The sequence below is a fragment of the Spermophilus citellus genome (genome assembly GCF_964194105.1).
Source record: "Spermophilus citellus genome assembly, chromosome: 9".
Classification (NCBI taxonomy): Eukaryota; Metazoa; Chordata; class Mammalia; order Rodentia; family Sciuridae; genus Spermophilus; species Spermophilus citellus.
The window spans coordinates 65,843,136-65,987,314 of NC_138191.1; the positions used below are offsets into that span (position 1 = coordinate 65,843,136).

The 144,179-nt window shown below is 35.7% G+C and overlaps 2 protein-coding genes across 3 annotated transcripts; one reads left to right on the forward strand and one right to left on the reverse strand.

The window, feature by feature from the left end:
* Positions 1-10,841: 10,841 nt before the first annotated feature.
* Positions 10,842-48,993, reverse strand: LOC308656598 (calcium-activated chloride channel regulator 2-like; the record flags this gene model as incomplete). Its single annotated transcript, XM_081307841.1, has 14 exons — positions 48,805-48,993; positions 47,668-47,805; positions 44,010-44,164; positions 40,826-40,930; positions 39,557-39,716; positions 37,715-37,942; positions 34,373-34,603; positions 33,142-33,319; positions 32,239-32,345; positions 27,567-27,791; positions 25,952-26,222; positions 16,014-16,184; positions 12,372-12,605; positions 10,842-11,278 (listed from the first exon to the last, which is right to left on the reverse strand). Exons 1-14 carry the CDS (start codon positions 48,988-48,990, stop codon positions 10,842-10,844), a joined length of 2,826 nt encoding a protein of 941 aa, XP_081163967.1. The 5' UTR covers positions 48,991-48,993.
* A 16,276-nt stretch (positions 48,994-65,269) lies between these two features.
* Positions 65,270-102,791, forward strand: ODF2L (outer dense fiber of sperm tails 2 like). Of its 2 annotated transcripts, none has more exons than XM_081308618.1 (17): positions 65,270-65,431; positions 68,072-68,307; positions 70,152-70,290; positions 71,165-71,290; positions 73,728-73,790; positions 73,903-73,974; positions 74,545-74,661; positions 77,893-78,078; positions 81,212-81,321; positions 82,335-82,470; positions 91,658-91,768; positions 93,504-93,608; positions 95,570-95,728; positions 97,346-97,428; positions 97,514-97,676; positions 99,804-99,929; positions 102,418-102,791. In XM_081308618.1, exons 2-17 carry the CDS (start codon positions 68,129-68,131, stop codon positions 102,544-102,546), a joined length of 2,004 nt encoding a protein of 667 aa, XP_081164744.1. In that variant the 5' UTR covers positions 65,270-65,431; positions 68,072-68,128; the 3' UTR covers positions 102,547-102,791. The 2 variants fall into 2 exon arrangements, with proteins under 2 accessions (XP_081164744.1, XP_081164745.1); XM_081308619.1 differs by having other exon boundaries at positions 68,072-68,241.
* Positions 102,792-144,179: the final 41,388 nt, after the last annotated feature.

Sequence of the window (144,179 nt, forward strand, 5' to 3'; positions counted from 1 at the left end):
CCATGCCCGGCTCTAATCTTATGTCTTTTATTTATTTCCTTCTCTTCTTGCACTAGCAAGGGCCTCCAGTACAATGTTGAATATAGGTAGAGAGAATATCTTTTTTCTTGTTTCCAATTTCAGGGAGAAGAGCATTTCAAAGTATTGTGTATTTCACCATTAAGAATGTTTGTGTCTAGAGATATTTCATAGATGTCTATTTCAGATTAAGAAAGTATCCTTCCAATATGATATATCAAGAACTATGTAATGTTTTGAACAACCAACAATAAAAATAAATAAATAAATAAATAAATAAATAAAAAGAAAGTATCCTTCCATTATTACTTTGCTAAGAGTATTTTTAAAAAATCATAAAATAGGTATTGAATTTTAGCAAATACTTCTTCCATATCTGTTGAGATAATCATTTAATTTTTCTTTATTCTAGAAATGTGGAGAGTTGTACTGATTGACTTTTCAATATTAAACCATTCTTATATTCCTAGAATAAATTCTACTTGATTTTGATTTGCTAGTATTTTATTTAGGATTTTTGCTTTTATGTCATGAGAGAGATTGTCATGCACTTTTCCTTTTGCATAAGGAAAAGTACTAATAACGAGGATATTCTGCCCTCATATAATGAGCTGAGAAGCATTTCTTCTTTATCATATTTATTGAAACAGTTTGTATAAGACTATTTTTAGCTTCCTAAATTTACTTCTGACTATTGCTTTACCTTCATCACATAATTTTTGATATGCAATTTTTCTTGGTACATTATAGTTGTACATAATTGTGAGATTCTTCATTGCATATTCATGTATGTACACAATATAACTATACAATTTGGTCAATGTCTTTCCCCAGTATTTCCTCTTTTTCTCCCTTCCTTTCTCTCCCTGGTCCCTTTCCTCTTCTCTACTGAGCTACTTGCAATTTTTATGAAATCCCTCCCACCACTTTTTTCCTTTTTCCTCTATGGTTTCTACATATGAGAGAAAACACATGATCCTTGAACATATGAATTTGGCTTATTTCGCTTAACATAATGTTCTCAAGTTTCATTCATTTTCTTGCAAATGATATAATTTTATTTTTATTTATGACTGAATAAAACTCCATTATATATACATATATATGTATATATATTCTATGTACTCATTTTCTTTATCCATTCCTCCAATGATGGACACATATGCTGGTTCCATAGTTTGCCTATTGTGAATTGTGCTGCTGTAAACATGGGTATACATAATGATATGTCATATTTTAATCTAAATATTTTCTAATATTCATTTTAAGTTTCTCTTTAACATATGAGTTATAGAGAAGTATACTGATTAACTTTCAGTCACTTGGGATTTCTCTACTTGATATATTATTGATTTCTAATTGATTTCTACTGTAATAGAAAACATACTTGAAGATTTAAATCCTTTAAATTTTGTTGAGACTTTTATTTTACCTCAGCTATTTTGTTAAAATGTTCCATCACATTTGAGAAATATATTCTGCAATTGTATATAGTGTTTGATATATGCCAATTTAGCAAAGGTAGATAACCATATTATTAAAATATTCTCTGTTTTCATCAAATTTTTGTCTGCTCATCCTTTCAGTTTCTGAGAGAGGTATGTTAAAATACCAAATTATGATTATGGATTTGTCTATTTTTCTTTCCTTCCTGTCAACTTTTGCTTTGTATATTTAATGCTACATTATTTGGTGCATACAAATGTAGGATTATTATATAATTATTCTTATGTCTTTTCTATGTCTAAAAATACTCTTCCACTATGTATTTTTGTGATACTATGGTAAACTGAAAGTTTTTGAATATTGAAAAATATGAAACAAAGTATATATAACACAGATAGTATAATGTCTGGCACATAGAATTAATTCAATAAACAAAGTAATGTTAGCACTACTCCTTGCTCCCCCTTACCCAGTACCTAGCTTGGGAGAGGTAGAAAGAAGTTTACATGATGAGCAAGCTAGGACTTTACATCAGATGCCATCAAATACGAATCCAAAGTATAATTTAAGGACATGAATGTTTAACAGTCCATGTAAAGCTCTTTGCCATCCAGAGCCTCAATATGATTCAATATCTTCCCCCATTTCATTACTCCTTTTAGTAATACTAATAAGGTCGTGAGGCAAAAAGCATTTGTACACTATTGATGGGAAGAAAAAATGGTAAAAATGCTTTGGAAGGCAATATTGTCAAAATTTAAGTGTGTGAACCAGGTGCAGTGGCACATGACTATAATCCCAGCAGCTCAGGAGAATTGCAAGTTCAAAGTCAGCCTCAGCATTTTAGGGAGGCCCTAAGCAACTTACTGAGACTCTCTCTCCAAATAAAAAACAAAAGGGGTTCGGGATGTGGCTCAAGCGGTAATGCACTCGACTGGCATGCGCGAGGCACTGGGTTCGATCCTCAGCACCACATAAAAATAAAGATGTAGTGTCCATCAAAAACTAAAAAATAAATATTAAAAAATTCTCTCTCTCTCTCTCTCTCTCTCTCTCTCTCTCTCTCTCTCTCTCTCTCTCTCTCTCTTTAAAAAAAGGGGGGGGGGACTGGGGATGTGGCTCAGTGGTTAATTCCCCCGGCTTCAATCCCTGATATGAAAAGGAAAAAAAAAAAACATTAAAAGAGTGTAGCTTTAACATTCCTAGAAATTTACCCTACAGACTACGAGGTGCATAAGATTACTGTACAAGGGACAAATTTACACAAGTTTATAAGATTATAATACAAAGTATCCCATAAAGCTTACTTTATATTAGCAAGAAATTGAATTGTCCAAATGTCTATTAGTAAAGAAAAATAAGTAAGCTTTTTTATTTAACATTGATTTTATTTATTGCATCTTACTTAAATATCTATAATTCTATAACCATTTTTATAATTGAAATACATTTATGTCTAAAAATAATAATACTTGACTGAAGACGATAATTTTGAAATCCTAACATGTCAATATAAAAATGGAAGGCATATCTACTCTTAGTCCATTCTTTCTTTTTCTTTACCCTTCCTTTTTCACTTTCTTCACCTTTTATCTTCTTAATGCTCTTGCTTCTTCTTTCCTATGCTGGTGTGAAGTACGGTTCTGCCAATTTAAAAATTATTCCTTTGGGAGGTTTGTTTATTTATATTGCTTCTGCTTCACAGAGACAGAAAGCAATTGCCCAGGATACTGGATAGCTTCCTCTTTCCTGTGCCCTTGAGTCAATTGTTCCCAGTTCCCAGCTTTTTGATAAGATTCAGCAGCTTGTAGATGGGAGGGAGAGGGAAATAAAATTGGTTGCCATCAGGGTCCCTCTCCACCCATCCCAAGAACCATCTTGCTGATAAGAGCTATCCAATCTAAGGGAAGACGGGATTTATGGAAGAGCCATTTCATTTGATCTGTGAGGATGAGATATCTCTTTACCACCACGCATATGTGTCTGTGTCCTTGAGTGCTTCTCTATCATCATGTACTCTGTGATCTGTGGCCCTAACTTTCATGTTTTATTTTCTCTACTTTTGCCTGATCCATGCTTTTTCAACTTCCTGTGATATACAGAAGTTACACTCTCCTTCCTTACAGAGCCACTACTCATCTGACTTCCCTATGCCTCTATTTCCTGTGTTTAGATCTTAACACATAATGCGGCATCCACCCAACTTCATATATATCCTCTTTGTTTTTTCTTCAGGTGAATTTTCTTTATTTTTTAAATAGCTTTGTTGAGAGATAATTTACAAAACATACAATTTAACTATTTAACACATATAATACAGTGGTTTTTGCCTTGCTCACAAAGTTGTGTAGCCATCAATTTTACAGCATTTTCATTATCCAAAAAAGAAACTCCATAACCATTAGTAGTCATTCCCCATTTGTCCCTGCTCCACTCCCCATTCTCTCCTCCAAGACCCTCACTCTAGGTGATCACTTATCTACTTTCTGTCTCTATCTGCCTATTATAGACACTTTTTAGTATTCTTGCTAACTATAATTATATATCTTTTGACCATTGTCTTCTCCCTACCCCCTGCCACCCAAAGCCCTGGTAACCATCATTCTATTCTCTATTTCCATGAGAGATTGACATTTTTGGATTCCACTTATAAGTGAGATCATGAAATATTTGTCTTTCTGTACCTGCCTTATTTCACTTAACATGTTTTCCAGGCTTATCCATGTGGTAACATATGAAGGGATTTCCTTTTTATGGATGAATAAAATTCCACTGTGTTCATATACCACATTTTCTCTATCTATCCATCCATTGACATACTTAGGTTGAATCCACAGCTTGGTTATTGGGTATGATGCTATAAACCTAGGAGTGCAGCTATCTCTTTAACATACTGAATGGATTTCCAGAAGTGGGATTGCCATACTGTTTTCTATGTAGTTATATTAATTGTCTTTCTCACAGTTTGTAAACATTCACTTTACTTTATATCTTCACCAGGACTAGTTTTATTAACTATTCTAACATGTGTGAAATGTAATCTTAATATGTTTTTGATTTGCATTCCCTGATGATTAGTAATGTTGGATATTGTTTCATATACCTGTTGGCTATTTGCACGTCCACTTTTGAGAAATATCTATTCAAAAATTCTGGAGACTGAAATCCAAGGCATGGCACCATCACTTGCTTGGCATCTGGTAAGGGCCTTCTTGTAGTTTTATCATGTAGTGACATAGAGCCAAAGTGGCTTTTATAGTATATGCTCTTTCGAGATAATCCAGCAACCCATTAATGAACCCTGAGCTCTTATGACCTTATCACCTCTTGAGAGTTCTACTAGCCTCACCCCTTAGTACTTCATCTTAAGACTTTAATTTCAATATAAATTTTGGTGGGAACATTCAAACCAGAGCATCTCTTGTCAGATGTATACAGTCACTCCTTAGAATTTGTGGGGGATTCGTTCTAGGACTCCCCTAAGATATTAAAATCCAAAGATGCTCAAGTCCTTTATATAAACTGGTGTACTATTTGCATATAGTCTTTGCATATACTCTTGTGTGCTTTAAATCATACATGTTTGGTACAGATACAATTTTTTCCTGAATATTCTTAATCCACAGTTGATTGACTACACAGATGCAGAACCCTTGAATATTAAGGACCAACTGTCATTTGTAAATATTTTCTCCTATTCTGTAGGTTGTCTCTTCAGTCTATTGATTGTTTATTGTGCTGTGCAGATGCTTTAGAGTTTGAGCTAATTCCATTAGTCAAATTTGTCTTTTGTTGCCTTCAATTTTGATGTCATATCCAAAAATATATGGCTCAAACCCATGCCATGAAGCTTTTCTTCTATAGTTTCTCCTATTACTTTCATAATTTTCAGTCATACATGTCTTTAATCCATTTTAAATTTATTTTTGTATATGATGACAGATAAGTTTCTAATTTTATCCTTTGCATATGGATTATCCAGTTTTACCAACACAGTTTATTGAAGAAATAATCCTTTTTTCATTGTAGACTCTTGGTACCTTTGTTGTAAATAAGTTGGCTATATGTATGTGGGTTTATTTCTGGTATTTCTATTGATCTATGAGTGTCTTTTGATGCCAGTGCCATGCTGTTTTGGTTTTGTAGTATATTTTGAAGTATGGTCCAGCTTTGTTCTTTTGCTCAAGATTGCTTTAGCTATTTAGAGTCTTTTGTACTTCCATATAAATTTTGGGATTGCTTTATCTATTTCTGTGAATAGTGTCATTGGTAATTTGACAGGAATTGCAGTAAATCACTTTGGATAGGATGGATATTTTGATAATTATTTATTTTTCCAACCCATGAACACAGGGATTCTGTCTATTTATCCACAACTTCTTCAATTTCTTTTATCGGTACTTTATAATTTTAACTTCCCTGGATAAATTTATTCCAATTTTTTTGGTAGCTGTGGTAAATTATTTTCTTGATTTTTTTCAGATATTTTAGTTTTTTCAGTTTCTACTAGTATATAGAAATGCTACTGACTTTTTATATGTTGATTTTCTATCTGCAACTTTACTAAATTTGTTCATAGATTTAGCAGATTTTTGGTGGAATCTTTAGGTTCTCTCTATATAAGCTCATGTTGACTGAAAATTGGACAATTTAGCTTCTTTTCAATTTGTATTTCCCTCTCTTTTCTTCTTTTGCCTAATTGCTCTGACTAGGACTTGAAATATTATGTTGAATGGAACTTGTGGAAGTGAGCAACCTTGTCTTCCAGAGATTAGAGTAAAAGATTTTACTTTTTATTTGTTCAGCTTGATATTAGCTGTGGAATCATCACATATGGCCTTTATTATGTTAAAGTACATTCCTTCTAGGTCTAATTTGTTGAGAGATATTTTAATCAGAAGTGATGTTGAATTTTGTCAAATGCTTTTTCTGCATCTATCAGAATTATCATGTTTTTGTCCTTCATTCTGTTAATGTAATGTATCACATTTATTGATTTGTGTATGTTGAGCCATACTTGCATTCCTATGATGAATATTAATTGATCATGGCAAATTATCTTTTTCTATGTGCTGTTGAATTCAGTTTATTAATTTTTTTTTTTTTTTGGTACTAGGGATTGAACTCAGGGGCACTCAATTACTGAGTCACATCCCCAGCCCTATTTTGTATTTTATTTAGAACAGGGTTTCACTGAGTTGCTTAGCACCCCACTATTGCTGAGGCTGGCTCTGAACTCGTGAGCCTCCTGTCTCTGCCTCCTAAGCTGCTGGGTTTACAGGCATGTGCTACTGTGCTACTGGCCAGTTTATTAATATTTTATTGAGGAATTTTCCACCTATGTTTATCAAAGATGTTGATCTGTAGTTTTCTTTTTTTCTTGTGTCCTTGTCTAGTTTATGGATCAGGGAAATGTTGACCTCATAGAATGAGTTTGGAGGTATTCCTTTCTCTTTAATTTTAGGAAAGGTTTGAGAAGAATTGTCAATAGTTCTTGATGTATTGGGGTAAAATTCAGCAGTGAAGTTATCAGGTTTTGTGCCGCAGTCTGGCTGGGCACAAAATCACGAGCCACCACACACCTTGTAGATTCAAACAGCAACTCTTTATTCTCGAACTCACACAGGCACTCTACACACACACACACACACACACACACACACACACACACACACATTCTGGGGAAATCCACGATCTGGGCAAAATTCCACCAGGCTCTGAATTCCAAAATACTCTCTCAATCCCTGGAGAACTCAACGGGAACTCAAGGAGCAGGCGTGCCTGAGGCAGCAGGATACGCCCTATTCCCAGTAGGGTACACCTAAACCCAAGGAGCAGGATACTCCCTAAAACCTGATCCTCCCTAAAACCTGATCCGCCCTAAACCCGGATCCGCCCTGGTCCTTGAGCAAGGTCACCTTACTCAAGCATACATGCAATGTCACTGCAAATGACCTGGGTCCAAAGGCAAGCCCGTTTCCACAATGGAGAGTCCTTCCTCTAAGCAACATGGAGTAGGCTGACAAGAAAATTTCGATGCGTCATTCCTACTTGGCAATGGCTCTCAGCAGTTTTGAACTTTGATAAGAGTTTCAATTACTTATTATTTTCCTTATTCATTATATTCTTTTCAGATTTCCTGTTTCTTCATAGGTCAATCTTGGTAGGTTGTATATGCCCAGGGCCTTTTTTTCTGGATTATCCAACTTATTCATAATACTGTCCTATGATCCTTTGTATTTCTGTGGCATCAGAAAAAAATCTGTGTATTTTAAGTGGTTTGGATATGGTTTGTGTCTCACAAGAGATCATGTATTGAAATTTATCTTCATTGTGAGGAGTTAAGAAAGTGGACGCTTAATCTGATTATGGTATTTAAAGGTGATGCCTTTCAGAAATGATTAACAGAATTAGATAAGATCATCAGGATGGAGCCCTCATGATTGAATACTGATGGCTTTATAAGAAGAGGAAAAGAGACAGCAGAAATACACACACAAATACACCTGATCTTTATTTCTTTCCACATTATGCCCGTGTTCCTTTGGGACTCTGCCAGCAATAAGGCTGTCACAAGATGTGAGTCTTTAATCTTAGATCAGAACTGTCAGCCAAAATAAACCTCATTTTTTAAAATAAAGTTACCAAGCATCAGGAATTCTCTTTCATCTTAGTAGCACAAAATGGACTAATATACTATTGTCATGTATTCTTTTACATCTTTGATTTTTTTTTTAGTGCAGCTAAAGATTTGCTGATTTTTTTTTTCAAAAACTCTTGCATTTTGTTGATCTTTTGATTTTGTAGGCTTTATTTCATTTGTTTCTATTCTGAACTTTATAATTTCCTTCCTTTTGAGTTGAGTTGCTTTTGTTTTTTTCTAATTCCTTGAGGTGCAACATTCAGAGGTTTATTTGTGATCTTTCTTCTTTTTAGATATGCATTTAGTGCAGTTCATTTCTCTCTTAGAGCTGATATTACTATATTACATGGGTTTCAGTAGGTTATGTTTACATTTGCATTTGTCTCAAGAACTTTTAAATTTTCCTTTTAATTTTTTTCATATATTTGTTGGCTATTTAAGAGAATATTGTTTAGTTTTCATCTATTTGTAAGGTTCCTGAAGTTTCTTTTATTATTGATTTCTAGCTTTCTGCCATTTTGGTCAAAAAAGATCCTTGATGTTTTCAATCTTATCAAATTAGTTAAGACTTGCTTTTTGGACTAACATATGATTTGTTCTTGAGGATGTTCCATGTGCTGTGGAGAAGTTTAAATTTGTTGTTTCTTTGCTGATTTTCTCCCTGGATGATTTATCCATTGCTGAAAGCATGGTATTGTTACAGTCTCCCCTTTCAGTTACAATACCCTACTGGTATTGTTACAGTCTCCCCTTTCAGTTCACAGTTCTTCATTCTCTTTGGCTCAATTCTTCTATGTCTCTATTTTATTATTATTATTATTATTATTATTATTATTATTATTTATTCAAGATCAACAGGGCCTTTACAATGACTCTGTCCTATTGATTGCTGGGATCTCTAAATCAGCATTTTTCTACATTGACCCACTTCATGAAATCACACTTTCTATCCTGTTATGTTTGTTCATTTCATTTACATCTTTGTTATCCCTTACTTTTGTCTCTTACATTTCACTAGGTTCTAGACTGAAGTCTATTTGTTCCATTCCTCCACTGGCACAGTGGAAGAAAAAAAAAGAAAAGCAGATAAACCAAGTTACTTTAAAGCTATATTCTCTTCCCTGTTAATTGATCTTAAAATAGTTAAGAATTTTAAGGCCTAACCCTGGCATCTTTCTATACCTTCTTAAATAAGCACAGCAAGGGAAAAGTCCAGGAAACTGGCTCTACCTTGTATAGCTCTGCCATTCACCAGCACAAAACTTTGATTACTCATTTAACTCTTTACCTTTCTGTCTGTAAAAGAAAAAAAAAATGTCTGAGGACTTGAAACCCACCACAGACCTGGCTGTGTATTTTACTAGCCCTGTTTAAAATCATAGAAAAGCAAATTCCATACTCGTGGGTATAGTAGCAATAGAGGGAGGAGGGACTTACTGCCAAAGCTAGGAACTGCAAGAGTCTTGAGGCTCCTTCCTTGAAGACTTAGGCACTATGAGACTCAGAAGGTAATAGGCCAGGGCTGCCTGGGCAGAGAGATTTGATGGTTGCTTTTTCTCCATTCCTGCTGAGTCTCTCCTCAGGTGTTCTCTTCTTGTCCCAACTCACTACATTTCCTTCCTTACCACCCCAAACTGATCTAATTTTCATTCTTAATTGGTCCTAGTTATAAAACCAAGACCTCTTCTACATTGTTATTCATATTTATTCAATAAAATTTTAAGCTCTTTGTTCAATACTGTTTTAAAAACTAGAGGAAAGTAAAGTCAGATGAAAAGTAATTTTTATTTCATTGTGGTCTGTGCTGCACTTTTTCCCTGCCCTAGATGGAGAAAGGATTCTAGACTCTTATTTGGCCACAGGATAGAATATGATAGTCATTTCCAAAGGTCAATCTCTTCCCCCTGACCTCTTCTTAGGTTGAAATAGAATAAAAGTATATGGTCTATATATGTATTAAAATAAGCACAGAATAATGTCTTTCATTCCTTACTTAAATCCTATGATAGAGATAACCATTTTTATTCAAGTGTTCCCAAAGCAATAACTTGGAAATCTGCTTTGACGGGAATAGAAACTTATAAACAATAAATTCAATAGACCTTTGTTAGAAAACCAGTAGGAAGAGATAAGGATAAAAACCACCTTTTAAAGTTACAGTGAAAAAAAAGATTTCTTTGAGCATTAGTGGTAGGATTTGATCTGTATTGTTTTTAACCATATGGCAAGAGATACAGAACTTGACAATAGTGGCTTCATATATATAAAATGTAGATTGATTGTCAGTCATGAACAAGCAACCTGCTCTGCGCAGATAAGAAAAAATGAAAGATTAATCAAAGTAACTAAACAAGTGCCTTATATAGACAGTTACACTGCATAATCCAGGCCTAACTCCTGTTTCTCTACTTGAAATTTTTTTTCACTTCAATAAAACCATCTTTTCTTAACTCTCATTCAACTTTGCCCTTGCCTTTGCCTTTAAAGACACTACCTTGAAAAATAACTAATGTTATTTTCCCGTAACTAAAGCCTATGGGTTTTATAATTCACCCCTCAAAATGACTATTACAAAAATATGTGTAGTAACTATGTAAAAACAATATCTCTATTATACAAAAACTCAATGCATTTTAATACAGTTTTATGTTAACTTTATTTTGAGGTCATATATTTGCAAAATGCAAGTGCCATGGGCCTTTTATCAAAAAAGGAAGGTATTCTGTGTATTTGTTCATAGTAATTTTGTTCCATTCTCTTTCTTGTCTGCTCTCTTTTTCCTATTCAAAGTATAATGTGCTGTAACTATAATGAGGCAAATGATTCCTATTAAACTTATTGCTATTAAAACTCCTTTCATTATAAGAGAATCTCTTCCTAGTACAGGAGCAGAGTTTGGAGAAATAAACAGAGAAACCTGGGCAACATTAGATACAGCAGACTTTAAGGAGTTCTTATCCATTGCTCTCATAGCTATATAAATTCTGTGGCTTTCTTGTGTTTCTCCATCAGGTTCAAGTCCATTTAAGAAAAGTTTGGGTAAGAATGTAAACATCTCCCTGGTGCCAGCCTGCTGAGGTTTTAGCTTTGACATATTTACGAAAATGGCACTGTTAAAGTCATCTTGAATACTCTGTAGGTTGTTACTCATTCTTATTTCATAGCTTGCAGCTGAAATTAAAAGAATAAATGGAGGTGTTAAGTCACTTTGAGAAGTTTTCTAGTTTATTAAAAATGACTAATGAAAATAGCAATGAAAAAGTCAAAATGTCTAGGAATCAACATAAAAAGAAATAAGAATAAGAGCAAAATTTTAAAACATTACATAAAAACCCACACTAAAACCTGGGCATGAGGACTTGTGTTTTTTGAAAGCAAGATGTAACATAATAAAGATGTTATTTTTCCCTAAGCTGTTATGGAAATTTTATGTGATTTTATTAACAGTATCTCTGATTCTTCACAATACTGAAGCTTATTGTAAAGTTTATATGGAAAATAAATGATAAAAATGGTCATACAAAGTTTGAAAGATATTGGTGCATAAGAACTAAACCAATGCCTCAAGAACTCAAACCCTGACACTAATATGTGAATAAACTTATATTATAAAGTAGGTCAAATATATTTAGGAATTTAGCATATGATAAAGGTGAAATTCAAATTAATTATGGTGTGGCAAATATTTCTCAATAAATGGTGTTATGACTGTCAGGTTAAAAAAAAATAGGAAAAAGATATAGTGGGTGGAGGCCTGGAAGTTAGCCCTGGCCTTAGAAATGGAAAGTGGAAGGGACTCCATCAAGGTACATCCAAGCATGGGCAAGAAAGACCCCAGTCTGGGAACTGCTTTCAACTTGTGTAACAAAAATGATGGCCAGAAGTGGGAGAGGAAAATGCATCAAGGTTTGCATGAGTCATAGGAAATGGTCCCCTAAATCTGACTTATAAACACATGAATAAATATTCATTGGAGAATTTTCAGAAAACTAGTTACTTCCAGTTTTTGGAAGCATGTGCTCTGTAATGCAGAACACAGTTTTGCTGAATTGGCCACCAATCTCACCAGTGGAGATTTCTGTGTGACTAATGCCAGTGAGTCTACCAGGGCTTCTTCACTTCTGGGGCAGCAGACTTTTTAAGGCAACCTTCTGCAGCTTTTTAAGCTCTAAACCCTAAAGCTATTTTCACCCAACTAATCTTTGACATAGTAATTAGAAATACCATCTTGTAGAAAAATAGATAATGAAACCAGCAAACATACCCTGCCCCTGATCGAAGTCTTCTCCAGGTGCTGTCCAAGACAGGGTCACTTCCTCTTCCATTTTTACAGCTTTCAAGTCAACAATTTTGCATGGTGGAAACACATCAGGATGGGGGCCAGTTGGAACTCCCACCACTGAAAAGGAGCCCCCTGAGCTAACTCGGCTAAAGCCCCACTTTTGCTCCTCCTCATTTCTGCGCAATGATTTTCTTGGAGCATTCATCTGAATATTACCTAAGATACAAAAGAATCACCAAAAAGACAAATTAAAAATCTCCTGAACAGCTTGTTCTTAACAGATTATTAAGAGGCTTTTTAAAACCCTTTTAACCACTTCTTTAGAATAACTGAGTTTATGCATCCAATAATTCATTAATGTATTTATTGAGGGCAGATGCTGTGCCAGTAATCAGTGACAAAAAAGAATACTGTGTGGAATTTTCAGTTTTGTTAATCATATTAGCACACATACATTTACAAATTGTGATGAGTGAAGAAGGCAAAAAGGCAGAGTGCTGAGTCCACAATTTAGAATGGTATCAAGGAAGTGACATTTAAAATTTTCCTAAGGGTTGAGCAATCAGGCCTGGAAAGAGCAGAAGTTTAAAAAAAAATCAATTCTAGGTAGAGGGAAGAGCTTGGGTGAAAATTCTGAGATGTGCAAGAGCTCTACAAGGTAGAAAAATTAAATTAAAGAAAGGAAAAGGGCTGGGGTCGAGTTCAGTGGTAGAGTTCTTGTTTAGTATTATGTGAAGCCCTGGATTCCATCCTCAGCACTCGAATCAATCAGTCAATAAAAGAAAACAAAATAAAAAGAGGGGAAAGAATAGTCTGAGGTGAGACAGGAGAGAAATTCACGCAGGACCTTTTAGCCTTTGGCTGCTTTGTAGAGACTGAAGTAAAGTGTAGCTAGCAAGGGGGCCACTCAGAGAGCCATCTATAGTTCAGATAAGAGGAGATGGCAGCTTGGGAAGGGCGAGAACAGTGAAAGAAGGCAAGAAAGGGCAGTTCAAGATGTATTTTGGAGACAAAGTCAACAAAAGTTGATAATAGATTTGTATATGGAATAGTGAAGGAGACAATGATGGTTTAAAAAAATAGCTCCCAGGAAAAAGAGACCAAAAATTAAGAAACAAGGTTTACAATTCTTGTAAAAATATGAATGAGTCGATCATCTATGAATTTCAAGCTCAAAAAAGGGGTTTGGTTAGATTTAGTAATTTTGAAGTTATAAATTTGGAGGATATGACATGTAGATATTATTAAAGCCATATGGATTAAAGAGATAACCTAATAATAATTTTAAGTATAATATAAGTAGTATATATTTAGTACCTACTATGTGCTATGGACTTTTCTAAGTACCTTATGCGTGTCAAATGTTTAATTTTCTTAGCAAAACTATGAGGAGAGTACAGTTATCACCCCCATTTACACTTATTTACATATATATAAAATAAAACTCAGACTCTCAGAAGTAGGCAACTTGCTCAAAGTCACAGTTCAGCACTATGGCTCCAGACAGCAGATTCAAAAAAATCAAGACTAAGCACCTTTAGAAAAGGAGGAGACGGAAAAGAGGCTGACAAAAAATTCCAGAGGATAAGAAGTAATCAGGAGACTATGGCATCATGGAAACCAGGAAATAGCAAGGAAGAGCTCAGTCTGCTACCAGACACTGCTGATAATCAGGGAAGATGAGGACTGAGGTGTGTCCTTTGGACTCGGCCAGCAGGGTGGCCATTGGCAAATAGGGTCAGAACAATTCCAGTGGAATGATTTGAGTGGAAACCACATTGTGGCAGGCAGAGTAGTGAACAGGAGGTGAGAAAGTTTAGTCAGCAGGTTTTGATTAATTTCAAGGGATGGGAAGACAGGGAGTAGAGAAGTGGACAATACCTGGGAGGTGATGTATAACTTAATTTTTTATGGGAGGTAATAAAACATACTCAAATACTGCTCAGAGAGGATAGCAGCAAGTGATCATGTGTGAGAGAGGTTCTCAAGGCCCTTGGTTGGAATCCAGAGTGGATCCAGCAGAGACTGTGGCCTTAGGAGAGAAAAGGAAGGGGGCAGGTGCTGCTCTGTCTGGACTTTTGATGGTGTGAAAATAGAACAGCTCCCATTTGCCAGAGAAGTGTGTGTTCAAGGTCATCACCCAAGAAGAGCTGAGAAAGTGAATGCTATTCATAAATAGGCATGGCAAGGGAATCCGTTTTCTTTTTATCGCATTTTTAAGGCATATATGAAGTACACAGAAAGCCATAGTTGAGCATTTCTAATCTCATTGTACACTAGATACTGATATTTGATCTTTTAAACTCCTGGGTTTTAAAGAGATACACAGAGCAGTCAGTTGCCTAAAAACTCCTTGATAAGAATCAGCTCTTCTATTTGGTATCCCAAGTTTCTAAGCCAATCACCTAGTACGCCTTCAAAACTATTCTCTATAAATTAACAAAGGGAATATCTATTTAGAAACAAGCTATTATAACTTGATATGAAATCATACCTATACAATAAAACTGTGTTACCTTGCAAATTCACTTACAATGGTTTTGAAATAATCCAAAATATTTGAAGTATAGGTAAGACTGAATTATGTAGGAGGGAATACACCAAAAAAAAAAAAAAAAGAGAGAGAGAGAGAGAGAGAGATGCAAATCCATTGTAGCATCTTGATTAGTTTCTAATGAGAAGCACATACAGAACAAAAAAGTTATAGAATTGGGCTGGGGATGTGGCTAAAGCGGTAGCCTGCGCGCCTGGCATGCGCAGGGACCTGGGTTCGATCCTCAGCACCACATAAAAATAAAATAAAATAAAGATGTGTGTCCACCAAAAACTAAAAATAAATATTTAAAAATTCTCTCTCTCTCTCTCTCTCTCTCTCTCTCTCTCTCTCTTAAAAAAAAAGTTATAGAATCGTATAATGGAATGGTCCAGGTGATTAATTATAACTGTTGAAGTACGTAAGTAATATTTATAAAATTGATTTTGAAATTGTTTTTAGAGAGACTACAGCATCATATATTTTTATTTGTTATATTTTAACTATTGCTACCCATCAGGAACTAAAAATAATGGTGTTTTTTTTTTTGTTTTTTTAAATCTTCTATTTATTTGACACTTGTATCCAGCAGAAAATCAGAACCCCTTTAGGAATCACTCAGTTCTCTGTAACATCTGAGCTTGTACTTATTCAGAAACTCATTTCCTATGTAGATTATTTGGTCTGTTTACTTCCTTCTTTTAGCTGCTAGAAACTTTTCTTGTTTCTCTTTTCTAATCCTCTCCAAGGGAAATATAGGAGCCAGAACTTAGAACTCTCAAGTCTCTTTATCTCTTAGTAATTCTGGTGAAATTGCCACAAGAAAGAGGTCAGTGATTACTAAAATAAAGGTAGGAGTGGTCTATGGGAATGACCTATTATCTGAATATCCACTACCATGACTCACTGAGTATTGAGGAGACAGTCAACACACTATATTGATATAAGTATAAAGAATTTTGAAATTCCATCTCTTTCACAACTCTCTCCTTTCTCATCCTTCCTCTTTGCTCCACCCAGTACACACCCACTCATCAAAGATATGTACATGAAATGAAATTATTCAAATTAACAGTACTAATCATTCTTACCATTTGCTATGTAACCTGGTACATACATAGCATGACTTCCTGGGACAGAGTGGTCTACGGCGCTTTTGCTGGGAGAATGATTGACATGCACTTTCAAGCTATATCTACCATTTACAGCAAAGGAGAAAAAATACCTCGAGTATATTCCATCATTTTTTATAATATCAGCACCTGCATAGACAAAGATTCAATGTCAATACTTGTCATCATAGTTGATTGCTAATATTTAATGCTACTAAAATAACATTTCTCCTTTTATTCTTTTCATTTTAGTAACTGTTATCATGATTATTGCTATTTTTTATTTTATGAGGTAACTAAAGACTAATGGTCCAATAATTTCTTCCTGTTATTCCTTAGCCTCTGAAAAATTATTTCCTAAAGGTGAGTGAGTTGTACCTACTGCAGTTTTAATAAAGCACTTAAAAATCATCTTTAAAGCTTTTGTTCCTATCATCGAAAATGATACTAGTTTCCCCTAGAAACCAAGTGTATTTTTAAGCTTATTTATGGTCATAAACTCTTTTGAAATAATATATATTCTGCCTCTAAGAAATAAATATGTATTCACATATACACATTTTCATACACTTTTCAAGAGTTTGTGAATGACCTGAAGCTGTTTGATTAAGAACCTCTGTTGGGGGGGGGGGGACAAAAATAAAAATTGATAAAATTGTATGAAATTGTTTAATTTCCTCATTAGAGAGTACATGGAATTTTTCTAGATTCTAAGAGGATTGATAACCTGGAGTTTGGCAGCTTTGGTTCTGTCCACAGTGCCATGATTCAGGGGACGTGCTGATAGCTTTGCCAGTGCTAGACTCCCTTCCTTTTGCACTGATCCTCAGAGAGCAGTTCAATTCAGAGCCAAGTCTATGAATGGCAGGAAGACCAAGACCCCAGAATAGCAGGTAAACCACCAGCTTAGGCCAAGTACAAGTCACATTCACCATTCAAGTGCAGGTGGCCTCTTTGGACAAGCAGCTTCTCCTACCCCAATTGTCAATTCAGTTCTCACACCACACTCCCAGCCCTGAGTCCCAGAACTATACCATTGATAAAGTAGAATCTTCCCGAGATTCCAACAAGGCGGCGGGCGCAGAGAGATCAAGTCTCTGACCTCTTCAGCTGTGCAGGCATAGGGAGTCGTAAACAACCTAAATCTGTTTGCTCAGGATCACTAGGCAATGCTGAGCTGACGTGGATCTGGGGCGAACAGTCTGGGCCTCTCAGAACACACTCTGAGCCCGGATCGGCTGAATTCAAGCTCCCGTTCGCCTGTTTCCCGCAGACAAACAGCTGTGACTCAGCACTAATCCATCCGGCTGAAACAACTGGTCAGCCCTTCTGATCCTACGGACGTAAATGCCAACCGAGCCTTCATAGGTAGTGGCCACAGGTTTGAAACGGGGCTTGGGAGAGACAGTAAGGACCCACCCGTTGCATTGGTCACCCGGCAAAGGGAAACGAATTGTCGCCATTTGCAAGAGATACCACCATGGCAGAGAACTGACGTCATCAGACTGCAGCGGAGGAGATAACTTCATTGAAACCTGCGGCTACAGGTGTGTAATTCCCTACCCTTCCCTTTCCACACATTGGGGAAACCTTAAGGGCCCCTCCCAGCTCTCCCGTAAGGGCACCTCCCAGCTCTCCCGTGAGCACGATAGCCAGACTGAGGGAATCAGAGGTGGCGCGGGACCCGTGGCGCAGAACTATCGCTCCCACCAGTCCTGACAGCTGAGGTTTCTTGCACCAGCTACCGGGGGCGTGGCTACCGGAGGGCAAGTAAAATTCGCTGAGGATTCTCAGCCCCAAGCTCTACAAACTTAGGGTCTGAGGGAATGGCAAACTGGAAGAGTGTGCCCAGTCGTTCATGAAAACAGGGCTCCCGGGAGCAGCAGACCTGGCGTGTAGCCAGTATTGTGATGAGCGGCACCCGTGAGAGGGGCCTGGCTAGAGGAAAAGTGGGAAGTGACTAGACACAAGAGGAGGCCCTAGACACTCAGGATTGGAGACTCGCCCAGTCTGGGAGGAGCTGCTGCACAGTGATTGGTTCCCGCGTATTGACAGGAGAAATTTGGCCTGGTGGGCACAGCGCCACCTACTGGAAGAGAAGTTAATCAAACTCTAAGACTACATTTATTAGTTTTTTTTTTTTCTTTTTTTTCTTTTCTCTTTTTTTTTTTTTTTTTTGATTTGGGTTTTTCTTTCATTTTCATTTTCTTTCTTGTTGTTTTTTTTAAATTTTTTTTACAATTTTTTTAAAATTTTTTTTCTTCTAATTTTAATTTTAATTTTTTTTATAATTTAAAAAAATTTTTTTCTTTTTTTATTTCCTATTTATTTTCTTCTTTTGTCTTTTCATTTCTTTTCAATTATCTTATCCCCCCTTCCTTGAATTCTACCTGCTTACTCTCATTCTCTTTAGTGACTTCTTCCCTTCCTTTCTAATACCTTTCCTCCCAAGCATCTAATAAATTTATAGGTGTAAACAGTAACTCAGCAGTCAAATAGAACAAGAAGTAACATGAGCAGCTTCAAAAAGCAAGGAAGAAAAGGAGTACAAACAATGCAGGACAGCCTAAATATTCAGGAGGACCTAGAGTCATCAGAAAAATGGTCATATAAAGACCTCAAGGAACACCTTAGACAGATGAAATGGAACCTTAAAGAGGATAAAAGACAGCAAATTCAAGCAGCGAAAGAACACATTGAGAATGAATTACATTAACAGATAAAAGAAGAAGTTAAGCATCTTTATCAGAAGATAGAGATTATAAAAAATAATCAAACAATAATTCTAGAAATGAAGGAAACGATAAACCAAATTAAAAACTCAATTGAGAATATCACTAACAGAGTGGAGCAAGTAGAAGCCAGAACGTCAGATAATGAAGACAAAATATATCATCTTGAAAACAGTCTAGCCAACTCAGAAAGGCTGGTAAAAAATCACGAGAAAAACATCCAAGAGTTATGGGATAACATAAAAAACCAAACGTACGAGTCATTGGGATAGAAGAAGGTACAGAGATTCAAACCAAGGGAATGAGTAACCTGCTGAATGAAATAATTACAGAAAACTTTCCAGAAATAAAAAAGGAAACAGATATACAAATTGAAGATGCATACAGGACACCGAGCACACAAAATCACAGTAGACCAACGCCAAGACACATTGTTATGAAGATATCCAATATACAAAACAAAGAGAAAATATTAAAAGCTACAAGAGAAAGGAGACAGATTACATTCAGGGGTAAACCAATAAGGTTAACAACAGATTTTTCATCACAGACGCTGAAAGCAAGAAGGTCATGGAACAATGTATTTCAAACATTGAAACACAATGGATGCCAACCAAGAATTCTGTATCCAGCAAAATTAAGCTTCAGGTATGACAACAAAATAAAAATCTTTCATGATAAACAAAAGTTAAAAGAATTTGCAGCCAGAAAACCAGTATTGCAAAGCATTTTGAGCAAAACACTACACGAGGAAGAAATGAAAAACAATAACCAAAATCATCAGTAGGAAGTGCCTCAGTAAAGACAGAGGGAGAGGGGAAAGATAATCATGGAGAAACAAATTAAATTTTTTTTAAAAAAGGGATAAATAATCAAACATGGATGGAAGTACAAACCATATATCAATAGTAACTCTGAATGTTAATGGCTTAAACTCTCCAATAAAGCAACATAGGCTGGTATCATGGATTAAAAAAACAAATCCAACAATATGCTGCCTCCAGGAGACACATCTGATTGGAAAAGACATACATAGGCTGAAGGTGAAAGGATGGGAAAAAATATACCATGCACACGGTCCTCGTAAGCAAGCAGGGGTGGCCATCCTCATATCGAATAAAATCGGCTTCAAGACTAAGTTAATCAAAAGGGATAAAGAAGGACATTATATACTGTTAAAAGGAACCATTCACCAACAAGACATAACAATTATCAATATTTATGCACCAAATAATGGTGCTGCGACATTCATAAAACAAACTCTCCTCAAGTTCAAGAATCAAATAGACCACAACACAATAATTATGGGTGACTTCAACACACCTCTCTCACCATTGGACAGATCCTCCAAACAAAAGTTGAATAAAGAAACTATAGAACTCAATATCACAATCAATAACCTAGACTTAACTGACATATATAGAATTTATCAACCATCATCAAATGGATATACTTTTTTCTCAGCAGCACATGGATCCTTCTCAAAAATAGACCATATATTATGCCATAGGGCAACCCTCAGTAAATATAAAGGGGTGGAGATAATACCATGCATTTTATCTGATCATAATGGAATGAAACTGGAAATCAATGATAAAAGAAGGAAGGAAAAATCCTACATCACATGGAAAATGAACAATATGTTACTGAATGGTCAATGGGTTACAGAAGACATAAAGGAGGAAATCAAAAAATTCTTAGAGATAAATGAAAATACAGACACAACATATCGGAATCTATGGGACACAATGAAAGCAGTTTTAAGAGGAAAATTCATCACCTGGTGGTCATTCCTCAAAAAAATAAAAAACCAACAAATAAATGAGCTCACACTTCATCTCAAAGCCCTAGAAAAGGAAGAGCAAAACAACAGCAAATGTAGCAGAAGGCAAGAAATAATTAAAATCAGAGCGGAAATCAATGAAATTGAAACAAAAAAAACTGTTGAAAAAATTAACAAAACTAAAAGTTGGTTCTTCGAAAAAATAAATAAGATCGACAGACCTTTAGCCATGCTAACGAAGAGAAGAACAGAGAGAACTCAAATTACTAACATACGGGATGAAAAAGGCAATATCACAACAGATGCTACAGAAATACAGAAGACAATTAGAAATTATTTTGAAAACCAGTATTCCAATAAAATAGAAGATAGTGAAGACATCGATAAATTTCTTAAGTCATATGATTTGCCCAGACTGAGTCAGGAGGATACACACAATTTGAACAGACCAATATCAATGGATGAAATTGAAGAAGCCATCAAAAGACTACCAACCAAGAAAAGCCCAGGACCGGATGGGTATACAGTGGAGGTTTACAAAACCTTTAAAGAAGAATTAATACCAATACTTTTCAAGTTATTTCAGGAAATAGAAAAAGAGGGAAAACTTCCAAATTCTTTCTATGAGGCCAACATCACTCTGATTCTGAAACCAGACAAAGACACCTCAAAGAAAGAAAACTACAGACCAATATCTCTAATAAACCTAGATGCAAAAATCCTCAATAAAATTCTGGCGAATCGAATACAAAAACACATCAAAAAAATTGTGCACCATGATCAAGTAGGATTCATCCCTGGGATGCAAGGATGGTTCAACATACGGAAATCAATAAATGTTATTCACCACATCAATAGACTTAAAGATAAGAACCATATGATCATCTTCATAGACACAGAGAAAGCATCTCTTTATGCTCAAAATATTAGAAAAACTAGGGATAACAGGAACTTACCTTGACATTGTAAAAGCTATCTATGCTAAGCCTCAGGCTAGCATCATTCTGAATGGACAAAAGTTAAAGGCATTCCCTCTAAAATCTGGAACAAGACAGGGATGCCCTCTATCACCACTTCTATTCAATATAGTTCTCGAAACACTGGCCAGAGCAATTAGACAGACGAAAGAAATTAAAGGCATAAAAATAGGAAAAGAAGAAATTAAATTATCACTATTTGCAGATGACATGATTCTATACCTAGAAGACCCAAAAGGGTCTACAAAGAAACTATTAGAACTAATAAATGAATTCAGCAAAGTGGCAGGATATAAAATCAACACATATAAATCAAAGGCATTTCTGTATATCAGCAACAAAACTTCTGAAATGGAAATGAGGAAAAACACTCCATTCACAATATCCTCAAAAAAAATAAAATACTTGGGAATCAACCTAACAAAAGAGGTGAAAGATTTATACAATGAAAACTACAGAACCCTAAAGAGAGAAGTAGAAGAAGATCTTAGAAGATGGAAAAATATACCCTGTTCATGGATAGGCAGAACTAACATCATCAAAATGGCGACATTACCAAAAGTTCTCTATAGGTTTAATGCAATGCCAATCAAAATCCCAACGGCATTTCTTGTAGAAATAGATAAAGCAATCATGAAATTCATATGGAAAAATAAAAGACCCAGAATAGCAAAAGCAATTCTAAACAGGAAGTGTGAATCAGGCAGTATAGCGATACCAGATTTCAAACTATATTACAGAGCAATAGTGACAAAAACAGCATGGAACTGGTACCAAAACAGACGGGTGGACCAATGGTATAGAATAGAGGACACAGAGACTAATCCACAAAGTTACAACTATCTTATATTTGATAAAGGGGTAAAAGCATGCAATGGAGGAAGGACAGCATCTTCAACAAATGGTGTTGGGAAAACTGGAAATCCATATGCAACAAAATGAAACTGAATCCCCTCCTCTCGCCATGCACAAAAGTTAACTCAAAATGGATCAAGGAGCTTGATATCAAATCAGAGATTCTGCGTCTGATAGAAGAAAAAGTTGGCTCAGATCTACATATTGTGGGGTCGGGCTCCAAATTCCTTAATAGGACACCCATAGCACAAGAGTTAATAACAAGAATCAATAAATGGGACTTACTTAAACTAAAAAGTTTTTTCTCAGCAAGAGAAACAATAAGAGAGGTAAATAGGGAGCCTACATCCTGGGAACAAATTTTTACTCCTCACACTTCAGATAGAGCCCTAATATCCAGAGTATACAAAGAACTCAAAAAATTAGACAATAAGATAACAAATAACCCAATCAACAAATGGGCCAAGGACCTGAACAGACACTTCTCAGAGGAGGATATACAATCAATCAACAAGTACATGAAAAAATGCTCACCATCTCTAGCAGTCAGAGAAATGCAAATCAAAACCACCCTAAGATACCATCTCACTCCAGTAAGATTGGCAGCCACTATGAAGTCAAACAACAACAAGTGCTGGCGAGGATGTGGAGAAAAGGGTACACTTGTACATTGCTGGTGGGACTGCAAATTGGTGCGGCCAATTTGGAAAGCAGTTTGGAGATTCCTGGGAAAGCTGGGAATGGAACCACCATTTGACCCTGCTATTGCCCTTCTCGGACTATTCCCTGAAGACCTTAAAAGAGCATGCTACAGGGATACTGCCACATCGATGTTCATAGCAGCACAATTCACAATAACTAGACTGTGGAACCAACCCAGATACCCTTCAATAGATGAATGGATAAAAAAAATGTGGCATCTATACACAATGGAGTACTATGCAGCAATAAAAAATGACAAAATCATAGAATTTGCAGGGAAATGGATGGCAGTAGAGCAGATTATGCTTAGTGAAGCTAGCCAATCCCTAAAAAACAAATACCAAATGTCTTCTTTGATATAATGAGAGCAACTATGAACAGAGCAGGGAGGAAGAGCAGGAAGAAAAGATTAACATTAAACAGAGACATGAGATGGGAGGGAAAGGGAGAGAAAAGGGAAATTGCATGGAAATGAAGGGAGACCCTCATTGCTATACAAAATTACATATAAGAGGTTGTGAGGGGAATGGGAAAATAAACAAGGAGAGAAATGAATTACAGTACATGGGGTAGAGAGAGAAGATGGGAGGGGAGGGGAGGGGGGATAGTAGGGTATAGGAAAGGTAGCAGAATACAACAGTTACTAATAGGGCATTATGTAAAATTGTGGATGTGTAACCGACGTGATTCTGCAATCTGCATTTGGGGTAAAATTGGGGGTTCATAACCCACTTCAATCTAATGTATGAAATATGATATATCAAGAGCTTTGTAATGTTGTGAACAACCAATAAAAAAAATAAAATAAAATAAAGTGTTAAAATATCAACCACTAAAAAAAAATAAAAATTATGTGCAAACTTCTGAAAAGTAGCCCAGAAAAAAAAAAAAAGTAGAATCTTCCTCTTTCCTACTGCAGAAGCAGGCTCCTTAACATGAGAAAAGCAGAGTATATTTAAGTAAAATAAGTGCTAAACATCTTATTATCAAGGTAGATTTAGCAATTTTTTTTCTATTGGAAATAAATAAGAGTATAGTATTTATTAGCAATTTTTTCTATTAGAAATAAATAAGAGTATAGTATTTAGTGATTTAATGATTAATAAGATGGTTTAACATTGTTGAGAAATTCAAAGAAAAATATCTCCATCACACAGTCAGCACTGCCAGCTCTGTTAATCGCTGAGGCAGAAAGAAATGGGGAAAGACCATTGGCTTGAGAGTTAAGAAAGCTGGTTTTAAGATGTGGATCTGCCACTTAGTAGGTTTGAAGCTTAATATCTCACTTTTATTTCTATAAAATGGGATAACTTATCATAGAGGGTTGCTGTGATAGTTACCTGAGAGTATGCATGAGAAAGTACACTGTTACATTATAAATCATTTTGTAAATACAATTTATTGTTATTCATTAATTTTACTTTGCAGATAAATACTGCTTCCATTACAGAAAGTATTAGACAACTATGCACATGTGTGTTGAGTGTTGGGATAAAGACTTAATTTACACTTAATGTCTAAGTAGCATTTTTCAAACAAATGAAATGATTCAGGGAATGAATATAAAAGCCTATTGAATTCAATCAGGTGACTTTCCCTAAGAGAACAGGATCTATTCTCCAGGCCAGTTCACAGGCTGGAGCAAGGGAAAAACATTCTGTGCATATTTGGACTGTACACTACAAAATGAAAGCTCGGGCCCTGCATAAGCAATCAGAACATAAGACGTTCATTTGTCTCCATTCCAACAGGCAAACAAGAAAACTTCTTGGTATCCCCCTGAGATGAAATTGAAGTACAGTCCTCTGAATGAACTTTGTTCATAAATGTCATACATGATTGCTGTGGTAAGCTAGCTGCACTACAAAAGGGCTGCCAAAACCAAGAATCTTGAAAAAAAATCAACTTAAAATAACAGAGCAGAGGTATGTGATTTTATTAGTACATTAAATATTTGGGACTACCAATATAGACTTCAGGGTCTATTATCATTCTGAGAATTTAGTTTAGGAAAAGAACAGAATGGGAAACAAGAAATGAGGAACAACAAAAGAGTTTAAAAAATTAGTCAGAAAGAGTCCAAGTGCTGCTGTCTGCCTGGTCAGATTCTCTGCTATCCATACTGCATAAATGGAATTCAGAGAAGCTCTGAATTCCATTTATGCAGAACAAGAGCTTTGAATTAGCATTTCTTATTTTACTTGGTATTCCCAGTGGTGGGGAAATCTCTATTTTGATTCCACTAACCTGCTGGTCTGGTCTTCTTTGGGACCAAGTCACACACATCAAAGGCATTGCCAAAGATGTGCTGTGTCCTCTTGTCAACTCAGCCACCTGGCCAAAGAATAGTCTAGAGCCATCTCATGAGTCACAGTTCAATTTTCGATTTTTTTTTTCACAACTGGGTCCAAAGGGAAAATATGGCTTAACTGTCACTGCATATCCCTTCTTGAGTTTTCATTTGCTATTTTTTTAGCTGTCCCATCTAATTATTTCAGTGAACCAGTAAAACTGTTCACTCTGAGAGAAATACGGGCACATCATAATGATGCACGATTTTGTTCATGAGTGACCTTATGAAGCAAGAGTGTCCGATGTCACTGGCCATGTGGAAGCCAAGACCAAGGAGTTGAGTGGCTTCCTTCAATCTTTTTACAATCAAGATACGGTCACTCTGAAGAGCCTCATAGAGACTATTTTCTCAAATTAGCCTGCAGCTATTTAGTGTATCAGTGATTCTATGAAAATTTGAGATGGAAAAATAAAAATAATTGAATTAAAGAAATTTAAGTAGGCTTATATCAATGCAACTTCACCATATGTGGCAACTCTCGTGAACATGTAGAGCACCATGACATTCCTCATTACCTGCTCCATCGTCGGAAAGTTTCAGCATGACAGGATCTCCAATCTCTGGCTCAACCATCGCTGTAACCGTGGCATTAAGAATGGGGTAAAACCCTCTTTTTACATTTGCATAAATTATCACGGGATGAGGAAAATAGGTGCTATCTCTTTCCACAAAGGCTTCCACAGTGGCTGGGGGCACAGTGGAGCTGGAGGCACGGGAGGCCACTGTCACTTTCAGGGCCTGAGGAGAATGGTGTGTATTGTTCAGGGTGTATATCCAGTGCCCCGGCTGCAAACAAAGGGTTTTTGTTTTATAAAATGTGAGGGGAAAAATTAACAATTTTAAAGCATACATCTAAAATCTTAAGGGTCAGGAGTTTAGATGCCATCACCTGCACAGTCTTCTTTGATGGAATTCATGTGCTTTGCCATTTTCTAGTGAAGTCTCATTTGAGCATTAAGATGACCTATCTATTCTTGTTTTGGAATCATAACATTAGTAACAGATGAATGTCAGGAATCTCCACATCAAAAATATTTCTATGGTGTTTTGATACAGGGCACCTAATCCAGACTAAGGGGTTGGGCAAATGGAGCAAGAAAAAGGAATAGTGTTTGCCCTTGTGCACAGATGTGAAAAGAATACAATGAGCTGCAGAAAAGTTCAATAGGATCAGAGCATAAAGTAATTGAGAGGAAGGTCAAGAAAGGTTGATCAGGTTTGCATTTCAGAAGGATCACTCTGAAGGAGGTGAAGAATTGGAGGGATGCCAGTTAGAGTCAAGGCCAGTTAAGAGATTGCCAACAGCGATGGAGGCAGGGATAGTGTGTGATAAGGCACTGAGTTCAGGCAGTACAAGAGCTGATCTAATCAAACTACTGCCCTGCTTAAAACTTTCAGTGGTTCCCCTTCACCATCAGGATTTAAGCCCCTCCTACCTTTATTCTGCAAAGCTCTTGCTGATGTGGCTCTTTATTCCCTACTTCCTCCTTTACATGCATTCCCAGGCAATGTGCCATTGCAGTTCATCTATATTGAACTACTTGCAGTACTACGAACAGCAATGTTATTTTTCTCTGAGCCTCTCTATGTGCTGTACCTACCTTGTGGCCCCTTTATTCCCCATATTTCCATTTTAAAGTCCTCACTTCCAGAAAGCATTTCTCCTTCCCACCCTTCTGTATGCTCTGATAGTGCCTTGTTACTTACTCCTTTCATGGCATCTCTTTGTAAATCACCTACAAGATCAAGCAGGTACTCAAAAGCATGTGTATTGCATTGTTCATGTTATAAGTTTTAAGTAGAGAATTTTTCCTAAGCATATAGAAAAGTATGTCCATATGGATTACATAAAGAAGGATGTAAACTAGAAAAAAATTATTTGTACTACTAGTAGAAATACTAATTTCCACTGTTCGAGTTAGAAGTTTTTATGTGAAGTTCTAAATATATTTTAGTTGCTCCTCTTAAGTTTTTAACATCTACAAAAATTTTTCATAAAATTTAAAGTTTTGATATATCAAAATAAAATCTCATTCACACACTAAATTTAATAATGTGATTCAATTGAAAGTCAATTGGCTAAATGTTGTTATAAATGTGTGTTGTTATAAATAATTCCTTAACACCTACCTTGGCATATCCTGGGATCAAAAGGCTGGCTGTCCGAAAAGCCTCATTGATGATAAAATTATTCATGTAGTATTTTCTTCCAGTAGGATCAAGTAATAGAATCTCAGGGGGACCACTGGTCTGCCACATGACTAGGAAGATAGTGTCATTGCCCACACTGTTATCCACAGTCACAGTGTTTTTCAATTGATGATAAGGGCTAACATTTTCACCCATGCTTTCAAGCTGTTAAAAAGAATATATATGTGAAAGTTTCTAGTGTATAAATGATCATTTCTCCTTTTTCTTGACTTTTTTGACAAACAAAAACAAATTTGCAAGAATAAAAACATTTAATTTTGACATATAAAATTTTCATATAAAAATGCTTTTCCAAAACAAAATATTATATAAGTGGTGCTAAAATATTTTGTTGTTGTTAATGCAAGTATCCTTTCATTATTCTTTTTTTATATATATGACAGCAGAATGCATTACAATTCTTATTACACATATAGAGCACAATTTTTCATATCTCTGGTTGTATACAAAGTATATTCACACCAGTTTGTGTCTTCATATATGTACTTAGGATAATAATGATCATCACATTCCACCATCATTAATAACCCTATTCCCCTCCCTTTCCCTCCAACTCCTCTGCCCTATCTAGAGTTTGTCTATTCCTCCCATACTCCCACTTCCTATCCCACTATAAATCAGCCTCCTTTTATCAAGGAAAACATTTGGCATTTGGATTTTTGGGATTGGCTAACTTCACTTAGCATTATTTTCTCTAACTTCATCCATTTACCTGCAAATGCCATGATTTTATTCTCTTTTATTGCTGAATAATATTCCATCATATATATATATATACTGGGTATTCGCAATAGATACAAGTCTGTAAATAATTTTTAAATTACATTTATTAAAAACATTAAAATACTGTAAAATTGCTCAAACCTAGAAAAATCATATTAGCGAATGGCAGCAAAGGTATCATGGATCAGTTTGTAGGCTGCCAATGGCTATGCTGTACTCTCTACTGGGCCCTGGGCTGCTGAAGGGACTTTAGAGGTGGCTTCTGCCCTAGGAGAACTAATGATATGCAAACAATAGGGAGCAGCAGCCAATGTTGGGAATGCTAAGACTAATTTGAGACCATATGAAGACTATTTCATATTAAATTTGGTTTTCATGTTTTTTTGACAGTTGGTTTTATACCATGTTAAAGAGGAAATAACAGGGTATAAAGATTATGGGGAATTGGCAAGAGAATTGATTATAGTCTAATCTATCTATAACATATATGTCATTTATAACTCACATTTTTACTTTATCTTTTTTAATTTAAATTTATTTTAACTGATAAAAACATAAAAATTGCACTTATTTATGGAGCACCATATGATATGTTGATATAAGTATACACTGTAATTTTTAACTCAGGTAAAACATTTTATCTCTGAATTTATCATTTCTTTAGGGTGAAAACACTCAAAATCCTTTCTTCTAGTCCTTTGAAATATATCATACACTGTCAATGTCTATAATTACACTGCTATGCACTAGCACACCAGAACCTCTTACTCCTAACGAAAATTTACTACGCAACAATCAACCTCTTCCCATTTCTCCCTCTCCCCTACTCTCTATGGCCTCTGGTAACCACCATTCCACCCTCATCTTCTATGAGATCAGCTTTTTTATATTCCACCTATGAGTGAGATCATGTGCTACTTATCTTTCTGTGCCTGGCTTATGTCATTTACTATCGTGATTTAATCTTGGTATGTGTCTAGAAAAGTGTCCATTTCTCTTAGGTTATCGGATTTGTTGATAGTTGTTCACAGTAATCTCTGATGAATCTGTGTATTTGTTCGGTGTCAGCTGCCATGTCTCCCTTTTTATTTCTGATTTTATTTATTTAAGTCTTCCCTCAATTTTTTTTTTAGAATTTTTAATATTTATTTTTTAGTTATCAGCGGACACAACATCTTTGTTTGTATGTGGTGCTGAGGATTGAACCCGGGCCGCACGCATGCCAGGCGAGTGCGCTACCGCTTGAGCCACATCCCCAGCCCCCTCAATTTTTATTAGTCTAGCTAAGGCTATTTCTCTTTTGCTTTTCCTTTTTGAAGAACAGCTCTTTATTTCCTTAATCTTTTGTATTTTTTTTTTAGTCTCCATTGCATTTATTTCTGCTCTGATCTTTATTATTTATTTCTTTTCTCTTTCTGGCCTTCTCTCCTTCCTGTCTCTGGTCTTTATTACATTATTTCTTTCCTTCTACTAATTTGAGGTTTGATTTGTTCTTGTTTTCCTAGTTTCTTGAGATGCATTAATTGGTTGTTGATTTGAGAACTTTCTGCTTCTTGATATAAATTTATTGCTTTAAGCTTCCTTCTTAGCATTGCTTTTGCTGTATCACATAGGTTTTGGTATGTTATATTTCCATTTTCATTTGTTTCAAGAAATTTTTAAATTTCTTGATTTTTTTTACTTGATCCGTTGGTTGTCCCAGAGTAAGTTGTTTAATTTCCTTGTATATGAATAATTTCCAAAGCTTTTCTTTATATTGACTTCTATTTTATTGCACTAAAATTAGAAAATATACTCAATGTGATTAAAACTTTTAAAAATTTGTTGAGACTTGTTCTGTGGCCCAACATATCCTGAATGTGGCATGTGCTGTTGCGAAGAATGTGCCTTCTGCAGTTGTTCTGTGGAAAGCCCTTCGGATGTCTATTAGGCTTGTTTGATCTAGGGTGAAGTTTAACTCTGCTATTTCCTTGTTGATCTTCTGTCTGGATTGATCATATGGTATTAAATTCGATACTAGTCTTGTATTGGGATCTGTCTCTCATTTGGGGTCTTTTAATATTTGCTTTTATTTGGGTGCTCTGATATTAGGTGTGAACATAGTAAGGATTGTTACTTACTCTTGCTGAGTTGACCCTTTTATCATTATATAATGATATTCCTTATCTATTTTTTACTGCTTTTGATTTAAAGATCTCTTTGATTAGATGTGAGTATAGATACTCTCGCTTTCTTTTGGATTCAGTTTGCATGGGATATCTTATTCTGTCTGTTCATTCTGTCTATGTATTTCCTTAGAGGTGAAATAAGTTTTCTGTGAGCAACATATAGCTGGGTCTTTTTTTAAAAATCTATTTAATCACTCTATGCCTTTTAATTGGAGAATTTAATCCTTTTAATGTAATTATTAATAGGTAAAGTCTTACTACCACATTTTGTAACTTGTTTTCTAGTTTTACTATTTTTCTTTTTTCTTTTTTTCCTCCCTTATAGTCAGTCTTCCTTTGAGGTTAAGTGGTTTACTAGTGTGTTCTGATTCCTTGCTTATTACCTTTGGTTTGTCTGTTACAGATTTTTGCTTTATAATTACCATGAAGCTTATGAAATACATTTTTAATAATAAGCCATTTTAAAATGAGAGCAAATAACAGTTAAAAGATAAGAAAATAAACCAAAAAAGGAGAAAAAAACAGACTAATGAAACTCTGCGCTTTCACTCCATTCCTTCCCACAATTTGGATTTTTGATATTCAATTTTACATCTTTCTCTATTGCCTATCTCTTATTTTATTAATATGCCTATTATAAGTTATTTTATATTTTAGCTCTCATACTACAGATAGGAATGGTTTGTGTTCCATGTTTACAATATTAGAGGATTCTAAATACATCTGTATAGTCAACCTTCTGATGTTTTCCTCTTACTCATGAAGATCTCTATCTTCCAGTTTGAAGAACTCTATTTAGCATTTTCTATGACAGGTCTGGTGGACATATACTCTTTCAGCTATTGCTTGGGAACGTCTTTATTTTGTAACTTCATTTCTAAAGCTGGGTAGAGGACTTTGGGTTTAAAGTTTTTATCTTCTATATTGTGACATCTCATGCCATTCTTTGGCCTATAAGGTTTCTGCTAAGTCTATTGTCAGACAAATTGGGACACCTTATGTGTTATTTGTTTCTCTTCACTTGCTACTTTATGAATCATCTCTTTATCTTTAACCTTAGAGAATCTGATTACAATATGTCTTGGGCATTTTTTTTTTTTACTTCTAATAAGGTGGTTATTGCCTTTTCTGTGTACATATCACCTTCATGTTAAATATTTCCTAACAATGTACTGAGTTCATTGTTTACATCAAGTTATTAACTTGGCAGATTCACTCACCATCTGTAAGGAAACTGAAGATGAAATTCTGTTCAAAACATTATTCAGTTATGTCTAGGATATTTAAAATAATTAGAAAATATCAATCCTTTTAAAAACGGCTTAATTAGTAAAGAAGCAAAAGTAAAATACCATCTGGTCGGTGGGAATTTATCATGGAATTGAAACTAAATACAGTTCCCTATATTTCTTTTGGGTTTTGCACCAACCCACTCCCCCACCCCCACTTGCACTTTGAGTCACAAAGAAGTAAGCTTTTTCACAGACCTTGAAAAACAGAAGTAGTAATTATAGAAAATGGCTCCTAAAGAAGTACAGGCATCACCTGGCTCTTGCAACACCAAGAAGCTCAGTAAAAGCCTTCTACACACAGATGATTACATACTCCAATGAAGTGAATGGAACAGTTGGTACAATTCATCTGTTTCCCTAGCTTTCCCTCCCCTGCATCAATGAATGCAACATTGAAGAAATGCTGACCTGAATGCTCTGTTGAAAAAGGTCTCCAGTTCCAGAGGAAATTCTACTGAAAGCATCAATCATGCTATTAGAGTTTGATTTATCTGGAACGTAAAACTTTAAACCTCCTGAAATAGAAATTGGGAAATTAACTATATAGGATAAAATAAAACAAACAAAAAGATAGACCTTTCCCAACAAACTTTCTTTGTATTGGAGTACTAGTTTCAGGAGGGTTGGAGCTGAGCTTGATATACTGTGTGATATCTTGTATAGCTAGCTGCACAGTAAGTGGCCGTAGGGGTTAGTTTTATCTGCTCTGTTCACAGCTGTATTGTCCAGGCCTAGGATTCTTCCCATTATGTCAAAACTAAATAAGTGCTTATTGAATAGTTTGGGATCATGGCAACTACTAGATAACTTAGGTTAATTGCTATCTATATTGCTATATATTTATATTTATGTTCTGAAAACACCACTTTCAGAAATAATTCAATAAGTCCTAATTTTCAATAGTAAAATCAGCATACTCATTTTTTTATCAAATATAAGGAATATAAGTTTATCAGTGCTTCATCAGAATTAAAAGGATATGTAACTCACAATACTGTACACATCCCTATTATGGATGTTAGTGTAGTTAGTCTTAAACATGTTTTTTAGCTCCATGATTATACATCCTTAGGCTGGTTTAACAAAGAAATTATGCAAATATATTTTTATTGGACACCTTTAATTTGGACATTCTAAATAAAAATATAAAAACAAAATCAACAAAATTTTATCAATGTTTTGTTGTATACTTTTAAGAAAACATTTTCTATTTTTTCAATTAAGCCAAATAATGTGAGTTTCATGATTGTGTTTTGAAAATTCGAGTTTAAAAGATACACTCTAACAGATAAGTTTTTAGAAATGTATTACCAGTAACATGGGATAATTCCTCCAGGTTTCCCACCGCAGAGGAGCCCAGGACAATGGAGTGGACGGTTGACCCACTGCTGAGCACTGTGAGCAAGCAGTTGCCAATGTGCTCGTCACCTCCACTGGTCACTAATATCATCACAGAGCCATAGGTTTTGCCATTCAGTTTTTCAACCACCTGAACATAAAATATCAGTCATTTCAAAGGAAATAAAGTTCAAACTGTCTTATTTAGCAGGAGAATTCACTCTCAGTCTAAATTCCTTAACAGTGGGACACATGCCTTTTGGAGGTCTTCCATGAATCTTCACACTCTGTGCCATCCCCACTCAGTCCTCACCTCACCCAGGCACAGCACTCGTCACCCCATGTGCCACTGCCAAGTTGCTTGTGGGCAGGCACTTTTCTTGTTCCAGCACCACGATGTGTCCATAGTTAAGAACAGTGTCCACCATAGAGGATATGGGCTTTGTCACTGAATGAGAACCTTGCCTCTGAGACCCAGCAAGTGCTTAGAGCAGTGTTTCTCAACCATGGCTACATATGAGGATTACATAAAGAGATTTAAAATTTTTTAATGATCAGATCACCCCCAGAACAATGAAATCAGTCTCTTGGGGATGAAACCAAGGCATCAATTGGTGGTGGTGGTTTGGGCACTGGGGATTAAATCCAGAACTTCATACATACAAAGCATGTGCTCTACCCTCAGCCTCTAAGTATTTTTTAATCATGAGACATCAGTGGACAGTCTAAGTGGAGACATAACTTGGCTATAGGCAGCCTGAGGTTTTGCTTGCTACCAGATGCTTGACACATGGCTGCAGCTCAGATGCTCTTTTAGAAAGACTCTGACATTCCTGAATGTCAGAAACATACTCATTTTGACTAGAAAAACCAAGGGTAACTCTGGCTACAGCTGGGACAGACTCAGAATAAATAGGAACAGTTTTAAAGGTGCTCAGATATTGTCTCTCATTCTTGGCCATGGTATTCATTTATTTGTTCATTCCTTCAATAAGCATTTACCAAGCAACCATTACATGCTGAGTACTTTTCAAGATGAACAAGACATTGTCCTGGGATTTTACGGATAATCCATCATTGCTCTCCCATAGCTGAGGCTGTAGTAACCACATGGTAATAGATTACCCCTAATTAGAAAGAACCTCAGAAACAAAATGAAGGAAAGAATAATAATGGTGATGGAGCTTAGGATACTCTACTGTACCTCAAATCCTTTTTTAAGCCCTGAGCAGATACTGGTTTCTGCTTCAGCTGACACAGTGGTAGGCAGATAGGAAACCAGCAGCTTTCGGTCATCATCACTATTAATTTGATGTAGCTGGGCTCGGATCTCTCCTTTACCATCGAAACTCACAATGCCCACAAAAGAATGAATTTCAACAATCTGCATCAAGTAAAATTCAGCTGCTTGTTGCAGTTGGAGGAGTCTGTCAGCCTACATCCCAAAAAGGAAAAAAAAAAAAAAACAGATGACAATGTCTGATTTGTAGACAAAAGTATGAACTAAGTAATTCAATTAGCAAATGTCTCGACTAATTCTTTAGAGATGTTGCATTATAGTTTTTTGAGTTTTAAAGAGTGACATACTACTAGAATATTGTTCTATTAATTGCAGGTTCAAAATGCATGTTTGCAGGGAAGAAGGGATGGTTTGGAACAAGCTAGCTCTTTAAAATAAGAACACATATCTTCACTATTTCTCTACATCTCAGCACAAATTGAGTCTAGATTTGTAACCACTTCTTTTAAAATTCAGTGCAGGTAAGAGGCAACATTGCAAAGAAACCCTGTGGTGGAGAGGAGTAACAATCAAGGGACCCGATGTCTACCTCTATGTTGCTACCCTCTTTTATGGTGGCCCTCTTAGGCTGGACACTTCATCCATATTGTGAGGTTAATAGTATCTTTTCTGATTAGTACATTAGAATTGCTGTGAGGATTGACTGAAATACTTATGACAGTATAAAGTGATATCAGTGGCCAGGTTTGTACAGGTGATACTACTGATTAATTCACATCAGTCACTTGTTTTGAAGGCTATGAGGAAAGAGAAAGGAGCAGCAAGCTGAGCTTCATTGACGACCTCATCAGGGATGATGGTGATCTTTTCCTTCAATCCAAACAGTTCCTCTAATACCCAGACCCCATTTCACACATTTTAGTCCCACACATATCTTAATGCCCCAATATATGTCTCTAACTCTACATACTGTAAATTCATTCCTAATCTTGACCTCTGTTCCCAACTAATAAGCCAGAAACCTGGAACTTCTTACCAACCCCCATGTCCTTGAACAGGTCATGTCAGTTCAATGTTAGTTATAACCAGACCCATCAATGCCTTCCTTTTAATGTTACCTCTTGGCCCCTGCACGCACACTTTCCTTTCCAGGAATACCCTCCCTTTTCTTCCCTCATCTCATCCAACCTAGCCAGATGCCACTCATCATGCAAGATTCAACTCCAGGTGCACCTTGTCAGTGAAGCCCTTCTCTAGCACCCCCTTCCACAGCCCCAGATGAGGCCTGGTCGCTACTCCACAGTGACTCACACCTCAGTGGAGACCTATCACACATGTTTATTCACATGTGTGTGTCATGTATCTCTTTGTATTATGTTTTAAGGCAGATACCCTGTTCTTGACATCTCTGTGCCTACCGCCCAGGCCAGCACTGTGTGAGTACTTGATGAATGAATGTTCAATGAGCTTGTTACTTTGGGATCATTTCTTTTCTACTTATTTTAGGTCTTCTCTCAAATACAATTATCTTTCCCTTCCTCTTCATTCATTCTTGCTCAACAGGGTCAGGGAGCCAATATAAATTACACAGAGACCATATTTGGGGAAATCATGCCCTGTTCAACTGCAGGCAGGCAGCATGTCCACATTATCCAGATGCTGATTGCTGAAGTGGATTTCCTAATACAAAAGAGGCAAACATTCTCTGACTGTTGATCCTAGGAATAAAGACAGGAGAAATTCTCTCCTTGACAAGTACTATAATAAAAATGACACTAACAGTTATTGATTATGAGCCAAAAATTTTATATTTATTGTCTCATTTGTTCCCCCTCAAAAACTTATTAAAATGGATAGTGACATGCTGGTAAATATTTAATAACTGGCTTTCTGGCTAAAAAAAATGAGCTCTGACTTGTAGCAGTTACCAATTTCTATGGAATACATATTCCTACCCTGGCTGATATCAGGTTATCAAAGTGATATCACTGAATGCAGAGGGGGGAAAATATGTTTAGCAGCAAAGCAGCAAACCCATATGGAAAGATAAGGGATCAAGAGACTCTTTTTTTTTTTTTTTTTTGGTAAAGGGCCAGATAGTAAATAATTTAGGCTTTGTGGGCCATTAATTCTCTGTTACAAGTACTTCAATCTGCTATTGCAGCAATAAAGGGGCATAGGAAATATATAACAAATGAATTGCTATGTTCCAAACTCAACTTATGGACACTGATATTTGAATTTCATGTAACTTTTAGGTGCCATAAAACATTATTCTCTTGATTTTTTCTTAACTATTTAAGTCTAAAATTACTCTTGTGAGCTATGTACAAATACATGGTGGGTCAGACTTGGCCAATGAAATAGTTTGCCAATCCTGGCCATAGATAAAAATAACAAATAGCAGAAGAAAATTAGAAAATTATGAGTTTTGAGCATTTAGTTATTTTGATGTATTTTATTTAATCATAAGTTTACATAGTTTAAATCTCTCTCTCTTTCTCTGTGTGTGTGTGTGTGTGTGTGTGTGTGTGTGTGTGTGTGTGGTGCTGGGGACTGAACTCAGGTTAGCACATGCTAAGCATGTGCTCTACCACTGAGCTACACCCCTATCCCCATAGTTCAATTTTTAATAATAGCTGGATTTTAAGTTTCCTAAAAACTTAATAGTTGACTCTCCTGAAAGCAGGTGTTATTATCTGTTTTACAGATGAGAAAATTTTGCTTCAGAGAGGTCATCTTATTCTTCATTACACAAACAGTAAGTGGAAGAGCCAAGACTTAAAATACACCTGCCTAATTCCAGAAACTATGCCTTGAACCACTCTGAGAGAGAGAGTTTTCCAGAGTGGGTTTCAAGGAGCTACTAGATTGTCAGATGACTGAACTAGAAGTTCTGTACACACTGGCATGGAAAACACACACACACACACACACACACAGTAGGTATTTGTGCCTGCTGCAAGTTTGGTCAACTGCTTCCACCAGGGATGTTCACCAGTGAGTAGAATGTGACCAGACAGATGCTATTTGTTGCATGTCAGAGTTTTAGAAAAGGGTCTTGGTGGGAAAAGTCACAATTAGTAGCAAAAATGCAGGTTAGGAACTATCTGTGCATCTTATTTGTCTTATCCTTCCTTTCTGGGGCCCACATTCTGAATTCATTCCTCTCATCCCCAAGAAAATGCCTTTGACTGTTCCAAACCTTAAGACTCCCCCATGCTTATCCTTACCCCTGAAAATATAAAGGATTAAAGACTAATAGAAAAAAATGATGCTTTACCACATTTTAATTCAAAATGTTACCTCTGCCATCTTGCTGGACACATCCAGCACTAAACAGACCACCTTGTCACTGGCCTGTGTAACAGTGAAAGTGGGAGGAGGTGGAAGCTCAGAACCCTTCCAGGGAAGGCTGCCTTTGAAGTCAGCAGAGTCTGCCATCACATCCCACGCACTTCTGAGGCTGCAAATTTGGTTCTGTAGGTTTGGAGCTTCTTGGTTGTGAGTACTTGCATTACAGAATTCAACTACCTGGAAAAAGAAGAGTCCATCAGAGAGTAAACCTCCTCTCAGACCCAACACACTTCTCATTTTCCAGCAACTCCAGGTGAAAGTAAGGGTAAGCTGAAGGAGAGGGAATCAGAAGTACCTCAGTCAGAGACTTCTTCCTTTAAAAAATGACATCAAGCTTACAAATCAACTGTGGTACCCTTTGTTTGATACACTAGCACCCTTGTGGTACTGACAGCAATCTCTTAAAGCTTATTTGCACTTAGATAACAGAGAGCAGACAGTATGTATAGCTCAGTCTTAGAAAAATAAAACAATCTCCCTCCCTATTTTAGCATGATATTATGTTAAGGAAACACCCTAGGAGATATTATCTTGACCAGCCTATCCATTGGAATCATATTAAATGACAACTGCACCTTTATTTGTGAATCAGCATATATTGATCTTGTGCAAATATTGATCCTGTAAGAATAGGATAAGGGGAAAACCTTAAATCTACTTCCTGACACACACCTCCCTTTTAGAATTTTTTTTTTTTTTTTGGTGGTGCTAGAGATTGGACCTTGTGCATGCTAGTCAAGGACTCTACCAAGAAATATAGTTTTAATTCATTTATTAGTAATAAACCAATGTCAAAATCCCACTTAAATGTATGGTTTGCATTGCAAAGTAATATTTTACCATCTATTCCCAGTGGTTATATTCCTATGAGTAGACAAATACTTCCTGCTAACAGAGCCATGGGAGCTTAGAGCTAAAAGGAACTTTATAGACCCTAGTAGTTCTATCTCTAATTTATACAAGAGAAAGCTGAGTAGGATGGGTGTCAGGAGCAGAATCTGTTTTGTTCATTTAGGTCTTTTCCCTATATTTCATGACTATGATTAGGAGATTGTGGAACATTTTTCACCGGATATTTTTGAGTAAGCCCTTCAAAGGATTACAAAGAGTATACAAAGTCACAAAGAATAGGGAGCAAATACCTAAAAGTATGTTGGCTTCAACATTAAAGCTATAAATTTAAAACATAATGGATAGGACAAGAAATATGAAAAATCATCTTAGTTACAAATGATCCTTACCTTAACTAGAACCAAGCTGAGGGGAAAAAGTTAACTAAAAGGAAAGCAAGAAATGTTTAAATACAAGAGGCATTGGTCAGCCACAGAAATATAGAGAAAATTCCACAAAGCTATGTGTCCACAGTGTTCCCAGCCCCATGGAGAGATGACCCCCAGACTGACTTTCAGATCTGTGTGAAGTTGGATAGTACATCAGGTCACGAAGGTTGATTCCACTGCTAAGCAACTTAGCAAGACCTTGTCTCAAGGCATAAAATAAAAGACTATGGATGTGGCTTAGTGGTAAAGCACTCCTGGGTTCAATATCCTTAGGACCAAAAAAAAAAAAAAAAAGCATACAGGAGCACCACCATATAAGCATTTATTTTGTGGTCTCCAGGGTCCCCTTGTTAACTTACTTTCCTGGGAAGCAAATTATCACATTTATAAAGAAATCTTTATTTGGTGATCATTTTGGAAGGCCTCAGTTTTTAAGTACTTAAAATATATACAACTATCTTGGGAAGAGATGGAAGCTTATAGGAGTTTGTCATTTCAAGGACATACTTACAGAAGATAAACTTTGCATAAACATTATTGATGCAGTTGCATTTTGAGTGCTGTTGTAGATAAACACACATCCTTCTTTGAAAAGCTTACTAATAATGCAGTTTTCTTGGGGGCAAGGGCCTTTTTCACACACAAAAATGCCTGTGATGTCAGATGAACATCTGAAAATGAAAAAAAAAACTGGGAATTGGTTCTTTTGTAGAAGTACTTATGTTACTTCTTGACTAGCTTATATAATAAATTGTTTCAAGGATTAGAGCTTGCTAGATACACATAAACATTTTAAAACTGCTCTACTAAGAAAGCTCATCAATTTAGAAATGCACTTCACTTTATTTTAAAACATGAGTCTTGATGAAAGTGTTCTGTATTAGCAAAGGTTTTAACCAATTAGAGTCAAAGCAAAAGTTACTAGGAAACCTAGAGGAATTTTAGGAGACTCAAAGAAGGGCATGAATAGCAATAGCTGTGGCAGTGCTACTTTGGGTTTGGGTCCACTGGACATCAGAGAAAGAAGAGAATGAGGACGTAATGATGATACTTAAAAGGATTCCTTCCTCAATAAACAACCTCAAGTCTTGTTGATGGGAGTGAAAAACATTGCCACTTTGAGGAGAGGATTCAGTGAGCATCACAGTTGAGGGTACCCTCAGACCCAGTATATCTGAGAGGAATTCAAAAGACATAGAGATTAGCCTGCATGCATGAGAAATGGCATATGGATAATACCTGTATTGTTAGTGGGAATAACCAAAAATAGAGATAATTTATGTGTCCAACAGGAGGGAACTGGTTGAATAAATTATGGTATATCCACACAATGAAATTATTTAAAACGGGGTGAGTAAAAAATATATACTCATATTTATTTGAATTTTCCTGAAGAAATACTGAAAAGAAATAAGAAACTAATCAACATGGTTAGTTAGAGTGGATGTGAGGAAACACAATGAAGATAGTGTTGGGAGTGAGACTGCTAAAAGTTTAACTTTTTATGTTGTTTTGACATATGAACCACATAAACATTTACCTGTTTTTATTAAAGTGCAACAAGATTTGAATACAAAAAATGGAAGGATCTCTTCCTTGTTAATTTTTAGTTGTCAGTATAAACTTAATTTTATTCTTATTTTTAATTTTTTATATCACATAATGTTAAAATCAGAATAAAATAAAAATGAAATAATAACATTTATTATTTCTTCATAGTGAAGATTTCATTAATTTTAGAGTCAAATAATAAATTTTAAACATGAGAAAAAGTACTAACCTTGTAACTTTAATTTGATTTTGTCCATTTATATAGAAAGGTTTGTCATTATTATATTCATCAAACACACCCCAACGGAGATGGGCCCATTCATGGACAAACACTCTGCCTGTGGAAGACAGAACTTTTATCTTTGAGCTCCCAAAAATCTGAGCCATGGGCCTTACTAATGAGTGAATATGTTATATCCCTCAATTCTACACCTCTGTCTAAGTCCTCTCCTCCCCTCCCCTTCCATCTTTTTCTACCCCACCTCCAACCATCATAAAAAAAGGCAGAATGGAAATATATTTGTCCTGTAAATGCAAACCAGTGATTTACTTATTGTAGATCTTCAAGAAGCTAATGGCGAATCCCACATCCTCTCATTTTCTCGATGAAGCTATCTAACAGGTTTCTATTTAGCTTTATGGAGACCTATAAATTTGGGGTTTGGGGAAAGGGGAGAAGTATATTCTGGCGAGCAAACAAACTTCCTAATCTCTAGTCTGTGCTATTCAAGTGTGCCTGCTTTTTTCCTTGCAGGTAATTCTCTTATCTACAGCAATGACTGAAACCTAGGAGCCAGGGAGGAAGTAGGGAACAAAAAACAAGAGCACACAATCCTCTTTGCAGCTTTAATGTCCCTTTCTCTTTTATTTTATTCATATTTTCCATTTTTTGTGTTTATTTCCAACTCAGTTCATGGAAGCCCCATCTTCAGCATCAAATCCTTTATAACTTTACCTTTCTGACTCACATTTCCTTCAGATCAGAACTTACTTCTTTCTCCCAGAAATTGTCCAGGTGAACTCCACTCCCAAAACACACATTTTTATTTTTTGAATCACTGTAAGTTCTGGGAACTCAGAAAGTACTTGCTGAGTTGGCTCAGGTTGTGCATGTTGTGCAATTTTGGATCTGGAGACAGAGGGAAGGAGGAAAATGGCCCCAGCTGAGAGTTAGGGAAGGTGTGTTCCTACTCATGGAATTTGGGAGTGCTAAAGATACATAGCAGTGCAGAGGTAATCTGCATCTTGTGGTTGCCCAAGGAAGAAAAGAATATTTATAAATTTTTTGCTTGTTTAAAAATATAATTTATATGCACACATATGGCAAGTAGTCAAATGTTAATATCCACAAAGTTGGCATTTCCAGGCAGAGGAGTCTTGATGGATAGTCATAGATTTTATTTTGTTATTTTTTCTCTATTTTCTAAATTTTCTATAATGAATTTGTAGTATGACAGGAAAAATATCATTTTGAAAGACACAGGAAAAATATTCTGTTAAAAATATTTCATATGCTTTCAAAGAAGCTTACACTTAACTCATTTTCCTCTTCATTGTCAAAAAAAAGGAATTTGTTGTTTTTGATTTGCTTTTGTGAGTTGTTGTTTTTTTAAATTGAGTCCTGCTTATTTACTCTGTCTTCATTTGTCTTCTTTTTACTTATTTTTATTAAACATGAATATTTTTTCATCTGAGGGATGCTTGACTGGTTTTCAATACCTGATTCTTCCATCAGCTGGAGCTGGTTCTTCATCTGTTCTTACAGCCTTTATTTCTGCTTTCATTTTCACGATTTCTTCAGCTGTCAGGTCTCCCTTTTTAAGAAAAACCTATGTAGGACTGTTCATTTCTTTGTCACTGTGGTCAGCATCTTTATCTGGGAGCTGAAGCTGGATTCTCTAATCTCATCTCTTCTTTTGTACACTGTGCATAACTCATAGGAAGCCAGTAACACACTGTGTTTTCAGTGCTTTGTCTGTCTGTCTCTAGAAGGCAAGCTCCTCTGAGAGGTATTATGTTGCATCTCTGTATCTAGATGTGCAGAGCCTTGGTCTCTATGGTGGGCCCTTCCCTCTACCTGACTTGCTCCTTAAGGCGGGGCAGGATCCAAGCTTGGCAGGCCACACTTAAGACACCTGGTTCTGTTTGCTCTGGTCTGGGTAAAACCCTTACAGTTTTGATAAAGTTTTACAAAGTATATTTTTTAGAATATGTCATTTAACTCCCTGCTAACTATACAGAGAATAACAAAATCTATTTAAATTTGAATAGGGTAAAAACAAAAAACATTAAAAGGCACTACTGTAAGTTACAAACAAAAAGTTAAGGTTGGAAGTTTAGCCCTTGACTGACTGACCTGTTCTCACTAATTTCTCAGATCTCACCCACTGTCCTCCAGTCTGTGGCCTGCAACCTTGACTTCTCTCCCAAGTTCCAATCCACATTTGACCACAGGCCTAACTTCCCAGCAGGACTGGCTGGGACTCCTCACCATCATCTTGCCTAAATCCACACTTAGGGGTTTCTCCTTTCAATTGGTCCCTCTATTTCTAAGAAATTGGCGCTGTCCTTGTTCCTTACTGCCTCCTGGACATACCTCTTGCTTTTCACTCTGTATCAGTTCCGACCTCTATTTCTCTTTTGAAATTCTGGAATTTTTTTATAACTTGGAGTTGTTAGAATTAAATAAGAAAATATTTAAAAAGCAAACAGCAGGGCACCTGGCACATAGGAAGTCCTCGTGTTCTAGTTACTGTCTCTCCTGTCCTTCCCCTCTCACCACATTCACTCTTCCTCAAGCCTTATGGCCTTTTACCTGGACATCTGCTAGTTATTTTCTTGATAACCAGGTCCTCCCCCATTGATTTGAGTTTGTCAGGTTATCCATACAGCCCAACTAATCTTCTGAAAACACTGTGTCGCTCCTGTGCTTATGAACCTTCAGTGGTGAGTTGCTCATGTGAACATTTGGGGCTGTCACATCACCTGGCTCCATGTACATTTCAGTATTTTCTCCCATACCAATCTCTGTGCCATCCGTGGGGTCTCCTTCTATACATCTCTCAAACATGCCTAGGTTCCTCACAACTACAGCTTTATTCACACTCTTCCTGCTATTCTCTCCCTCTCCTTCATTAATCAAAAGATGACACTTTAAAGCCTTTCTCTTTTGTGAGACCTGTTTGGACTACCTTGGTCTCAAACTTTATTAAATTCTGAGAGCACTTCACTAACCTAGTGCTTAACTCTTCCTGGCTTTCTTAGTTCCTCATCTTTGCATGGGCATGTGACCTATCGCCCCACCCAAACTCTATGTCCTTGATAGGTTTCAGGTTTTCTGAGTCCTTTTGAGCACCCAACATAAAAATCTTGTGAATACTAAAGTACAGTAGTTATTTTCTGATTAGCCACACCTACCTCGTGATCCATAACCAGCTGTTAAGTCATCATTCAGTAGGAAGTTCGGTGTGAAATGAATGTATCTTCCTTCTTTTCCACATCCTCTGTATTGCAGAGTGTATGGGTCGTCTCCTTGTACCCCATTCCAATCAGCCACTATGACATCTGCCTAAATTATAAGAAATGTGTTGTGGTACTCTATATTTTGACTGTGATATTGTTGGCATAAATGTATGTTAAAGCACTCTTAACTGTACACCTTAGATTTGTGCATTTTACTGTATGTAATTATACCCTGATTTAAGAGCAGATTAAATAAAAAAGGAAGAAAAGAAATGCTTTATAGATGGAACTTAGAATGCATTCACAATTAAATATCAACTAAATCATTTGGCCCTTGCAAAAACATCTACTTTTAAAGCTTAGGAAATTTCCATGGAGCTTCATTACCTCCTTTTGATCTTCCCATTTAGAGAATGGTAGGGCTATTTAATCTACAGGATTAAAATATGCTTGAAAGTCAACACTGTAAAAAGTCTGATATTATATCACTATAAAATGTAATAAAATATTTAAGGAGATTTTAAGAGCATTTACATATCATTCAGAACTGTGCTGTAAAGAGATACAGCTTTTTACAAACAACTTTTTGTGGATTATTTTATTAGGAAAGGCAGTAGGATCTGTACTTTTTCACCTTGTCCTTTCATTCCCATAACCAATTTGATTAGGAAATCAATCATTCTAGTGAAATTATATTTCTTCTTAAGTCCTGACCATTTCAATTACAATTGCTAAAACACAACATTCAAAGTCTGAAAGTAAATATCTATTCACATAACCATCAAGAGAGCATCAATTTATATATCACATTGTTTCTCTTGTTTTAGAAAGAAAGATAACATATTGTCCCAAACTTGCCCTTAGAAATTAAGTATGTTGTCAAGTTAAAAAAGGGGAAGAAAGAAGTTTATTTTGCAATAATAGTTCTAATAAGACCCTAAATATATAATTATCACTACATATGCTATGCGTGGGTGTGTGTTTATGTGCATGTATGTATGCACTTGCCACTGAGGAGAGGAAGAAGATATTTTCATTTTTATTTTCCATTTTTCCACCTTGTTCATTTTTTTCTGATGTAATGAATTACTTTTACAATAATTAACATTTATATTTTAAAAAGCCAACAGCTTTGAAAAACAACACTGACATTTATATTTTAAAAAGCCAACAGCTTTGAAAAACAACACTGATCAAAACTGCTAACGAGGTTATGCCATTGCATAGTCCTCATTTGGACAACACCTCACTCTTAGGCCTGGAATTTTGACCAAAAGCAAAAAAAAAAAAAAAAAAAAAGACTCCTTTGCATGGAATGGGTGATACTCAGAGGCTGTTTTGGGTTACATTAGGCCTTATAGACTATTGTAATTCAGATCTTATCTACTCTTCCTAACCTTTTCTCTTGTCTCCTTATTCCTACCTGCATCATACTGTAGATTCACAAAGACAAGAGCTACCTTGCTGGTCTTTGTGTCCTTTACATTGCCTAGCAAGGTCCTGTTCATATTATCATTCACTCTGTGCTTGCTTAATTGACATGATGAAGTTAAAGGAAATGGCACCCAAAAGATATATGAATAGCATTCGATTTCTATTCTGTTTGCTGGTCTTTCTGTTTAGTCATATTGTTACGTATGCTTTACTTACTTGTTTCTCTCCCCATCATGGTGATCAGGGGTTCTATCTTTGGCAACCTGGTTTTTTTTTTTTTTTTTTTTTTTTTTAAGAGAAGACCAAATTGCTTAATGCAATCTCCATCAATCACATAGAGACTACATAGCTTAATGCAAACAGCACAGGTTTTGAAGTCAAACACCCATTTAAATTGTGGCTCTAAATTTATTGGGTGTTTGACTTGAGACAGACTGCTTACCTTCCTAATTAGTTTCCTAATCTGTAATAACAGCAACCAATTTCAGGCTGCATGATAAATAAATACTACGTGTAAATTCTTGGTACTTTCTCCCCAGTCTGTCCCAGTTCCCTTACTTACTTACCCTGTTCCCACACGAAATATTATCAAATGCTTTCATCTGGTCAGAAATCAAATGCTTGTAAGAACCTCTTTAACTTCTTCAGGACACTAGGGTACCTATTTACATTTGCTATGCCATTCAGTTTCTGAGAGTAACTTCAAGTGTGAGCTAAGAATTAAAATTACCTTAAGAAATTTCATACCAAATAACAAAAATAAGGAAAAGGGGAAGCTGTGCCATATGTCTCTGCCATCCTGATTGGACTGTAACAAATCTCGAGCCTACTCCATTACTGATGCCCTGAGTTAAGCTCTTCTCAGTGTCTCTGCTCTGGGCCCTCCTGGCAGCTGTGATGGGCTCTTGTTCATAGTCACTCACCAAACTGATTTAACCTTTATTTATACTGTACACACCAATATGTGCTGGGCATCCCTGTGGGAAAGCACCCTGATCTCTAGTTCACGAGAGATCTTCAAGGGTAATTCATTTTTAGTTGGAAAAGAAAAGATAGCTGTTTTAGTCAGCTTTTTCACTTCTGTGACTCAAAGACCTAACCAGAACAACCGTAGAGGAGGACAAGTTTATTTGAGGGCTCACGGTTTCAAAGGCCTTAGTCCACAGAAGGCCCGCTCTATTCCTTGGGGATCTAGGTGAGGCAGAACATCATAGGAGAAGAGTGTGGCACAGGGAAGTGGCTCACATGAAGAGCAGTCTCCACTTGGCAAATACAAATTCACTTATTGGGTTAAGACTCTTACAACCCAGTCGTTCTCCTCTGAACCTTCTTGCATTTTGTCTCAGACATGAGCTTTTGGGTGACACCTCACATCAAAACCAAAACAGTAGCCATTCTTTGCCTTACTCATAAACTTCTGTCCTGCCTTCATATTTCCTCACTTCCCTAAACCAGCATCTTGGCCTTGGGCTAAAGTGAAATTCTGCTAATTTACACCATGGCATGAGAAGGCAATCATATTTTTACATGCATGGGTGGCTTGTGTTCCTGTCTGTACCTGTGTGTTACTGCCCCTGACAAGATGGTGAATAAAGACAGTCATCCTTGGAATTTCTCCCTTCACTGCTCATCCTCAGGATAAAACTGACTATTGGTCCTCAACCAAAAATTTCAGCAAGGGCTGGGGTTGTGGCTCAGCGGTAGAGCACTTGCCCCTCACATGTGAATCACTGGTTTGACCCTCAGCCCCACATAAAAATAAATGAATAAAATAAAGATATTGTGTCCATCTACAATTAAATGTGTATATATATATATATATATATATATATATTTTTTTTTTTTTTTTTTTTTTTTAATTTCAGCAAGGATCCTATAAGTTATTTAATAAGCTCTAAAAACGTACTTGGGCAATGGCATTTTACTTATTTCTCCACTCCATGATTTATACTCACTTATTTTATTTTCATATTTTTAATAAAGATTTTTTATTTTTAATTGACACATAATAATCATAATATTTATGGGGTACAGTTCATATATTTTGTCAATAAAACTCTGCCCGATAATATTAATATTAATGCACAACATCAACAACACAGTTTATTTTGGTATTGTTTCTTTTTTTTCATTCAAGTTGAGTTAAGCTCATTTAGTGAAATCCTGAATGCTTACCTTTTCATATGATTCTTGTTTTACTTTGCTATAATTATTAGCGTTCCATGTGGCAGGTATTAAAATCTGTATATTTCTGAAAAATACTCTTCTCTTTGTAGCATTGAATAGGTAAAAAGAAGCTTCAGTTATCATTTCCTATAATAAAACAAAAGACAAACTTATTTTTATCACTCATAACACCTTTATATTTTGGCTTTCTGAAGGAGTTCATGAAAGCATAGGAGCAAAAGAAAAAAAATAAAAATTTCAAATGGTTATCTGGAAGAGATCAGAGTGCAGGTCTGGACTTGCCCTTGTGATTCTGCTAATTTTTTGAAAGGGTTTTAAGCTTTCACTGAACAAAACTTCTCATGCCACACCTGTGGGCATGTTTAAGACCACACCTATGATGATACTATTTTCACTGGAGCAATACCAAAAGGGGCTTTTAAGTAATGATCCTCCCTTGCCATATTAAAATGAAAATAGGCAACACTCAATTGAAAAGAGAGAATTTTTTTTTTTTTTTTTTTTTTTTTTTTTTTTTTTTTTGCTCTTGCACCATACACTCTCGCCCTTTCTATTTGAGAATTCTCATCCTCAGGATAGTATCCAACAAGATGATTTTAATAAGCACAATCATGCTGACTCATCAGTCAAGTATCCTGTCTCTTTTGCCATAATGGTTTGTTACTTTTTAAAAAAAACAGTCAAGTAGAAAAAGCAAACAAACAAACTTTGCAGTAACCAAAAAACCCACTGTGAGCTGAGACTACACAGAAGTAGGTGAACACACTGCCTTGACCCTAATCATCATTTGTGTGTGTGTGTGTCTGTGTGTGTGCGCACTATCTTTAAGAAATGTTGCCCTCTCAGATTGGGGCTGTAGCTCAGTGGCAGAGCACTTGCCTAGCATGTGTGAGGCACTGGGTGGGATCCTCAGTACCACATAAAAATAAAATAAAGGCATTCTGTCTGTGCAGAAGAAGAAGGAGGAGGCGGGGAGGGGGAAGAGGAGGAGGAAGAGAAGGAGAAGAAATAATCTTGCCCTCTCTATGGCTCAAATACAAACCTGGTAGGGTTGTTAGTTCTTTAAAGAAGCCTACAGTTCTGATCTAATGTAGTCATGATATCGATTTGTTAATTGCCACTCACCTTAATGTTTGTGATGAGGTTCTGATTCTCAGGTACCTGAGGATTAATTGCAATAAGTATTCCATCATACCCGTTGTCTTGAAGCTGCACTCTGGCCCCCAGGAGTAGAAGTACTGGACTTAGGGCAACCAGAAAAGTCACAAACTTCACGCTGCCGACAGAACCTGCATTGTCCCTGTGGGTCATATCGTAGAGAAAGATCTCACTGCTTTACTCACAAGGGCCCTGCTGGGTGCATTGTATCAGGTGGTCAATGGTGAAGCAGATCCTTCCTTCCTGTACTTGAAAGTCTTAGGATGTATGATGTATCATGAAGGAGGTTCCTTGTTTGAAAAATTTGGGCTGGATCTCTCAGGGACCTGTCTCTACAAGCTCTTTTTCTCTGAGGCAATGTCACGCTTGCCTGTTCTGTGGCTGAGCTTCCTCCTGAATTGAAGTTGGGCAAGAAACTTTCCAACCCTTATTCGTTTTATATCTTCTCAGAAGGAAGAGGGAATAAGATAAAAGAAGCTTTAAAGCAGGTGGCCTGCATTGATGGGCTAGAAATCAGTGTATTCAGATTGATCAATCAACTGAAACAGAAACCTCTAGTGATTTTCTTTCCCTTGTCCTTGACAGACTCCACTATTAATCAGCACAATATTTCCACCGTGCATTCAGGTCGTTTTTTGTTTGTTTGTTTCTTGTGAAGATTTCCTTGCCTACTTATTTTGAGGATTTAGAAATCCACCCTGCAGTCCTGTCCCTAGAGCCCTGGGTCAGGCAGTCTGGGCAAGCTCTTAGCTGATGGCTGGGTTAGGGTGTCAGATATCATCCAGGAAAGCCAAATGGCAGGAACTTGGATGCTGTGAGTGCCACAAGGCCTTTCCCCTGGCTTTGCTGCCTTTTCTGTCTGGACCAGGGAGAAGAATGGATTTCTGTCCCAGAGACTCTCTCCTGCCTCAAATTATTTCTCTAATATCCATTTATAGGATTTAGTATATAGGTTTCACAAATATTTTATGACATATTAATAATACCTGATAATTATATAATGCTTTGGAGTTTACACCTTAATCCATTTAAATGTCAATTCCCTGATGTAGGTTCAATTTTTATTCCCATTTTTCAAATAAAGACACTGAGTCTCAGAAAGATTCTAACAATGAGCCAATGGGGGAAGTTACTAACGCTTCCTGAGTGATAAGTTTTTACTACATCTAGCTTATAGGTGACAAAACTAAGGTTCAGAAAATCTAAAAACATATTCAAGGTTGGGACTTTTATCCAAGTGCTAAAACTGACTCCCAATCCCCTTATTTTCACGATATCATGTTCTCTTGTAGTTACCCAGTTATCCTGCGAACCCTCTTTCTCTATTCTCTTTGTGTACGAAAACACTATACACAACAGCAACTATAGAAAAACTATCTAAAACCAAGGGAAAAGCTTAGTCACTAGATGAGGGGTCCACAGTGAGCAAATCTTGAGACCTTTGGTCCCTGTACACTCTTCTCTCCTGTGATCTCCGCTCTGAAGGTTGATGGGGAGGGAACTATAGCAGATGGGGAGGATCTGCCCCTGCTGTCAATGTGGATTTCACACTGCCACTTTCCTGCTCTCCTGCCCATCTTCAGAAAAATGCCATTCTTCCTTTTCTAAAAATTGGAGTCTTCTGAATGAAGAGTTTAGCCTCCTGTCTTTTGACCTGGTAAGCATAATACAGATAGAATTTAACCATAATTTATAGTGCAGTTACTTTGCTTTTTGTCTCTAATCCTCATTTTATGAAGATACAATCTCCATTTTATAGATGAGGATGGGATTTAACAGGTTCTGTAAATGGAGAAATAAAAATATCTCCTTCATAGGTTTATTGAGATCAGTATTAGTTAATATATTCAAGTGCTTATAATGGTGTCTAGCATATAGTAAGTGACATGTGAATATTAGCTATCATTCTTATTTTAATAATAATAAGGTCAAATCAATAACAAAATAATAATATATCAAATTAATAACGATAATTTGAGCCCCCTAATTAGGTCAAATCTCCCTATTATCATACTTTCAGAGCATCTGGCATCTCTCCTTTGAAGTACATCATGGTGGCCATGTCACATTTATATTGTGTAATCAGTTGTCATCTCCCTGCTGTAGGCAGTATGAGAGAAGGGACGTGTCTGTTTTGTGCACTCCCAGCATCTACTTGGGTCAACTCTCAATATTTCTTGAATGAATGAATGGAGTCAGCAGAAATAAATAAAAGCCAGATTACAAAGGATTTCTGGATTAGTGTGAAAATGCTCAAGCTGTCCTGACTGTCTTGGGTCTTGCTGTTCCCTCTGGGTGTGTTGGAGAATGGAATGTCTCTGGTCACCATGTGGCTGTCAAACTTGCTCACCCAGCAGCTCAAAGATCAGCTCAGCTGCCTTGTCTTCCAAAGCTGATTCCCAGCAAGGGTTTTTCTTCCCACTGGATGGTGTGGAAACTCTAAAGGTCTGCCTGTAACTGTGACTCATGCAGAGCAGAGCAAGCACTTCATTTCAACTTTCCTTGGCAGTTTATGTTCTTATGCCAATCTCTTGTCTTTTAACACAAAAGTATTCCCGGTTGTAAAGCAGTATGTTCAAAAATTATACTCATAAACACACTGTAAGAATATTTTTCACTCACCATCAGAGAAGAGCTTCTTGTCACCATGCACACTTGCCTAAATATTTCACTGGAGGAGGGGACAATTGAAGACAGTCATTCAGCACTTTCTCTTGTTTAACTTGTTTTTTGTCAACAGTTAAAATGGTTCCTTCAGAGTGTGAGTGTGGGGGATATTGGCTGGAAAATGCATATAGCTTTATAAAGACCACCAAAAGTGAGCATCTTGTCTGACTTTGCCTGGGTTAAAGTCTGAACAGGCACATCTGGACTTTGCTTAATCTGGGCTGAGAGTGTAGGCATGACCTCCACTCATGTCTACCTGCATTTTGACTCCTTGGTTCTGGACCCAATCTCCATCTAGTGTGGCCACTTTACTGAACTCCACTTTTGCCATCTGTTCCTTGCAAAATTCCCAGTCACTGATTCATTTTCTGATCACGTCTTGACAACATTCACTTCTGAAAGTCTTTCCCATCACCTCAGTTCTGACCCACCCTTTGGAATCTACTCTGCTGTCAGCAACCAGGTCAAAAACCAGGACAGTCGAAGATCTCTTCTTATTGCTTTCTCCTGTTGCTGGGCTGACCCTATAGGAGACAAAACTAAAAAGCCAGAGAAAACTGACTTGACTAAATGATTAAAAGTCATTCCTGAGCATGTGTTCTCTTCTCATACAATTTATTCTTTCATGCAAAAAATATTTGCTAGTCTATGTTTATAGATTTTATGATAAAAGAGAAATAAATGTAAAATTGTGGATGTGTAACCGACGTGATTCTGCAATCTGCATTTGGGGTAAAATTGGGGGTTCGTAACCCACTTCAATCTAATGTATGAAATATGATATGTCAAGAGCTTTGTAATGTTGTGAACAACCAATAAAAAAAAAGAGAAATAAAATATACCTAAGTGAAAAAAAAATGTGAATACAATTTTCAAGGGTTTATTTCAATGTTATATAAACTCTAGGAATCTGTTCTGCTTTAATCTACTTTCAAGAAAAAAAACAGTTATTCAATTTCAGTAACTGAAGAATTGAAAGCACATCTTTGTGCATTGTGTGAACACACAGTTCAGCCTGGTCTTGGAAGGCCTCATGGAGTCTGCTGATACAGAGCCACAGGCAAAATGAATAAAGCATCAGATGGGTGTCAGAGACGTAAGGAGATTTGGCATCTTAAGGAGTCAAAGAAAGTTTTGCTTCCTCTTAGGATTTTGGTTCAAGAATCCCATTTAGAAGAAGAGAGTATCTGTATGGCCCACCTTAGTTTATGCAATATTTATGAAATAAATCAAAATAGAAGTGAAACATGTTGTAAGAATCTTAAAATCTAAACAGAATTTTATAAGAGTCTGCTGAGGACCCAGATGGGTCTGCCCAGATTTTATCCATCTCATATCCCATTTTCTTCAAATTTATACTCAATTTTAAAGCAAAGGAGTGAAGTAGATAACCACAGAAGGCTTGGGACCATTTGGTCTCTTGAGTCACCACTATGTCAATGCATGGGGATTGAGAAGAAAAGTGAGATGCAATGACACATAAACGCAGAACTGAGCCAGTAAACCTAGTGGCTCCCAGAGATAACTGCTTGGAGGCCTGAGGAGAAAGGATTCCCAAACTGAACAAAACACTGAACTTGGACACTGTGAAAACCTTCCCAGGGATAAAATCTTGGAAGCTCCCGACATTATTAGAAATAATGATTGTGCTTTTGATTGTTATTTTCAGTTTTCAAAGCACATCTGTGTATTTTATCTCAGAAGTCACAGGAAATTATTTTAAAGAAAAGCAAAGGTAGTTATCTTTTTTGAGGACCATCTTGGATATGCGGCTAAGGTCTAACTCACGGATTCTTTAAAATTCATTCTGTGCATAGCACTATAGTATACCGTGTAGTGTTCAGGAGATATTTCTTGTACTCATTTTCTACAGGACCCTGGTCCCATCACTTTTTTTGAGGCTTGTTTTCATCATCTCTAAAATAAGGAGCTTAATATACTTAATGGTATTATTTTCTCCTGCATTCCTCACCTAATGCACTATTGCAGTAACTTGGTAGATTAATTTGTGCACCCACACACCTAAATCTGCCAAAACGAATGGCACATGAGAACTGATATTATATGTCAACCCAATAAAAAAAGGGGGAGAAAGTGCATGAAATACTCCTCATTTGCAAAGCAGGCAGAAAATTAACTTGCCTCCTATAAACACATCCATAGAATAGAACATCATATGAATGTAGGATATTATCACTACAACCATCATTATTTTTCAGAGAAGATAAAAAGAGAAAGCATAAATGTAGGGGAAATTTTAAAAAGATGAAAAATAAGGAGACTCCAAGAGCAAGTACACAGAAACAGCACCAGATCTTGACTGTCTTTCCCAGTCTCATTTCTGTTTTCTTTCTGCTCTGACTCTGGTCTCTGTACCTCTCCAAGACCCCAGGGCTTTACCACCTCTTCTGCTGCCCCCAACCCCACCAAAAGGGAGTAGCAGGTACTTTTTGTTTTCTGTCTTCTACTGTTCTTAATACTTCATTTCACCCAGCCAATCCCATGAACAGGAAATCAACCAGTTGAAAGATCTGCCAACTGGGATATTAGGGCTCCCTCTTCTGTTCTTGGGGTGCAGGAATCTGAGGCTATGAATCTCCAAACAAAATCCTCAGCAAACGGAACCCATGCACATGAAACTCCCTTATAAAGTACAGCAAACACAATTTGGAGTGATGATTTTCAAATGTTATTATATTTAAGAATCATCACCTGTTCAAATGCAGATTCTGACTCTGTCGATCAAGGCAAGATCAATACTCTGCATATTTACTATTTCCATAAATTTCCAATATAAATGTATATTAATTTATGGTTGATGAAACCTCATTTTATTTTATGACTATCACCTAAAGATGAATTAAGAGGGAATTGTTAATTTTAGTTCAATCAATAATATCTTTAATCAGTGAGGATCACCCATAAGAATCAATGACTTATTATGATAAACATCAATAACATACACTCAACTTGTGCAGCCAATATATGCACTATATATTGGAAATGCACTAATGTGGCTAAGGTCCTTGGGCGACACTTGGAGTAGTCTTTGTATCAGAAGAGTCCCCAGAGAATCTGCAGAGCCAATTGTCCTAATTACAACCCTATACTCAAAGAAGGAAGTCTATGCAGTCTTTAAACAGATTTTTATCTTCTATGGGAAAGTACTTCTGAAGAAAATGTTTTCTCAAAATAAAAACATTGCATTAATTATCCATATTTATGGTGACACTATTATTTATTCTTTGTAAAGAAATACAAAGTACCAGGTTAAAAAAAACTAAACACAGATATGTAGGTTTTTAGATTCTTAAAACTCTTTAATATTAAAACAGTCCTCTATCACTAAAGTCCTGCCTCAACTTGAATCCACTTACTTTCTTATTAAACATGATGTTGTAATACTGGGCATAGATGGGTGGGTTCGAAAATTTGAAGAATGAAATCCATACACCTAAGTGCCAATGTCTTGGCTGGGCACAGAATCACGAGCCACTCAAGCAGGAACAAAACTTTATTTTTGAAAAAGCCGCCAATTCCCCGGTCCAAGCCAAAACCGGTCCTCCCACGCGCCTATCGGAAGGGGGGGTGCGGACCTCCCCCGGAATTCCCTCCTACTATCCTTCCCCAACCAATGGGAACTCTCCAGGAGTCCCGTAACATGAGTCCCGTAGCAGGCCAAGGTGAACAGCAGGAGTCCAATTTCCATATGAATGTAAATCTTAACATAATCATATTATCTCAGTGGCTAGCTGGCGTCACCTTACAACCGAAAGTGCCATGCATCATATTATTTGCTTGTGGCTCCTAGCACCTAAGAGTGAGAGCAAAGTAACAGAATTTATTAGAGTAATAGAAGGAAAACAGGGCTCCCAAAGACGGATGGGTCCCAAGAGAGGTGTGCCAATGGGTAGCTGTTGTCTTGTTGTTGTTGTTTTCATTTTTATTTGTTCTTTTTAGTTACACATGCAGTAGAATGTATTTTGATATATTTATACAAGCATTGGATGTATCTTATTCTAATTAGGATCCTAGTCTGTTTTTTAAAATATCTATTTTTTAGGTGTAGATGGACACAACACAATGCCTTTATTTTTATGTGGTGCTGAGGATCGAACCCGGGACAGCGCTCCACCGCTGAGCCACAATCTCAGCCCCTAGGATCCAAGTCTTGTGGATGTACACAATGTTGAGATTTACTGTGGTGTATTCATATATGTACACAGGAAAATGACATCAGATTCATTCCATTGGCTTTCCTATTCCTATTTCTACTCTTTTCCCTTCATTTCTCTTTGTTTAATCCAGTAAACATCTACATTTCCCCTCATCACCCCTTGTTCTGGTTAGTATCCACATATCAGAGAGAACACTTTATCTTTGATTTGGGGGGATTGGCTTATTTCATTTAGCATGGTAGTCTCCACATTCCTCCATTTGCCAGTGAATGCCATAAAGTCATTCTTCTTTATGGCTGAGTATATTCCATTGTGTTTATATACCACAATTCTTTATCCATTCATCTGTTGATGGGCATCTAGGTTGATTCTATAGCTTAGCTAATGTGAATTGAGCTGCCAAAAATATTGATGTGGCTGTGTCATTGTACTATGCTGATTTTTTAAATCCTTTGGATATATACTGAGGAGTGGGATAACTGGGTCAAATGGTGATTCCATTCCTGGTTTTTTGAGGACTCTCATACGGCTTTCCAGAGTGGTTGCACTAATTTGCAGTCCCACCAACAATGTATAAGTGTACAGTTTTCCCCACATCCTCACCAACATTTATTGTTGATAACATTTATTCTTGATAACTGCCATTCTGGTTGGAGTGAGGTGAAATCTCAGTGCAATTTTAATTTCCATTTCTCTGATTGCTAGAGATGTTGAACATTTTTTTCATATACTTGTTGACCATTTGTATTTATTCTTTTGAGATGTATCTGTTTAGTTCCTTTGCCCATTTATTGATTGGGTTATTTGTTTGGATTTTGTTTTTGTTTTGTTTTTGGTGTAAAGCTTTTTGAGTTCTTTGTATACCCTGGAAATTAACACCTTATCTGAGGGTGGCAAAGATTTTCTCCCATTCTGTAGGCTCTCTCTTTATGCTCTTGATTGTTTTCTTCACTGTGAAGAAATTTTTTAGTTTGATGTCATCCCATTTATTGGATTTTGATTTTACTTCTTGCACTTTAAGAGTCTCATTGAGGAAGTCAGCTCCTAAGGTGACATGTTGGAGTGTTGGGCCTACATTTTCTTCTAGTAGGTTCCGCATTTGTCTAGGGGCTTTTAAAGGCATATCTGATGTCCCAGCATAGGTGATTGATGAGGTGTAGGATGCCAGAATGGACCAATCAAGCTCTTCAAGCTCCCAGCTTAATAAGCCAATTGGAAGTACATAAATTTAACCCCCTTACTTGCATACTTAAGAGGACAGGTCCAAACTTGTGGTTTGTCATGTATGTTTGGGAGAGGAAGTGCTTCAGGTAAGGGTATATCTGGTGGTTGGCCATCATAGGGGTAGGATTAGGGTAGCTAAGGAAGAGCTGTTGTGGTTGAAGCTGTCAGGGGCAGTGACAGTGTATTTGCCAGGCCCCATGCTCCTTCTAGGATGGCATAGTCTCATTCCCTCTTTCTCTTCTCCAAGGACCTTATCTTGTTTGCTTATGGGAGGTCTATCTTCTTGCCTCATTCCCTCAATGTGAGCCAAGATAAGATTGTTGTAATGGGCACATTTGTCTTTTTCTTACCTCTTATACTTCCTCCACAATCTCCAACATGTAGCCTCACTTAAGTAATTCTCAGTGATGTAGTGATGTGCCTTAGTCAGGGGACTCCCTTTACTTTTACTTCTCTCTCTTTTCATTCATTCATTCATTCATTCATTCATTCACTTACTCAAAAATAGTAAGTTGTCAATAATATCACAAGAAAGCTGTTAAAAACAAAACTGTGCTCCTCTCAGATGCCAGATACTGTTCTAAGCACTGTATGAGTGAGCAAAACCAACTAATGCTATGGCCCTGTCCTGATGGAAATTACATTCTAGAGAAGGGAGACAACCAACAAATATAATATCTATGGAAAGTATTGTGGAGAATAAATCAAGTTGGGGGATCAATGAAAGGGTGGAACCTGGGCTTTGCTATCTTGTAGCAGGTGGTCCAGGAAGGTGTGGTAGATACAGTAAAGAGTGAGGAAAGGAAACATGCAACTTTGAGAGAAAACTAGGCAGGCAGAGAGAGGGTCGGCAGGGAATCCTGAGGCTGGCTGGTGTTGGAGTGCAGTGAGCACCGGAAGAGCAAAGTGAGGGAGGAGGTAGGGAGGTCCCTGGTCCTGGAGGATGCTGTGCCTGCAGGTGACTCTAACACAGATACCACATGGGACTTGCAGCTCATGGGGAAACAATGGTGGGTTTGAGGAGTGAGACAATCTGACTTTCAGATGTTACTTTGTAAGGACCACTCTGGATGCTGGGATGAAATGGGTAGGAGGAAGCCAAGGGTAGAAGCTGGGCAGGGTGGGGGTTACTGCTGGAACGTGAGTGACACTGTGGAGGCGGACAGAGTTCAGATCACAGTTTTGATCCCAGTCTCCTTGTCTTTTTTTGTCTTTCTCCAGCTTTCTAGGAATTTCTTTCTCCTCTCCATGGAATATTTTTGTTACGTGGGTGAAATAAAAACCCCTTCGGCTTGTAGGCAGATTAAGGGAAGGAATGAAGTCATCTTCCTTGCTTGCCCCGAAGTGCCTAATGTAGTGCTGACAGCAGAAGAGATACAATGAGACATGATAACATGAAAATAATTGGAGATCTATAGTCATAGACAAATGACATAAAATGCAGTCCACATTTAAACTCACAAAATAAGGATGTGCTTCTCCATGCTTCATTCACAAAGGCTCCATAAATGGTAGGTATGGTTATTATTATTAATTTATCTATTAGTATTGTCAGCTGGGGGCTTCCTGCTTCTCAGAGACACAGTTATAATTAGCTGTTATAGATGTTGATTCCATGGCTTTTTGCAAGACCAAGCCACCTCCTAGATTTCTGCAACTACCTGGAAATTTGACTTCTCAAAACTCCTGCTTCCTGCATCCACACCGGTTGCCTCTCTGCTTCACTACATTGCCAAAAGTGTAGTGTTTTTGTGTTTTCCAAAGAAACATGTGCATGTTTTTATGAGCAATTCAGACTTTATTGAGGAGTTCATAGTAGAGAATAAAGAGGTATCTATGTCACAGAAAAAAATAACAGTTACTGAAAAGATCAACATTTAAAAAATAATTCTCCATTAATGTGAACTCCTTTGGACTCCAATTTGCCTTGGCCTCTGTCTTGAGGGATCTCTATTTCTTGCCCTTTCCCCCTTTTCCTTACTTTGAAGAGCAAAACCAAATAATTAAACAACAACAAAATCTCCACTTGGCTTCAGAGAGGGTCAGTGCTACTATCATCTGAATCCTGGACACTAATCAAAAACCAGACAGGAGGGGGAATAGAGGGGATACCCTACCACAGACATTTGTTAAGAGTTCTCTCCAAGAAGAACTCTTGAACAAGAGTTTTAGAAGACTATTCTGGCTTAGTCCCTCTGAGTTCTTTAAAGCCCTCCAGCTCCTCTCTCTTCCTCTGAATTCACAATTGAATCATTCCTCTACTATTCGTTTTGTGATATGTAAGTTTGAGTCTCTAAATTTGCTGTTTTCCCTTTAGTTAGCTGGGCATAGGCAAGGTCCCAGAGTTCTTCCCATATCCTACAGAGTTCAAACACCCCACTTTGGTCCCAGTTTTCTTGAGTAACCTCCCACTGTGATTATTTCAGGAGTTTGGGCTTCAGGTTGTTTGCAAATTCCAGTTAAGGTCCTGCTTAGAGAGACTGTTTCTGATCTTCTTTCTCTTATTATTCAGGAATTCTTTTTGTGTATACCATATGAGTACTTTCTTCTCTTTCTCTATTTCCCAAAAGGGACAGGGAACAACTTATGAAAAAAAAAAAGAAAGAAAACTATTAGCACATTTCTTTTATGACATAGCTGTTTTTATTTTTTCCCTATTAGAAAATAACAGGAAGTTTTTTGAGTAGGGATTCTTAAGTTATATACTAGGAAAAAAATCAAAATAAATGAATTCTTTAATGCTATTAGTGGTTATTAAAATTACAATGTTTAAAAACCAAAAAATGCACAGTAGGTGAAACATTTTAGCTAAAATCCAAAATTCATATTATAAAAATATTGAGTGTTTTAAAAGCAACAGTCATGGGCAACTAACACATTTTTTAAAGTAAAATTACAAGGACCATTTTGTCTTTTTCAGCTAAGAATAAAATAAAAATTTTAGTGTCATAATTTATCCTAAATGTCATTCTATAACATTCATGCCTTAGCTTCTCTTGGATGAGTTAGTATAACAGATTATAGCAATTCGTCACACATTGTGTTTACCAGAGAGGGGACTGAAGTCAAAATATTAAAATTCCAGAGCCTAAGAATATAATAAAATTTTTACTATGTCTGTTTCCAATTACATAAGCTTCTAATGGCATTCACCTACTAATCATGTATTTCAGTAACTGTATAGAAGCAGTGGTTCAATGGTTAAGTGATCGGATTTGAAAATGGATTACCTGGTTTGAAATCCCAACTCTGCCTCTTACCTGATGAATGGCCTTAGATAAGTGATTAAAATCTCTGTGCCTCAGTGTCTATACTTGTAAATTTGGTATACTAATTAAGCAGTACACATAGTGACCTAACTATATTTAGGTCAGATGAAGAGTTTAATAAATACTGATCCATTTTAATTTATGGCCTTTCTTCAGTGTGTATGACACCTAAATAGGCACTGGGTGTTGCCTACCCAGCAGACATTCCCTTCTTTCTTATTTGCTGGAAGAACCTGTCTTCCACAACAAAGGTGAAAATATCTGATGTTGGGCCATGCATGTATGACCTGACTTCAGACAACAGGACCTAAGAAGTAGCACACTAGCGTTCGGTATGAGGAGGTGATGGTGTTGGGATCATTTATAGGAAAGTATTTTGTACCTGAAAAGAAAAGCCCAGAAAACACCCACCCTTCTTTCCTATAATGGTGCAAGAAGCCAAGAGGTTTTGTGGCTGTCAGGGAAAAGGTAAGGAGGGTATTAGTCACCTGTTTGTCACTGTGATCAAAAATACCTGACAAGAACAACTTAGATGAGGAAAGATTTATTTTGAGTCACAGTTCAAAAAGTATCAGTTTTTGGTTGGACAAGTCCATTGCAGAAACATCATGGCAAAAGAAGGAGAAAAGTTGCTCAGTTCAAAACAGCTGGGAAGCAGACAGAAAAGGAGGAAGAGGCCAGGGAAAGATATAATCCCTAAGGTCATCCCTCCAGTGATCTACCTCCTTCAGCCACACTCTACCCTGCCTACACTTAGCTCCCAGTTGTCCAGTTCAAATTATTAATGGATTAATAATTGATGAGGTTATAGCCCATATGATCCAATCACTTCCTATAAGCTCTGCCTTTGCTGCCCTGGAAACCATGCTTTCAACACATGAGCTTTTGCGTGGGGCATTGCAGACTCTCATAACAGAGTAAGCAAACAGTGAAGGATAGGAGAACTCAAAGGTAGGAAGAGCCTATGTCCCAGGTGACTGCTGAGCCACCTCAGGCATGCCTAACTCCAAACTTCTCCCTGTGTGGCAATGAAAGCATGTATTCCTTAGGGCTCTAGTTGGTTACTGGTTATTTTCAGCAGAGACTCTTAAAAAATGATAATGCCCTTCAGTAGATGAATGGATAGGGAATCTTTGGTATATACACACAACGGAACATTACTCAGCATTAAAAGAGAATAAAATCATGGCATTTGCAAGTAAATGGATGGAGTTGGAGAATATAATGCTAAGTGAAGTTGACCAATCCCCCAAAACCAAAGGCCAAATGTTTCCTTTGAGATGAGGATGTTGATTCATAATGATGATGGGGGGAGCATGGAAGGAATGGAGGAACTTTTGATAGGACAAAGGGGAGGGAGGGGGAAGGAGGGAGTAAGGGTAGGAATGATGGTGGAATGAGATAGACATCATTACCCTAAGTACATGTATGAAGACACACATGGTGTGAAAATACTTTGTGTACAATACTAGTACAAGAACTTTGAAGATAGATATTGTATTTTCTTATAAAGTTAAATATATTTGTTTAACTTCATGATGAGCAATTCCATTCCTAGATAAGAAAATTGAAACTATTATCTTCATAAAATTATTTTCTAAGAATGTCATTATGAATAGTAGCCCTATTTACAATAACTAAAAACTGCAGTCAGGTATAGTGGCTCACACCTGTAATGCCAGTTATTCAGGAGGTTGGGCAGGAAGATCACAAGTTTGAGATTAGTCTTAGGCCCTCAGCAACTTAGCAAGACCCTGTCTCAAAAAAATAAAGACTGGGGATGTAGCTTAGTGGCATGGCACCCCTAGGTCCAATCCCTAGTAGAGGGAAAAAAGATAAGAAAAAATTCATTTAAAAAATCAAAACAAAGTGCATGCACACGCGGCACGCACGCGCACACACACATACACACACACACACACACAAAAAAAAAAACTGCAAGCAACCTAAAAACCTAATGTGTTATCAACAGGATAAAGGAAGGATAAGCAGATTATATTCATACTCAGCAATAAAAAGTAACAAGCTACCAAAAATATGCAATCTTCTGTATCATCATTAGATCTGCAGCTTCTTTTTCATCTGCTTGGGGTATTCACTTTTGGGATGCAGCTGCCATGAAAAGCAACTCATGCTGGCCATATGTAGTCTCACATGGATAGGGTAGGAGTGGTCCTTGACTCCTGATTGATCCCACCAAGCCATCAGACATGAGTAAAGTCATCATTGATATTTCAGCCTCAGCTGCAATCTGGTTGCAATTTGAAGATGAGACCCAGTTATCAGTACTAAGAGGGAAAAAATCTAGTTGAGCCCTGCTTGGATTTTGAAAACACAGAATCGTGAACAATAAAATGGTTGTTGTTTTAATTTATTAAGTTTGTTAACAACAACAGAAAACCAAAAACATTTTGGAAAGAGTATATGTAATTCAGATAATGAGAAATAAACTTTATGAAAATCCAGGGCACTGCTCAATGAATTTACTAGGGGTAAGTGGTCTGGGATGTATTAGGTTATCTTCTCAAAATGAAAGTTGTATCACCTTGCTTCCCTTTAGACTATGGTGTTGGCCAAGGTCATTCATATTGCTTCATTCAGGTAGGAATATGGTTGTGCCCTGAAAATCTATGATTCACAAACCTGGTCATTCTGGTGGGTATCTGTTAACAGGTGGAATCTGATTGGCTTTGCTCCATATTAACTGGATTTCTTACATAGTAACTGGTTTCCAAGAGAAGAAAGTAGAACCTGCTAGGCCTCTTAATGCCTACATCTGTAATTGGTCCAATATCACTTTTTACCATATTCTACTGGCAATTACAAAGCAAGGGGAAATGTATATACAGGAATGACTGGAGTTGTTCAGAAGCCATCTTTTGAAAATTTATCACATTACCAAACCATATTTAAATTGCTTTTTTATTTTGCTTAAGTATTATTTGAATTCACCAAATATCTTAACAAATTTGTTATTTTTATATATTTGTTGCTTGTCATAGTTTGGATGTGAGGTGTCCCTCGAACACTCATGTGTGAGATAATGAAAAAAGGTTTAGAGAAGAAATGATTGGGTTATGAGCCTTAACCAGTGAATTAATCCCCTAACTGAATTCACTGAGTGGTTTCTGAAGGCAGGCAGAGTGTAGTTGGAAGAAGTGGGTCATTGCGGGTATGCCTTTGGGGTAAATATTTTGTATCTGGTGAGTGGAGTCTCTCTCTACTTTCTGATCATCATTTGAGATGCTTCCCTCCACCACTGTCTTCTTCCATGACGTCCTGCTTCACCTCCAGCCAGGAGGAATGGAGCTGACTGTCTGAATTGAGACCTTAGAAAACCTGAGCCCCCAAATAAACTTTTCCTCCTATATGGTTGATCTGGTCAGGTCTTCAGTCACAGCTGTGAAAAACCTGATAAAACAGTTACCATTAGGAGGGAAATCACAATTTCCATCCAATAGGATATACTGTTGCATACTACACTCAAACATGACTAATGGGTTCAATGTTTATTGAATACTTGATGTTTTACATGCTTTATATCAGGAGTTGATACACTATATCCTGTGGGCCAAATGTAGCCCACTATTTTTGGAATTAAAATTTTGTTGGAACACAACTAAGCTCATATGTATCCTGTATGACTTTTTTGTGCAACAATGTAGTGTTACATATATGACAAGGACTATATAATCTTCAAAACCTATAATATTTCCTATTTGACCCTACATAGAAAAGTATGCTGGCCCAACGTTTCCATATTTTTCCCTACCGTTTTTTGACAGGTGGTCAAGGGTGTTTGAAATGGGCTAGAATGGTTACTTTTTTTCTCCACTTAATAACAGTAAGAAATCATTCCCCCCAAATTCACTATCCAATCAGATTTTTAAGAACAAATTTAGATGACCAACGATGTCACATTTATTTGGCTTGGACAATCAGCTAAAGCGGTCAATTTGACCCTCTATGGAACTTATTTATTAGGAAGTCTAACTTTAGATTTTGTGACTATTTCCTCACAGAAGTCTTTTAAAGTTAGTTACATCTAAAATCAATGCCATTTAATTAAGCATTTTTCACAAGTGGAGTTTGTTTACAGTTTTTTTATTCAAGTTAGCAAGCTAGAATCCTAGGTTAGCACTGAAAAGCCAAGTAGAATTGTTCACCTTCTTTATCCCAAGTCCATTGGACCCTTCCCCTCTTTTGCTGAGAAAATTGGCCCAGAGAAATTAGTTGGTTTGCCAGAGGTCACAGTACATTATTGCTAAGAGTAGATGACTAAACCACAATCCCCAGAAACTTTTCAGCATTTGCAGACATATAAAAATTACACATTATTAAATTTTAACTCTCATGAACTTTTTGCTGGACAATCACAAAGCTGGAGGAAAAGAAGGCATTGTTGGTATCATCAAAAGGAACTATTTAGTAAAATCAATAATTAGAATGGTTAAACGGTTCAATTGATAGTTTGCTCTATTTATGAATATGTAGGCCTAAATCTCATAACTGGAACATGAAATAGAGGCACTGAGTGAAATTTTTATTCTCAATAAAACCTTGTTCAGTTTGTTCAGGAGTTTATAAATCATACCAACTGGCTATTGCGCTGATACAAAAAAAAAAAAAAAAAAGAGAGAGAGAGAGAGAGCTGGAAGGCATTTTGAAGAACACAATGCAGCTCCTTCATTTAACAGAGGAAAGACCTTAGGCCCAGGTAAGGTTTTTGGCCAAACAATACCATATATCTTAGAAGAGGTTTCTTTCAAAAGCAGTTGCCTTAGCTTTTTGAAATCTCAGCTTTTAAGCAAAAGCTGGGCACTTTCATCCTAGTGTCTGAAAGTTCGAAATTGGCTTTATTTCCTATCCCAGATGAGCTGTTAAGATTTTCGGTGATTAAACACACAAGTCCTGTCCTTTCCAGAAAACAAAAGCTTTTGCTATAAAAAGCTCCCCAGAGAAACAAAGGCAGAACAAAGCACATCCCCGGCCCCGCCCCCTCATTCCCGCCAATAGCAGCGGGCAAGGCGCTCGCGAACTCGGGCCTATCGGCTGCGGGCCCGACGGAAGGGGCGGTGCAGCCGTTGCCAGAGAAGCCGTTTGCCGGTTACTAGCGTCTCTTTGGTGCCTTAGCACCCGGCGGCACTCTTCCGCTGCAAGCAGTTTTAGGTATTCGCCTCCTCCTTAGCCTTCCACCTACTCCACTATTCCCTGCCGCCTGCTCCCTCCTCGCTGATCCGGAGCTGGGGAGCACAGGTACGTAGGCCGAGCTTTACACTTGCATCAGCCCCGGTTGACCCTCTCACCGCGGCGGCGGGATGACGTCACCGCGACGTGCTAACGCAGCAGCAGCGGCTGAGGCGCGCCCTTGGGCTCTGTGTGGGAAACTTGACTGGTCTCTTGGCTGTGTGAGGGGCCCAATGGGGTCCTGTAAGAGAAAATTCTCGCCCTCACCCTGGCTGGATTTTAGTCTGCTTTTGCATTTACCCTCCACTTTCCTCAGGGAAAGGGCGGCGAGACTTTACTCCTAGAAAGGGTAGCAGATCTTAGTGCGAGGCGGGCTGGTGCAGAATGGGTCCCTGGGAATGGCCCTGTTTGTTTCAGAAATCATTTGGCTGTATTTTAAGTGCCCTTCAAATTTTATGCGAGATCGTGGAAAGCTCTGAAGCTCCAAAAGTGAGACATATTTCTGGTAGCCTCAGGAAATAATTCCTTCTTCAGGATCCTCTAGGTCCCATCCCTTGGTGGATTTTTCGCTTATGGAAAGTGCTAGAGGCTGACTTGCATTCAGTTCCAGCTCTACCATTTAACCGCCTAGTGATCTTGGGTGGGTCACTGAACCTTCTTGGCTTCAGTTTTCCTTATCTGTAAAGTGGGGCCAATAATGATCATTTTGGGGGTGGTTTTCCATGGGTACCTCTGAATTTAGGTGGCTGGTGAATGATGCCTGTTATTTACTGAAAATAACAGTTATCAGACTGTGACTGAATGTTGGGGAAAGGCCATTTCAAAGCAGTTTATTTCTCATCTGATGCATAATGTTACAGGTGTCTTAAATGTATTTAATTTGTGTTACCTTTTTTTTAAAGTTGTAAATGGACACAATACTTTTATTTTATTTATTTATTTTTATGTGGTGCTGAGGATAGAAGCCAGTGCCTCATATGTGCGAGGCAAGTGCTCTGCTGCTGAGCCACAATCCCAGCCCATAGTCTGTTACCTTTTAAGAAAGAAAAAAAAAAAAAATCTGAGCTCTTGAGCTTGGCTAGCAGTCACCCCATTTAATGTATCCAGCCTCGTGTCTTCTCTCTTTCCCTCTTGCAAGTCATGGTCCCTCGTGTTTCTAGCTCTTTTTATTACTATTTTTATTAGACATTGTTTTAGCTTTTCTGCTGCTGTGACTAAAAGACCTGACCAGAACAATTTCAGAGGAGGAAAAGTTTATTTGGGGACTCACAGTTTCAGAGGTCTCAATCCACAGACAGCAGGCTCCATTCTTTGGGGCTCCAGCAGAAGAGTGTGGTGGAGGGAAGCAGCTCCCATGATTATCAGGAAGGAGAGAGAGAGAGAGAGAGAGAGAGAGAGACTCCACTGGCCAAGTACAAATATGTACCACAAAGCCATGCCCCCATTGTCTTACCTCCAGCCACAACCCTCCTGCCTTTAACTACCACTGAGTTAATCCCACCAGGTTATTAATTTACTGATTGGGTTAAGGCTCTCATAACCCAATCATTTCTCCTCTAAACCTTGCATTACCTCACACATGAGCTTTTGGGAGATACCTCACATGCAAACCATAACAGACATTATATCGGTACATTTTTGTAGGATATAGTATTATAATCTGATACATGTTATACAGTGTATAATGACCAAATTTGGGTAATAAGCACTTTGATTTCCTCAAACATCAACCATTTCTATATGTTACAACTTTTATATTCTTATTATGAAATATATCATAAATCATTATAAATAACAGTTATCCTACTGTGCTATAAGAAAACAACCAGTTCTTCCTGTATTTTGGTGTCCCTTATCTAACCTTTCTGTGCCCATTCCTCCTTATCCTCCCTAGTCTGTAGCGACTACTATAACATTTCATTTTTCTGAGATTGACTTTTTAGTTTCCACAAATGAATGAGAACTTGTGGTATTTTCTTGCTTTTTCCAGTGTTGGACCCCCCACAGAGAATGCCTTTTTCTGCTCCTGTTTGGCCAATTCACACTTGTTTTGTAGGACTCAGCTGAGGTTGCACCTCCTTTGGAAAGTCTCCCAGATCCCTGCCAGTTGACATTCACTGTCCTTTGGCTTTTTGTGGTACACCATGAATCCGTTTCACAACTTCTCGCACACTGGATTTTAGTAGTCTAGTTACTGCTGCTCGCTCTTTAGATTTGTAGTGTGTACCTTCAAGTAGCTCATTAATCTGTAGACTTTGGATGTTAATAGCAACTTTGTGAGGTTTTTTGAGAGATTATGTTTATGAGGTCAGTCACTGTGCTGTAAATGGCAGCAATTATAATTGCTTTGAAGGAAAGAAAAATGCTTAATGATTATCTGGTATAGGATGCTGACTTTATTTGTGATTAGACAATGTACTGAACATCTTTGGTCCCATCTTCTTTTGAATAATTTAGCTCTTGTCAGATGCTTTCATTTCAAAAGTGTCCTATGATCTGGTTACCCTAACTTGTATTTGAGGACCTAAACCTATGCTGCCCACAGTGTTAGGTAATGCAATTTTGGACTGATATAACCACGAGTAGCAGTTATAATTTTGATATTTGTCTTTAGAAATGTTCTTTTATATATCATTAGAATCTTTATCTTATAAGGTAATAACAAAGTCTCTACTAAATAATAAGTTTAATAACTAAAATGTTTCCTAGCTTTCAGCTTATGTGAAATTGTTATTGAAGCCATCTATAAATCTGCTTACTGAATTTATGGAGAAGCCTAGAAATGATGGAAGTCATTCAGAAGAATTCTTTTCCCATCTCAGAAGTCCATCAGAGAAAGAACATTTATCACGACATACTAGTGAAAGTCGTCTCAGCTGGTATTCTCATCATTATGAGAGGAACTCTAATATTCTGATTTCAGGGTTTCATCTTTTGTCCACAATGTAAATCATTTAAGCCAAATGCAATATTATTTCAAAAATATTTATCTTCAAATTTATTATTCATTGTTTAAAATAGATTTAATCTGAATATAGATGTATTCATTTAGCAGGACTTAGCTATGCTTTTTAAAATTACAATACAATTAAAAATTAAAATCTAACCTATTAGAAATTTGTAAAGTAAATCTTAACTAAAGCAAATGAAAATATAAATGTAAATAAGATGGGACTGGAAATGTAGTTCATAAGTACTGATTCATTATCATTTAATATATTGCAAATATTTATCATATTTTACTGATTTAGAATGGGAAATGCACTTGTTATTTATAGGAATCATTATTCCCCAAAACAGCAGTCTTAAAATAACCATTATTCTCATTATGGATAGGATAGTTGAGTTTCTAATTTAACTTGTTTGAAAATAACATTATTTTGTTATATATAATAATTCTTGACTTTCTGTCATTTTAATATGGGACAGATATCTTTTATAGCCATGATTTTCTTAGGCCCTTGAAACCTTAAGAAGAAAATCTACCTTGTGACATAGCCTGTAAGCTGCCATAAGTTTCTAACAAGTCACTATATTATGTTCTGTGAAGAAAAGAAAATGTTATCAATAAAATTTAAAAAGTGCTTTCCTATCACCTGGAATTTTATATATAAACGTTGAAAAAACTCCCTTAAACGTGGTTACACAGATTTTTTTATCCAAATAAATTCTGTTACATAAAAGTAAAATGTAAGTGAAATAGTTTCTCAAAGTTTCTTTTTTTATTTAAAAATTTTTTTAATTTTTTTTATTTAGTTACACATGACAGTACAATGATCTTGACATATCATATATTTGAATCAGGTGATATGAAAGCACTTTTTAAATTTTATTGGCATTTCTTTATGCTGAAAGTCTCAACTTTTAGACTTTTTGACTCAAAATTTTCCTTCCTGTTAAAGAGTAATGGTGATATAGCATTCTTAGGAGCATCTTTAAATGAAATCCTTGGTAGCCAGGAGACAGTCTTGATTTGTCTTTATCTGTACACGCCGAAATTTCATAGAATGGTTTTGGAACTTTTGTACTTAACCAATTCTCTTAACCTCTCTTTATGACCTTTCATTTCTAGGAGTTCTAAAGTGTTGTATCCTTTAACTCTGGGCTATTCTTCAAAGTTGTGTATACCCATTTTATAAATTTTGAGTGTGTACAGATAAAGACAGGTCAAGGCTATCTTGTGGCTGATGAAGGTTGTGAGAATCATCCTGAATTCAGCATGGCCAAAAGAAAAAAAAAATTCTTACAAAAGCAATCAGATATTTCACTTTCAAGTGGTAATAAATGTATACTAAAGCCAAATGTGGAGGATTTCTGGAGACCTGCAGAACTTTAGTTTGTGTTTCATTTGTTTAGCTTTTTCATTCATTAATGAAGGACAGTTTTATGAAGGACAATGAATTTCATGGAAATGTTTGGCAATAAGGTCTAGAAAGACAAGTGAGGAAGAAGTGGAGAAGAAAACAAGATATTTACACTTTTCATTTTGTAAACCAGAAAGGGGATTTTGAATAATTATCAAACAGTACAGTTAAATGCTGCTATTAGTGGTCTTTGTGTTTTACATGTCTAAATATTCTAAAAATTATCTCTCTGTGTATACATCGTGTAGAAAAAGTATAGAAATATTTAGAAAAAATGCACACGTTTTTAAATGACAATTTAATATTGCATATTGTAGAAAAATTTATAGGACTGTAATATTTAGTCCATGCTATGTTTATATAAAAAGCATAACCAGTTTATGTGATAGATTTAACTTAAATTTTATTTATGCATTTGTAATTAGCCTGGACCAGGACAACATCCGAAATGATGAAAAGATTGATTTGGGGGCAACACTTAAAGAAGCTGAGTTGGCAACCTGTTCTATAGAATTACTTTTGCCATTATTTAAAAATGCCATTGAAGAGATGAGTTTTGAAAATGTGAGTATTTGATCTATGAACAGTTAACAAAATGAAAAACTAGTGCAGTATTCAATGCATTAACTGATTTCTCATATCTTGAATGTATGGTCATTTGTGGGTATTTGATACCCAAAATGGGATTTATCAGTGTTCTTTATGCTGGTGTCATTAAGTACTTTTCTTTAAAAAAGAAAATCAATCAATCTCTCTCTGTCTCCCTCCCTCCCTCCCTCCCTCCCTCTCTCTCTCTCTCTCTCTCTCTCTCTCTCTCTCTCTCTCTCTCTCTGTCTCTCTGGAATGTGCTAGATAAGAGGCCAGGCTGTGAACTGTATATCTTGGTATTCGACTTACCTTGCCTTGAACTAGAGATTCAGCTTTTTCTCAAAAGTTAGTTTATAGAGCTGAGATGTAGCTCAGCACTGGAGTGTTTGCCTAACATGGGCAAAGCCTTAGATTTAATCCTCGTTACCTTTAAAAAAAAAAACTAAAAAGACTGAATTTAAAACCAAAATCTTCAGAGAGATGAAATGTATCTGTATTTCTATAGTGCTATTTGGAATAGAAAACTATTTTAAAATTTCAACATGCTGAAGTTTGAGTTAGGGAGAAAAATAGAGTGTATGCTATAAGTTTTGTTAGAATAAGTACTGAAATACTTCTAGAGTTTAAGCCTTTACTTTTTATTTTAATGTAATGTACTTTGTAACAGATCCTACCTACTGTTAACAAACTTGGCAAATTTTACTATTATTATGTGCATTAGAATGATCTTGTTACTAGGAAAAATGTTCTTTGATAATAATCTTAATATTTTAGGGTATTTTACTTTAATGCCATATCTTAAAATGTGTACCTGGTACTTATATTATGTCTGGTTCTTATATTTTATCAGGCTAATCTTTCTGTCTCCAGTTTGAAGATTTCTAAACAGAGGGAAATATTAACAAAAGAATTAGATACGTTTAAACGGGTAAAACTAGCCTTAGAGCATCTTCTTAGAAAGACCAACTACCAACAAGTAAGGCATCAACACTAAACACCCACTTAGTAATGATATTCCTCACATGAATGTTATTTATCTAAAAGCTAAAATATTGATATATTTGAAGTGAAAATAATTCTTTGAATTTTTGTTTGAAATAGCAATAATTAAACTAACTCATTTTAATGTTTTATAAGCATGAAAATAGCATGTTCTATAGAAAATATATTTTTTCTATATTCAAAATCTTATAATTTATTTGATTACAATAAAATGTACATTCGGAGTTTAATCTCATATATACATTATATTTATATATGTATTTTCTTTTAAATTATAAAAAATTTTTAAATATAGATACATAAAACAAAGTTTATGTATTAATGGGGGACAGTGTAATGTTTTGTTATATTTATACTTTGCATAACATTTAAACCTGTACATTTCCTTAAACATTTGCCATTTCTTTATGGTAAAAACTTTCAAAATCCTTTCTTTTAGCTTTTTGAATTGTACAGTTCAATATTGTTATCTATAGCCACCCTACTGTGCAGTAGCATACCAGAGCTTATTACTCCTATCTAACTGTAACTTAGTACCCATTGATCAACTTTCCCCCATCCATACATCCTGGCTGCTCTCTACCATGTCTTGTTAACCACCATTCTACTCTCAATTACTATGAAATCAACCCTTACCTTTCACATATGAGTGAGGTCACGTGGTATATGTCTTTCTGTGCCTAGCTTCTTTCATTTTAACATTCTGCTCTCCCATGTCATCAATGCTATTATGAATGATAGGCTTTCATTCTTTTTTTATGTTTGAATAGTCTTACATTGTGTATGTGTACCCACTTTCTTTATCCATTCACACTGGTTGATGGACACTGAGGTGGTTTTTATTTCCTGGCCATTATGAATAGAACAAATAATTCTTGACTTTCTTTTGTTCTTTACTGTGGTGACATTTTCTCAGAATTGTAAAATATATTGAATATTGTTACCTAATATTAAGTAACAGTTTTCGTAACTAAAAAAGCTACATGCTTCATTATAGAAAATTTAGATACTCAAAGAAATACTAATAATTTCCCCAGTAAAAAGTCACTACTTTTTTTAATATATTGTTTTTAATTTGTGGATGGACACAATACCTTTATTTTGTTTAGAAGTCACTACTAAAACTATTTTATAATACATTTTATATGTGTAGTTTTTTGTTATTTTACTATGCACATGTTATTTTTGTGTTTTAGATAACTGAGAACCTACTATTTCATTGTTTTATAACCTGATTTTTACACTTGACACTGTATCATCAGTGTTTTAGTTAGCTTTTTCACTTCTGTGATCAAAAGATCTGTTTAACAATTTTAGAGGAGGAAAAGTTTATTTTAGGGCTCAAAGATTAAGATGTCTCAGACCACAGATGGCTGGCTCTGTTGTTCTGGGTCTAAGATGTGGCAGAACATCTTGGTGGAAAGGCATGGCAGAAGAATGCTGCTCAGGACATCACACCAAGAAGCAGAAAGAGACTTCCCTTCACCATGTACAGAATATAAACCCCAAAAGCATACCCCCGTGGCCCAGCTCCCCAGTCATCCTACCTGTCTACTTTTACCACCTACTTAATCCCTATCAGGGGATTAATGCACTGATTAGGTTAAGGCTCTCAAAACCGAATCACTTCACCTCTATATCCACTTGCATTGTCTCACACATGAGCTTTTACTGGGCACTTCATTTCTAAATCATAACAACCACTATTTTCTCAGCAGTATTTATTAAATATTGCTTGAATAAAAAGAAATCTAAAGTTGAATTCCATGGACTCTTACATAGTCCAAGGTCAGATTTCATGAACACTGAACCCTCTGAAATTGTGTGCACAATTTTGCCTTATATATATACATGTTTATGTGTTTTGGGATGAAAGAAATTCATAGCTTTTTCACGTTCTCAAGCAGGAGCCCTATCCTCAAGAGTGATATGTTTTATTTGTTTTTTAGGGTTTTATGGTATTTCAGTAAGGCTACTTGGTATAAATCACTACAAATTAGGGACTCTAAGTATTTTTCTCTAGTCTCATTTTAAATGGCTACGTACAATTCCATTACTAATTTATTGTCATTTCTTAAGAAATTTCTTATTGCTAGAATTTAAAGTGTAATTTATTCCTGTTTACAGATAGCATTATGTTAAGCTGCTTTTCTGTATGGGTTTTTTTAATATGTCATTGACCTATACTTCCTGAGAGATTCTTTGGGGATTAATTTTAGTAAATTAATAAATTATGGACAAAAATTATTTGGAAAACTTAAGACAGTCTTTCCCATGGCTAACTTTTAGAAATCTGCACAGTTGCATAGTATTTGCTCATATGAATTTTTTGAATTATGCTTATTCTTTCTACTTTTTTATGTCGAGAATTATACTTTGTGAGCATTTATGATAAAATGCTTTCTTTACAGACAGGAGACAATTTACCAAGCATGTTATTACAGAATCTGACTGATAATGAAAGTGAAAATATTGTAAGTTTTTTTTTCATTTTGTATTTTTGTTTTGCTTGTTTGCTACTTGACTTTATAAAATTAGCAATAGTAAATTGTGAAATTTCTAACTCTTACATTATTTTTGCTGAAGAATCTTAAGAAGAAGGTACTTGAAAAGGAGGCCTATATCCAAGAACTTTCTTGTTTGTTTCAGAATGAAAAGGTAAACAAATTTTGAGCTTTTTATCTAAATTCATCATATTTTCTTATTATTGTCGCATTTTTTTATTTCTTCCCATCCTGATTCCATATTCTCAGAAATTATGCAAGAAGTGCTTTTTGACAGTCCAGATTATTAGATTATTTAATATAATTTACAAGATTTATGTATCAAGTACACCATTTTAAGTTTTTGTTTGTTTGTTTGTTAGGGTTTTATTGTGTTTCAGTAAGGTTACTTGGCATAAATCACTGCAAATTAGGGACTCATGATTTAGAATTTTGGAATTCAAATTAAGGAATTTTGGTATAAATAGTAGCATTTTAGATATACCTATAATTTTACTTATAAGGACAGATGGAAATATTTAAAAAGATAATTATTAGGAGACATCAAATTAAATGTGGGAAGAAAACTCCTGATTTTACATGAAATATAATGAGGCAGCAGTTTATGTAAAGCAGGACTTTGCTTTTTATCAGCTTTTTAGAGTGTCTTCATTTGTGGTAAAATTAAAGGTATTGGGGATTATAGCAAATAATGTTTTTATTTGTTCTTTTTTCTCTGTTATAGGAAAATACTTTGAAAGCAAATCGTTTATCTCAGGCAGTGAAACTAGTACATGAACGACTACAGCTCCAGATTCATAAAAGGGAAGCAGAGAATGATAAGTTAAAAGAATACATGAAGGTTATAAATTACTTAACTATTTTTAAAATTTAAGAGATAAAATTAATAAAAACTATAAAATCTATTCCTTAGTTATGAAATATAATGTTTATAAAAGAATTCAATTTCAGTGTTGCCATGGGAAATCCATATTGAAGGTAAATCCTGATCATAAGATTCCTAGACCTTCTGACTTGGATCCAAATGTCAATATGAACATGCCATTTCTTTTTAATACCTGTCTAGGAAGGATTTGTAGAAATTGAATTACTTTTAAAATCTTTCTCAAGATACAGTTAACTTATGTTTATTGTAGAAATTATGTAAAGTGTGGAAAAGATAAAGAAAAAAATATAAACAACTTTAAACCATCAAAACCAATGTTAATTTTTTGGTATATATTACTCCATTCTTTTTTTATATCTCTACATGTGTACATACATATTCTCACACATAATTAATAAGCAGTCATTACATTTTTTGTTATTAATTATAATAATTTTAAAATTAGTTAATCTAGCTTTAATATTCAGATAATTGAGTAATTTTCTTGTTATATAACCTGTAACCATAAAGTTAAAGGGAATTTTTCTTTTAATTATTCTCTTTGAATCACAATCACTTTGAGATAATTATTTCAAGTTGTCATCATGTATCACAACCTAACTCGATCTATTGTCATTGTTTTTGACAAAGGCAAAGGAATAGTGGTCCCATCTCTGCAGAAGTATACAGACCCAAACTCCACTGAACATGAGTACTTCTAGTTAGAAGTCTGATTGCATTTAGACTCCTGACTCATACCAGATGTCTGCAACTGTGCAGCACATATTTCAAAACTGTGCTCTGGCCTTTAAAAGTTTTTTCTTTAATGACAAAAAGCTTTTGCCCTTCAAGAGGACATTGAGAATGTTTATGGAAGATGTAAATTTTGTTGCTTGTTTCCCCTTGCTTGCTTTTTTAAGTACCTTCTCCCTAGAGATCCTTGTGTCCTTTGCATTGGTATCCTAGGACACTGCAGATGAGGTGGATTTGGTATTGCAGTGCTCTGTTTGGTAAACACAAGAGAATAATTGTGAGTTAGTATGTCAGGTAGTTATCTGTGCCAATTTATGTTACACAATTTTTAATTATATGCTCAAATGGTGGTTGGAAAGTTTTTTAAAAAATATTTTATTTAAAAATAAAATATTAAATTATTTTTAAAGTTAAGCTTAACAAACATTTTTTATATCCATAATTTGGAGAAAGAACATAAGGCTAAAATCCAGAGATTTTGCCGTAACATTCTTAACACTACTGTTAAGAAATGATTATAATTGTTTCCTTAGGATATTGATTTTTCTACTTGCTTATCATACTTATTCTTTGGAATTTAAAGCATTAAGTAATCAGTGACCAGAATTTAGTTCTTTGATTTTAGACTTAACATTTTGTTCTGTTTACTTTTTAAGAGAATACAATGAATTTAGGTTGGAATAATCCTAGTTTTTTACTCTTGTTGAGTCTGTTTGTTGAATTGGATCCTTTAAGTGTATGTTGTATTTCTCCAAGAACTCTCCCAAAGATACTTTGAACCACTTTTCCCATCTAAATCTTTGTAATTTGGCAACTACCATTGAGATATTTTTATATTTTTAGAAGATATAGAGAATAATTATATAATAGGCATCAGTATATAGCTTTTGGTAATAGGGAAAGACAATCTAATCTACCTTAACTATTTGTCCATTTGGCAAATGACTGGGTTGTTATATTGAAATTGTAAAAATAATAGTTTTATTATATTCCTTTATAGTGCTTAAGTGTGAGATTTGGCAAAACTAGTGAGAAAATATGCTTGCAGCCACTTCAATTTCACTTTTTATGTGTAAACATTTTTTTCCCTTGTGTAGCAACTCTTCATGGTGTGTGACTGACACCCTGTGGCTTTTTAGAGGAATGGCAATTGTATTTTCTGTGGATGTTCCTTTCTCTTTCCATGGACTTGCTGTTCTGCTCTTCCTTGTTTTTACCCAACTATTACAATGTTTTATGGGATTTGTTGTTGTTGTTGTTGTTATTGTTGTTTTAGGTATGTTTTTGAAAACAATTCAACAACATGTTGCCACATCTTTTAGTTCCCCCAATCTCTCTCCACAGGGGTCAAATCTAAAGATGTACTTCTTAATCTCTATTTTAAGTGAAAGTTAAGAAGCACGGTTTTTATTGATCATAAAGTTAAGTTGAAAAGCCCCATCTTTTACTGTGACTCCTCTGAATTTTTTTAAATTAGAATAATTGTCTGAGAAATGGGAGAGACTAAAATCCAAGTTATCTAATAAATCCACATTGTTTTTGATGTTACCTAGCTTTCAAAATGTAAAAGCATTAAAATCCTAAGTGTTTACATTCTCATATACTTAACACTCAAAAACTTTAAATACAATATCTTAAAACTTTTGAAATAAAAAAACAAAAGTTGTTACTCTGGATAAGATCTTTCTTCCACCTAGGCTATTATTCTGTCTCATTTTACCAAGAGATGTCAAAGAGATGATCAAGCCTGTTAACACTCAGTGGATAGAAGCCAGCCTTTAAATACCTTTTTACCTTTACTGACATTATGGATCTGATAGTCAGTAATTTATCTAAACATGTCTGGTCTTAAAATCAGTCATTACTTTCATAAATTTACAACTCTTTTGAGTAAAACAGTAATTTTATTGTCCTTAATGTAGCTCTTTCTAGTGGCATGCCTCCTTATTCCAGCAAATTGAAATTTTGTAAATAAGTCTATGTTTATCTCATCTGTACCCTTCATAGATTTCCATCATATCTCCTTTACACTTTTATCTTTCAAACTGAAGAATATCAATATATTTGGGAAGCTACCACTTTCCTTTGAGTTTTGCATACCTATTATTTAAATCATTTCCAGCTCAATTACGCTTTCTAAAACTAGTTTCTAAAACTGGTACTTTGTGTCATGTTCTAGATGTGAACTAAAAAAGTGTCCTAGTTAATCACAGTTTAGTCTCTTTAATAATGTTATTAATTTTCCATAGGCTTAAATAGTTAAAATTTGCATTACTTAACTGGTTATAAAGAAGCATTGGTACAGTCTCCTTTCTTCACTGTTTTCCTGTTTTGTAAATCTTATGATTAGTTGTTTTGATAAAATATATGTGGAAGATAATATAAGTGTTTTTATAATGTTCATATGAACATTAGAGTTCTGAAATAATTTAATTGTTGCTAATACTTTTTTAGGACTTAGAAATCAAGATAGCTAAATGGAACTTGCAACTCAAGACAAATAAGGATGAGACTACAGCAATGAAAGAAGCAAGTAGGCAAAAAACTATAGCTCTAAAAAAGGCTTCTAAAATTTACAAACAAAGGCTTGAACATTTTACAGGAGATATTGAACACCTTACTTCTCAGATTAGAGATCAGGTAAGCATACATTTTTTTACATAGATTTATGTACTTAATTTATGTTGTTAATGCCATGATATGTAATTGTTTTATTCTTCTTTTAACACTACTGATAAATAGGAAAATCTTTACTTATCCTATTTGCTTTAATCTTTTATTCTGAAAGATTACATAAAATATCCAAATTTGCCTATTGGATAATATCAGCATTTCTTTTGCGACTTTACTTACAGGAATTGTTAAGTGTATCATACACACATGCACATAAAGCTTCTGTGGCCCACTAAGGGTAAGGCTTCACACATGTTTCCCTTTGGAAAGTTACAGTGAACATTACTGTATTAAAGGCCTTGAGAAGGCGTTCAGAAACACAGTGTACTGTGGTTATTGAACTAAGAGTTTCCCAAACTTATATAACCACAGAACTCTTCTTTTGCCACAAAGAAACTCTTGGAACTGGTTCTGAGAAATATCAGTTTGGGGAAGTGCTGATTTATGTTATTAGACCATATGATTTTATTCAGTAATTTACTTCATTTCATCTCTGTAATGCATTTAAAACCATATGCTGACGTAAACACACCATGTGAAAGATATCTTTGTGTATAGTACAGAGTAGAAAAGTGGCTTTAACACTTTGTTGTTTTTGACAAATTGTTACATTCATTCAATTATCAATTAATTAAATATTTTTTTCTTATTAATGCACCACTAGTATCCCACCTCTGAAGAACTTATGTTAGAATTATTAGAGGCTTTTAGAAATGAAAACAGACCTATATAAAACTTCTTCACATTAACAATATCTTATAAGTTCTTGTTAACATTTTAAAGTCTAATGTTTAAACTATATTCATTGGAATTTATCTAGATAGAAAGATTGGAAACAAGGTTTAAAGTCTAGAAGGCTGTAGATCTAGTTGATTGCTTGAAGGTATTCTTAAGTGGCAAAAACTAATTGAGTCGTTAACATTCTTGAGGTTTTCCTATTGAAATAGCCTCATGTCTTAGTGTAGAAATGCTCCTCCACTTGTGAACTCCGTAACATTAGATAAGGAAATTAACTTCTCCAAGTTTCAATTTCCTCTATCTGTATAATGATACCGTTTATCTTACATGATAGGGAGGGATACATGAGAAAACAGGTCAGCATACAGTGTATGTCCAAACTACATTTTGCCTAACTGTCCTCCTTTCTTTTCCTCTAATGCACGGCGTTGGTGGAGTTTGTTTGTTTGCTGCTTCCTCAGGCTTTAATGTTCTTTGCCAGCTCATTATATTTGGTTCTTGTTTTAATCATTCAGGTTACTATATCTTCAGAGATACCTTTCCTGACTATTATAAGTTATCCTACAATAATTACTCATATTACGTAATGTTTTTTTTTCATTGCATTTATTGCCATCTCATTTTTTTGTGGTTGTCTCCTCTTCTCCCACCTCATCTTTCTTTTTTCTGTTTTCCTCTACTAGAATATAAGTCCCAGATAGTATGAGCTTGTTTATCACAGTGACCTGAGAATACCGTTATTTAAAATGTATCCCTTTAAGACCAAAACATGAAGAGTTTAGCAACAGGAACTAAATAATCATTTAATAAGATGTCATCACACATTCATAGAGTGCCTAAAATTTACCAGGCAGCACAGAGAAATCAAGGAGAGTGACGATTTGGAAGGGCTTGTGGTCTATGGTTGATAGAAAGTCACTAGTTACCCAGTTTAGAAGCAATTTCAATGCAGTAGAAGGAGGAGTGGAAGGGCTTTTGCTGTGTGTCTGCATGTTTATAAGAGCAGATGAAAGAAGAAAGGAGGATTTTGAAAGTGCTGGGAAGAACTGATCCTACTTTTAGTACTTAGAGACTAGAATATTAAAAGTCTTGTAATTCTGCATACAGAAGAATTACCCATTTCCTTTTTTGAAAATTATACAGGACTTAACTTGTTTCTAGTGGTTGAGATATGTGCCATTTCTTTAAAGCAAAGAAAAAAGGTAGGCCACCTCAAAAAGTTCTCTAAAAAGATAACTTCATCATTAACTGGTTTCTGCATTCTAGGAATGTCACACTAATTAAGTATCATACCACACACAAGTTATAGGTCACAATTATATATGTAATATATAAATTTCTTTTTTATAATTAAAATTTTAAATATCTAATTTATAATATTACATGGAATCACGCTTTATAATGTATATTATACCTAACTTATACTTATGTTCAATTTCATTTTACACAAAATATGAAAATAGAATACTGTTTTTTCCACATACCAGAAATATTACCATGAAAAATATGGATAAACAATACCTTGCACATAATAGATGTTCAGAATGCTTTTTCAGTGAATGGATGAATGAGGAAAGAATAGAAGGAAGCATCCATACATTTTAACTGTTGGCATCATTGTTTCTGGGTCTTCTGATTTATAATTACTGACACTTGTACTCTAGTGAGTTTGTTTTTCTGTAGAATGTAGACAAGGGTAGAGTGGCTATAGCTCTTTGGGTGAATTAGTAGAGAGCTGTTCAACAGTTATTTATTTAGTGTTTGCTTTGTTCCAGGCACTCTCAAAATCATAGGCCTACCACAATGAACAAAACAGACAAAAATCCCTACCTCATGAAGCTCATATTCAAAATGGATTAGCCACTACTGCCACTTGCATCTCTTTGCTGACAGTAGCAGAACACTGGTTTAAAACATGACCAACAGGGATGATGTCTAAAAACAGTGTGACATTATTATAACAAAGATAAATAAGCTGTATTACTAAATGCTATGGAGTTGTAGAATTGAGAATAGTTTCTATGTACACCATCTAGATGCTTATTTAGTTGTTTGCATCTTATGCATATGGAATGCAAAATGAAAAGTGTAATAAGTAGAAAGGAAATTACCTTTGTAATTACAAATTAATGTTTAAAAATAGTTGCATTAACATCCTTTAAAATGATAATAAAAGATAGTAATATAGATACTTTTTTAAAGTTTAAAATTTTCCTGTATTCAAAATTATACACTAAAATCTTCTACAATAAAAGTTTCACACTTTATTGGAAGATTGTTTCACACTTTTATTGGAAGATATGTATAGGACTCTTAACAAAATCTTTTAAAATACGAGATGAGTATTTTATGTATTTTTTAGGAAGCCAAGTTGTCTGAAACGGTTTCAGCTTCTAATGCCTGGAAAAATCATTATGAGAAAATTGTAATAGAAAAAACTGAATTGGAAGTTCAGATCGAAACAATGAAAAAGTAAGAAAAGAATTTAGAATCTTTTTACTGTTTAGTATGAAGCATTTTTAATTACTTTCTTTTTGAATTGTTGATTCTTTGATGTTTCTGTATTTCATTTAGTAAAGGTGTTAGCAACATGATTTATTTTTGTTATAATTCTGTAGTTTTCTTACTGTATAATAAAAAAAAGATCACTCATTATAAAAAGTGCATTGGTGTCCCAGTTTTATAATTTTGAACTTCATATTTATTAACTTCATATTAATTAGTACTTCATATTTAAGTATGTGATGTTATTTTTAGTAAATATTAATGCTATTTTTCTTAAATGGAAGTATTTTTCAAATAAGAATGTGTAAAAATATATAACATACTTTATAACACACAAATGCTCTGAAAATCCTAAAATTATTCCTTAATTAAAGTAACTTAAATGCATAACAGAGAATCAATGACTAAACAGTCATACATTTTATGCTTTGAAATTTACTACTGATAAACTAACAATAACAAACCCTTAAATTTTTTTTTACTATTTTTGTTTTCTATGTGTTCTGTTCATTTTTATCATTGAAAACTAACACATATAATTTGCTTCTGAAGATGGGTTGTCATTGTCTTTCTTGATCCTTTCTTTCAACTTATCCCTAAAAGAGTATGTGCTTATGTACATACGAATGAGAGAAACAGACATATATAACTGTGAATGATAGTTTACACATTTTATTGACTAGCAGAGAGATTGTTGTATAATTTTTTATTGGCATTATCAATGGATAGTTGATTCTATTCAAAGTAACTCTGGTAACCTAGTAACCTTCCAGATTTCTTCCCTTGCTGAGTTCTGTTAACTTTTTTGTGTATTTCCTGTTTGAAACAGTGCATCCTGTGTGTCAGTGTGTGTGCATATACATGTGTATATAAATATATATGGACGTATATTTATATATATTTCAGAAACACACTTAAGATATGTTACTTGAATGAAAACTTTTATAACTTTTATAAAATATATTATTGATTTTATAAAGGCAAATCACTAATCTTTTGGAAGACCTGAAGAAGATGGAAGTCCATGGAAAAAATTCATGTGAAGATATTCTTAGAAAACTTCACTCAATGGAACATGAAAGTGAAACTCTGAGTCTTGAAAACAAGGAATTGAAGGTACTAATTGTGTGTCTGTCTGTTGTGTATTATGTAATGACAATTTCACTTAGTAGAAGTAACTTGAAGATTCTGCGTGTTTGTTTCTCTGGCTCTTAGAGTATTACAGTAGAAAACTGCTAAATCTGTCGTGTGTGTGTGTGTGTGTGTGTGTGCGTGCGCGCGCGCGCATATGCATATATCCACACACATTTGTATATGTATCTATATATAATTGTTTATAGTTACATACACAGATACATGTTTAAATTGTATTCAGCAGTGTAAAATGAAGCTTATGAAGTTGAATAACTATCTCTTTGCCTCAGCTTTAGGAAGATTTATTTACTCTCTAGTTTTAGCAATAAAGTGAATCATCCAAAATTACGTTAATGTGTAAGACTATTGCTAAGTGTCATGGTTATATTAGAATATAATCTCAAGCCTGGTCTGTTTGAAACCAGAAAGTATGTTCTTGGCTGCTTTATAATCAGAAAGAATTTTCCAACTGAGTCAAATCCAAGGGGTGATTGGTTTGTATTTGTACCAGAGAAGAGAAGGGGAAGACATTTTTATACTTTCCTGAGAAATAAGAAGTTGAGTTCTCAGTCACCAAGAGATACATGTAACCAGATGCTGGCACTATGAATTTCAATTTCATAATACTACTTTTGGAGGACAGAAAATAATCATTTTGAACAATGAAATAAAGTTTGTGTGTATAGGATAAATAACAGTATATTAGCATAATATCCAACACAAGTACATTCTAGAGAGACTTGTTTTTCTGTGTTTATAACAGTGTAATTTTATTATAGCATTTAAGATTACCTAATAGATATAGCAATATAGATTTATTTTGTGTATTAAGATGTATATTATAATTTATGTGGTACTTGGAGAGGAAAAGATTTTTAATGTTAAAAGAGAAGTAGTACTAAGACCGTTTTTTTTGTGTGTGTGGTACTAGGGATTGAAACCAGGGGCACTCTACCACCAGCTCTTTTTATTTTTATTTTGAGAGCAGGTCTTGCTGGAACTTGTTCCTCCTGCCTCAGCCTCTCAAGTCACTGGAATTACAGGTTTGTGCCATGGTGCCTGCCAAAATTATATTTTTAAAGAGCTAAGTGATTTTTTTCATTATAAATGTATTCATTTCTTTTTCTTGGAAAAAAATATATGATTGGCTGTTTAGAATTATGTAAACATTACATAAAAATGCAATTGACTGATTTTATGAATTTTTATGAGAAAATATATAGAAAATTTAAAAATTATCACCAAAGAAAATTGCTTTAATAAAATGATGGTATTTCATGCTTTAAGTTTCATAATTGTTATTTAAAAAGATTATTTCTCAGAAGGGATTTGCATACAAATCAAATATCTTTTATTCTTTCTAAATTTTCTTTCTTCATATCTCTAAAACATCATGTACTGGAGAGAGAATTTAATCCATTGTAGATTTTGGCATATTTTCCTAGGGCCAATCTATCTTTTAGGTACTGTAGTATACAGTAATTAAAGGTTACTTCTGTGTATGACAGAAAGGTCGCTGTACCCAAGCCAGAAAGATCCTTTCCCTATGTTGGTTTATAATATTGATCTTTCCTCACCTTGATTTTCAGTCTCCTTTAAGTCAGTGGTCAAGGTCAGGCTCATAAAGCTCAAGCCCATTTTGTTCCAAGTAGAGAGATTTAATTTATTTGAAGGAGGACTTGAACTTGACAGTGCTGTTTCCTGTGGTCCTTTGGGAATGAATGGAGGAAGTGTTAGGAATCTAATTGATACATGTGACAGGAAGTAGCAAGGTTCTGCATTTTTTCACCTTTAGCTTATTTAGTAATATTATTTTGGCTACATTTGGTAAAGAAAGATTTTTTAAAATCAAGAGTTATAACTCACATAAGTACTTAACTTTTTTTTTTAATAGCAGTGACATTCAGAATTAGTAAATTCTCTAAACAGAATTTTTCTCTCAGAAAATTGTTCATAGGTTTTAGGTAATATGGATTTCTTATTTTCTTTATAAAAGAAATTCAGTTATTTAGTGCATAGCTCTACTCTTCATTATTTAGTATTATCTTCTGAGGGAAGAATGCATATTCATTATAGCAAACTTAGAAACTATTGAAATACAGAAGGAAAAGGAACAAAATAACTATTGATTCCATATATCCTGGATAATCACATTTTGTAAAATTTGTTTTTATTCCATAGTTGTCACTAAATATGTCTTGCTTTGTTCAATTTAAAATGGAAAATATATTACAGAAGAGTAATAAGTATAAACTTAACACTAAGCATCCTTTGTAATTGCTTTGTGATATATATTCCCTTTGTGATATGTATTCCCCTAAATCACATTTCATTATTCTCAATTTTTTAACTTTTACAAACAATGCTCTGATTTTTATATATATATATATATATAAAGGTTTTGTTCTTGTTGTATTTTCTTTAGCTTAGATTCCCACATGTGGGATTACTGGGTCAAGGGATATAAACATTTGTAAAGATAGCTTTGCCACATTTTTTTCTCAAAAAATTAGGTCACTAACAATGTTATTAATTCTCTATACTTTATCAGCACTAGAAATAAAATCTGTTGTTTATAACTTTCACTAATTTGAGAGATAAAAATGATATCAGTGGTTTTAATATGCAGTTCTTCGAGAAGCTAGTTTTAAATCTCTAAACAGTTAACAATTTCAGGCTCTTCTGGTGGTTATCTGTATATCTCTAAACCATACACCATAAGTATTTTGTTTTATCAAATTTAGTCACTTATATTATATTATTATTATATATATTATATTATATATATTATATATTATATTATATTATTTAGTCACTTTCTAATTAGTAGGGCACTAACAAAAATGACTAAATACTCAGACAACTTAAAAAGACATGTTAAATTCCTCATATAAAAACACTTAGTAAATACTTACTTAGGAAAGTCAGGTTACATTCATTCCACTGCTTTTCCTATTCCTATCCCCACTCCCTTACTGTCATTCCCCTTTATCTAATCCACAGAACTTCTGTTCTCCTACCCCTGTTTTGTGTGTTAGCATCCATGTATCAGAGAGAACATTTGACCTTTAGTTTGGGGGGATTGACTTATTTTACTTTATTATTATTATTTTTTTTAATAAAGATGGGTTGATAGAAGAAGTTTTTAAAAAGATTGTTTAAAAAAAAGATTGTTAGGGACACAAAATTCTTAACATAAGGGCAAAATGCAATAACCACTTCCAGGACAGGGTTTATAACCACAGAAGGAAGAGGAAGAACCTGGGGCATATTGGCTTTATGTACAGTGCATCTCTAGGTATGTGTGCATGTTTAATTGCGTTTGTGCATTTTATATTCAGCTCATGTTTTTTTGATGTTGCAGACTATTATAAGCTGGAAAAAATGCAGTAGAACAAAAGTGACTTCTTTTGTCACACTGGCATCATTCCTCTGCTTTCCAGTGGGGCTGGGGGGGGGGGGGGGGCTTCATTGGACAGATGTGAAACACAAAACAGATTATATGCATTGACTTCCTGTTTAGTAAGGGTACTGATGTCTACTTTTCCCTTCATCTTTTTTCTCTTTTCACCTCCCAGTTTCTTTTTATGTTGCTAGTACTGTTAATCTTGACAATTTGTCCTGTATTCCTAAGTTCTCTTTTTATGGATTAATTCTAAACACAGACAACAATGAATACATAATTGTTCTTTAATTACACTGTCAAATAATCTTTACAGTTTTTTTCTTTTCCAGCTTTTTAATTTTTCCTGGAATTTCCAAATGTCTGCTTGTTGTGCTCTTTGCCCTTATCATAGCCTTGTTTTTTCCTGAAACTCTCATCATGTTTCTGTTCTCTGAAGAACCTGTTTACCCTGGACTCTTCTACTTGAGACCCTCTGTCTTCCTGTTTTGATGCTCATGGGTTGGTCTCCAGGCCTGCTGCCCAGAAGCTATGCTGGACTTTGGCTGCTATTATGGTTCTGCTGTTTCCTGGATCTGATGTTGTCTTTCTTGTTATTCCTCATTTTTTTTTTCAGAAATATATCTTTTTAAAACTTTCCTTTAAGAAAAGGGAAGTAAACATAAAGTTTTTACATGTCTAAAAAATGCCTTTATTCTGTCCTCATTTTGGTCAATAATTTCAGCTATAGAATCCTAAAGGGAGATGAATTTTTACTCAAAGCTTTGATGGCTTTGCTTTTTTATCTTCTAGAGTTTCTGGTGGAGAAAATCTGTTGACAGTCTGATTCTTTCCTTGGTAGTGACATTTTTAATTGAAGTTTTAAAAAAAATTCCCTTTATCCTTGATGTTTTGGAATTTCAAACACATATTCTAGGTATGTTGTCTTCTTGTCCACATTGCCAAGTACTTTATTGATCTTGTACATACAAAGATTAACATCCTTTTGCTTTGGAAAATTCTTGTATTATTTGATTGGTAATACCCTTGCCCCTTTCCATCTTTTTGAGTCTCTATTACTAGATGTACTGCTGATAGTATCGATGATTTGTTGTTCCTACTGGATCAGTACTGTTTCTACAATCTCTGTTTTTTGTTTAATATTTTAGGAGATTTCCTTGATTTTTATCTTTCTTACAAAATTTGAATTTCCAAGTTTTCTTTTTTTCCCAAATGGGGTAGTCTTTTCGTGTTGCTCAGGCTTTGGCAACATGCTTTGTGCCTCAGCTTCTAGTATCTAGGACTGTAGGTGAGTACCATCGCTCAAGAATGTCTAAATTTTTAGTGTTCTTTGAGTGTACCTATCATCAAATATCTGAAAATACTTATGAGAATAGTTTTTTCACTTTCCCAATTTATTTTTTCTTCTGGATCATGTGTTTTTCTTTTTAACTAAAAAATTATTGAGATAAGAAATGAAACTTAAAAAAAAAAGAAATGAAACTTTTTTAATTGGGTTTTTTTTTCATATTGCTCTCTTTATTCAAATATCTGGTGGCACTTAAGAATTTATAAATGAGATGATAGAAAAACTAATGAGAAAATAGACAATTAAAAAGCCAATCTGAATATGTGGTTAGTCTTTGTTCCTTGACAGATATTACTTTACTTTCTCCCTGGTAGCCCTAAAATAATGTTATAACCATAGGCATCTTTACTCTGGGTCACCAACACCATTCTTCTGTTCTGGTTCTCCCCAGAAAGGTAACTCAGTTTCTTTAGAGAAGAACCTTCATTGTTTTTATTTTTTCGGAGGTAAAGGCCTGGTTGTAGGCATTCCTCCTTGAGTATGGCAGAGGGGTATTAGTGGTAGTAGTGGTTATCATTCTCTTCCCAGACTTTGAATTAATCCTTTGAACACACATTCCACTCTTGCCCTCAGCACTGTGCCTCTCTAGATTATACAGGTACATGAGCTTCCTCCTTAGCTGTATTCTTTCCTGCTTCATTAACCTGTCAACAGCTTTCCAGAAGTGTCAAAAATCTTTTTTTTATTTCATGGCTCATGGTTCATTCTTTTTAAGTGGATTTGTAAACATTATTATTTCTATATTAGCTTTTTCTTGGGAAGGAAGGGAAATAAACAAATGTGGTCTCTAAAAGAAGACTCTTTAATTCTATTTAATCTAGGGTGTACTCTCTGATAAAGCACATTAATAATCTTTACCCAGTAAGATCACACAGCTAGTTTAGTGGAATAGTAGGGATTAGAATTTGGATGAAGGAAGGAAGAAAATAGTGCACACAACTTTGCTGATATTTTATAATTACAAACTCGATTTCTCTCATCTTCTAAATTACATGAACTTTGCTAGAATATAATGGAAACTTCAGTAAACAAAATACATGAACATCTCTAGGAAAGAATCTTTTGTATTTCAGCAAGTCTTATATTTGCTAAGATTCAACTTCACTGTCTCTAACAGAAAACCAAATAAAGTGGTTTAAATAAAGTAGGAGTATATGTTTGTTAAGTAAAGAAGTCCATACTTGACAGTTCAGAGTTGATATGTCATTGGAGATCTTAACTTCTTTTTAACTCTGTTTGCCATCCCTAGACTGTGACTTTTATCTTCATAATTCAAATGGCTTCTAGAACTCCAACCAACTCCAACTTGTAGACAAGTTTCAAGCAACAGGATGGACAGGAAAAAAAAAAAAAGAATTACCTCTGAAAGTCCTTATATGACTTGACTTTTAACTTATTTAGATACATGACCCTTTCCTTTAAAGCTTAGATCAAATGCCACTTCCTTCTGAAGTCTTCCTAGTGAGGATGAATCTGTCCTTATAAACTACCATTTTTGTGTGCACAGGTGCTCAAGGAAGGTGTAGCATAGCCTCAGTGCTCAATCAATATTTGTTGAATGTGCTTAAGTTGCTTTATCCTTATTATTGTTTATTATATCCTTCCAAGGGAAAGGACTAGGAGGAAATTTTGTTAATTATAAATCTGTTTTAATCACATGATAATGAAATTAATTTTAAATTAGTAGTTATTGAGTTCAAGTTTATTTAGGCATATTCTGTTAATAATTCAGAAACATGTATTTATAATGCATTATTCTTGAGATTTTTGTTTAGAGAGAATGTCTAGGAATGTTTGACATATAATAGAAAATTGCCTAGATGTTTAGTTTTATTTGTTTAATTGTTATTCTTAATTATATCTATAAGATGTTTAATTGTTATTCTTAATTACTTGAGAATAGTTTTAGATTTTAAAATTTTAAACAAGAAGCTTACTGATATTTCTGCGATGGTCTACCAATCTCCTCTGTTAAAAACAACCAAAGTTTATTTGCAGGGGTTATAAAGTTTTATTTGTTCATTATGTATAGTTGGAAAAATAGAATGGCACAAAAGGAAAAAAATTAAAAACACTTGTGATTTCACAAGTGAAAAACAACTGAAGTTATTAATATTTTGGCGTATATCATTTTGTATATTGTTTATATATATATTACTTTTGGTAATACAATTTTTCACTATTATAAATAAAAATGTAGTTTCTTTGGCTTTTTTGCAGACCTGTTTTCTTAGAATAAATTTTGAGAAATGAAATTATATGGTCAAAATAGAAGACCACTCTGGTTATATATTTCCAAATTGCATCATAAATATATCTACAATTGGCAAAAGAATCCCTATACTTTTTCCAGTTGTAGGCAATTAAAAGTACTAATTTTAAAATGAATCTCTCCAAATTTGTTATTCTCATTTAGTAGTTATTAGGTAATGTCAGTCTTGTAACCTTAAATACCATCCAAATGCTGGGGGTTCTCCAATTTATACCTCTAGCCTAGAACTTGCCTTGGAATTCCACACATAAATTCTGTTGCCTATTTGTCATTTCCATTTGGATATTTAATAGATGTCTCAAAGTTATCATGTCCAAAATGAAAATCTTTGCTATTTCCCCATATCATTCATTCTGTGGTTTTCCTTATCTCAATCCTTTCTTTCTTTATCTCATATTTTCTCTCATACCATACTTCCAGTCTATCAGCAAATCTTCAGATATATCCAGTATTTGGTCACTTCTCACTAGCACCAGTGTCTTTACCTTGAGTCAAGCCACCATTATCATCATTACCATGACATCCTGACCATTCTCCCTGCTTCTGCCCTGGGCTCTGCAGGCAGCATTCAATGTAGCAGTTGTTAACCATGCCACTGTTGTGCTCAGACACTCCCCCTAATGGTATCTCGGTTTATAGAGCAAGTAACTACATGATATCACTATCTGGCTTTCACCTCTCTAATCCCATCTCCTTCCACTCTCATGTTTTCAAAGATAATTGTGTAATTCACATCCTTAAAAGATCACAGTGCTTCTCTTTGGAACAAAGAGCAGGCATACTTACTGCCTACTATGATATTTGGGTTTTCCAAACTCAGGTTTGTTGTCCACTAATACATTCCACAGCATATGCAGTTGTTATCTCGCCATCTTTGTTTTGCCCTGTGGGATCCGGGGCTCAATAAACTGATAAAAATGCTGACAGTCTTGCCACTTTTATTGCTGTGAATAATAAAGTCCTCTCTCTGTGATTAGGAGTCTTGTGTCTTCTGCTAGCATCCATGAAACTGTGATAGGCTAACGGTAGGTAAGCTTTCAAGGAGAATAAAATCTCAGATCTTTACAATTCTTTATAACTTATTTTGATTTTATGCTCAGTAGGGTTGTTACCATTCTAAAAATCAAATACATTTTTGCCTGAATCTTGGGGAAAATGTTTAAATTTGGGTTTTTAAAAATATGCTTAATCTTCAACTCACTTGATGCTTCTTTAGTGTTGGGCTGAGGCAAGTACATGTTTTGTTCCTAATAATCGTTTATCTCATTTATTTACTGACCTATGTTATCATATTGATTTAAAAATTCAACTTTATTTATCATATACTTAGTGTAGTTTTTGTATATTTTTCACTGTCCTCTGTATTCTTTTTTTTTTTTTAAAGAGAGAGTGAGAGAGGAGAGAGAGAGAGAATTTTTAATATTTTTTTTTTAGTTCTCGGCGGACACAACATCTTTGTTGGTATGTGGTGCTGAGGATCGAACCCGGGCCGCACGCATGCCAGGCGAGTGCGCTACCACTTGAGCCACATCCCCAGCCCTGTATTCTTATATTAATATCAATAATTTTAGTTCTTTACACATTTTAATATTTAATAAGCATTGACATTATCCACTTAGTATTCCTGTCGAAATTGTACTGGTGGGCTGGAGTTGTGGCTCAATGATACAGCACTTGCTTAGCATGTGTGAGGCACTGGGTTCAATTCTCAGCACCACATATAAGTAAATAAATGAAATAAAGGTCTATGAACAACTTTTTAAAAATTGTACTGTTATTTCCCATTTATCTTCCATGTAAATTTTAATTAACTTTGTCATATCCTCCCCAACTGTTATACTTTTGAAATTATAAAGTGTTACATTAATTTAAAAAGAACTATCTTGTCAAAATTATCCTGTCTTTTTGTCAATAAATTTTTAAGAAGTTTTAAAAAATATGTGACCCATGCAAGTCTTATTAAATTTTTTCACAAATATTTGTCACTAACTTTTCAAAATTCCTAAATTTTAGATGGTAATCTATATAGTAAAACTAATTATTTTATTAATTTTGTTGATAAATGAAGTATTTTTTAATAATTCTGTAACACTGGAGTATAAATGTATTCTAATAGCTTATAAAGTCTATTATATATTCCTTCTAGGGTACACTTGCTGCTTTGGAGGACAAGGTTGTTTCTGTTGAAGAGGAACTCTTAGAATTACAAGAACTAGAAAACCAACAGAAAACCCTTATTGAAGTGTATAAAACTCAGGTGACCACTGCATCTAGTTTCAAATTTGTTAAAATTGGTAGACAATTTAGAACACTATATTTTATTTGTGATCTAAATAAACAGAAATGAAGAGGTGGGGCTATTATTTTGTGACATATTATATACCCCAAATGTTTCTTAAGGTCCCAAATACTTTTATAGATAGATGATTTGCTAATACCTAATTCAAACACTGCCTGTGGGTATATTGGATATTCCTAAAAGTAAATATAAAATTAATTCATAGGCAGAATGTGAATTTTTTTTTATTTTTTAGTTATGAGTGAACACAGTGTCTTTATTTTATGTGGTGCTGAGGATCGAACCCAGTACCTCATGCATGCTAGGCAAGCGTCTACCTCTGAGCCACAACCCAGCCCAATAATGTGAATTTTAATGTATAATCTTATTAATCTTGATTATATTTGGTTTCTCATCTTATATATTTAATGTTATCAACTTACAATAATGATGCCCTTTCAGGGTCATTAATGTCCAACATTTCATCTTTCCTAATAAAAGTATAATTCAGATTTATTCATGTGAAAGACCTTGAAAAGAGCTTATGACAATGTATGTGAAATAAAGCACATATTTAATAGTAATTTATAGAAAAGCTTTGTTTTGGAAATATAGTATTCTGCTTCATGGAAAAAATGAAACTTTTGTAGATTTTTCCAAGATGAATAACAAACTGGTCCAATAAAGATGGTTCTCTCTCTTTTTTTTTTCTTTTGGTATTAGAGATTAAATCCAGGGGCACTTAAGCACTGAGCCACATCCCTATCCTTTTTATTTTTTATTTTGAGACAAGAGTCTTGCTAAATTACGTAGGGCCTCACTAAGTTCCCAAGTAGAGCTTTGAAATTGCAATACTCCTGCCTCAGCCTCCTGAGCTGCTGGGATTACAGGTTTGTACCACTGTTCATGGCTCAATAAAGATCTTGAATTTATTGGAAAAAAGAGTTTGAGTTAAAGAATAATGACAGACTGAGGGTGTAGGTCAGTGGTAGAGCACTTGCCTAGCATATACAAGGTCCTAGGTTTGGTCCTCAGTACCACCTTAAAAAATAATAATAAAAAGAACAGAAAGAAGATAATGAATCAAAGGGGAAAAGGTTAAGGTAGGACAAAGTATATGCAAGTGGAAAGGAGTTCCATGCATCTGGATGGATTAGATGGTAAAACGGAGTTGAGACATCCAGTTAGAATATTGTAGGCAGGAGGAAAGAATGGAGTCTATGAAGACAGTGGATCTGTTATTGAGAATGTCATCTGGGTCTTCCACTTGGTTGTTCAGATTTAATCCCTCAGCAAGAATACTATAACTGAGTTACCATAGAATTTAATTACTGAAGTGCTCACCTATTTTTTGAGCAGATTTTCATTTGGTAGGAGAAATTATTGGATTGAAAGCTGGTTTGGACTGGAGACTAATACCTTAAAGTAACTTTTACCTTCAAATCTCTGTAGTTTTCAGAGTTCAAATGAAGAGACTAGACGTATGGAGGGAAGAAGACAGGTAAATCCATAAAAGAATTGTGGATTAGAGTAGAGCATTGAGCAATTTCATATTTAAAGAAGGAATAACATTAGATAGATAAACATACTGAGGGTATTGGTAAGAAAATTATGATTTATTTAATTTGAAAGTCCAGATTTTTAGTTTTTATTCATGCTATAGTCCAAATAATTAAATGACACATGGTACTCTAATAATGCATTTTATTTTTAGGTACAAAAGTTGCAAGAAGCAGCTGAAATGGTGAAAAGCAAGTGTGAAAGTTTGCTACAAGAAAATAATCTAATGACAAAAAACAAAAATAAAAAATTAGATGAGGTAATTTGAAAATTTGAATTGTAAGATAATATTTATATAGTTTTTTCTCTGTGAATGTTATACAAATTCTTTCATTTTGGTCATTTTCTGTGGTTTTTACCTAGGAATGGTCTGTTCTCAGTCTCTGTAGGAGTTTTTTTTTCCTGAGGAAGTAATGTTTCTTCCAGACTTGAAATGTTGTTTGTTTATGTGAATGTTTTATCACTTTTTTTCTTATGATTTAAGAAATAGCATAGATGTTTATTATTTTCTGATACAGAATCAGACTTAAACTTAAAAATCTGATTACCATTGAGATTTATCAGCCCATAAAATGCAAACTAATCTCACTTTTTTTTTTCTGGTTTTAATTTTTTTTTTTCTGGTGTCTAAAAAAATTACAAAGTAAATACTCTCTGCTAAATGCATTTTTTGAAGAAAAATGATACCTTTTTTAAAAAATCGTCATTTCCTTTTATTTGCCCTATTGCAACAGAATAGGGGAAGGCCAGTGTTGGCAAGTGAACATGTTTTTGTGAATATTTCTAAGTTTTAAATGAAACTGCATCCCTTTTTGGAGTTTCATGTTGTTTTGGTAAGGAAGCTGTGAAAGTTGTTGGATGGTAACTCCTGGTTGGAGAGGTTGTGAAGTTAGTGGTCAATTCCAGCTGGGTGTAATAAGGTTTTTCTCTCTGGGTTGCTCCCAAATTTGGGTTTCTCAATCAAATGAGACACCACTGGGAAGAATAAATAAGCCAGAGCAGGCACACTGCGTTAAACAGAGGTAATGGATAGTAACCTATCCAATGCTCAACTTACCAGTTTCTTAAAATTATTTTTCATCTATTTTTAGCAGACAGCATTTATGTCTTTTGGTTTCCTTCTCAGGAGATATTTCCAATGAAAATGTTTCCTCTTCAACTAGGCAGCATTGTAAGAAGTCTATTTTAAAAATCTGTGTTCAAGGGCACAAAGGGCAGAAGTTGTGTTTTTCAGCTACTGTTTTTTTTTTCTTTTTTTTTTTAGTTACTGATCTACAACCACAAAAGTAATTTTGGTTTTAAATTAAATCTTCTTTTTCCTTTTCAACTAAATTTCCTGGTTTTCTCTTGGATCTTATGTGTTTTACAGAGTGTGCTTTCTTTCTGTTTTCATCTTTTGTAATCAAGGCTGCCAGATGCTACATAGAGGATACAGGTGTTCCCTTTCTCAGGGAAAGAGTCGTACTCGTGGTTTTCCTCCTCCTTATGAGCACCCTAAATGCCAAATCTGGCTATTTTTTTTTTTTAATAATTAACAGTATGAGCATTTTAAAGATTGTTTTGAGTCACCTATCCACAAAAGTGCTTCAGAGAAGAACTATAGGATGCAGGTTTTAATATAGATTGGGGTTAATATAATACAGATGAAATCAAGAGAAATATGTTCATTGTAACCATGATCAAATAAGTCAAGTGGAAGCTCATATTGTCTTGAAGTAACATACAGTAAACCCACCAATTTGAGCCACGATGAGTGAACCAGGGTTGCTCTCTTTTAGTTAAATATCTGAGTTATAAGAGTGAATGACTGAAAATGACAATTAATTGATAGGCTGATGGTAGAAAATGGAAAAGTAGTATACCAATTTTACTAATATTAACATCTATTCACAAAATGACAGATGTCATTTTGCTTTCACTCACAAAATGACAGATGCTTTCCTAAGTAGTTTAAACACCCTCTTCTCAAGCTAATATCATATTTGTTTTCTTAACAAAACTTTTGGAAATTAATAAAGGGCCAATCCACTTTAATTTTATGTTCTTATGTAGCAGAATCTAAATTAATATTTGTTCATACTTATTTTGTTTAAATATTGTTGTTTAAAACCATTATACCTAAAATACTTATTATATAACATTTATCTAGCATTTAAAATAATAAGAATATTAATGCTAAATGTGTGATCTTGCACTTATTTCTCCTAATGCCGCACTCAGATGAGAGGCCAGATGGAGTCTCATCTGAAGGAGGTAGAGCATATCCGTGATTCCTTGACGGCGGCTGAACGGAGGCTTCAGGAGTCTCAGGAGAGCCTGCAGCACTGCAAGGCGAAATGTGCAGACCAGGCACACATCCTTAGGGAGCTTCAGGGCCAGGTGTCCAGCGTTTGTTCTGAGTTTTGCAAGATGTGTTAAAGGAACACTTGGAGTGAATTCACCAGTTGAGGGCACTCATGTCAGGGGTTGATTTTTCATTTCCATCTGCCTCTGATGATAAAATGTTTTCATGAAATACCATAATATTATGTTATATGCTGTACTTTTAGTGCTTTATGGTAACAAATTCGTAATTAAAAATCAGTAACTTAGGCTATTAGTGCAAATCTATATTTAGATATTGGAGGATATGGTAATTACATGAGGGCAAGAGCAAAGCTGTGCTAATGTAAATGTTTCTGGTATCAGGATAAGGTGAATTATTGTAATTTACCTTTAAATGATTGTAATTTACCTTTAAATTATCATGCTTTTGAGTAGAATTGTGCATCACATTTATTGGCATTATTTTCAATTCTTTTATTTTTTCCATACTTTTTAACCAATCAGAACAGGGATCAAGTGTGTCCTTTTTATAATCACACAGCCATTTCCTAGCTCAGTGCCTCGCACATGAAAGCACTCAAGTATTTTTGAATGGATTAATTTTTTTTCAAAGAAGCACATCCAAGGTTGGTAGCAAGTCTTTTTTTCCCCTTGCAATATAGTTATAGGAAGAATTCATTCTGTGTCTTCCAGCTGTATATTTTCATTTTGAAATGAAATGCATCCTGTTTATTAAAACATGCAGACAATATTTTGTGAACTTAAATTCCTGAGAAGAGATTTTTCTAGGAAAATGTTAAATTATATTTATTTAACCTAAATTACTAGTTGAAATTATGAGAAAAAAAATTTTTTTTAAATTTTCAAAGCTTTTTAAGCTACTTAAATCAGCCTTTGAAACAATGGGAAGAATTTTTTTTTATATTTTTTAATATTTATTTATTTTTATGGTGTTGGGCATGGAACTCAGGGCCTCACCCATGGCTAGGCAAGCTTGTATACCACTGAGCCACAGCTTGGAAGATATTCTATCTTGGCCTGGGCATGTGTATATTTGATTTATTTTGCTTCTCAGAAGAGTATGGTTTTTACTTACAGTTACAAATTTACAGGTAATAAATTATCAGCATTGTTAAATGAAATATAAAACATAAGAGAAACTAAGTAACAATTAATTAAGTAAATAAAGTAAATACTGTGTAATTTTCCCATATTTTAATTGCTATCAACCAGAAAATTTTCAGTTGATTTTTTTTTTCCCTATTATGTACATATTGTTTTTGTTTGTTTGTTTTAAACCTAATCAGGGGGCTGGGGATGTGACTCAAGCGGTAGCTCGCTCGCCTGTCATGCGTGCGGCCCGGGTTCGATCCTCAGCACCACATACAAACAAAGATGTTGTGTCCGCCAATAACTAAAAAAAATAAATAAATATTAAAATTCTCTCTCTCTCTCCTTCTCTCTCTAAAAAAAAAACAAACAAACAAACAAACAAAAAAAAACCTAATCAGGAATTTAAGAATTTGTATTTTCATAATGTAACATTTCTTGGTATCTTTCTGTATAGAAGTAATAATAATTTTATATATCTTGTTTTTTTGTTTTAACAATAAAATATTTAGATTTCTTTGGTAGTTGATTATAAAGAAAGCATAATTTTTTTTCTTCTAGTTTGATGAAAATCACAGTCTTCTAAAGCTTTCTCTGGAGGAGGAAAATTATCTAATTCAGTTGAAGTGTGAAAACCTTAAACAGTAGGTATTAAATTGACTTAAAATTGGTGTTGCATTTTTTTTCCTGAACTCTATAATTTAAAAAATATATATTTTCTGTATAAAGAAAATTAGAACAGATGGATGCAGAGAATAAAGAGCTTGAAAAGAAGCTGGCAAACCAAGAAGAGTGCCTTAAGCACAGCAATCTGATGTTTAAAGAGAAATCTGCAGAATCCATAGCACTGGCCAGGCAACTGGAAGCTGTTTTAGAAGAAGGAAGACATAAGGTACAGATGTCCTTTATTTATAATCATTTTAATTAGTTTGCCAAAGAGTCCTCTTTTTAAATAGTTAGTATTTCCTGTTGCCAGACTTGTCTTTTTCCTGATGACAGGGTAAAGGGAACAATTGTATTTTTGTTCTTTACCCATTTTTCCTTTTAAGAAAAACATATATTATTGGTCCAGAGTTACTCCACCAGGTAAATGGCTGTGTGGCGGGGTAACAGGCTGAGATAGGAAGTACTTCGAAGGTATAACTCTGCCCCCCATCCTCTTTTAAAAATATAAAATCAAGTTAAATGGGCAAATAATTAAAAATTTTGTTCCAGTCAGGATCTGGTGAGCTGTAAAGCTCAAGTCCTTTTTGACAAATATTTGTTGTATAAATAAATAAATACATGCAAGGATTAAATTATAGTTAGATTAGCATTCCGCCTAAACTAATGCTTTCCTGTGTGTCAGGCAGTCTGCTGGTCCTTGAGAGATAAAGGTGGAAAAACCCCACCTCAGCTCTCAGCATACTCTGCTTCAGCACACTTCAGCCTCAGGACTTGTAGAGACTAACACTTGACTCTCAGATGCCATCTTATGTGTAGGTACTGTAACAGGGCAGGTTCAGGGAACACTGGAAGGAGTGCTTACCTCAGTCTGGAAGGAGAGGGAATGATTCAGAAAGTCTCAAAAGGAGAAGTGAGTTTTTCACACTTAAACAATAGTTTGAATCTTGAAAGAACAATGGTAATTTTTGGATTCCAAGAGGAACTAGGTTTAAATGCTGGTTCTGACACATTGTACACTGACATTGTTCACTTCTCTGAACTTCAGTTTTCTTAACCAGTAAAATGGGGTTATGCATTTCTTCATAAGTAAGGCTAAAAAGTGATTATCTGTATTCTGATGATTCTTAGATGTGTATCTCCAGCTAGCACTGTCCACCCACTGAAATCTAGACTCACATATTCTACTACTTACTTGGCATCCCAGTGAATGTAGACATCTCAGGCTTAGTAGGTCTACACCCAAATTCTGAATCATTTCCTCCAAACTTACTTCTACCCATGGTCTTCCTCAATTCTATTAATGTTCATTTCATAAAAGTCAGATAAAATCTAATATTCTTGAAATGTGACTCTTCCAAGTATCACATATATAGTCTATTTTTTTAAACTCTGAGAAACCAATTTAAATTGATTTTGAGAGCACATTGTTGAATAAAAGCTAGATATCAAAATGTACTGCCAATGGCAGAAGTGTAATACAAATTTCTCAGCCCCACCAACTTTTGTTATGAAAATAAGAGGTGCCTTTATTTTGGATTCGGCATTAGTGAACCTTGAAAATTATAGGTACTCTCAAATTCCTTCCCAAAAGTGTTTAAAGTCCTTAGAGACGTGTCTGCCCTCTCCTTTCTCTCCCACTGCAGTGGATGTGGGGCTATCTGTAGTTTCTGTACACTTGTGAAGTGCCATCACTGCCCTATCTCCATAGCCCACTCCAAGGAGATAGCTTCTTGTTCCTGGACTGGACCTGACTTTCATTCTCATTTTTGTGGCTCTGACTCAACATTCCTACAGAAAGCCTTTCATATATCTGAATTTTTGATGAGCTAAGCTAGACTTTCTGATAAAATAAGCAATGAGAGAAATATGAAAACTCAAATTCAGGCCACTTAAGTGAATGAATGAAAAGCCAGTCGTGTAACGTGCATGTTTCTGTGTGTGTGTGTCATTCCCCTCCATTCTATCCATCCAAAAATATAATCAGCATTTCATGAGAACTTTATGTATTCCACTGCTGCTGTAGACACCATGGTGCATATAAATACTATTAAAAATAGAAATTGCTCTTATATTGTTAAAAATATGTGGTTGGAGAAAACACCTACCTTAGTTACAAAGCAGTAAAAATGTACACAAAAAAATCTTTTGTGTCTCAAGCTAACTTTTCAAATACTTACGAAAAAAAGTATAGATACTTATATGTGCTTCTTCAAGATAGACTGTTTTTAAGCACTTTCTAATTGTCCAATACCTATTTGGGAATAAAAAAGTACAGTATAACCTTGTCACAGCTTTAAATCTCATTTTAAAGAAAGCACATTTAGTTGTTTTACTCTCTTAATAAAAATTACAGGTTTCTGAAGAAGTAGAGAAAATGTCTTCTAGAGAGAGGGCTTTACAAACTAAAATATTAGATCTGGAAACTGAGCTTAGAAAGAAAAATGAAGAACAAAACCAACTTGTTTGCAAAATAAACACTGTAAGTATTATTATGATTTAATATATTGTAAAAACTAAATTAGCACATTCATACCATGCAGTTAAATTGTTAAAGTACAAATTGAGGGGTATCAAGGCTGTTTACTGATAGTATTAAAAATAAATAATATAAAACATAAAATGTAAATGTCAGCATTATGCCAAAGAATTTGTCCTGCCTTCCTGGCAGCATGTATTGCATTGCCCCAGGTCTCATCAGGCCCTCCCCCTGCATGTGCTCTTAATGAAACTTAGAGTTATCATTTACTTATTTTCTTCATGGTATGAATTTTTCGTTTTTTAAAGATAAACACAATTTAGAGTGTAAGTTAGATTTTTATATCTGTCTTGAATAATTATGTCTATGAATGTTATATTTTAGAAATGTATAATTTGGTGTTAAGTAAATATTCAGTATTGTTAAATCTGCATATGAATGAATGCTTTGATCCACTTACCCATGAAATGAGAATACCAGTTGGCTGTGTTTAATTAGTCTTCTGATGTTTTTCCTTGAATACTTATGAAATACTCAGTTGGCATAAGATACTCTTGAAGCCAGCATTAGTCATGTTTAAATTACTTAACTGACTACTTGATAATGACGTAGAGAATAATGCAACTTTATTTTTCCAGAAGCAGGAGACTTCATGAAAACTGTTTTTTTATTCCAAGTGTCTAAAAAGTAGAAAACCTAAAAAGTTAAAAAATTAAATGATTATGGCATACACTGTTTAATTTCATTGCTTTCACAAGTTTTATGACAATTTAATCAGAATAAAATGTTTATCACTTTTAATTTAGCACAGGCCTTCCCTTTATTTCCAAAAATTTTTTTTAAACTCACCATAGAAGTTTCTGATATTATAAAATATGTTTATATTCTTTATGTAATTAAAGCCTCTGAAAAAATAAAGCTAAGGTGAGATGGGTTTTGTTGTAATGTTCCAGTATTTAACTAAAGCTACTAATAAGTAGGTTTACTATCTGATAATTTTATACCAGTAAAAAAATATAAAATTCTAAGCACAGATTTAGAAAGCTGAAAAATGAGTTTTGTTCTGTGATTTTCAGAAACAGTTGAGTGATCAGTTAAGTATTTATCTTATATACATACTTTAGCCCCCGTTGGACTATAGACACCCAGAAAGCCTCTCTCATTGGTAACTGTGTCCCCAGAGTCTTCTGCAGTGCCTTTTCTTATTTTCTACCCAAGTACTCTGGTGGGTGGCGGGTATAAAATCAAAAATTAAAATAATTAAAGCACATATGGTTGATTTCTACTGTGATTTAGTTGTTGTAATGCACATTCACTTAGCCCCATGTTTAACAGATTAATAAATAGGTTTTGCCTGGTATGGTGGTACACACCTATAATCCCAGCAGATCAGGAGGCTGAGGCAGGAGGATGGAAAGTTCAGATCTAGCCTCAGCAACAGCTAGGCGCCAAACAACTCAGTGAGATTCTGTCTCTAAATAAAATACAAAATAGTGCTGGGAATGTGGCTAGAGTCAAGTGTCCCTGAGTTCAATACCCAGTATCCACCCCCCAACCCCACCCCAAAAAATGAGTTTTATTTAAAACCATCAAAACACATTTACATTACATTGAACATATTTTCATACTAATTTTTGCCATTTTTCTGCCTAAAAATTCATATTTTATCCCATCAGAATGAACTTTGTTGTTTAAAAAAATTCTTTAATTAGATCAGTTTACCAAAAATGCTTTAGATAAAACAGGTTACAGATACTATCTAGTTTCCAAGATTTCTCTAAAGAGACCTTCTGTGTCCTTCACAACAGTGCAACCTGATAGACTGAGCTGCACAAAAAATGCAGCAAATCTTTTTGAAGCATCAACTTGACTCAACAATTTGGAGAGAAAAACAGCAACACAACACACTTGTATTTGTAGGGTAGAATGTAAAATTATCAATGGATTTAGGACATACATAAGACTTAGAGGCATTTCTGGCTTCAGGAGGGTTACAATGGGTTAAGCAGCTGAGCCCATCCTGGAACTTGTGCGTTCACCACCACCCCCACCAGAGTACTTGGGTAGAAAATAAGAAAGGCCTATAGGGTGAACAAGGCACTGCAGAAGAATCTGGGGACAGTTACCAATGAGAGAGGTGTTGATAGTCCAGCTGGGGCTAAAGTATGTATGTAAGATAAATACTTGACTGATCACTCAACTGTCCCTGAAAATCACAGGAAAAAAACTCGTTTTTCAGCTATTTCTAAATCTGGGCTTAGAATTTTATACTTTTTTACTGGTATAAAAATTATCAGATCGTAAACCTACTTATTAGTAACTAGTCAAATCCTGGGAACATTACAACAAACCCATATCATTAATTTTTAAGATAATTTAATAATGGACACATCAAGTATAAGAATTTTTTTTAAAAATTAAAAATAATATATTCAGTTTTGTATATAGGTATTTTTATTGTGACTTGTATTTCTCTCTTGTTTTTATTTAGAAAGCACAACATCAAGAAGTATCTTTGAAAGAAATGCAACATAGTCTTGAGAAGTCAGAGAATCAGAATGAAAGTATTAAGAATTATTTACAGTTTCTTAAAACTTCTTATGTAACAATGTTTGGGTAAATCATTGAATTTATTTTCAGCATTAGGTTTTCACTATGAATCTAAAATGTGATTAGGTAAAAAAATATTAATGGTTATGATTTGTAAATAGATATTTGAAACATAATTTATTATCTAATTGAAACTTGAAGACATGATAGCTACTAGTTTTCCTTTTTTCTAGATAATTCTCACTTAACTAATATATTAGTTTTTAGAACATTTTCCTGACACACACAGATACGAGAATCATTTTTTGTGATGTCTGTAGCTACAATTTGTAATAAATCTTGGCCAATTATGAGCCAAATACATGATTTCAAATAATGTATATAGTTGTTTTATATTGTAATGTTATATAAATATAATAAAATATTCTGAATTTTAATTTTTGAGGATGATATAATTATTTTTATGTAATCTTTTTTTGCATTACAATTCATATTACACGTATATTCCACAATTTTTCATATCTCTGTTTGTATATAGAGTATGTTGATACCCAGTTCATGTCTTCATACATGTACTTTGGATAATGATGTCCATCACATTCCACCATCCTTGCTAATCCCCTGTCCCCTCCCTTCCCCTCTCACCTCTCTTCCCTATCTAGAATTCATCTATTCCTCCCATGCTCCCCCTCCCTACCCCACTATGAGTCAGCCTCCTTATATCAGAGAAAAAATTTGGCATTTGTTTTTTGGGGATTGGCTAACTTCACTTAGCCTTATCTTCTTCAACACCATCCATTTACCCTCAAATGCCATGATTTTATTCTCTTTTATTGCTGAGTAAAATTCCATTGTGTATATATGCCACTTTTTTTTATCCATTCATCCACTGAAGGCATCTAGGTTGGCTCCACAGTTTAGCTATTGTGAATTGTGCTGCTATAAACATTGATGTGGCTGTGTCCCTATAGTATGCTTTTTTTAAGTCCTTTGGGTATAGTCCGAGGAGAGGACAGCTGGGTCAAATGGTGGTTCCATTCCTAGATTTCCAAGGAATCTCAATACTGCTTTCCATATTGACTGCACCAGTTTGCAGTCCCATCAGCAATGTATGAGTGTACCTTTTTCTCCACATCCTCGCCACCACTTATTGTTGTTTGCATTCTTAATAGCTGCCATTCTGACTGGAGTGAGATGATATCTTAGAGTAGTTTTGATTTGCATTTCTCTGATTGCTAGAGATGATGAGCATTTTTTCATATATTTGTTGATTGATTGTATATCCTCATCTGAGAAGTGTCTGTTCAGGTTGTTGGACCATTTGTTGATTGGGTTATGAAAGATCTAGACAATGAAAACTACAGAATCCTAAAGAGAGAAATCAAAGAAGACCTTAGAAGATGGAAAGATCTACCTTGCTCTTGGATAGGCAGAATTAGTATTGTCAAAATGACCATACTACCAAAAGCATTATACAGATTTAATGCAATTCTGATCAAAATCCTAATGGCATTCCTCATAGAAATAGAAAAAACAACCATGAAATTCATCTGGAAACATAAGAGACCCAGAATAGCTAAAGCAATCCTTAGCAGGAAGAGTAAAGCAGGTGGCATTGCTGTACCAGACCTTAAACTATACTACAGAGCAGTAGTAACAAAAACAGCATGGTATTGGCACCAAAACAGACTGGTAGACCAATGGTACAGAATAGAGGACATAGAGACTAACCCACAAAATTACAACTATCTTATCTTAGACAAAGGTGCCAAAAACATGCACTGGAGAAAGGATAGCTTCTTAAACAAGTGGTGCTGGGAAAACTGGAAATCCATATGCAACAAAATTAAATTAAACCCCTATCTCTCACCATGCACAAAACTTAATTCAAAGTGGATCAAGGAATTAAACCAGAGACTCTGCGTCTAATAGAAGAAAAAGTAGGCCCTAATCTTCATCATGTGGGATTTGGTCCCAACTTCCTTAATAAACTCCTGCAGCGCAAGAATTAAAACCAAGAATCAATAAATGGGATGGAATGAAACTAAAAAGTTTCTTCTCAGCAAAAGAAACAATCTGTGAGGTGAACAGAGAGCCCACATCCTGGGAGCAAATTTTTACCTCTCACACACCAGATAGAGCACTAATCTCTAGGGCATGTAAAAGAATTCAAAATGATGATATAATTATATACTTCCTAAAATACCAAATTTTCAATAAACTTAATATTGCTTTAAGTATATGCTGAGTTGCCATTATAATTTGTTAGATTTTAAATATAAAATTTTAAGTCATAATTATTAAATGCCAGTTGATGATGACAGATGAAAGCAAATTGGCATGTATTGTTTCTTTATAAAGAATAGGTGTTCAGTCTGTCCTGTGATTACATAATTTCTTCATTCATTTTGTGCTAGTGATTATCAGATATTATTATAGCCATCCTAAAGTTGAGTTTTAAGTGTCAGATTAAAGGGGAACCACTAGTCCCACCCTTGTAGTGGCCAAGCCACATGGGATGATCAGAATAAGCACTTTTAATACCAAATAGCTTTATGAGAAGCTCTTTATTATTGGGATGAAGTATAGCAATCAAGAACTTGCTCCCCGGTAATTTCACACCCTTTGTGCCAAGGCAGGATCTTCTAAAAGTTGATGGATGTGGCTCATAAGGGATCAAATGATAGAAACTCCTCTTGGACAATGTCTTCAGAGCTATTTGTTCAAAGCAATGGCTTGAAGATCACCCAAAAAGGGGTGTGAGGGATAAAAAGGGAGTACTAGCCTATGAGCAGAGCCATCTCTCCAAGGCCTGGTATTTCTTCTCTGATCAGAAACAGAGATGTGTTTTCCACTCCTCATCTCACTCCTATGACTGCCATTTCATACACAGGGGCAACTTCCTAGTGATTCCACTGCTTCATAGTATTTTTCTCAAAATAGCAAAATATAGAATGTCAGAAGCTGGTTATATTTTTTTGCCTAACAATTTCTAGCAAGATTAAATATTGCTCCTGGACCTGTTTAATCATAGAACCTGTGATACTAAAATACATACTTGACCCTTTATTCTTCAAGGTTCCTTAAGGCAGACGGAGCCTTAAGAAATGCCCACATGAAAGAAAAGGAAGGTTCTTAAGTATTGCTCACTAGACTGTGATCTGCAGTTCAAGGGAGAACTGCATCTTATTTATATTTGTATCTCAGGCCCGATGTAATACTTGGATATATTAGGTCCTCAGTTGATGTTGATGGATGAATGGATGGATGTTGAAAGAGAGAGTATTCATACTTCTGTTTTAGATATGAAAAATGTAAGCATAGAAGGTTTAACTACCATGGCCACAGTATAAAACTTAAAACTTTTAAAGTTGGTATTTGAACTCAAAGTCTTCTTACCACCAAATTGAGGTTCTGAATACAGTGTTCTCTCTTTTTCTGACCACATTAGTGGAACTGCAGGAACAGCAGCAGCAGCAGCAGCCCAGCAACAGCATTACTGTTCTTTTTAAGCACTTGCTATGTTCTGAAGTTCTAAATGTAATATTCATATTAACTCATTTATTTTTCAGGAAACAAAGACACTTAAAAGTTAAGTAACTTGCCCCTGGCCACACAGCTTGAATGTGGTAGGCATTCAATTCACATCTAGAGTCTCTGCTCTTAACTATAACCATATTACCTTTGCATCCATTTCATAAATAAAGGTAGTGGGGTTTTTTAACAGTAATGCATTTGACATATTTATGAATGTTCTTTTTTATATTTTTAATATTCTTAAAAATAATTTGTGTCTGTGGTATTTAAATATCAGTATCTGCAGTGTTTTAAGTAGACTGAGGAGGAAGAGATTATCGTAGAGTCCCTAAGGCTGGTACTTAGCTACTGTTGACGAGGTACAACAAAAGAAGTTTGCTATCTTCAACAAATGGTGCTGGGAAAACTGGAAATCCATTTGCATCAAAATGAAACTGAATCCCTTTCTCTCGCCATGCACAAAAGTTAACTCAAAATGGATCAAGGAGCTCGATATTAAATCAGAGACACGGCGTCTGATAGAAGAAAAAGTCGGCTATGATCTACATACTGTGGGGTCAAGCTCCAAATTCCTCAATAGGACACCCTTAGCGCAAGAGTTAACAACCAGAATCAACAAATGGGACTTACTCAAACTAAAAAGTTTTCTCTCAACAAAAGAAACAATAAGAGAGATAAACAGGGAGCCTACATCCTGGGAACAAATCTTTACCCCACACACTTCAGATAGAGCCCTAATATCCAGAGTATACAAAGAACTCAAAAAATTAGATAATAAGATAACAAATAACCCAATCAACAAATGGGCCAAGGACCTGAACAGACACTTCTCAGAGGAGGACATACAATCAATCAACAAGTACATGAAAAAATGCTCAACATCGCTAGCAGTCAGAGAAATGCAAATCAAAACCACCCTAAGATACCATCTCCAGTAAGATTGGCAGCCATTAAGAAGTCCAACAACAACAAGTGCTGGCGAGGATGCGGGGAAATGGGTACACTTGTTCATTGTTGGTGGGACTGCAAAATGGTGCAGCCAATTTGGAAAGCAGTATGGAGATTTCTTGGAAAGCTGGGAATGGAACCACCATTTGACCCAGCCATTCCCCTTCTCGGTCTATTCCCTAAAGACCTAACAAGAGCATGCTACAGGGACACTGCTATATCGATGTTCATAGCAGCACAATTCACGATAGCAAGATTGTGGAACCAACCTAGAAGCCCTTCAATAGATGAATGGATTAAAAAATGTGGCATTTATACACAATGGAGTATTACTCTGCAATAAGAAATGACAAAATCATAGAATTTGGAGGGAAATGGATGGCATTAGAGCAGATTATGCTAAGTGAAGCTAGCCAATCCTTAAAAAACAAATGTCAAATGTCTTCTTTGATATAAGGGGAGTAACCAAGGACAGGGTAGAGACGAAGAGCTGGAGAAGGTGATTAACATTAAACAGGGATGATAGGCGGGAGGGAAAGTGAGAGTTAAGGGAAATTGCATGGAATTGGAAGGTGAGCCTCAGGGTTATACACAATTACATATAAGAGGAAAGGAGGAGTAGGAGAAAAATTATATAAGTGGAAGAAACGATTTATAGTAGAGGGGATGGAGAGAGAGAAGGGGAGGGGAGGGGAGGGGAGGGGAGGGGGGACAGTGGAGAATGGGATAGACAGCAGAATACATCAGTCACTAGAAAGGCAATTTGTAAATCAATGGAAATGTAACTGATGTGACACAGCAATCTGTATACGGGGTAAAAATGGGAGTTCATAACCCACTTGAATCAATCTGTGAAATATGGTATATTAAGAACTATGTAATGTTTTGAATAACCAACAATAAAATAATTAAAAAAAAATCACCAACTTTGGGGACAGAGATAACACTCTGAGCTGTGGGTTATGACAGTAAGACTTGAAGTTTGATCATACATGTGCATCTGCCTCATCAATTACTTCCTAGCCTCCAATGGCCATTTCTCAGGCCTCAGCCTAAAAATATCCCAAACCCTATCCTGGGAAGGTGGATTGGAGACTTATCCTCCCATCTCTACATGTGGCCACTTTGTGAATAAACTCTTATTTTTCACAACAAAAAAAAAAAAAAAAAAAAAAAAAAAAAAAAGAAGTTTGCTAGATCCTGGAAGAACTTTGGCAATCTCTGTGCTTAATGCTCTTCTGTGAAGCCTTAGGCTTCAGCATCAGCAGTGCCCCAGTTAGTGCCCTAGTGTCCATGAGGAGTGTTCTGCTTCCAGCTTTTTTTTTAATATTTATTTTTTAGTTCTAGGTGGACACAATATTTTTGTTTTTATGTGGTGCTGAGAATCGAAACCAGTGTCTCACGCATGCTAGGTGAGCACGCTACCACTTGAGCCACAATCTCAACCCCTGCTTCCAGCTTTTTACCATCCCAGGAATCCTGTTTCCCAATAGTTCTAACAGTTTTGCATGGTTTTCCTGTGGTATTCAGGGCCTCAGGACTTTGTTATGGAACAGTTTCTTCCATTGTGTTATTACTTCTTCCCGTGATCCATTCTTCCTCCTCACTTGATTTCTTGGATCTGATCTCCATTTAACTTGGCCTTTCTCAACTTGGGATCTGTCACTGGGTTTCTGTCACTTGATTTTTTCTGACCACTAATGTGGTTTTCAAGGACAAGCATTCTTTTTCCGTTGAAATGTTAAACTTTTAATTAAAAACTGTTGGTTTTTGTTTTTAGTTCCTGAAAGTTTTCTTTTTTTTAAGTTCTATAATTCCAGTATATTTTCATTAAAAGACTTCCTGTCTCTTCCATTGGTTCTACTTCAGTAGGCCCCCTTTTTTTTATGTGCTGCTTGTCATCTTTCCTTCCAAGCACCATAAGTGAGCTTCAGTTTTCCTTGTCTAGTCATGGCCCTGGGTTTCCTCAACACCTGCCAGTAGCCTGTCATGCACATCTGTTGGGCAGTAGGAAACCAAGTGGTGAAAGACGTGATGGCCTCTGTTCTCATGGGCCTCTGGACCTATTCCATCTACTGAGTTTCATTAAGGAACTGTTTTGTTCCCAAACTTCTTCAGTAACAAGCAGCAGTTCTTTCCCAACTACAAAGGTGGGAAACACTTCACTGGAGAATCAGACCACTGCAAGGTTTTCTCAGGTCAGCAGGTCTGGTGCACCAAACAGCGAGTCTTTCTTTGGGGGTGAAAAACAATGATGGTCTGCAGTTGGAAAAAGTGCACAGTACTTTAAAGAATGAGTCTGATCTCTGCTGGCTCGTGATTTCTTTGTGGTTTTTATATTTAGGTTTAAAAAAGTCATAAAATTGTTGAGTATCATTTATTTTCATAATTAAAAAAGCATATCTGTATATACACTCACATATATTGTTAAGTGCACGGAGGAAGGCATAGAATCCTGCTTGCCTTGGTAGGGGTGGGGAAAACAGTAATAACTTCCTGGATGTGCTTTTATTTTTGTTTTTTGAGATTTGATTACTTTTGTAGTCATTTTTTTTCTCAGCAGATAAATAAAAAAAATTAAGGTCAGGGCATCTGCGATAAGTGTCAGTGTGTGATTGGTAAGACATAATGGTCCAAGAATGCAATATTGGAATTTGATTTTCAGAGGTAGAATAGTTTTGAACAAAAAAAAAAGTGAAGAAAAGCCTATTAGGTGGATTACCAGATGTTGACATACAGACACAAATTATTTTTAAGAATATTAAAAATATAAAAAGAGCATTCATAAATATGTCAAATGCATTAATGTTAAAAGAAACCACTACTTTTATATATGAAATGGATGCAAAGGTAGTATGGTTAGAGTTAAGAGCAGAGACTCTGGATGTGGAACTGAATGCCTACCACATTCAAGCTGTGTGGCCAGGGCAAGTTACTTAACTTTTAAATGTCTTTGTTTCCTGAAAAATAAATGAGTTAATATGTATATTACACTTAGAACTTCAGAACATAGCAAGTGCTTAAAAAGAACAGCAATGCTGTTGCTGGGCTGCTGCTTGTTCCTACAACAGGGAGAGAACACTGTATTCAGAACCTCAATTTGGTGGTAAGAAGACTTTGAGTTCAAATACCAACTTTAAAAGTTTTAAGTTTTATACTGCAGCCATGGTAGTTAAACCTTCTATGCTTACACTTTTCATATATAAAACAGAAGTATGAATACTCTCTCTTTCTCTTTCAACATCCATCCATTCATCCATCAACATCAACTGAGGATGTTGATTAGCTGAGAAGCTTTGGATGGTGAAGTCGTCTAGCATGAACCATGTCTTCTAGGGTGAAGCAGAAGAATAAGTATCATGGTTAAATGTGAGCAGATGAGTAGATGACTGATAAGGAAGAAATATTTAAAATCCTTCCCAGGTTTCTAATTGCATTCAGAGTAAAATTTGAAGTCTTCAGCATGGTCATCAAGGCCTGCCCTCCGTCCCCATATCGCATGCTTCCCACACACTACATCCAGTTGTGCTTAGTATCTTCAAAAACCAGGTCTGTTCTTCTGGTCTCCTCGTGGCCTGCCCTTTCCCCCACTCATGGCTTTACTAGATCCTGCTCATTCCCTCATAAACTTTCTATTCTTTTGGAAGAGATTTATTTTGTGGTTATTTGTTTCATGTTTATCTCATTAGATTTTGACCTCTAGGAGGATTTACTGTTCTTGGCCTTTATCTAACACAGTGCCTGGCTGCCTAGCACAGTTACAGAGAGTTTGCTAAAGAAAGATGGGGAACTATGTGGAATCTGGGGGAATGATTAGCTTTTCCTCCCAAAGCTGTAAGTTTTCTTCAAGAGGAGTGGGATTTCCTTTCAGGCAGAGGTAGAGATCCCTTATAGCTGCTTGCTTCAGATAGGCTAACAGAACACACTTCCTCTCCCTCTTGCTCTTTGTCTAAGAATAAAAATTCCCTTATTTTCTTATATGACTGGCTTTGGAAAGATACTTAAATCACAAGTATAACTCACTGTTTTTGGTTTATTTGACATCATAACTAATGTGGTACCTTCAGGTAACACTGCTACAAAATAAAAAATAGTAAAAAATTAACACTTTTCCTTAAAATATAACTTAAGATTTGCTTAAGCATTTTACTGGTTTTCTCCTTACTTTGGCATTCCTGGGGTGTGGGTTGAGATTATGCAGGACTATAAGAAGTACTCTATTTCTAGTTGTTGTTATTAGATGAAGGTAATAATGACAGCAGTTAGATTACTGTTAACACTAAAACCTATGAGTATAGTTATGCATTGCTTAATGATAGGGATCTGTTCTGAGAATTGTACCATTGGGAAGTTTGTTCTTCTGTAGACGTTATAGCATTCTTAACAGAAATTAAGGCAGCTATGACATCACTGGGTGACAATTTATGAGATCACCATCACATATGTGGTTTCTTGTTGATGGATTTGTCATGTGGCATATAACTGTATTTCATTAGAAACATTGTAATTATACACTGGTGACCACTTTCTATAGCCTTAAAATTTACTCTTTGCAACTTCTTTGTAATGAAGTTAAATTTTCTGTAATTAAAAATTAAAAAGCATATTTTTTTAAAAAAAGATCTAAACAGAAAGGGCATCTAAATCCAAGCCAGTAAGACATATAAATGATCTTAAGAAAAAAGTAAAAATTTTATTATTATAGTGACAATAAAAACTACTCTCCCTTCCACCCATTGTGCTGTAGAACCCAGGGCCTGTGCATGCTACCACTGGCTGAAGAAGTCTTGAAGAACAAAATCTAAGAACTTAAACTGTTAGAGATCAAGACTTGTCATAAAGCTGTAATGATGAAGACAGTAGTATTGGTGCAAAGGTAGACAAATGGAACAGTGGAACAGAATAGAGAGTTCAAAAGAAAACCTGCCCTTCTGCTTTATGACATCTGATTTATCTCAGTCCTGGCAAAGATGAAACTAGTAGGTTGAGAATGAATTGTATTTTCAATAAATGGGACTACATTAGTCAGATATCCATATGAAAAAAATCTTAACTCCTAGTTCAAATCAGACACAAAATTATTCAAATGGATTGCAGAACATAATATGAAAAGTAAAACTAAATCTTTTAGAAAGAAACATAGGAGACAATTTTCAATGGCATGGAGTAGATAAAGACTTAAAGAAGATACAGAAGATGTGATCTATGAAGGAATTATATGCAAATTTGTAAGTTCTGATAATTGACAAGTGAAAATTATAATTAAGGTGAAAAAGCAACCACAGGGGTAGAAAAAAAATATATATATATATAAATATTTGTGTGTATATGTGTATTTATGTATCTCCTTATATGTGTATATGTAGATGTAATAAGTAGATAAAATAAGTAGATGTATAGAGGAATTAACATTATTTTCAGGTGTTACATGAAATGTTTTCAATTAAATGTGAAATAAAGAAAATCCACCCTTCTGCTTCTAAAGTCATAAAAAATATTGATCGGAACAAGTTCATGGTCAGAACTCTATAGCATTCAAAGTATGTTCACATTCCCACTTTTCAGTTAAAATTCAAAGTGAGAGATATGACTTGACAAAGTCAAAATTCATTTGATTGTTTAATGAAAAGATTGGATACTTCTTACTAGGTGGCAGGCATTGGCAAGAAATGGAGTGGCCTGACGCAAGTGGTTCCACCAGAATCTAATTATTCCTTTAGGATAAAATACCTAAGTTGGAAATTATTGACATGAATACTTTGTATTTCATGAGCCTCAACATTTTTTGTGGTATTTGACCTAATATTTTACATCTAGGCGCTTATCCTAAGTAATAACTAGATGCAGACAAGCATATTTGTTCATGAAGCCATTCACTGCAGAAAGATTCATTACACATTTTACATAGTGTAAAAACTTTAGAATGCTATAATTTTATTGCCTTCTTATCCTTTTTCCTGCAGTTGTTATAACATTTAACTTCTATACATGCCATAAGCCTCCAAAAACATTATTATTATTGCTTCAATAATTTATTTTTCAGTGATTATAAATAAGAAAAATGTCACATTTACCTCATTCTCACCATTTTCAGCACTCTATTTCTTATTGGAGACCCATATTTCTATTTTGTCTCATACTCCTTTCACCTTAAAAAATTTCCTTTAATATTTTCATGGTACAAGTCTTTTGGAAACAAATTCATCTTTTCTTTTTCTGAAAAACTACTTGATAATTCTTTTTGAATGTTTTCATCAAGCATAGAATTCTGTATTGATTTTTTTTTCTCTTTCTGTACTTTCTTCAGGATTGCACGGCTTCTGTCAGGATGTAAGATGTGAATCCTTTGTCCTCTGTATGTGTAGTTTCTTTTTCCACACACATACCTCTTCACTACTTTAAATATTTTCCCTTTAGTTTTGGTTTTCAGCAGTTTGAATATGTCTAGGCTTTATCTTTCCTAGGTAAATATGTATACTTTTCTGAGTTTAGATTTGTAGATCTTTTTGTCTTTCACTAATTTCAGAATATTGTCAACCATTATCTCTTCAGATATTTCTACTGTCCTGTTCTCTTTATTCCCTTCTTTCTGGGACTCTGATTTGATGTATGAAAGACCTTTTCATATTTGGGGGGATGATCTATTTTCTCTCTTTTCTCCCTCTCTCCCTTTCCTGTCCTCCCTCCCTTTCTTCCTCTCCCTCACTTAAGTTTCAGTCTTGATGATTTCTGTTGACTTATGTTCAAGCTCAGTGATTCTCTCCTCATCTGTATCTGTATCGATAATCCCACTGATGGTTTTATCTCTGAAATGATGCCTTTTAATTTTAGCACTTTCAGATTACTTTTTTGTACTTGTCATTTGATTGCTTATATTCCCACGTCTATGCACATTGTGTACATTTTTACTATTTTAACATATTAATCATAGATTTTTTTGTCCATATGTGGTAATGTAACATCTGAGTGATATATGTAAGTCTGGTTCTGTTGCTTTCTCTTAAGATGGTGCATTTAGAATCTTTCTTTGTTGTGCATCTTATGGCTTTTGGTTATTTGATGGACACAGTGGATATACACATAATACAATATTTGTGCCCCAAATTGGATACACATATTTTCTGTCAAGCCACTGGCATGGTAGAATCAATCTAAACAAGAGCTGAGCATGCTTTGAGGTTTATTATCACTACAGTTACCTTCAGTACCTACAAATTTCAGATCTCTCCAGTAGTTACCTTGGTTTATTGTGAGGTTTGGGGATGTCAACCAGTTTTTCTCAATACTCCTACTCTACTGTCAGCTTTCAGTGGTCTCTGAAAACCTCCATCATAGGCAAGCACACTACCAAAGAGCTACATTCTCAGCCACTTTTTAAAAATTTTATTTTGAAACAGGGTCTCGCTAAATTGCTCATGTTTGCCTGGAATTTGTGATGCTCCTACCTCAGCCTCCCTCGTGGCTAGGCTTAAGGAAATATACCACCATGCCTGGCTCTTCCTTCACTCTTATTCTTCCCCAAGCAGTATACTGCTATTTGCTGGTAGTGCTAGATTTTTGATGGGGCAAAGGGCTATCTCAGTTTTGCTGGTCCAGCCTGTTTTCAGCAGTCCTTTGGCTTGTGTCTTATATAGTTAGAGGTTTCTCACTGTCTACCTTCTGCCATACCTGTAGTAACCATATTCAGCCATGTCTCTGTGTATATCTGTACAGAGGGGCAGAATCTTAAGGTAGGAGAGCAATTTCTAGCATCTCCCTCAAGTGATAGCAAATTTCTGAATAATAAAAAAGTATAAAAACCCAATATGGTTGTATTATTTTCTTTCTTATTTTAATTGTCAGTTGTTCTATATCTGTTTTGATCTGTTATTTTGTGCATATAGATCTAGAATTGTGATGTCTTCCTGTTGGTTCCTTATCATTATTAAAGGTTTAAGAATCTCTAATAATGCTTCTTGCTGCAAAAATCTGTTATCTGATATTAATATACTTACATCATCTTTTATTGGTTTGGTGTCTGCATGGTGTAGTTTTTTCCATCCTTTTAATTTTAGCCTTCCATTGGCTGTATGTTTTAGGCATATCTCTTATATGCCATATATAATTGGTTTTATTTTGTTTGTTTTTGGTTGGTCTGGGCTTTTTTGTTTTTTCTTTGTTTATTTTTTTTTGATTGACAATCCTTACTTTTTAATTAGAACAGTTAGTCTATTTACATCTCATGTAACTTTTAATATAGTTGGGTTTTATCTATTATCTTACTATTTTTCCCATTTGGCCCATCTTTTTATACTCCTTTTTTTCTCTTTTGATTCCCCTTCCAAATCAGTCAAATGTTTTCTATTTCATTTTTTCTTTAAAAAGGCTGTAGACACTTCTGATGATATTATGTGTCTTTGGAGAAGAGAATATCTTGTACTATTTAAGCAGTTGTATGAAGGTGGGCTCATCACCTTAATTCAATGTTATGGACTAAATTGTGTCACCCCCAAAATGTATATGCTGAAGCCCTGAAGCCTGGAATCTCAGAATATGACTGTATTTGGAAATAGGGCATTTAAAGAGGTAGTTAAGTTTAAATGAGCCTCTTAGAGCTATCAGGGTATGGACCCTAATCTAATCTAGTATCCATACAAGGAAAGGGGAAACAGAGAAAGAGAACAGTGTCTGATGGACGTTATTATCCAAAGTACATGTATGAAAACACGAATTGGTGTGAATTTACTTTGTATACAACCAGAGATATGTGTAATATGAATTTTAATGCATTTGCTATTATATATAAATTTAAAAAAATAAAAAGAGGGGAAAAAGAAAGAGAAGAGTGTCTGAATAAGAAAAGGAAGAGATACTGGGAAATACCAAAGAAAATAAACAGTCATGTAAAGTCACAGAAAAAGCAGCCATCAGTAAAATGGCTGACTTTAAATAAGGAGGGAGACCTCAGGAGAAACCAAACCTGCTATAATATTGATTTTGGACTTTCAACCTCCAGAACTGTGAGAAAATAAATTTCTGTTATTTAAATCATCCAGTCTGTGATATTTTGTTAAACTACTCTAGCAAACTAATATATTCAATCAGCTGATTTGAAGCCATGTTATTATTGTCTTAATAAAGCTCAGCCTACCTCTGGTCAGCTCTATCCCAATGGTTTATTACTTTGGACTTAAGATGAAAGCCGGATGGATCTTTTCCTCTTTATCATCGACAAACCACAAGTAATTCTTGGGTCTTCAGGTTAAGGTTTTAGCTATAATTGTCCCAGACATTGTTCAGAGTGCAAGAAATTACTTGATGAGGAAACATACTCTGTTTGAGACTCTTCTTTTTTTCTCTACTTCCCACCAACCACAAAAACCAGCTTCTCTTGACTCCCCCAGGGTCTTGACATGGGCCAAGCCTGAATTCTCAGCTTCTAGTTGTGTCCAGAATTTTTCCCTCCGAAAAAGCAAAGCAGTGGCTTTCAGCTCTTGCCTCCTGTTTGCTTAAGGGCTTCTCCCCTGGAAGGTCTTTGTCTTTCATTGCTATTTAAATCTGCATGAAATTATTCTTTGCTTTCAGAGGTTTCCAGCTTAGCTCTTTAGTCTCCCACTCTGCATTAGCATCAGAATTTGTCAAATATGTTGAGGGATAAACCCTCATGCATTTGATTCTCCTCTGCTTCCAAATTTGTCACTCCAGCCACAAGAGATCTCCAAGGCCTCTGTCCATATACTGAGCCCCAGCTGCATCCCTATGCTTGGGCCAAGCCAAGATTCTTAGCCTCTAACCTCTTCTGGGAAAGTGTAGCTAAAAATCCTCAGCTCACCTCTGAAATTCAGTCTTTGTTGCTCCATAGTTTCGGATGCTTTTTTAAAAGTTTTTTTTTATGTATTTTATCTGGGCTTTTTGTGCTCTTGGAGTAACCAGACATCAAGTTTGCCTGCTACTGAGGGGTTTTCTTCCTGGGACATGGGACTTCAAGTGCTGAAACAGACAACTTGGGGATGGGAGTATTAGGAATGATTAGTAAGCCTAAAAATCTGCAGCAAAGCTGGACTACTGCAAAGCTTCTTATTCCTACTCAGAATTGAGTGTTTAGTTAGCATGAAACAAATATCTTCCCAAAACTGTGAAGAATTGTTCCTACTGCATATAGTCTCAGGCAATAGGAAGGAATGACAGTTTTTAATTCTTATCAATTTGTGCCTAGTTTTAAATCTTAGTTAAAATCTTCAGATCTTAGTCATTCTAGTGAGAATGAATAATGAATCAAAATAAAATATTTTGTGCCTGTATTCATATATTCTATTGAAATCAACATGGTAGATTGGGTTTAAAAACAGGGCAAATGCATGTAATGTGGAAAAGTTGCTATTTAAATCACATTTTTAAATTATAGTTGTGGACTATAGACCACAGATAGAACTTGTGACTTCTTTCCTTTTTGTACCATTAATTTGAATGTGAATAAGGACTTAAGAAAACTCATTCAATGCATTTATAAGGATGCATTCTGTACCAAATACTGTGCTTGATACCGAACACATAAAGACCTTTTTTCATCTCCTACAATTGTGCTTCCTAGCCTTCCAAAAACCATGACACAAATTTTAATAAATAACATGTTTAGGTAAAACTATGGTTTTAAAAAAAAGGCGGGGTGGTTGCTTATACCCAGAAATTTCTGGCTCAGACTGTAGCCAACATAGGTATTCTCCAGGGCATTTCACTGCGTGTGTTGAGATCAGGATCTCCCCATATTTGTAATCCATTTGTGCATTAAGAAACCCATTGCTTTCCTCTTATGCTCTAGGCTTTCTTTTGCAAAAGACTCTGTGAATGTCTTTTCATGTCCCTAGAGGAAAACTGATACCAGTCCAGGTGCTTTGCAATACACCAGGTGTATACATGAGCCAGATTCCCTAAATCCTTTTTCATTAAGAGTTCCTATTTGATGGTGCTTCTAGACTACAACATGTGCATACAAGCAGAAATTAGTGTCTTGTTAGGCTTTTTCTGTTCTTTCTCTCTCTGTTCTTTCTCTACACATTACATATTTTCTTTATCCAGAGGAACACATGATTTCCATTATATGGAGTGCAAAATAGTTTGGCTTTGAAATAGGTAAGATACAGTTATTTACAATGGGAAAATGACTGTAACAAAATGTTATGTAAGCATTTCATAAAGTCCTATGTGATAGTCAAATTTATGCTAATTTAAAACTATTAAAATTTTTTATCTATGTCTGGGTAACTTTTTAGGTTTTGCTCGTTTTTTTCCTTTGTGATACTAGAGTTTGAACCCAGGGCTTCACACATACTAGAAAGTGCCCTACCACTGGGATAGATTACCCATTTTATTTTGTTTTGACACAGCATCTTGCTAAGTTGACCACACCTGTCTCATGCTTTCATTCCTCCTGCCTAGACCTCCCAAGTAGCCAGGTTTATAAGGCATGTGCCACTGTACCAGGCTACATTTTAGTTCTTTACAGTTGATGAATGTAAATTCTCTGTCCAGTTCTCAGAAAAAAATCTAGGATTATAAAAATGTAAATTTTATTAACTTACAAAGGTTTTGTTTAATTTGTAAAATGTTCAACCAATAATAAGTGGGGAGGATTACTGTGTTTCCTAGCTAAGGAAGATTATCAGTATACGCTCACTTATGAGAACTTGCTTTGACATGACATCCTTTTATGATAAGATAAATAAGCATGATTATGGTTATAGAATTTATTCTTTCTAGGATTAAAATATCACTGGCCAATATAATCATGTAAATACCCAAGTTGGGGTAATTGGAATGGCCAAGATAATAAGATCACCTAGTCTGGTTTACAGTCATCAGATTGCTACTGGTGGCAGGGGCCTTCTGGATGAGGGGCCACTGTAAGCATGTTAGTAGCCGAGTTGCTGAGCAGAATGGCATTTAATGGGGCAAGCCCACAGGAAATGGTAGAGGCTGTGATAAAACTTTATGAGGCTCCAACAACTTCCTCAACCTAAATAGGCAGAAATGAATTAGCAAATCTCCAAATCATTAGAGACAAAAGAACACAGTTGTGATTCTCCAACTTCTTATAATGCAGTGATCCTATGACCACATACTTTAATATAGTATATTTGAGCTTCCTAAGTAAAAAAGAGAGATTTTTACCCAAACAAATAATGAAGTTGCCTATAACATGTTATTGATTAATAGAGTGGTAAGAAAGTAATTGAACTAGGTGTATTGTAAAATGAGTAAAATCATGATGTTGAATAATTTTTAGGGCAATTGGGGAGAGAAGGTGAAAATAGTGTTAAGTATTTGTACCTATCAATACACTTTCTACAATTTTCCTCCAAATGCTAACACATTTTTTTTGTAAAATTATTTCTAATTCTTTTGGGGCTTTGTGTAAGGAAGGCATGTGCCACTGTGCACAAATTTTTATCTTCTAACTAGTAGTTATTATTATATATGAAAGCTATTTTATCTTGAATTTAGGTACATTACTAATTTATATTTGTCAGTTTTCAATTTGATTCACTTGCCTTTTCTAAATAAATAATTTAATGTTATAACTGGCAATATTGTTAATATTGTACTGTAGTTAAGTATCAGTCATGGATAAAATGTCTTTACAAATGATTTGTTCATAAAAGGTTCCAAATAAAATCCACACATGGCATTTGGTGGACATGTTCCTTGTATTCTATAATAGTTCCCCTAGTTTACTTTCAAGTCATCTGTTAGATCATTTGCCCTATAGAATTTCCCGCACTCTGAATTTTGTTGATTGTATCCTCATGGTATTATTTAACATGTTTCTTCATCTCTGTTTCTTGTAAACCAGTAGTTAGATCCAAACTCTTGAATGAATTCAGGTGTAATATTTTTCCCCTTGGCAAAAAATACTTCAGTGGAACTATACACTTTCAATCATATCATATAAGGAGCAATGTAATGTCTGGTTGTCACACTTGCACTACAGATAAAAAGGATCTGTGGATTCAGGTGATGTCAGACTGATTTATTCGTTAAAAGATTAGATAAACTTTCTTACCTAATATTTTTAAGCAGCCATTGATGATCATTGCCAAGATTCATTATTTCCTTAAGGTCCCTTAAAATGTTGATTTTTTCAATTCTCTTGTTATACATTTATTTATTTTGATTCTTCTATTAGAATGTTTCTTATCAATTAGTTATTTTGACATACAAACTGTAAAGGAAAGGTAGGATAAATGCTTGACTTAATTTGCAGAATAATGAATGACTGTCTAGCAACCTCTAATGTGACATGAGTTTTGTTTTCATTTTGTTGTGAATTTTTATAGAACATGGAAATATATAAGTGTATACACACACTACTCATCTATTTTAACTCAATATGGCAATTTTAAAATTTATTTTATATCTGAAAATTCATATCTATAAATTCATTTATATCTGAAATACAGCTTTGGCTATCTTCTTAAGTGAGTATATGTGTAATGCTATATGTGTATGTGTGGTTTGCATATTTTTTTTTTTGAGGTTTTGGTTTGTAGTTTTCTTACTTTATATGTATATATTTAAGGACTTTTTATACTGTACTAAAAATATGGTCTTAATTTTTGTTTTAGGGACTTTTAAATTATCTATTATATTTACATCTTTCTTATTTTGTCTACTTTGCCTATTATAAAATTAATTCTGATGTGCATTGGTGTCTTCTACTGAAAGTGTTTCTACTTTTCTGTCTATAGTTAATATTTTTATTTCACATAACTTGGTACTCTTATTTGGTTATTATCTACCCTTGTCAAAGAGATGTCTGGGGCCATTCAATTTTTAATCCTTTGTGGGTATTTTAGTGGATTTTTTTGTGTGTGTGTGCTGTGACCAAAAAGACCTGACAAGAACAATTAAAAGGAGAAAAATTTCATTTGGGGGCATGCAGTTTCAGAGGTCTCATTCCACATGAAAATGAGATTACTCCATTCCTCAGAACCTGAGATGAGCGAGAACATCATGGTGGAAGTGTGTAGCAGAGGAAAGCAGCTGGGAACATGGTACCAGGAAAGAGAAAGAGAGCTCTGTTCAGCAAGGACAAAACATACCTCAGGGTCGCATTTCCTCTAGCCACACCCTACCTGTCTACAGTTACCACCAAGTTAATCCGGATCAGTGAATTAACATGCTGATTTGGTTAAGGCTCTCATAACCCAGTCCTTTCACTTTTAAACCCTCTTGCATTGTCCCACACATGAGCTTTTGGGATACACCTCACATCTACACCCTAACAGTGGGTAACCACAAATTTAACGATATATGTCGTTATTACAAATAATAAAATACCTTATTCAAAATAGCCTTTATTACCTTATTTTATGCTTTTCTACCTTGAATTGTAACTTGATAGTATAAATTTTGCCATTTCCACATTTTTCTCATTTTCCCGGTAAATTCTGCCTGTTTCATTTTTTGTTGCATTGTCTTTTCTAGAGATAAAAAAATTTGTTGCTTTTCTTATCCTCTCTTCCCAGTCTGATATTGTAAATTATCATTTGTTTTTGTAAAAGTTAGTTTTGTGGCTATATGTAAAATAACTAAATTTATATTTTTATTGGTAGTTAACGTCATGCTTAATGCCTGTTCTTCTATTATTAATACCCAATTGTCATTTTTGGTTAATCATTAATTTTTCTAGGCTGTGCTTTAAGCATTTTATTCAGTAATTATATCTATTTGGTATGTATTTAGCATTCTGATATCCAGACATCATCCATAAATGGAAACCTTAGCAGAAACTTGAGTGGGGGTTAAAATCTCAGGGTCACAACTATTTTCTCCAAAGTTCTATAGATTCTGCTTTCTGTCTTCTAACATTTAGCTCATAGAGGAGATGTCTTACTTTGTGGGTAACCTAAGCATCTTTGATGGATTCCCCTGACCCCATGGGGGGGTTCCCCTTTAACCCAGCATCATCTCCAGATCACTGGCATTAAATCATCTGACTAGATGGTGCTCGCCTTTGAATGGAGATCCAAATGTTTCACTGTAAGTGGTTTTTTTCCTTGTTAGAGTGGAATTTTAGAAGGAAGAAATATCATGCCTGCACTCCTGGCACTATTTTGTCCAGGATTCTGTTCAAGTAGGTATATAATGTGGTCCAGTTTTTATGTTTTTATAGATCATTCTGGTGACCACAATGTGGGGAAAGGTAAGAAAGGGTGAGGAGGAAGAAGGGATGTTGGGGGCAGGACACCTGGTAAAAACTCTGTCATAGCCTAGTAGATGCTAGAGCAGGGGGTAGGAACAGGGAAAGGGAATGAAGCTCTGAAATACTATAATGTAAAATTCAATGATTTGGTGACTCACTGGCTTTTGTCAAGGGGAAGGATGATTGCTGATAAGGTACCTGTCAGTGCCATCAAGTAAAGTACAGGAGGAAGAATTGGGATTGAGAGAAAGAGACCAATTTAATTTTGAACTCTTTTGGGATACTGTTTTTGTTTTGTCTATATTTACTGATGGGATTTGTCAAGTAAATTATTTTATTTTCCAGTGGATTTGTTGGGAAGGAGGTGAATTTAAAAAATCAGAGAACTTCTCCAATTTATTCTTTGTTATTATATTATTGCTTATGTATTAAATTTATATTATTTATAACATTATTTACAGAATAATAATATGACTTTTATGTTTTTTATATTTACATTAATATATATTAATCTTTTTCATCATAGTCATTATATTTTTTATAGGAGTCATATATTTAGAACAGACTGAGAAGATTAGCAGCTTTTACAGTTCTAAACAACTGCACCAGCTGATATCTAATTAAAGAATAGACAAAGCCTTGAAATTAGGTGAGGCTCTAAGTTAATCACACAAAAAATTCCAAAATACTGTAAATCATCTAAGAAGTTGTAAAAGGTATTAGTCAAATTTGAAATTTATGTTCTTCGTCATAAATTGCTCTGACAAACTGAACACATTCCCTGTAAACTGTAGAAGGACCTATGCTGTCCTTGGAACTCTGAGTCTGATAATGAAAGCACATTAATGAGAATTTATTATGAGAGTTAAAGATGTTTTTCCTGTTATTGCCAAGTCAATTGGTATTTAATGAGAAGTAGTTTTGGGGTTCTTGATTTTAAGGTTTTTTTTAAATAACTACAACATAAAATAATATGCAATTTTTTAAAGTTTTCCTGTTTTCACTTAATAAGATCCTAGGGTTGAATTTTATTGTTTTGAAATGTGTTTATTCATAGCATATGTGAAGCTACTTTTCAAGTTTCAATACAGGCAATTCGTATTTTTGTGACTAGTTTTTATTTTTTCAGTGATTTTAGATCTCACAAGGCTTTCAACTTCATTTTGTCACTAACAATTTAATTATGAAAGTAATACTATTTTAATTAAAAGTAAATTCAAGCAATACCAAAGAATTCAATGTGGAAAGTTATTTCTTCAGCTTCTTCTCATCCCAGATTCTATTCCCCAAATTAACCACTGTTCACAGTTGCCAACCTTTAAGAGAAAGCCCAGTTCCTTAACTTTAAAACATTTAGTCAAGAGAAGAGGCAGAATCTAGTTCTCTCACAAGGAACTCAGTTTTAGTACCTTTATATTTTTAGTAACTCACAAGTCATGAGATACTGAATAATACTGAAAACGTTTGAAACTATTAACTCTAGAAACAGAATGTCTGATGCTAACATGACCAAGCACACACTTTCCTGTAATTTATTTTCCATTGTCTCTTTTGAGGAAAACCATCAATTGTACTTTTTAAAAGATGAAAATAAAGACTTTCTTTATTTCTAATGGGTATAGCAAGTTTTGCTATTCATATTAAATCAATATATAATTTTAGCAATTCTAGTTCTATTTAAAAATGAAAAGTATGGTTTATCAGTGGTATTTTTATGAAATCCTTTTAAGGCCATACATTCCAAAATGCAAGTTTTAAAGTAGCTTGTATACACCCAGCATCCAAGGCCATGACTTTAATCATTTCCTCACCAGAACTTCAATTATGCCAAGCACCTTTTAATTATCCCGTAGCCCACAAGACTATTCTTAGAAAAAAGTCTGACTTTTACAGAGGCAGTACACTCCTCTGTGGCAAAAATCGACTCACCACTTAGCAGCCCCACCCATGAAAAAGCCCTGTGAATTAAAAGCTACTAAATAAAGCGTGTATTTTTAACAGCTTCAATTTTGAAGTCAATTTTGGCATAAAAGTTGAAGACTTTTTTCGAAGTACAAAAATGCTATGTTGGCATTTCATGGTATTTTCAGAATGCAGTTTGTTTTGGGGGTTGTCTCTTTTACACTTCTTAAAACATCCTTTCCCCCCTCCCCCTGAAAGGAAATATATTTTTATTTTTATATTATTTTTACAAAGCAAATCTGAACCAAGAAGTACAATAACAGAGAAATTGTGTGTCAGGCAGGGCTGTCGGGCAGAGGAAAAGGGTTTGGGGGTGCAGGGGTTGATAGGGGAAGCAGAGTGTTGAAGAGTAAGTAGGCTCAGTGTTTGATGCACAAATCAAAACCTGGAATCCAAATCCAGAAATTAAGAGAAAAGCAAACCACATAGAATTATTATGTTGTCTTTTTCTTTTCACTTCTTAGTAATGGAGAAAAAAATCTATTTTTCTCAATTGAAAGATGTAGAATTCAAAGTCATTTTGGGACATGTTTGTATAGGAATAATGCTTATGAGGTACTAATCACCTAATGCTATATAACATATTCATTCAGAAAACAGTGACTAAGAACCTGCTGTGTGCAAGACCCTGGACTTCTCTTATTTTGTAACATATCTCCATTAAATGATTGCATCATGATCCCATTCTAGGAAAATGTAATCTCCAAGATCTGAACTTAGGACATGTAACAGATTCTGTGAGTGCAATCAATACCTGATTCTCTTGTTCTTCCTTGCCTTTATCTGTTGTAGAAGCTGGATTATCTAAGAATTCAACTCCCCAGTTTGCTTTAGAAACTAAAGTTGCATGAATGAGATGTAAAAAGAAGTCAGCTGGTGCCTCATGGTCTTTTGCCACCATGGTCTGGAAGTGATGCTCTCATGGCCTGGAGTGAGCAGCAGAAGCTTGGGACCATGAAGGTCCTTGACCAGCTGAGCACTGCCCACTCTGAGGCTGCTTATGGAAGCAAGTACATAAATCTCTTCCTTCTTTAAACCACCATCTCCTAGGGTTTTTATTACCTTTAGCCACACATATTACTGAGTGAAGAAAAAAAATTAATTTGGCAATAGTTATTACAGTGGTCTTTTATATTCCAAATTGTGATGACCAGTCTCCAAAATGGCCCAAAATGACCCCCACTTCCTTCACACCCTATGTTGTTTCTCTCTAGTCCTCTATGAGGGTCAGTTTATGTGTCCAGTGGAATATGACAGAAATGAGGGTATGCCACTTCCAAGATTAGGTTATAAAAGTCTACAGTTTCTGACTGGGTCTTCCCCCCACCATTGTTTATTCCGGGGAAGCCAGCTGCCATGTTATATGAACATCCTCTCATGGAGAGACCCACATGGTGAGAAACTGGATCCTCTAGCCAACAGCAGCATGAATGAGCTTGGAAGCTGATTCTATGGTCCCTTCACATGGCTGCAACCTCAAGAGAGACCCTTAGCCAAAACACCCAGCAGGGTCCTATCCCAGATTCCTGACTCTTGCTGTGGGATAATAAATGTCTTATTATTTTAAGCTGCTGAATTTTGGAATGGTTAATTAGGTAGCAATAGAGAACTAATAAATGGATTCATTACAGTGTTTGAAAGGATTTACTTTAAAAATATTGAATTAATAAATATTTGGTTTAAAGCTTTTTTATTCTGTGTTTTTTTTAGCACAGGAAATGAATATATCTTGTATATTCTAGTAAATACTTTTGTTCATATTAAAATACATAGCTTGATATGTTTTCTATTGAAATTCTTGACCTTCTTAATGTTTAAGTGTTACTTACAGATCATTGAATACTTTCACTCAATGGAGTTCATTATACAAGTCAGGAAAAAACAAACATCTTTCATGAAACTGTGACTCTGGGATGGAAGGCCAATAATTGAACAAGCAAACAAGACAGTTTCAGATAGTTCTAATCATTATGAAGGAAATAAAACCATTAAGTGGCAGACTCGAGATGAGGGTGGCTGGACTTTCAAGAGTGGCTTATCCAAGGAGGGGACACTTTACTGAAATCTGAACAGTTGAAAGAAGCCAGACATGTGAAGATCCTTCCAAGAAGAGGAAGGAGGAGTACAAGAGCCACAAGGTGGGAACTCTTAGCTTGATTAAGCAATAGAGGCAGGCCTTCATGTCTGACACATAGTGAGAATAAAAAGGGCTTGGTTCTTTGAAGGTGGCTTCCTGTTGTAACAAACAAAGCAGGTGGGAGCAGGCTTGTTGGGTGTGGTTAAGAAGTACAACTGGAAGCCACTGGAAAGTTTTCAGCAACACAGCATCATGATTTGTGTGTTTACAGCAATCCCTGGGGCCATGGGAATAATAGGGCAATAAGCAGATGACTACAACAGGGAGCAGTTGTGCTTGGCACACAGTAGGAACCATATGAGTGCGTGGTAAGTGCATGAGTGTGTCAGAGCCAGTCAAAATGATTGTCATTTGGGTAGTGCATCGACAGTGGAAGTATCATATGGGCAGACTCACTATATTTTGGAAATAGAAACAACTTGACAATGGATTGGACACGCACATCTAAGAAGGCAGTGAGGGACAGAGAGGACTCAAGAAAGAACCGCTCTGACCATTGTGTTTTAAGAAACGGTGTATGAACGTGATTTATAAGCTGAGCAAGGGTTGGGGGGAGTATACGTGGGAGGCAAAAGCTCCTGTTGGTTTTGGTATATCTATGATATTTTCACATAACGATTATAATCAGAGAGCTCAACTGGACATTTGACTACTTTGCTTATAAGCGGTTAGTTAGGTCAGGAGAAATGCAGGAGCCACCAATAATTTCTCAGATTCATAGTGCAGAATAGTTTATTATAGACTCTCAAAACCCAACATAATAGTCCAGGAAGGCTTGTCAAGCTGAGGGGGACCATCATAACTGAGATGAAAATGTGTAGATGTTATTTATATCATGACACTGAATGAAGACTGGATCTAGAAGAAAGAAGGCTAATGGGGCTTCACATGCCAATATTTGTTTAATATTTATTTTTTAATTGTAGTTGGACACAATAATTTTATTTTATTTAGTTTTATGTGGTGCTGAGGATCAAACCCAGGGCCTCAAATGTGTTAGATGAGTGCTCTACCTCTGAACCCCAACCCCAATATTCTTAATGATGCTTTCTTTAACTTGGATGCCATCAAAATAGAGGTTACTTTAGAAAAGTTCTGAATAAATTTCAGGTGTGTGTAGTTTTTTTCCCCAAAGAAATTCACCTTGGCTCAGTGCTTAAGTCATGTGACTTTATCTCCTTAGAAATAACAGTTATCATTTCTGAAATTACAGCTGGTTTTCTTGTAGTTTTTAAAATATGTGCTATTTCATGGAAGAATGATAGAGGGATACCACCTGTACAATGCTCTATGCCTACCTTTACTGCTTAATATACCAGTATAAAAGAGGGGATGAGAGGAAGACAAAGGATTCTGCTACTCAGATCTTTGAGCAATGTGATCGGTATCTATTAGCAATGAGAAGCTACTTTGCACTTTAGCAATGATCTGAACATCAGAAGGACTTGAACTTGCCATGTTTACAACACAGGTCCTATGCTTACCCAAGTTACATGAGGTATGCTTGCTCTTACTTAGACTTAAGAATTCTCATTTGAAAGTAACCCAGTTTTGCAAAACTCTAGCAATGAAAGCAATTTGCTTACTGGAAGCCAATGTAGATGTGTTGGTTGCTAATTGAGAAGTAATTTCAGTGACTGGTGGTTAATCACTGACACATGCAGGGTTAGAGGATGGCTGGCCAGCTACCCTGCACAGGCACCTAACACAGAAAGACTGTAATCAAGTGAAAGTAAATAACAAGTCTAATAAGTGTGATAGTTCCAAAGTAGTGATAAATGTAAATGATATTCAGAGACATCAGCAAATAGCAGTTGTGTGAGATAAAGATATCTGTGGTTACTGTTGGTGACAATGTCACTTATTCTGTTCATCATACATTCATAATTGAAAGAAAGGCTGTATGTCATTTAAAGTTAGTGAAATACACATGCAATTTATTTTTCCCATCTGCGTCTATCATATACATTCAGAACCTTAGGTGAGAACTTACAGATTAAGGGTAAAATAAAATGTTAGGCTTAGGTATTTTAACATTTGATATGCTGCATTTTGCATGGTAACACCCTCCTCTTCCCCACCTGACTTTTGAATAAATTGAGAATAATAGATCCAGAAATTAAAAAGAAATCAAAGTGAATGAAAGCTTTATGCTGAATAGAGCTACTTGAGCAAGGTACCATGTTGTCCCTGAGTGAAGCTGAATTCTGGTATTGGAGAAGCTCTTACCATGTAAAAAATCACCTGAAATCCTCACCTAAAAAAAAAAAAAAAATCTGCTAAGTGAAATTAGCCAATCCCCCAAAACCAAATGCCAAATGATTTCTCTGATTTAAGGATGCCGATCCATAAATATGCTGTGGCAGAGGCGGGGATGGGAGGATTAAATGAACTCTAGATAGGGCAAAGGAGAAAAGGGGAGGGAGGGGACGGGAGCGGGCATAGGAGTAGGAAAGATGGTGGAATGCGATGGTCATCATTATCGTAAGTACGTGTATGAAGACACGAAGGATGTGACTCTACTTTGTGTACAACCAGAGATATGAAAAAGATTGTGCTCTATATGTGTATATGAACTGTGATGCATTCTGTTGTCATATATAACAAATCAAAATTTTTTAAAAAAAATCACTGTGATTTAAAAAAAAATCCAGTTAGTGTGAGACTCTTGGCTTCCTTTCTATAGACACAAAAATACATTTTTAATGTGTAATTTTAATTTTTTTAGCATAGTAGATCAGTTCCCACTGACATTACAATTTCTTAAGTATCACCACTTCTTTGATATATGAGAATGCTGAACATCGTCCATATTGTGCTGGGTAGCCAACTCTGTCATTGTCCACTCAGACGATCAGAACCAACAGAGGGCATGTCAAACAAAAAACTATGATGAAAAAATAAAAAAGAAACAACAAAAAGAGAAAAGAAGGAAGGAAGGCAGGAGAAATAAAATCCGATACAAACATGATGGAGGAGCAAAAACAGACACATGTGTTTATCTAGAGATTAGTGACTTCCTGACTGCCATGCTAGGGCAGGAGAAGCAGAAAAATGCTGTCCACAATCTGTTCCTGAGGCTGCTGGAACTCCACTGCGACTCTTTTCAGGAAGGAGGGAGTCATTGCCTTTGCAGGTGCAGCAGGGGTCCAGGCCCCCGGTTGCCAGCTGCTATCACTGTTGCAGCAGGGAGCACTGTGCTGCTGAGGCTGGGGCCTCATGTCTGCTCTCTAAACTAAGTTGGCCCCAGCAGATGTTCAGGGGCTCAGGCCTTCCTACTGCTGCCAGTTTATCAGAGTTACTTCCCGAAGAAGGGAAATCCTCCTCGGTTTGTGGCTGCCCACCTACCATCAGCAGCTTTCCTTCTGAGAACTGGAAAGGCTGTGGAATGCAGCCTGGTTCCCGGAAGCAGTGATAATGGCAGACAGGATGGAAATGGATCTGGTCCAAGGGCCCATGAGCCAACTGGTCTTCAAAATATTTACCTTTCCTTGAGATGTTTTCCTTCCTTTTAATATGCTTTCCATGTAGACATGCTTCACAATTAATGGCTGCATCCTTTTCTATTCTGAACACCCTGGTTGTTAAGTTAATATCCTCTCTTTGTTTTCTTTGAAACTTTAATTTGCAGATTCAGCTTATGTGGGAGTGCCCGTCTCCCACTCCTCTAGCACAGCTTGTCCATCAGGTTTTTGGTTGTTCTCACCAACCCCCTTCTTCCTCCACCATCTCTACACCAGGGAATGGTCTTAGTTGGTGGCTTGGGCTCCTGTTGCTTGAGCTTTGCAAAGATAATGACTCCCTACTTCCTGAAAAGAGCCACAGTGGAGTTCCAGTCACTGAACAGGCAGAGGGTGGTGTTGTCCTCACTTTCAGCTTTAGGAAGCACACCTTGCTCTCTCATCTCACACAGCTCCAACTCTTGGCTGCCTGTGGTGATTGAGATATATATATATATATATATATATATATTTCTTAATAGCTGCCTAGATGATTCTAATATGTAGAATTCCTTCCCCAGCTGGTTCTCAAGAAGCAGAGACAAGCTGGGACACCTGTTTGGTTTCCCTGCCTTAACGTGGAGAGGGAACTCTGGGACTAAAGTCTGTTATCTGAAGCTTGAGTGTGGAGCTGTGTCGAAGGCTTAGGGAAGACATTTGAACAAGCAAGCTCTGCAGAAGGTCACATCCTGACAGGAGCGTGGCAAATTAGAGCAAGCATCCCAGTGGTGAGTAAGTGACTCTGGTGTAGACTCCCCTAGTAATTGAATGAGCTCTGCTGTGTCCTGTCAGTCAATAACACATGGAAGCCAGCACTTGTTAAGGAAATGTCCTCTTCCTGTGATGTCAAGAATGATTTGGATGGCCTACTGCTACTTCTTATAAATGTCCTCATCCCCTTCCTCATACTGGCTTAGCTACTCCAAATGCAGGCACAACCCTTGATTCTTACCTTTTTCTCCATGGTGGCTTAAAAACTAAATTATTCACCTCTCCAACAGTCTTTCCACTGGGGAAAAAAAAAAAAAGTGACCCAAATCTGACCAGTAAGAAGTAAGCAGATGTCATTAGATGAAACTTTGAAATAAATTTTAAAAGGGGTAAATTAAGCTGCTCCTTCCCTGAATGTAGGAGTCTTGGAGTAGTACATCAGCCATCTTGAGATCATGTGGAGAAACCTGTTTTCCAAGAGTGGTAGAGCAGAAAGACGCACTAGGTTCACCTGATACCAGAGAACTCGGGCACCAGTCCTCCAAAGCCTTGCATCAGACATTTTATTACATAAAGAAAACCCCTTATAGAATTCACCCTTGGTTGAATTTTCTGTTGCTTCTTCAGGTGAAGGAGACCATAACTGATACATTTGCTCAAAATGGAAATACTAATTGTGTTTCTTGCTTTTGAGAAACTATTGGTAAACAAAATTTCTGAAATCAAAATAATGTTAAATCAATTTAATAAAGTCTAATAGAGAGTCTATACAAAATTTCTCAGCCATATTATTATTTGGTACTAGGGATTAAACCCAGCGGCACTTAACCACTGAGTCACTTAACCCACCCCTTTTTATATTTTTTATTTTGAAACAGGGTCTCGCTCAGTCTCTTAGGGCTTTGCTAAATTGCTGAGGCTGGCCTTAGATCAGATTATTTTTCAGGTTAGTCATGTGTGTTGTTGTCTCCATATCCTAGTGTCCATTATTATTATTTTTTCTTTCTTTTTTCTGATTTGCTAGTTTCCATTATTATTTCAAATTGAGTGATAAATTTTAACAATACACACCCAGAATCTATCCAGATACAACTCCTATTTCTTCCTTTTTAACAATAAAACATCACAAAACCAGGACTGTGTAGAATTGCTTGCCCAGAATGCCCAAGGCTCTCTATTCTCAGCACTGAAAACACAAAAATTACAAAACTTAATATCCAATAGAAACCAGTTTTCTTAGATTCAATTGCTGTGCAAATATCTGAAAAGAGGATCAGTTGTGATGTTTTATAAAGTAAAATTCCCAGGTAACTTTTCTGCCTTCTCATAAGAAACATTAATCAAACATATGCAGGTTGAATATCCCTAATTCAAAAACCAAAACCCAAAACTTTTGAGTTTTGTATTAAAGATGCAAGTAGGAAATTTGACACCATGAACATACTTCATGTAAAAAAAAATTATTTAAAATATTGTATAAAATTCCCTCAGGTTATATTCATAAGGTGTCTCTGTAAGAAATTGATGTTTTGTGTACACATGGGTTCTATTTTTTTTTATTGGATGTTCACAACATTACAAAGCTCATGACAAATCATATTTCATAGATTAGAATCAATTGGGTTATGAACTCCCATTTTTACCCCAAATACAGATTGCAGAATCACATCTGCTACACATCACATTTTTACATATTGCCATATTAGTGACTGTTGTATTCTGCTACCTTTACTATCCTCTAATATCCCCCCTCCCCTTCCCTCCCATCTTCTCTCTCTACCCCATCTATTGAAATTCATTTCCCTCCATGTTTGTTATCCCATTCCCCTCGTAAACTCTTATATATAATTTTGTATAACAATGAGGGTCTCCCTCCATTTCCATGTGATTTCCCTTTTTTTTTCTCCCTTTCCCTCCCGCCTCATGTCTCTGTTTAATGCTAATCTTTTCTTCCTGCTCAGCCTCACTGTTCTGCTCTTAGTTGCTCTCATTATATCAAAGAAGACATTTGGTATTTGTTTTTTAGGGATTGGCTAGCTTCACTAAGCATAATCTGCTCTAGTGCCATCCATTTCCATGCAAATTCCGTGATTTTGTCATTTTTTAGTGCTGCGTAATACTCCATGGTATATAAATGCCACATTTTTTTTATCCATTCATCTATTGAAGGGCATCTGGGTTGATTCCACAGTCTAGCAATTGTGAATTGTGCTGCTATGAACATCGATGTGGCAGTATCCCTGTAGTGTGCTCTTTTAAGGTCTTCAGGAAATAGTCCGAGTAGGGCAATAGCTGGGTCAAATGGTGGTTCCATTCCCAGCTTTCCCAGGAATCTCCATACTGCTTTCCAAATTGGCCGCACCCGTTTGCAGTCCCACCAGCAGTGTACAAGAGTACCCTTTTCCCCACATCCTCGCCAGCACTTGTTGTTGTTTGACTTCATCATGGCTGCCAATCTTACTGGGGTGAGGTGGTATCTTAGGGTGGTTTTGATTTGCATTTCTCTGATTGCTAGAGATGGTGAGCATTTTTTCATGTACTTGTTGATTGTTTGTATGTCCTCCTCTGTGAAGTGTTTGTTCATGTCCTTGGCCCATTTGTTGATTGGGTTGTTTGTTTTCTTATTGTCTAATTTTTTGAGTTCTTTGTATACTCTGGATATTAGGGCTCTATCTGAAGTGTGAGGAGTAAAAATTTGTTCCCAGGATGTAGGCTCCCTATTTACCTCTCTTATTGTTTCTCTTGCTGAGAAAAAACTTTTCAGTTTAAGAAAGTCCCATTTGTTGATTCTTGTTATTAACTCTTGTGCTATGGGTGTCCTATTAAGGAATTTTGAGCCCGTCCCCACAATCTGTAGATCGGAGCCAACTTTTTCTTCTATCAGATGGAGAGTCTCTGATTTGATATCTAGCTCCTTTATCCACTTTGAGTTGACTTTTACACATGGGTTCTATACCCAAGATCTATGTATATTATAGTAAATATTCAAAAGTCCAAAAATAAGCAACAAATTTTATGGGTCCCAAGCATTTCTGAAAAGGGATACTTAACCTGCAGTGGTATTGTTAGGAAAATGTGTTCCGTTTTGCTGAAGCTGCTTCCTGCTTCCTTGTTCTCTTGTTTCTCAGGGAGACTTGTTTGTATACAGTTCAGACTAAATAGTTTTGTTTGTTCATATTCCATATTAATGTAAGGTCTCTGTTGTCATCACTGAAGAACAGCTTAGTTAACAGAATATCTAGATTAAATCTAAAATATCTAGATTAAAACAGTGAGTTGTTAGAGAATCAAAAAAGTAATGTAATTGCCCCCATTTTTAGACAATATAATATATTATACTCAATTCTAAAATATTCCTGAACATCATCAAATCTTTGAGCCAAATATGTGGTCTTTCCTGACCAGGAAAGTTTACTTTGTTTTTAAGAAGGTTTTCTAATTGCCTAATTAGAAAACATTCAGTCAACAAGTTTGGCCCTTTTTTAAATAAAAAGAGTGAATTTACTTCTCAAAATGGAGTAAATTGTTAAATCAAACTCATACTGGTTTGAGTGATGCGGGTATCCTCTTTGATACAGATTGTCTTGATTGTCTTTCTTGTTATTAAAGAGAAATATAAACAAAGAGCTCCTCAAAGGGGATGGAATTTAAAAATATTCAGGGTGTGGGCTGGTGTTTGGAATGAACATGTTACTTCATCACGAAAGTTTATTAAATATGTTCATTAAATGCCTTGCACCACTGGAATTTCACATCTGTCAGAATCCATGATCCCTTTCAGTCTACGTGAAATACAGGTTGACAATAGCAAAGCTGCCAGGGGAGATTTCAAAGGCTTTTGCTCTGCCTTTTGTGAAAGTGTTTTCCTCAACAACAGATCTATGGAATTCCTTGGCTTTATCCCACAGGGTAAGCTTTGCATAGATCATGAGCCGTTTGTTATAAAATCCTTTGAAAAGAGATCGATCTTAAATTATTATTTTTAATTTTTCAGTGCATAGTACATCCACTTAAAGAATTTGAGCATTTCCAAATCTCAGGGAAACTCAGGCGCAAAGCGTTATATTGTACTGAACACCTTCTGGTCAGCAGTGAGGAACCAGGTAGGGAGGGAAGCAGGAGCAGTGACCCATATAAAGCACCTGACCAATGTATTGGCCCCTAACCTTGCTCTTTGGGGGCCTTGCATCCTACCATGCTGCACATGGTCCACACAATCAATAAGTAAGTAATGAAATCATGATAAGAAGCAGGAGATAGGAGCAGGCAAGCAGCTTCAGGCCAAGGCCTAGGAAGAGTGAACGCCTGGTCCTAATTTCCAGGAAGTTTGACTCTGACTCTACAATGGGGTGAGTGAGAAACAGCACTTGAGCGGCCCACTTCACGGGGAAAATAGAAGAACAAGATGACAACTGTTCAGTTTTCTGCCATTCTATCCATGAGTTCATCTATGCCTAACCCATCCTTCCTTCCAACACTCCTGTCACACTGGATGTCTCTGTACTTCCCAGTCTGAACCTAATCCCTGTCCCTCTGGCTCATGCTCTAACCCTGCTCAGTAAATACCCTTCCTGTCTGCTCTGTCCTACACTTCCATTGCAGCACTGCGTGCATTTAGGGTTTCTCAACCCCACAGTTTGCCTCTGATCACCATCCTCTCTCCTTTCCACTGCTAGGCTGCTTTAAGTGGTTCTGGACATCAGGCTCCGCTTGCACTTCCATTCACTCCATTCACACAGGCAGCCTTGCACTCCCTGGCTGCACTGCACCTGCTCAGGCCACACCAGCTTGGCCAGCCATCTCCTCTCCAGTCCTGTGTGATCCAGCCCTTGCTCCCTCTCAGCCTCATTTCTGCACTACCCTCCTCACTTCCTCTCACCCATCCCCTCCAGTCTTCTGGTAATCTTCATCTCCTCTCATCTCCCCATCTTTGTCCTTATTTTGCATAGCCTGGAATTCTCTCAGTTCCCATGCAGCTGGCTCATTCGTATCCCCCACAACCGGGCTCAGCTGTCCTTTCCTCAAAGAGACTGATCAGTCCATGTAATATGACCTGGGGAATATTACTTGCATTTTTTGTGCTTTAGTTTCTGGTCTACAATGGAAGAAACGATTGCACCTACCTCCTAGGGTTGTTGTAAGGATTAATATGCAGGCAGTGTTTACACAAGGCTTGGCCTCCAGGAGTAGTGCAGGACTCCGTGCTTGCTGATATTGGCATCATCACCAATATCACTTCTCTGATCCTCTCCTTTGTGGCACTTGTCCTGTGCTGGGATTGCCCAGGTTATTCTCACTGACTGCGTGCACCATGTGTAGCCTGGTAGAATGCAGGGCCCAGGAGAGCAAGGTGCTCTACTTTGTGGGTTTCTATACCCTTTACAACTTGTTTGGGCTTAGAGCTTGATAGGGCTGAATACGTTAGCCATTTTCAACCATCCTCTTTACCTCGAATGACATTTGTCATTACTGTCATTACTGTAATTTGTCATTACTTTCTTGACATCCTCTCTTTCTTTCCCTTTCTGTCTTCTTCTGATCATATCCTTAAATGCCAGGAGATGTGTCTGTGAGGGTACAGGAAGAACAGGAGCATGGGAATGGGAGGATGAGATGGGCGAAATGCTGCTGCTCTACACAGTGAGCTTATACTTCCCAAGAGGACTCTATAAGCAGAGGAAAGGACGGGTCACGCTGCTGACCATAACTGAAGAGAGGAATTCCAGAGTAGACCAGCATAGGATGAGGCTGGGAGCCAAGGACTGAGGTTTACTTTTAAGTTTCTAGGTTAACTCAGTATGGATCAAGCCTCTCTACGTGTAAGATTGAGTTGGCATTTGATAAACGAATATAAATAAGGTATGATCTTGGCTAACAAGGATCTCAAGATGGATATACAAACCACAGACAAACAAATGCTTATAATTTGTTATAGGAGGTGTTATGCAGAGCTGTGCACAAGGTGCTATGTTGGCAATGAAGAAGGTGGAGTTAGCTGTCTGAGGTTCTTGGAGTGGAAACAAGAGCAGAAATGTACAATGAGCCTTGAATTTATCAGACCAACCATGGAGAGAAAGCTCAAGTAGAGGAAATAGCCTTTTAAGGGCAAAGAAGGATTTCTGATTAATGGTCAAAATAGTGTATGGAACTGACATGAAAGAACTCACTACTCACTGCCTCCCACCCCACATTTACAAAAGCCTATAGCATCCCTGTGATTATTATAAAGTAGATGCATCTTTCAGCGAGGAAAGATTTTTGTGAATTTTAAACTAATTTTATTTTGGAGTAAATAACTTCTCTAACTTATCACTTTATTTGATGGATGTATCTACTACTTGATCTTGAGTCTTCTGATTACTGAATTCTACCTCTTGCAATAGTGCCAGTTTTAGAAGGGAGAGAGGATAGATGGGTTGATGCAATGGGATATGTGAGTTGACTGGATAGATGGATGGATAGGTGAGAAGCTGGGAGGTCAGTGTCAAGAAATTCAGATTTGGGGGTATCGTTGCTTTATTTCAGTTTTACTCGAAGAATATGTGCCCAGATGCAGAGCATCTGCATGCCATATTTCAAGTCTAGATTTTGTTATCATAATAGCAAAAGTCATTGAATATCCTCTGTGCATCAGACATTATTCTACATTCTTTTTTGTTTTGTTTTGTTCTTTTTAGTTATACATGACAGTAGAATGTATTTTTGGCATATTATACATACATGGAGTGTAACCTATTCTAATTAGGATCCTGTTCTTGTGGTTGTGCATGATGTGGAGTTATCCTGGTCGTGTATTGAAATACAATGATAGGAAACTTATGTCCATTAAATCTACTGTCCTTCCTAGTCCCCTTCTCCCTTCCTTCCTTCCCCTTTGTCTAATCCAAGTACTTCTGTTCTTCCCCTCCCTTGTTGTGTGTTAGCATCCACATATCAGAGAGAACATTTGGTCTTTGGTTTTTATGGTACTGGCTTATTTCACTTAGAATGATATTCTCCACTTCCATCCATTTACCAGCAAATGCCATAATTCCATTATTCTTTATGGCTAAATAATATTGTATGGTGATATATATCACATTTTCTTTATCTATTCATCTGTTGAAGGACACCTAGTCCTAGTTTGGTTCCATAGCTTGGCTCTTGTGAAATGAGCTGCTATAAACATTGATGTGGCTGCATCACTGTAGTATGCCAATTTTAAGTCCTTTGGATATAGACTGAGGAGTGGGATAGCTGGGTCAAATGGTGGTTCCATTCTAAGTTTTCTGAGGAATCTCCATACTGCTTTCCATGGTGATTGCACCAATTTGCATTCCCACTAGCAATGTATAAGTGAACCTTTTCCCTCACATCCTCACCAACATTTATTGTTACTTGTATTATTTTTTTAAGAACATTTATTTTTTTAGTTGTAGGTAGACACAATACCTTTATTTTATTTTTATGTGGTGCTGAGGATTGAACCCAGTGCCTCATGCATGCTAGGTGAGTGCTCTACCTCTGAGCCACAACCCAGCCCATTACTTGTATTCTTGTGAATTGCCATTCTGATTGGAGTGAGATGAAATCTCAGTGTAGTTTTGATTTGCATTTCTCTAATTGATAGAAATGTTGACATTTTTTCATATATTTTTGACCATTTGTATTTCTTCTTCTGTGATGTGCCTATTCAGTTTTTTTTTAACCATTTATTGATTGCGTTATTTATGCTTTTTTTTGGTGTTGTTTTTTTAGTTCTTTGCATATCCTAGAGATTAATGCTCTATTTGAGATGCAGCTGGTAAAGTATTTCTCCTATTCTGTAGACTCTCACTTCATGTTCTTGATTGTTTCCTTTGCTGTGAAGAAGCTTTTTAGTTTGATCCATCCCACTTATTGAATTTACTTCTTGTGCTTTAGGAGTCTATTGAGGAATTCAGTTCCTAAGCCAACATGAAGGAGAGTTGGGCCTACTTTTTTTTTTCTAGTAAGTACAGAGTCTCTGGTAAAATGCCTAAGTCCTTGATCCACTTTGAGTCGAGTTTTGTGCATGGTGAGAGATAAGGACTTAATTTCATTTTGCTACATATGGATTTCCAGTTTGCCCACCACCATTTGTCAAAGAGGCTATCTTTTCTCCAATGTATCTTCTTGGTGACTTTATCTAGTATGAGATAACAGTATTTATGTGGGTTTGTCTTGGTCTACATTTCTGGGTTTTTTTTTTTTTTGCCAATACCATGCTGTTTTGTTACTATAGCTCTGTAATATAATTTAAGGTCTGGTATTTTGATGCCTCCTGCTTCACTTTTATTGATGAGGATTGCTTTGACTATTTTGTGCCTCTTATTTTTCCAAATGAATTTCACAATAGCTTTTTCTATTTCTATGAAAAATGCCATTGGAATTTTAATAGGAATTGCATTAAATCTGTATAGTGCTTTTGATAGTATGGACATTTTGACAATATTAATTCTGCCTATACAAAAACATGGGAAAGGAAATCTTTCCATTTTCTGAAATATTTTTCAATTTCTTTCATTAGTGTTCTTTAGTTTTTATTGTAGAGGCCTTTTGCCTATTTTGTTAGATTGATTCCCAAGGCTTTTTTCTTTTCTTTTCATTTTATTTTATTTTATTTTTTGAGGCTATGGTGAAAGGGATAATTTTCTTGATTTCTCTTTTAGCTGAGATATCACTGGTGTATAGGAATGCAGCTGATTTATGGGTATTGATTTTATACCCTGCTACTTTGAATGTGTTTATGAGTTCTAGAAGCCTTCTGGTAGAGTGTTGTAATGTGAAGAAGTTATGAATGACATCGTTACTCCATTTCTATAATGTTTCTCCTGGAATAGAAATGATTTTTCTTCCAGCACTGAGTGAATTTCTGCAACATAAACTGTTTTCTTTTGTGCTGGGATTATGGCCATCACCACAGTTATTGTATTTTGGCCTCTATTTCATCCTCCACAGAAAGGATTATCAGTTGCAATTTCTGTTGTTTGCAACTGAACCCTTCTAGTTGAGCTAAGTATGAAGGACATTATTACCAGTTATTAGATGTTTAAAGAACTATTGGAAGGGCTAAAAAAGCAGGTTGTAGGCTAAGTTTAGGAATATCTCCCAGTTTCTGTAATCACTCAGTATTTGCATGACTCTTCCTGATATTTGTTTAGGAAACTGATGACAGGAGAATCTGGATGCCTTATCATGGTTGGCGTAAAGCTGAGCTTCCCAAATTTTCTCTCCATTCAGCATCAGTTTCACAAGCAGGAGGTTCAGGATGGAGCTCAGAAGGTTCCCACTCTTGGAGTTTCATACTCTTTTGATTACCATTGTAAAATTCTAAATTACATTTGTGTTTTGGAGTGATGTTCTTTGGGACAATGGAATATATACTGAAGTTTAGAATTTTGACACTTTCCTCTTGCCACTCCTTGTGACAGATTCTCAGTCAGCAGCTTTCCTTCCCCTTGGCATCCCAGCCCTTCCAGCCCTCTCCTGCCCAGTGACCACTGTCTCCCTCTATCCTGGTGGAGGCCTGGGCATGGGGGCAAAGAGGACTGGGGTTGGCTAGAATTCAATAGTGTATACTGGGGCAACCCCAGAAAGGGAACGGCAGTGGCTGTCCTTATCCAGGCTGATGAAGTGGTAGATAACTTGGCAGGGGAGAGCATCTTACCTACATTGGAGTGCCTAGTATATCTGAGTTGTGGAGGTAGCCAAACTCTTGGGGGTTGTCCTTCCACATGGATTGGGGTGGTGGGTGGTGGGAGGTGGGAAAAGTACTAGACTGAGCTTCTTTAGGGTTTGGGGCTGTAGCTGGTGGGAAAAACCCATAGCCAGTGAGCTGCCTGGGCACTGAGTCCTGAGCACTGGTGAGGGCTTGCACTCAAGTATGCAGATCTCTGTCTTCCTGGGAGTGCAATGCTAAATTCCAACAAAACAAAATAAAACATCCTGATTTTGTGAGAAAGACCAGAAGACCAAAGGAGGAAGAAAAACAGGAGTTTTCCTCCACTGTTCTTTTCTATGAGAGGCCTCACATTTTTGTTTTGTACCTGGGCCCCATGGTCTCTTCTTAATTCAGTTAGGGGAGCTAAGTCTTAATTTAGTTAGAATTTAGTTTTAAGTGCAATTGAATAGAATCTGAAGCTCATTCTAGACTGACTTTAAGGGAGCAGAGGAAATGTAGTTTCTAGCTTTTGACCTCAGCAGCACAGGAAGGAAGTTGGAATGAATATTAATCTGCCATGATCACGTCCATCATGCCTCTGGCAAGAATGGCACCCCAAGTTCATGGAGCAGGACTGGATCTGGCTCATTCACTCCTCTATCCCCAGCCCAGGATACAGGGCTTGTCATATAGTGTGCTCATAATGCTTGCTGACTAGAATTGCTAGTTACCCATTTTTAAAATTTTGTAGTTATTAACCTATAAATTTAATGATATACTCTCATTCTGTAGTTCATAATATCTTTACTAGTGATAAATTCATATATAAGATACAGTGGTTGGGGAAGAAAGAAGGTTTATGAATTATACTTCATGGGTTTTTTTCATGTACTGGGCATGGCTAATACAAACATGGTACCATATGTCTTCTGTGCTTAGTGAATTAGGTCACTTGCTAGGCCAGAATGAGAATATTAATAATGTTTATTCAGCTCACAGAAACCACCAATATGAAATGCATTCCTTCCAGTCTTCGCCTTTCAATTTTGCAAACTGGAATTAATTTCAAAGGAAATATGTCTGGCTGAGGTATATTAAGAGTGAAAAAGTTACAGAATATTCTATGGAAAGATTAATTTGATTTAAAACTAATACTCCAAGCAGAATCAAACATATACTTCTCACCATCTCTAAAATGGAAAATATTTCCTCCAAAATGTTTTAACTGAGAATGCTTTTGGAATATGTGTATATTTATTTTAAAAAAATTATCTTAATTACAAAGTTATGAAGGTAAAGCTTTGACCTGAGATTTAATTAACACCCAAATTGTGTAGCTGTGGATTGGATGGTGGTGAGGGCACTTGGGAATTTGTTGAATGATCTGATCAAATAAACCAATTCAGGAAGTTAAATCGAAACTTTCAGGATTTCCCTAAGCAAGAATATTGGGGGTGGAGGACTCAATCTAAAAATTCATTCAGTTTAATAGATAAAAGAGGGCTTGACACCTTCATCCTTCAAGGTCTGCTCAGGGGCTGCCAAGTGGAAACCTGGCCTGACAGTCCACAGGTCTTGAGGTAGGTCCAGTTATAACTCAGAGCATATGAGTTACTCAGTGGGAATCAATGAGCCAATTGTGTGCTTTAATAGTTGTGATAGCCTGAAGGCACAGCCTGGCCCTGAAGCCAAAGTAGAGAACGAGGGAATTCTGAGTTCATTCAGGAAATAGGGAACAGTGAATGTTGACTTTCATTTTCTAGGTAATCTTGTCTTGTATGTCCATTAAACTTCAGGATTTACTCTAATCCATTTTGCCTCTGAATTAAATAGTTATATTTACAAAATATAACTATGATAAAGGTTATCCACCCCAATAATCTAGGGTAATCTCTCCATCTCAAAATCCAATTAATTATATCTACAAAGTCCTTTTATTTTCCATATAAGGTAATATTCACAAATTCCAAAGACAAAGTGATTATTCAGCCCAGCACATAATGCCATTTGAGAATGCACTAAAAACCAAACCTAATTACCACCTATTTTATTTTAAACTAAAGTGATATGTTCAATACCAGGTTTTTAATAAAGTTTATTGTAAAGGAGAATTGTTTGAAGGAACTTCTGATGATATAATTTCTGTTTTTAAGTATATTGACTTTTCTTTTTTTTTGCTAAGGGGATTGAACACAGGGGTGCTTAACCACTGAGTCACATCCCCAGCCCTTTTCATTTTTTTTATTTAAAGGCAGGGTCTCACTAAGTTGCTGAGGCTAGCTTTGAACTCAAGGTCCTCTTGCCTTGACCTCCCGAGTCACCGTCTAGACTAATTTAAAAGTTTTCCAAAATCCTAAGGGTAGGATTTGAATTAAGTTTATGGTGGTCATTTTGTATATTTTATTGAATTTGCTATATTATTGTGTGTTTCTGCATGTTTTTGATCAGTCATGGGGAAGCCATAGGACCTTGAAACTGGACTGATTCAACATTGTTTAATTTTTATCACCCTGGGACTGATAGGCTCTTCTTTGAGCCAGATTGTGGCTGTATTGATACTTTTTTGATGATTTACCCTCAACAAATCCTTAAACATATCCTAACTACTCTCTAGTACAGTTAGTGAGCTACAACTGCTGAAGTTCCAATGGAAAGGTAGGCAGCTTATTTCAATACAAGAATCATCCCAGCTTTTTCCCAGCTTTTTGCAACATTCTGAATACCATGTGTCACACTAAACAATTTAAAATTTGTCCTTTTTCTGCTAAATATTTTGGTGAATTAGAAAATATAGCTTTCAGAATAAACTCTCTTGAACTTGGACTATTTTCTGTAGCTGTTTTAAATGTTAATAATAGGCACCTGTGACTATACTTGGGACTTGTAGTTCTAGTTCTTTTAGTGGCAACATGCTTGCAATTCACCTAGCACTTCTACTGAGCTGTGATTGGGGGGTGGGGGCGGACAGGATAGACATAAAGATATCCAAGTCTTAGTCCTTGTCCCCTCTGGACTGGGGCTGGGTCTAATTTAACTTTAATCTCCAGCATCTGTTCTGCTCTTTAACACATATTCAGCTCACAGTGCCAAGTCACAGTCAGTTCACATTTCTTCATTAAGTAGACATTCATTTGACGAAGAAGGTTTTGTTTATTAAGTCGTTGTTAAAAGAACATTATAGAGATTGAGCTTTTTATAACTCAGATAACTAAGATAGAATGTTATCTTCAAATCCCTTGTAAGTGATACAGTGGAGGTGTGAACAGGGTACTTAGGGACCCTGGAGAAGGGAGCCACCAACTTGGCCAAAGAGGGTTAGAAAAGGCTTTGCAGAAATAGTCATGGGAGCAAAGTGCTAGAGGAAGAGAGTCCAATTCACCATTAACCACTACTCTGAATTTACTTGTTTCTTTCTACTAATATTCAGTTTTGATGGAATGGTTTTCATTTGGTCTCCATAATAGTAGAAGGAATGTTGGGTTTGTCTCTGTCCCAGTTTCTTACTGCTTGGGTGGAAAGGAACATAGATGGGGTGGCCATGTGGGGAGAGGCTGTGAGCAGCCAGCACACAGCACAGCTCTCACAGCAGGAAAAAAGACTTAGAAGAAGGGACACAAGGGGACAGAAAGAGGAAAGTTGAGGACAGCTTCTTATTTCTAAGAAAAATGCATTTACAAAGAGTCATTATATCTGAGAATATATTCTTTGCAAATATATATTCCACGAAGGCACCCTCCTCCTATGACCCACGTTTTTCCTCTCTCTTGAATCAGCAACATGGGCTGGCCCTCCTCTTCATCTTTCACATAGAAGAGGTCTCCTCTGTCTGCTTCAGTTGTGTCCAGCTGCAACAGCAGGAAGCTGGGTCGAGGTGAATTGAACATTCCTTAAAATACTGTTATGAAAACAAAACGAAAACTGGTCTACTGAAAGTTTACATAAATCTTTAAAAGCAATTAAAACTATCCCATCCAATGTGAGTGGCTGTAAACTTTATAAATAGTTCAAAGGAACAAGAAAAATTGGCAAATTTGCCTTGTGGAAAGTTGGCTCTCTGTAGTTGATT

Coding starts and splice junctions, on each gene's coding strand:
- ODF2L (XM_081308618.1), top strand. CDS start 68,129: ATGGAGAAGCCTAGAAATGATGGAAGTCATTCAGAAGAATTCTTTTCC. Junction 70,291..71,164: donor AAGAGATGAGTTTTGAAAAT/GTGAGTATTTGA, acceptor ATATTTTATCAG/GCTAATCTTTCTGTCTCCAG. Junction 91,769..93,503: donor TTGAAGTGTATAAAACTCAG/GTGACCACTGCA, acceptor TTTTATTTTTAG/GTACAAAAGTTGCAAGAAGC.